This window comes from Oryx dammah, unplaced genomic scaffold, assembly GCF_014754425.2.
Source record: "Oryx dammah isolate SB20612 unplaced genomic scaffold, SCBI_Odam_1.1 HiC_scaffold_5, whole genome shotgun sequence".
NCBI classification, from domain to species: domain Eukaryota; kingdom Metazoa; phylum Chordata; class Mammalia; order Artiodactyla; family Bovidae; genus Oryx; species Oryx dammah.
The window spans coordinates 91,439,261-91,564,060 of NW_024070189.1; the positions used below are offsets into that span (position 1 = coordinate 91,439,261).

The following is a 124,800-nucleotide window of genomic DNA, read 5'->3' on the forward strand; positions in this document are numbered from 1 at the left end:
ATGCCATCCAACCATCTCATCCTCTGTCACCCTCTTCTCCTCCTGCCCTCAGTCTTTCCCATATTTCCCAGGTCTTCGAATATGGACTGTTTATTAGACAGTAATATTAAATAGATAGAAATTTTTGGAATTTGATAAATGAATCATGGTTACCTAAGAGAGTATCCTGGGCTTCCTAGGTGAGACTCGTGGTAAAGAACCCGCATGCCAATGCAGGAGACATAAGAGACGCAGGTTCAATCCCTGGGTCAGGAAGCAAAGAAGGCACAGCAACCCACTCTTGTACTCTTGCCTGAGAAATCCCATGGACAAAGGAGCCTGACAGGCTGCAGTCCATGAGGTCACACAGAGTCAGACACTGGCAGGCAATATGACAAAATATTAGTGATTGGTAAATTTGGGTAAAAGATACATGGCAGCTCATGGCATTGTTTCAACATGAAAAGCATTTTAAGTTGACAAATTAGGGTATTCCTTGGTAGTCCAGTGGTTAGGACTCCGCTCTTTCACTGCTGAAGGCCAGGGTTAAATCCCTGGTTGGAGAACTAAGATCCCACAAGCCTCAGGGCAACTGAGCTATCGTACCAGAACTAGAGAGTCCATACACCACAACAAAAGATTTCAAATGTCAATGAAGAATCCCAGGGACCATAACCAAGACCCGTCAAAAGAAACTGACCATCAGATCTGGCCATTTGAAAGTCACTGGTGACTGCACCCATTTGTGTCTCAGTGGAGTTGTGGGGGGAAAGTCTGGTTAGAGTGGGTTCAAGAGACACTCAAAAGGGAAGGAGTGGGAAATACTACCGCCTGCTGCAGCAACATGGATGAAACTAGAGATGATCAAAGACAAACAGACTACAATATCATTTATATGTGGAATCTAAAAAAGAAAGATACAAGTTAACTTATTTAAAAAACAAAAATAGACTTACCAACATAGGAAAAAACTATGGGAAAGCAGGGGTGGGGCGGGTGGTTGGGAGAGGGATACGTTAGGAGGTTGGGATCGACAGATCAACTCTGGTACATCCACACGACGGAATATTATTCAGCCTTGAAAGGAACGAATGAATCAATGAATATACACAACGACACCAGTCACTCTTGAAAACACTATGTTAATAAAAGAAGCCAGTCACAAAAGACTGCTTATTATATGGCTCCGTCTACATGAAATTCTAATAAAGGGAAATCTAATCTTGAGTGACAGAAAAACGGATGAATGGTCATTTGTAGATGAGGATGGGATGGGGTTACTGCAAAGGGACCCAGGGAAATCTTTCTTGGGTGATGGAAAGGTTCTCCGTGTCGACTGGGGAAGTGGAGACACTGTGGGTTTGTCAAGACTCATCAAACTATACACTTAAAGTGTGCTCAGTTGTGTCTGATTCTCTGCGACTCCATGGACTGTAGCTGGCCAGGCTCCTCCATCCATGGGATTTTTTCCCAGGCAAGATACGGGACCATGTTGCCATTTCCTATTCCAGGGGATCTTTCCAACCCAGGGATCTAACCCATGTCTCTTGCATCGCCTGCATTGGCAGGCGGATTCTTTACCACTAAGCCACCTGGGGCCTCCCTGATAGCTCAGCGGTAAAGAATCCACCTGAGAGACAGGAGACCCAGGAGATGCTGGTTTGAGCCCTGGGTGGTGAAAATCCCCTGGAGGAGGAAATGGCAACATGCTCCAGTGTTCTTGCCTGGGAAAAAAATCCCATGGACAGAGGAGCCTGGTGGGCTACAGTTCATGGGGTCTCAAAGAGTCAGAGACGACTAAGCCCAAAGCATTAAAATGGATACATTTTATGAACTGGACATTACACGTCAATAGAGTTGATATTAAACCAAGTTGAACAAGGAAGAAAGAAGATTAAAAACAAATAGGGGTGTACACTATTGTGGTCTTTGGGTGATGGAGTCCTGGGTTCATAGCAGAAATGAGTCAGGTGGGACTTCCCTGGTGGTCCAGTGGCTAAGACCCTGCATTCCCACACTCCCAGTGCAGGCGGTCTGAGTTTGATCCCTGGTCAGGGAACTAGATCCCACATGTCACAACTAAGAGTTCACATCCACAACTAACAGATCCTGCATACTGCAACTAAGACCCAGCACAGCCAAATAAATAAATATTTTTTAATGGGTCAGGGTATAGTGGGCTTAGCTGATGTTTCCACTGGTTGGTTGAGGCATTCGTGCTGTGAATTTCCAGGACAGCTTACCAGGAACATATGGAGAAGACAGTCTCCTCTCTCTCCACCTAAAAACAGTGTTTTGCTTTCACTGTATGTTTTAAAATTCAGTTTCCATCTATTTCTGGTATGTCATTCCATTTTTCCATGTATGGCAGTCATTTAAAGTTTCTATTTTAAAACTAAATGTATATTTGAATGTCTTAAACGAGGGGATTTACAGTAAAATTATTCATGATTGGATAGCTGGCACACATTTGAATGACTAAAGTTTTGAAAACCTCATGGTTTCCCACCACTTTTTGTTGTGTTCTTTTCATGAATATTGAAATTTATAGGCTTGGTCTACCAGATGGATTGCATGTCTTGAGGGTTTGTATGTGTGTGTATGTGTGTGCGTGCATGTGTGTGTGTGTGTGTGTGTGTGTGTGTGTGTGTGTGTGTAGGCAGTGAAGTAACAGAGAGACTTTTATGAAGTATCAATACTTAATTACTTGCCTCCAGAAGAAGATTCTCCCCATTTGTCAGGTGAGGAGAATGCACTTAACGAAACTTTCAGATCCTCATCCAAGATCTTAGGAAATCTTAGGAACCCTTAGTAGCGGGGTAGAGACTGAGCCCAGGACTCTCTCCCCTACTCTACCACCCCTTACCTGTTAGTAATTATCACTGAACAATGATTGGAGACTTCGCTGGTGGTCCAGTGTTTAGACTCCACACTGCCAATGCAGGGTACATGAGTTCAACCCCTGGTTGGGGAACTAAGATCCCACATGTCACAGGCCAAAAATAATAATAATAACTGAATACTTTCCAGTTTAAAAATTGAAGCCATCTAGAAAAACCGAATTCGCAAAGATACACGTGCCTCAATGTTCGCAGCCACACCATATACAATAGCCAAAACATGGAAGCAACTTAAATGCCCATAATGAGTGGATAAAGAAGATGTGGTATATATATATATAATGGAATGGTACTTAGCCATAAAAAATAATGAAATAATCCCATGTGTAGCAACATGGATGGATTACATCTAATTCCCATGGATGGAATTAGAGATTATTATACTAAGTGACAGAGAAGGCAATGGCACCCCACTCCAGCACTCTTGCCTGGAAAATCCCATGGACAGAGGAGCCTGGTAGGCTGCAGGCCATGGCGTCACTAAGAGTCGGACATGCCTGAGCGACTTCACTTTCACTCTTCACTTTCATGCATTGGAGAAGGAAACGGCAACCCACTCCAGTGTTCCTGCCTGGAGAATCCCAGGGACGGGGGAGCCTGGTGGGCTGCCGTCTATGAAGCGACTTAGCAGCAGCATTCTAAGTGAAGTAAGCCAAACAGATAAAGACAAGTACCATATAATATCACTTACATGTGGAATCTTAAAAAAAAAAAATGACAAAAATGAACTTATTTACAAAACAGAAATAGACTCATAGAAATAGAGCACAGGCATATGGGGTCTTAGTTTCCCAACCAGGGATCAAACCCATGCCCTCTGCAGTAGAAGCTCAAAGTCCTAACTACTGGAATTTTCATATACTCCAATGACTTTTAAAATTACACCATGGGGGGCTTCCCTGGTGGTCCAGTGGTTAAGAATCTGCCTGCGGTTAAGAATCTGCCTGCCAGTGCTGGAGACACACCAGTTCAATCCCTGGTCTGGAAAGATCCCACATGCTGCAGAGCAACCAAGCCTGTGCACCACAACTACTGAAGCCTGCACTCTAGAACCTGTGCTGTGCAACAAGAGAAGCCACCTCAGTGAGAAGCCTGCCTATCCCAACTAGAAAGTAGCCCCCACTCGGTGCAACTAGAGAAAGCCCACAGGCAGCACCAAAAACCTAGAACAGCCAAAAATAAATAAATGAAATATTTTTAAAAAATTACACCATGGGACTCTTTCCACATCAATAAAAGTGAATATGCAGAGACTTCCCTGGTGGTTCAGTGGTTAAGACTCAGCTCCCACTGCAGGGGGCCCAGATTCGATTCCTGGTTGGAGAACTGGGATCCCACCTGCTATGCAGCGAGGCCAAATAGGGGGGTAAAAAAAGTGAATGCACAATATCTTTGTCATTGCTGACAGCCCATTTAAATGCCCCTCCCCACGCAACTGCAGGAGACCTGGGATCAGTCCCTGGAACGGCAAGATCCCCTGGAGAAGGAATGACAACCCACTCCAGTATTCTTGCCTGGAGAATTCCACGGGCAGAGGAGCCTGGTGGGCTACAGTTCATGAGGTCGCAAAGAGTCAGACATGACTGAGTGACTAACATTCCCCTCTACCCCACCCCACCCCCACAACCCCCCCTACCCCAGCTCAGTGGCTCCCCAAAGCATCTGATGCTTCTGAAACTGATGGTTGATCTCAACAGCCTGTCCACCTGCCACATTCGTTCTTCTGCTGGACCATTCTCTTCCTTGGGCCTGTGATGACTGCCCCCATCCTTGTCCTGGCTCCCTCCTCTCACTTCAAACCATTGTTCCTGGGACAGGGTGGGGAGGGGAGAGCTCACCCTCTCCCATGCTGCCTGAGTGCCAGAATCACAGAACCATCCGCTGCCTGGAAGTCTCCACTCTGGTATCCACAGGTTGCCCTAGCTCCCCAGATCCCAACCCAATGGTTCTGAGCAGGGGCCATTGCACAATGTCTAGAGAGCTTCTTGGTGGATATAACTGGGAGGATGCTACTGACACCTAGTGAATGGAGGCTAGGTGTGCAGGATGAACCCCCACAACAAAGAACTTCAGGCTGGCAGTTCCCAACATTTTTGGCACCAGGGACCGGTTTCATGGAAGACAATTTTCCCATGGACCGGGTTGGGGGTGTCGGGTGGGGGGAGAGGGGGGAGGGATGATTTCAGAATGACTCAAGTGCATTATATTTATTGTGCACTTTAATCTAATGCTTCTGCTGATGTGACAGGAGGTACCAGTCTGTGCCCCGGAGGTTGGGGACCCCTGTGCTGTGTGCTCAGTCACTCAGTCATGTCCCACTCTTTGTGACCCTATGGACTGTAGCCCATCAGCTCCTCCTCCAGGGAATCTTCCTGACCTGGGGATCAAACCTCTGTCTCTTACATCTCCTGCACTGGCAGGCAGATTCTTTACCACTGCGCCACCTGGAAGTCCCCATAGTACATTTGCTCTTAGCCAAAAAGCTAATTCAACCCCAAATGTCAGAAGTGTCAAAGTTGAGAGACTCTGCCCTAATCTTACCCCAAACCGACATCCCTATCTCAGTAAAAATCACCTCCATGCCCCCAGTGACTCCAGCCAGGCAGGTTTGAAGCTTCCCTCCCCCTCCCTCACCAAATTCAATCCACTCCTGAATTAATTAGGTAATACTAGATGCTGCAACAAACAACCCAAAATGTTTAATGACTCAGATATGATGGACGCTTGTTTGTTCATTTTTTAATTTCTTTTTTTGGGGGGTATGATTTTTAAATGTATTTTTAATTGGAGGATAATTGCTTTACAATTTTTTATTGATTTATTCAGGAAATTTGTTGCTTAGCCATCTAAAATCCAAAATGTAAGAAGAAAGAAAAAAACCCAAAATGTGTGTTCCTGGGACTTCTCCAGTGGTCCCGTGGCTAAGACTCCAAAGCAGGAAGCCCAGGTTCAATCCCTGCTTGGAGAATTAGCTCCTGCATATTGCAACTAAAAGTTCGCATGTCACAACTAAAGATCCTGTGTGCAACCTAATAAATAACTTTTTTAAAGTGTGCTCCTGATTGGCAGGTGGTCCCCTCCCAGGCTCCTCCTAGGGTCCCACCTTGTTTATCAGGCCATTGCATTCAGCTTCGAGAGCTGATGGAAGTCGAAAGAGAGGGGTGAAGTCATGCCTGCTTCCCAAACTCCTGGACTTGTAAGGGTCACACAGCATCTCCTTGCAGGGTCCCTTGGTGAATGAACACAACACATGGCTCCTGAGCTGCAAGGGATGCTGAGAAATGTAGCCCCAGGATGCAAGGGTGTGGCGACCACTCTCCAAGATGACCTCCAATGATGCCCACCTCCTGGTAGTCACCCCCAGCATAGTCCCTAGTCCCACACTGAATCGTGGTTAGCCTGTGTGACCACTAGAAGTAACCATGTGTGAGTTTTAAAGCTGAGCTATATAACACATTAGAGCTTCCACTGTGCTCTCTTGGATCACTTATTCTAGGGGGAAGCTGGCAGCCATGTTGTGCTGCTGCTGCTGCTGCTGCTAAGTCGCTTCAGTCGTGTTCGACTCTGTGCGACCCCATAGACGGCAGCCCAGCAGGCTCCCCCGTCCCTGGGATTCTCCAGGCAAGAACACTGGAGTGGGTTGCCATTTCCTTCTCATGCATGAAAGTGAAAAGTGAAAGTGAAGTCGCTCAGTCATATCCGACTCCTAGCGACCCCATGGACTGCAGCCCACCAGGCTCCTCTGTCCATGGGATTTGCCAGGCAAGAGCACTGGAGTGGATTGCCACTGCCATGTTGTGAGGACACTCAATTAATCAAAAGGTCTATTTGGGAAAGAACTGAAGCCTCCCAACAGTAGTCAACTATCCAACCTGTCTGGCATCAAACTTGCTAGCTATGTGAGTGAGCCATCTTGGATATGAATTCTTCAATTAGTTGAGCATTTGTGTTTTATTATTCTTCTTCTTTGGCCTCTTTAGCCTCACCTCGTGGCTTGTGGGATTTTCATTTCCCAACCAGGGATAGAACCTGGGCCCCAGGAGTAAAAACTTGGAATCCTAACCACTGGACCACCAGGGAATTTCCCATAATGCATGTTCAACTTATGATACGTTCATGTATGATGGGTTTATCAGATGTAACCTCATCATTAGTCAAGGAAGATCTGTTCTGTCATAAATAGCCCTGTGGCTAAATCTCACCTTGGACCAATTTCCTAAAAATGAGTCACTAGAAGTAGATTGTGAGAATTTGAAATTTGGTGTCAACTTCAATTCCAGTAGGAATACCCTAGGTGAGCCTCTACCTGGGGGAATCCATTTACCCACAGCCTATTCAGCCCTCAAGGCTTCTGTTTCTTTCTTTCCTTTTTTTTTTTTTTAAATTTTCAATCTCTATCAATTCAACAGGCCTGTTTTGCCTTCATCTAAGAAAAGGAAACAGTGATCAGAGTTTTTCTTGGATCCTGGACTCAAAACTGGTGCTCACATGCTCAGTCGTGTCTGACTCTTTGTGACCCAATAGACTGTAGCCCACCAGGCTCCTCTGTCCGTGAGATTTCCCAGGCCAGAATATTGGAGTGAATTGCCATTTCCTCTTCCAGGGGATCTTCCCAACCTAGGGATTGAACCCATGTCTCTTACATCTCCTGCACTGGCAGGAGGATTCTTTACCACTAGCGCCACCTGGGAAGCCCAAAAACTGGTAGGATGGACTGATTTGCAGCCAAGTGTTCAAACTGATTCTTCCTCCCCTGATTCATTCATTCACTGGGAATATTCAGAGCAAAGTCTGGAAAAACAAGAGACTTGTAAATATCTGAGTGCCTATAATGTGCCAGGTACTGTTCAAAAGTTGCTTTTTTTTTTTTTTTTCCATGTCAGGTCACTGCCCACTTTAATTTAGATTGGTGACTTTCAACCAGAAGCAGGTCTATCCTGGGCAGGGGGCACTTCAGCACCTGGCAGCTTTGGAAACAGTTTGGGTTGTTATGATGGAGAGGGGATTACTAGTATCTAGTGGGTGGGGGCCAGGGATGCTGCTCCACACCCTACAGTGCCCAGGACGGCACCCCCTCCTCAACAAAGAATCATCCAACCCAGAATGTTAACAGTCCTGAGGTTGGAAAACCCCAGTTTAAATGAAGTGGAATAGAAGATGATAGAATATATGAAAAGGGGTTGCTCAAAAAACAAGTATCATTTCACAAGGCTTCTCTAAGGAGGTAATGGTTTTTTGGTTTTGTTTTTTTAATATTTATTTATTTGGCTGTTCCAGGGCTTGGTTGTGGCATATGGGATCTTTAGTTGCTGCATGAAAACTTAGTTGCAGGATGTGGGACCTAGGTCCCTGACCAGGGATTAAACCTGGGTCCTCTTCTTTGGGAGCAGAGTCTTAGCCACTGGATGACCAGGGAAGTCCTAAGGAGGTGGTGTTTGAACAGAGATTTTTGTGTTGAGCAAGATTCAGGCAGAGGACACAAGCAGAGGCCAAGTGGCTGGAAGGCACTTGGCATGTCTGGGGAGCAGAAAGCGGGCCAGCGTGGCCCCTGAAGCCAAGTGGAGAAGAAAGGGTGGAAGGAGAGGAGGGTAGAGGTCAGCTGGGGTGATGGGAAGCCAAGGGGAGGATTTTAGGTAAGGGAGGGATATGGTTTAGCTTCTAGGGAGTATCCTGATAGTCTAGTGCTTAGGATTTGCCCAGATTCAATCCCTGGTCAGGGAACTAAGAGCCCACAAGCCATGAGGCCCAGTGGCTGCCCTCTCCCACCAAAAAAAAAGCCTTTACAAGGATCACTCAGGCTGCTGAATGAAATAACTGCAAGGAGTCCAGAGCAGGGGAGAAGCTGCAACACTGACCAGGGTGTTATTGAGGGTGGTGACAAGGATGCAGGAGGTGAAAAATAGTTGAACCATGCCTAGATAGAGCAGGTGTAACACAGGCAGTGAGGGCAGAAGGGTGGGGCAGTGCTCGAGCTGGGCACTGCGGGCCTAGGGGCCACTGATGGGACAGCCCTTCTCCCCAGAGGCAGGGTGGGAGCTCCAGCCTCAAGGAAGCCAGCTGGGCAGGGTCACCCACCTGACTCACAGCAGAAACTGGATGGGCCAATGCTGCTCCCCCTCTTCTTCAGTCCCTGCGGTAGGAACACCACTCCTGGCAACAGGAGGCCTGCAGTGCGTGAGTCAAAGTCGCTCAGTCGAGTCTGACTCTTTGCGACCCCATGGACTATACAGCCCATGGAATTCTCCAGACCAGAATGCTGGAATGGGTAGCCATTCCCTTCTCCAGGGGATCTTCCCAACCCAGGGACCAAACCCAGGTTTCCCGCATTCCAGGTGGATTCTTTACCGGCTGAGCCACCAGGGAAAGCCAGGTGCCTCCAAGGTCTCCTCTATACTCTTCTGCTTCCACATTCTTTCCTCTTTCCTGCCCCTGATTCCATCAGGTGAAAAGTGTCTGTGTCCTTCTCTATTTCCTCATCAGACCAGGCACAAAGCTACACTTATCTAGGACACCTAGCTTCGAGTTTAGAGTCCAGCAATTAGGAATGGTCTGCATGTGAACTCCTACCTATGCATCAAAAGCCACGCCAAATGGACCCTCATTTGGGAGGGCTTCTTGGATGCCCGTGGTTGCAGATCTAACACAATAACTAACACACATCAATTACCATATGTAAAATTAGATAGCCAGTGGAAATGTGCTGTATGCCACAAGGAGCTCAAATCTGGTGCTCTGTGACAAACTAGAGGGGTGGGATGGGGTGGGAGGTGGGAGGAAGGTTCAAGAGGGAGGGGACATATGTATACCTATGGCTGATTCATGTTGATATATGGCAGAAACCAACACAATATTGTAAAGCAACTATTCCCCAATTAAAAATAAATAAATGAAATTTAAAAAAAATATAATATATATAAATAGTAAATATATATATATATATAGAGAGAGAGAGAGAGACAGAGAAATCTCTCCCACCAAATACACATCAATAGCTAATACAAAGCGAGTACTTGCTACATTCCAGGTCCAATTCTGAGGACCTGACAATGATCTCAGGATGTAGTTTATTACTATTATGTCCATTCTATAGAGAGGAAATTAAGGCTCAGGGACACACAAACTAGTTGAGTAATGGGTGTGGTGACCCAAGGACTAAAGAGCTGATAAAGCCAAGGAGGGTCTTGGAATGCAGGAATGGAAAAACCAGACCCTTATCATCCTTCTCTCCCCCATGTTGTAACTATTAACAGATTTCAGGTTCTCCTGTCTCCCCTCCTACCCCACACAGGGAGAAGGTATTTGCCTTACTCTTCTCCCACCCAGTATACGTGCGTCATCCAATCAGAAAATGACCCACAAGACTCCTATCCCACTCCTTGTACCCTGGGTATAAAAGTGGACTAAGGACCCCTATTCAACGTTGGTTCTCCCTTGGGCTGGCCCACTGTTCTAACAGTGTCTCCCACTCTAATAAACTTTATTCTCTTCTCATTCTGCTTCATGTCTGAAAATTCTTTTCCAACCCGCGCATGGACCATGACAGTGGGGCCAAGATTTAAACACAGAGAATGCCACTCTGCTGCCTCAGTAACAGGAATCCTTCCCTGTAAAACTGGTTTGAACATCACCATCTTCCAAACAAGAAACTTCAGGCTCAGAGGAGTTAAGCAATGCACCTGAAGATCACACAGCATGTCAGTGGCTAAACCAGGCTTGGCATACGGGTAAGCTGTCTTCAAAGCCTTCAGCTCTAATTTACCCCTAAAAGTTACATTAAATGAAGAATTTTTGTTTTTATTTTTTATTGAAGTATAGTTTAATTCAAAGCCCTAAGCCGTTAAGCTACCTCCTTTACCACTTCATCTCTGGGTTCAAAGTGTACTTAATGAGCACCTACTGTGCACCAGGAAACGGTTCTAGGCTCTGGAGACAAAATAAGGAACAACTCCCAGGTGACATTTGAACTGAAAGATGAAACAGAGTCCACCCTGAGACGATCTAGAGGCAAAAAGAGATTCCAAACGTTACCAGGAGCGTTCCTTCGCCCCCGCCCCCCAACACACACACCTTTGTCCATTGTCCTCCCTTTGCCAGGAATGCCTTTCCCTAGATAACAAACTCCTATACATCCTTCAAAGCCCAGCTCCAACACCTGCTCCTCCTAGGAAGCCTTTCCAGACCGACCTCCCGGGTGGAAGTCCGCAACTTCCACCCTTGGGCTTGCACATCTTGGGGCCTTCCCACTACCCCATACATAACCATAGACGGATGGGAAGGTCTCAGGAGTCGGCCCCACCAGGCTGGATGATCGTTGAAGCCCAGGCCCAGTGGGCGCACGGAGCTGATTTTTTTAAATTAAATTAGCAATGAACCTAATTTTTTTTTAATTAGCAGAAAACTATGAAGATTCTTCAGGAAGAAGACTCAAATAGGTATCTTGGAAGCTCTCCGGTTCCACTCTGACACCACTTCTCTGGCTCCGCCCCTCCATCGCCCCGCCCCGAAACGTGCCCCATGCTCCCCGGAAGTGGGCGGTCTCGTGAGGCAGCGCCGTGGGCGCAAAGCACGCTGAGAGTTGTAGTTCCGGCATTGTACGGAAGCCGAGAGGGACGTGCGGCGCGATGTGGGCCAAAATATTGCTTAGGAGGGGCCGGGTGGCGGCCGGCTTGTGCCCAGCTCTGGGGCCTCGCCTCGCTGCCCGCTTTCCCCCGCAGCGAACGCCCGAGAATCGCCTGGCCCCGCAGCGGAGCCTGCACGCGACGGTGGCCCGGGCTCTTCCGCTCATTCCCATCGTGGTGGAACAGACGGTACAGTGGCCGGGCGGGGACACGGCCCGGGGGTGCAACGGCTTGGGGCACGGAGGTGTCTGACCCTCACCCGCGTCTTTCTTCCCCAGGGTCGCGGCGAGCGCGCCTATGACATCTACTCGCGGCTGCTTCGGGAGCGTATTGTGTGCGTCATGGGCCCTGTGAGTGCCTCGCGCCGCGATCCTCCCCTTCGTCTGCCCAGATCTCCGCAAACCTCCTTGATCCTCTGACTTCTCCCCCATGACTTTCCTCCCTAGGCTGACGCTCTTGTCCCAGTCTGACACTCCCTGCTTCTTGGGCACATAAGCCCCCTGATGCTCCCTCCTGCCCTGTAGTCCCCCTTCTACTGCTTTAAATCTTCTGCGTCTCCCTCCCTAATTTCTGACTCCCTCCTCACCAATGATCTTCCTCCCCATTCCTGGTCTCCTGTCCCTCTCCCCAACCTCCTCACCCCTTTCCTTCCTGTTGCCTGAGTCCCCCCTTCCTGTGTCCCCAACCCCCTGGTGCCGGATCACCCCCACCACATCCACTCCTGGTCCTGAACGCTTCCCGATCTGTCTTACTTGGGCCCTGACCACCATTCTGGTGCCCTGACTCAACCGCAGCCACTCCATAACTGCTGCCCTTAGCTTTCACCCCCATCTGGGGACACCCCTGCCCTCCTCACTTGCAGATCGATGACAGTGTCGCCAGCCTGGTCATCGCGCAGCTGCTGTTCCTGCAGTCGGAAAGCAACAAGAAGCCCATCCACATGTATATCAACAGCCCCGGTGAGCAGGGCCTTCCCCAGGTGCCAGGGGCACTCCTGGGGACACACCAGGTGACTCCAGGGACTGAGACCCCTAATCAGGGAGGTTCTGTCTCTGGAGCAAGAAAGGGGGCAGAGCTTCCTTCGGAATCTCCAGAGGGTCTGGAAACCTCCAAAAGCTGCCTCTTCCCTTGCTTTTTTAAAGAGGCACCTGAACCTGCCTCTGATCCCATAGGTAATGTTTTACGAATCTAACTCGGTTGTCAAAATTTTTTAAACTGGTACATTCCACCCTATCCCCCCAAAAAGATAGAATAACCAACAGCCAATTTATTTTATTTTGGTCGAGTTGTTCCTCCTGTGGGATCTTAGTTCCCTGAGTAGGGATCAAACTCAGGCCCATGGCAGTGAAAGCCCTAACCACTGGACACATGGGGAATTCCCTGAATAGCCACTCTTAATTGATCGTTTACTGTGCCAGGCACTTTTATAAAAGCACTTTATAAGCATTTAACTCATTTTCTTCATGCAGCCTCACATGATGGGTAGTGTTTAGTTATCTCCAACCTACAAGGAGGTACCATGTCTTCAAGAGGCTGGATAACTTGCCCAAGGTCACATGTGATGACCTGCCCAGCCAGGGGTCATACCCAGGCAGACTGGCTCCAGGGTCTCCAGCTGTAGTTATTACATTCTCCCAATGCTTGAGAATGTGGCCAGTCTCATCCTCCACTGGGTCCACATGCAAGTGTGGCAACTGTCAGCTCACTCTGGAGCCAGCCCTTGTTTGTTGCCCCCGCCTGCCCTGTGTCACCTTCCTACCCCTAGGAGTATTTCTGTTTGAGACCCCAGCCCTCTCCAGGGCCTTAGGGGAAAGGATGGTGGGGGGTAGCTGGCACAGCCCCTCACTCTCTGCCCCATCCGCAGGTGGCGTGGTGACCTCGGGCCTGGCCATCTACGACACGATGCAGTACATCCTGAACCCCATTTGCACGTGGTGTGTGGGCCAGGCAGCCAGCATGGGCTCCCTGCTTCTGGCTGCTGGCACCCCAGGCATGCGCCACTCGCTCCCCAACTCCCGCATCATGATCCACCAGCCCTCTGGGGGTGCCCGGGTGAGTGTGCCCTGAGAGCTGCTTTGGGGGTGGGGATGGGGGTCTAGACAGGTGAACCAGCCAGACAGGCAGGAGTCACATGATGGGGTGGGTTTAAAATGTAGGTTTTGTTGGTAGGCAGATATGGTGAGGTCAGCTGATCAGGAGAGGGTTGCCATTAAAAAGACAGTTTGTGACTCACAGATCCCAAGAGGAGGGAGTATGCCAGGCCTTGGGGACCACACAGATAGGCACCAGGGTTGGTCGAGAGGAGAATGTGAGCAGGAGCCTTCTTCAAGGTTTCTGCTGGGAAGAACGTGTGAGGTTAGGATGGGCTAGCATGAATAGTGTCAGTGGGCTCTAGGGCATAGGGATCGTCCCTAGTTGTCTGGTGCCCTGGGGTGATGGGGCAGGAGGATGATGACCCAGGGTGTGAGAGCTCTGCAGAGGGGGTGGGGGGGGGGTGTGGGCTTGGACTGGCGGCTTTGCATGTGAAAAGTGTGTTCTGGGCAGCTTTCTGATGTCTCTAGGAAATTAGCTTCCTCCCTCCTGGTCAGGGAGGCACCAGCTGCCAGAAATAAGAACATAGAGTTAATTCAGAGAGACTTCCTGGAGGTGGTGGGGATGAAACAGGCTACAGAGGCATTCACAGAGGCCCGTCCCACCTGCCTGAATGCTGGCAGCCAGAAGCCCAGGGCGGTCTCCCGAGTCCCTTTCCCTGCGAGTGGCAGACCCTGATCCCAACCTTCCCCCTCTTGGGATGGCCCCCCAGGGCCAAGCCACAGACATCGCCATCCAGGCGGAGGAGATCATGAAGCTCAAGAAGCAGCTCTACAGCATCTATGCCAAGCACACCAAACAGAGCCTGCAGGTGATCGGTGAGCGCCCCCTCCAGGGCCCTCAGCTGCTCTTTTATTGGAACCAACACAGGCATACCGGTCAGGCCTCTGGACCTGGTGCAGCTGACACCAGGCTGGAGCGTCCTGTGGTGGGGGCCCTCCAGGGCCCTGCAGGATGTGTGGCACATCCCCGGGCGCTGCCCACCAGCTGCCAGCAGCACCTCCAAGGGTGACGGCCAGAACAGTCTCCAGCCATCACCCAGTGTCCCCTGGGGATCAGAATCCCCACCCTACCCCACCCCCAGTTGAGAACCCCTGTTCTGAGCACTTTTCTTAGAGACCCAGGGACTTCCCTGGTGGTCTAGTGGTTAAGACTCCGCACTTCCACTGCAGGGGATGCAGGTCTGATCTCTGGTCAGAGAATTAAGATCCCACATGCCGCGCAGTATGGCCAAGAAAAAATAATGATAATAATTTAAAAATTAAAAGACACAAAAACTTGACTGAAAGAGGTCCAAAGGTTTTGAACAGGGTCTCCCACAAAGAAGATCCCAAATGGCCAAGAAACAGAAGCCAAGGTTCTCATCACCTTTAGTGATGATGTTTAATAATGATGTGTCAACAGTGGGACTTCCCTGGAGGTCCAGTGCTTAGGACTCTGCGTTTCCACTGCAAGGGGCACAGGTTCCACCCCTGGTTGGGGAACCAAGATCCCACCTGCTGCATGTGGTGTGGCCAATAAAAAAAGAAAAAATGATAATAATGACATCAGTTATTCGGGAAAGGCAGATCAAGGCCCTGATGAGATACCATTTCAGTTCACTGTGGTGTGTGTGCTCAGTTGGATCCAATTCTTTGAGACTCCACGGACTATAGCCCTCCAGGCTCCTCTGTCCACGGGATTCTTCAGGCAAGAATACTGGAGTGGGTTGCCATTTCCTACTCCATTTCAATCCACTGGAGCAGCTCAAATAGAAAATACTGATACCACCGAGTACTGAGGGGAGCGTGGAGCCACTGGAACGGTTATCCACTGCAGGCAACAGTGATAACTACAACCACTTGGGGAAGCTGTTAGGGCTCTGAGGGTGAATACCCAGAAAGACACCTGGTTCCTCTGCTCGGCATGTAACCAAGCGAATCAAGCGCTTCTGTCCGAAGATGCAGACAGGAATGTAGTCCTGTTTGTACAGTCCCAAATGGAGAAAGACCCAAGTGCCTGACAGCAGAATGAGTGGCCAGCGGTGGTATATTCATGAGGCGGGACGCTACACAGCCACAGGGACTGGGCCACAGCCTAGATAAATCTCCAAAACAGTGCTGAGTGGGAAAAGGAGTAAACACTCTGGTTATATGTTTATTTACTTTTTTAATTAATTAACTTTAATTTTTTTTTTTTTACCACATTGCTCAGCATGCAAAATGCCCAGCCAAGGGTCCAATGCATGTCCCTGGCAGTGGAAGTATGGAGTCCTTTTTTTTTTTTTCAATTTGGCTGCACCAGGTCTTAGCTACAGCACATAAAACCTAGTTCCCTGACAAGAGATGGAACCCAGGATCCCTGCGTTGACAGTGTGGAGTCTTAACCACTTGACCACCAGGGAAGTCCCTGTGACTATGTATTTAAAGAGCAGAAAACTAGCATAAGCTCTATGCCATTAGGCCACTGTTAGGGGCGGGGGGGGGGGGGGGGCGGCACTTAGCAACTGGATGTGTCCCCAGCAGGGTTTGGAGGGTCTGATCTAAGTGCTGGCCGCATGGGTGGGTTCAGTCTGAAAATCACCACACTGCTCACTCCCATAATCTATGCTCTTTCCTAGATGTGTATTTACACATCAACAAGCTAAAAAAAGAAAGAAACGGGTATTTTACTGGTGGGGAAACTCAAGGCACAGGGATGGGGAGGCCAGGGTCACACAGGGTGGACTTGGGCTGATTGAGGACTGGAACGTGGCCCTTGGGTGTCCATTCTTCGCCACCCGCATCCTGCCTGTACGCCCCCTGCAGAGTCGGCCATGGAGAGGGACCGCTACATGAGCCCCATGGAGGCCCAGGAGTTCGGCATCTTGGACAAGGTTCTGGTCCACCCCCCACAGGATGGGGAGGACGAGCCGGAACTGGTACAGAAGGAGCCAGGGGAGCCAACAGCAGTAGAACCCGCCCCAGCCAGTGCCTGAGAACTGGCCTCCCTCTCGACCTCCCAGGGAAAGCAGAGGCGCCCAGCCTGTGAGCCCCTCCACACTGACCCTGGAGGGGCCCCTTGAGGAACTGTGGATTTGGGGGTGCCCCTGTGGGTGGGTAGCCCAGCTGAGACACTGTGATTTTAAATTAAATCTTTGTAGCCTTTGCTCCCGGCTCTGGCGCCTTCCCTCTGGCGTCTACCTTAGCTCACGTGTGCCTTCACCTTGACCTTCATCTTGCTAAGAGCCTACATGACACTCCAGAGGCCACAGCTTATGGTGAAGAAGACACAGAAGTCCCCATCCTGAAGAAACTTACATTCTTGGGAAAGTAGACAGGTTTTTTTTGTTTTTTTTTTTTTTAAATCAGGGCAAGAGGTATGCAGTGTTGGGTGTGTGTGACAAGAGTTAGATGAGGTGCCCTGCAGAGGCCTTGCTGAGAAGGCGACATTAGAGCAAAGACCTGATGGAGGTGAGGGTGGGGGGAGCCAGATTGCTATCTTGGGACACAACAGTCCTGGCAGAAGGCATGGCAAGTGCAAAGGTCTTGTGGCAGGACTATGCCTGGCACATGAGGCAAACCATGAGGGAGCTGGGGGTGGCTGGAGGGAGGGAGTAAGTGAGGGGGAAAGTAGAGATAAGAGCAGGAAGAGGAGTATAGATCATAAAAGGTCTGGTAGGGCTTCCCAGATGGCTCAGTGGTAAAGAATCCACCTGCCAAGATTCAGTCCCTGGGTCGGGAAGATCCCCTGGAAAAGGAAATGGCAACGCACTCCAGGATTCTTGCCTGGACAATCCCATGGACCAGAGGAGCCTGGCAGGCTACAGTCCATGGGGTCGCAAAAAGTCAGACATGACAGTGATTAAACAGCAGCAGGTCTGAGATAGGAGGGAGATGCCCCATGGAGGGTTTCAAGAAAAGGAACAGGGGACTTCCCTGGTGGTCCTGTAGCTAAGACTGCACTCCTAGTGCAGGGGGTCTGGGTTCAATCCCTAGTCAGGGAACTAAGATCCCACATAGAGCAACTAAGTCAGAGTGCTGGAACTCCTGAGCCTGCACCATGACAAAGACCCAGCACAGCCAAAAAAGAAAAAGGAACCACAGAGTGGTGGGTGGAGGGCGGCAAGCACAGAAACCTGGAGTGAGGAGACTTGGAACCACCCAGAGGGAGGGTGACCTGGCCCCAGCCACATGGTGAGAGAGGTCGGTTTCCAGCCAGGTTTTCAAGGCAGGGCTTACAGGTAGGATGTGAGATTTGAGCGAGAATGAAATCTCCCAAAACTCCTAGGTGTTGGCCCAAAGCAGCCAGAAAGATATTTCCAGGAGAGCTGCGGGGAGGAGCAGGGGTCAGGATCAAGAGTTGATTTTGGATGTCTGAAGTCTATCGTGCCTCTCCCCTTCCGCCCCCACCCCCCACCCAGGGTTGGGAATAAAAATGTAGGAGACTTCAGTGTGTCCATGAGTTAGCAGTCAGGCTAAAAACTGGCTATGGCACTTGGCCCTGCAGAAATCACTAGTGGCCTTCAATAAGACCACTTTAAGTACTAGGGGGCCAAAAGCCAGGTTGGAGTGGACCCAGAGAGAAGGGGCTGGAAAATACTGGGAGCTAGACAAGTTTTTCAAGGAATTTTGCTGTCAGAGCAAAGAACATTTTTTTTTTTAATATAGAGGACTTTTTAATTTGGCTTCATTCATCAATTACATTTGGTTGAACTTTTTCATTCTGCACAATTTAAAATATATACAAAAGTGGAGAAGACCCTCATGGTCCATTGGTTAAGAATGGCCTGCCAATGCAAGGGACACAGGTTTAAAAGGCATGTGGAATCTTCCCCTGGTCCGGGAAGATTCCACATGCTTCAGAGTAAGTAAGCCTGTGCGCCACAACTACTGAAGCCCACCCACATGCCCTAGAACCCGTGCTCCACAAGAGACACCACCACAGTGAGAAGCCTGTGCACCAAAACTAGAGAGCCCACATGCCCTAGAACCCTGCTCTCCACAGCTAGAGAAAAGCCCACACAGCAATGAAGACCCGGTGCTGCCAAAATATATATATATGTCACCTGCAGTAATTTTGCTTAAAATAGGAGAAAAAAGTAGAGAAACTAGAATAATGAGGTCTCATGTACCCACCACACCAATTCATGCTGATTATGACTCGTCCCTCCCCTGACTCTACAGAGCCTCTACCATGGCTTTGTAGTACTTTGAAGCAAATCCCAGCTTTTCATTTCATCTGTAATATTTCAGTATGTATTTCTAAAAGGGTAAGTAATTTTATTTCTCAAAAATACTAAAAATAGAATAACCACATGATCCAGTAATTCCACTTCTTTTGGTATATATCCAAAAAAAAAAAAAAAACCACTATTTAGAAAAGATAGCATGCATGCCAATGTTAATGGTATTATTTACAACTGCCAAGATAAAGAAGCAATCTAAGTGTCCATCAACAGATGAATGGATAAAGAAGATACAGTATATATACACAATGGAATATTACTCAGCCATAAAAAAGAATGAAATAATACCATTTGCAGCAACATGTATGGACTTGGAGGGTATTATGCTAAAGTGAGTTAAAGTCAGACAGACATTATCATATCACTATTATGTGGAATCTAAAAAATAAACTAGTCAATAAAACAAACAAACAAAAAAAACAGACTCACAGACACAGAACAAACCAGTGGTTACCAGTAGGGAGAGGGAAGGAGGAGCGGCAATATAGCTGTAGGGGATTTTTTTTAAAAAGGTATTACGAGAGTCTATGAAATCATGCATGTGAAACTTTTAAAAACTGTAAAGTGCTACAGAATTTAAAGAACTTTCAAAAAAGGTTAATAAAGCACAAGGAATCTTTAAAAAAGACAACCACAACATCATTTTCAACCAGAAAAAAATAATGCTTACTGTGGTCGAATATTCAACCGCGTCCAAATTTCCCTGGTGATCACTACTTTTTTTTTTTTTTTTAATTTTTCCAATCAGGATCCAAATAAGCTGCAGGCATTGCCACTGATTGATAAATCTGTAAGTGTCTTGTTATTGCGGTTTTCTCCTTTAATCTCTTAAAGTCTCTCTCCCTCTTTTTCTTCTCTTTTCTTGAGCTTAACTTGTTGGAGAAACAAGGTCGTGTGTCTTATGGACTTTCCCTCTGAATTTTGAGGATGCGATTCTGTCCTTGGTACTTCCGGTACCCGGCGTCTGAATCTAGACAAGTCTGATCCATTCAGGTTCCGCTTTTCGGCCAGTGACCTTGGAGTGAGGGTGCCTTCTAGCGGGAGATATTTTAAAACCAGTTGTCCCTGTTTCCATGACATTGGAGCAGATGATAGTCCTTGTCTAGAATTTTTAGCCCAATAAGGGCTGAAAAATGGTGACATTCCAATTCTGCCTTAAAAGGAAGAGGAATTTTTGTTTATATACTGTTTTTAAACAAACAAAGTACATAAACAGTTTATGGTGGTTGTGGTGGTTTAGTCGCCAAGTCATGTCCGACTCTTGCGATTCTATGGACCTGTCAGGCTCCTCTGTCCATGGGATTCTCCAGGCAAGAATGCTGGAGTGGGTTGCCATTTCCTTCTCCAGGGGATCATCCTGACCCAGGAATCGAACCCGGGCCTCCTGCATTGCAGACAGAGGATTTACCAATTGAGCTATGAGGGAAGGCCAAAACAGTTTATATACTGTTTTAAACTGGAAGCCAGCCTGTTTGTATGAGGATGGGGGGGTGGGGGGTGGGGTTCGGGATGGGAGGCGCCTCGCCTTGACCTTTGACTGAAACCCCTAAGTCCACAAACCTAGTCCCACCCCATAACCACAGCCTTAATGTCACTCCCCTAACTCCTACAGTTCAGCCTGACTGGACTCTAACCTTAACTTCATAGCCTTGGTCCAATCCTTCTCTGACCCTTGACCTCTGACCCCCGGGCCGACCTAGCCTTTGACACCACCGCCCCGCCCCGCCCTTTGGAAGACGGACCTGAGGCACAACTAGTCTGAGTCTCTGCGGTCGAAACGGCCCAATAGCGCCGGAGAGGAGGCAGATTCTGGGAAGAGCCAATAGCTTGAGACGACGAGCCGAATAACAACCAGTAACCTTGAGCGAGAGGCGGGACTCTGAGGAAGGCCAATTGCTGGAGGGACTCAGTGCAGTCACAGCCAATGACCTTGGGGAGGGGGCGTGGCCCTGACCCCCGCTCTTCCAAAACCCGGCTCCGGGGCTATGGCCGGAGGTGGGCAGGTGGTACTGCGATCGCTCTCCCAGCAGGGCTGGGTGCGGGGCTCGGGCGCAGCCGTGCTGAGCCGCCTACAAGACGCGGCCGTGGTGCGGCCCGGCTTCCTGAGCGCGGCCGAGGAGGAGACACTGAGCCGCGAGCTGGAACCCGAGCTGCGCCGCCGCAGATACGAATATGACCACTGGGATGCGGTGAGCCTGGCAGCGCTGGGGGCGGAGCCACAGGGGCGTGGCTTGGGACCTTAGAGGCCGGGCGGGGTGGAGCGCTGGGTGGGCGGGGCTACATTTGGGGCGGGGCCTAGGAATGGGGGCGCGGTCTTGATGCTTGGGGGCTGGAAGAGCGCTTTGGAGATGTGGGCGGGGCCATAACGAGGCAGAACCGAAGGGTGTTTGGGGGACAGGACTAAAGTTAGGGGGTGGAAACGGGTGTGGAGCGAGATGAGGGAGGGTCACGGGTTGAGGGGGGGAGACAGGGGACCCGGTGAATCAAGTTGTGAATATTGGAACCGGGCCAACGTTAGGAACGCAGTGTGGGACTGAACTGGACCCTGATGGTGGGTAGAAAGGACTAAGGCCAGACCCAGATCTGGCAGGGGGTGGGATTTGAGAAAACATCATGGGGTAGATAAGATCAAAGTTGAGAGTTGAGGGTGGAGTCAAGTGTCATGCTGGAAAAACCAGGCCTTTCGTTTGCACTTCCACCACCCTCCCCCCCAGTCCCTCCCCCCCAGTCCCTCCCCAGCACTGGGCAATGCCTCAGTTTCCCTGTTCCCCACCCCTGGAAGCTTCCAGGCTTGACCTGAGCGTTCTGGGCAGGCCATCCACGGCTTCCGAGAGACAGAGAAGTCGCGCTGGTCAGAGGCAAGCCGGGCCATCCTGCGGCGTGTGCAGGCAGCCGCCTTTGGACCTGGCCAGACCCTCCTCTCCTCAGTGCACGTGCTGGACCTAGAACCTCAGGGCTATATCAAGCCACACGTGGACAGCATCAAGGTGGGCAGAGAGCAGTGGCTTGGAGCTCCCAGCTGGGGCTGAGCTGGCCAGGCCAAAACCCACCCTCTGCCATGTCCTCTCTTCCAGTTCTGTGGGTCCACCATTGCCGGCCTGTCCCTGTTGTCTCCTAGCGTCATGCGACTGGTGCACACCCAGGAGCCGGGGGAGTGGCTGGAACTCTTGCTGGAGCCGGGCTCCCTCTACATCCTTAGGTATTGGCAGCCAAGGAGCCCACACTGCACCAGTAACTCACAAGACACCCACTCAGCATTTGGAACACCTTCTGTCATTCAGCCCTGACGGCAGACTCTACCCCTAGGGCTGGTCTGCCTGGAACCAGGGCTGCCCTCACCAGCCACATCCTCTGTTTTCTCCTGCAGGGGCTCAGCTCGTTATGACTTCTCCCACGAGATCCTTAGGGATGAAGAGTCATTTTTTGGGGAGCGTCGGATTCCCCGGGGCCGACGCATCTCGGTGATTTGCCGCTCCCTCCCTGAAGGAATGGGGCCAGGGGAGCCTGGTCAGCCGCCCCCAGCCTGCTGAGCTCCTGGACCATTACCCCAAGCTGTTTAGGACACCATGTTTGTGAATAAAGTTGTGAATAATGCTGGAGAGTGGACAAGCTGGCCTCCTGTTGCCAGCTGTTTGCAGGAAGGCCAGGATCTGCTTGGGAAGCCCGGGACCACACCTGCCTCCCCTCTTCCTCTCCCCCTCCCCCGACCAGGAGCATTCCCAGCTGAACACACAGTCACAAGGCTAGAGGAGCAGTTTCCTTTATTGAGCCCCTTGCTGGTGGCCCCAGCCCACCTTCCCCTCTCTTCGCCTCGGCCTCTGGGCCTCCTGTAAATAAGTCAGCTGAGCTCCTCTAGCGGCTGCAGGGCCCTGGGCCGGCCATCCTTAGCCACCACAGCCACAGGCCGCCGCCGAGAGCTGGGGCAGCCGCTGCCAGCGGTAGCTGTCATCGAGAAAGGTCACATCGGCGTAGCGGGTGGGCTGGCAGCAGGGTCCTCCATGGGCTCGGCCCTGGCCCCGCAGTCGGGCCAGCGTCAGGCCGTGTTGGGTGCGGGCACCGTGGGAACAACTGCCAGCGCAGTAGCGGAAGATGACTGTCTCCTCCGACGTGTAGCCCAGGCCCAGCTCGGCCACGGGCAAGGACAGGCTCCACAGCTGGCACGGGCTGGTCAGGGCTCGGCGCAGGCGGGCCCCTGTGGGGACAAGGGGCAGCTGACAGCAGGCAGAGTCTGGGCAGAAAGGAGTTGGGGAGCACACAGGGTTCCAGGAGTCCTTACCCAGCTGTGGCCTCTGGGTCTCTCTGTCCACCGCTGGCTCGGATGAGAGCTCTTTTTCCGCCACCAGAGCCTCCCAGGACCCCTGGCTCCCACCAAGGTCCAAGTGGAGGATCAGGAGAAGCAGAGAGCCTAGCAAGACTCTTCCTGTGGCCATGGTGACGGGCAGGTCCTGAGGATGAGGATGCCCGGCACCCTCAATTTATCCCCCCCTGCCCGAGCTGGGGAATTAACCTCATCACTTCCGGCCGCTGCTCGTTGTGAAGGTTCCAACGTCGCACACCTCAGGCCCAGGCAGCCCCGCTCCTCTGCCCCACACCCCATCCTTCCAAGAGTTAAGGGCGCACACCCCCTCACACACACATCCCATCCAGACATTCCACAGACCCATTTCCAACACCCCCTCCACCCCCTGATTTACGAGTGCTGTGTCGGCAGCCAGGGCCGAGGCTCAGGGAGGGCAACTCGGGGTCCCCACCCCTCCTGCTGTCTGGAGAGAGGGTTGGGGGGCCCCATGGATCTCCCAGTGGGGGTCCTCCCCTCTTGGGCAGGGTGCTGGGGCCCAGTAGCCCCCACATTATGCACCAGGTAGAGCGGATGTGCATGCGGGGAAGAGGTGGGTGAACTGACAGGGAATCCATCATGGCTCTTGCCTGGAGGATTAAGACATCATGCCCTGCCTCCGGGTCTGGCCCAGGCAGTATCAAAACAGGAAAAGGGAGAGGCCTGGGGACTGCCAAGAGCTGGGACACCAGGGGCAAGAAACTCACCCTGCAGGGACTCCTGTCTCTGGAAGGCCAACCTGAGTCCCCTGGGACCCCAGCCCTACCTGGGGTTGGAGGGCATCAAAGCAGAAGGAGAGGTTAAGCCCCGCCCTGGTTCCAGTAATCTCTCAGCCCTTCTCCATCACCCTGGGGAAGCGAGCCTCCATCCTCAGCCATGAAAGGGGGCTAACAGAGTCCCTCCCACATGAGGTCCTGAGGACAGACAGAAGACATATTTAGTGTGTAGCAGGGTGGCTGGTACCGAGCAGTTAAGGGCCTCTTAGATGCTTCCCTGGTGTCTCAGATGGGAAAAAATTCACCTGCAATGGAGGAGACTCGGGTCTCAATCCCTGGGTTGGGAGGATCCCCTGGAGAAGGAAATGACAACCTACTCCAGTATTCTTGCCTGGAGAATCCCATGGACAGAGGAGGCTGGTGGGCTATATAGTCCATGGGGTTGCAAAGAGTTGGACACGACTGAGCGACTAAGCATGCACAAAATGCTCGAGTCAAAGGAAATAGCATCTTTTTTATTTTCAATTAAAAAAAAAAATTTAGGCCATGTCCTCTGTCATGCAAGATCCTGAACAAGGGATCCAACTTGTGTCTCTGCATTGGGAGTCCAGAGCCTTAACCACCGGACCACCAGGGAAATCCTGAAATACAAGCAACTTGTGTAGGTTTGACACGGTGCCTGAACTCAATGCAGGCAAGACCAGATTAAAACTCAGGTGAAACTGCTCCTAAGATTGGCAAACATCAGAGTCTGCTTACCCGTGGCTGGGGGTGTGTGTGTAATGGGCACGCCTGTTGGTAGCAGTATAAACCAGTGGCAGTTGAACACTGGCTACAGAAACTACCAATCCCATCCCTTTGATCCAGGACACGTGCTTCAGGAACTCATGCATTTCAGGTGAGCCAAGATGCAAGCTCAGGGCTTTTCACTGCCCTTTGTATCAAGAAGTAGGAAAGGACCGCAGCACCACCCACGGGGGACTGCTTCAGTGATTTTGGTGTGCTTTTTTCTTCTCAACTGCTTATTGAGACTACCTGCAGATGGGAGGTGTGGGTGGCAGGACTGTCACTTATACAAAATCACCCAGAATTAAGAGACACAGGTGGGGTTTGAACCCCAAGTCCTGCTGAATGCAAGGCTCCTGATCTGAACCAATGGGGCACATAGACCGGTGTGGTGGGGGAGGCCTCAGACCTCAGTCCACGTGGCAGGCAGAGCAGGGGTGAAATTGTCAGGGTAAGGGGCAGGCACTTCCTTCACAAAAGTCCTGGCGGAAGGATGGGAGGGAAGTTGGAACGAAGTGAGACATTCTTGGGAATTAGCCGGACATCTCAGGCATTCTGACTTGGCAGCCAAGGGCCTGTAGGACTGGGTGGGGAGGTTTTCCACCTGCCATCTCCAGCATCCTGCCACCAGCCAGATCACTCAAACAGGGATTTCAATGTTGTTCCTGCTGCCAAGTTCCATTTCCAGCAACGTGACTCTCCACGAACTCAAAGAACCCTCTTGCTTACAGAATGCCTAGCCATACTTGATAAAATAAACACCTTACCAACTTGTGAGACTCTAAAGGGAAGCCCCAGAAACCTCACTGGGAAGTTGAAAAGTAGTGTCCAGATGCCAAGACCAGTAACAGGGGATTGGGATTTTGTGGCCATTTGGGACAGAATCAAGAGCTGAGAATCTAGAATGACACATCTGGGGCATGTGTGCATGCTAAATTGCTTCAGTCATTTCCGACTCTTTGCGACCCTATGGACTGTAGCCCGCCAAGCTCTTCTCTCCATGAGATTCTCTAGGCAAGAATACTGGAGTGGGTTGCCATGTCCTTATCCAGGGGCCTTTCCAACCCAGGGATCAAACCCGGGTCTCTTATGTTTCCTGCATTGGCAGGCAGGTTCTGTACCACTAGTGCCACCTAGAAACCACTTTTGGGGCACCTGGTGGCCACATGCAAAAACCATCTGGAAGAACTTGCCTGGGACTTCCCTGGTGGTCCAGTGGCTAAGGCTCCATGCTCCCAATGCAGGGGGCCCAGGGTTCAATTCCTGGTCAGGGAACTAGTTCCCACATGCTGCAACTAAGACCCAGCACAGTCAAATAAATAAATAAAAACAAATATTATTTAAAAAAAAAAAAAAAAAAGAACTTGCCTGCAAAGCAGGCCAGCCAGGAGCCCCAGAGGCAGAGCCTGGAACTAGGAATGAGTCCCCTATCCCAGGTCACAAACATGATCATCAAGAGGCGTCCGAAAACAACAGGATGCCCGTCTGCTTCAGGTACTAGGTGAGTGTGATGGAGACTGTAAGACAAGGATGTTTAAACTAACAATAGAAAAGAAGGCATCAAAAACAGAAGGGGCCATACACTCAAAACAGACCTACTGATCTGAAAGAGAAAGATACTTTGCAGAACTGAAAGACAGTGACACTAAGTACTTATGGGTTTGTGCATGTGTGCTCAATCATGTCTGACTCTTTGCCACCCCATGGACTGTAGCCCCACCAGGCTCCTCTATTCATGGGATTTCCCAGACAAGAATACTGGAATGGGGGTGCTATTGCCGCCAGGGGAACTTCCTGACCCAGGGATTGAACCTGCGTCCCCTGCACTGGCAGAGCAGATTCTTCACCGCTGAGCCACCTGGGAAGCCCTACTTTTAATGGGTTCAGGTGGTGGATAAGCCACAGCTGGAGAGAGAACCAGCCAAGTGGAAGAGAGAGCTGACAGAAATCAGCCAGCAGCTCCATGGAGGAGGCTGAGGGGGTAAGGAGAGGATTAAGTTCTAAGAGGCGTCTACAGGTGGCAGGATGAGAGGCAGCGAGTGTGGGTATGAAGACCCCGAGGATTGTGGAAAACAGAGCCTGTTTATTGGGGGGAGCGTCACTCCTTGAGGGAGAAATGCATCTTGTCGTTGATCATCTTGCGCTCAGGGTTCAGGCGCTTCAGGATCTGAGCCAGCACATTCACTGTCTGCTCGCTGCTCAGCCCCGTCTTCTTGGTCTGGAACTTCTTCAGCAGGTCCTTGGTGGTCATGGGCTTCCGTGTCAGGTAGCGGCGCACAGCGTCTTCGGTCACTTGAACGTCACTGGAGGTGGGGAGCTAGGTGTCAGCAGGCGTCCTCTGAAACCTGAGCCCCCTGACCCCCACCCCCCACCGGCCCCTGCTGTCCTTGCCAACTTACCCACTGCTGGGGGTTGACTTCCCAGACTGGGGCTGAGGAGTGGATTTCCCAGACAAGCTCTGGGGCCCGGTGTCCAGTCGCAGTCGCTTGGCAGCCGGTGTTTCGCTGGTGCGCTTCCCTGTGGGAGGTGGCGGTGGGACTGAGACCAGGTCTGGGAGGCTGGACCACTGGGTTGGGGGGGTGGGGGGACAGTGCTGGGATCATGTGTGCAAGGGGCTCAGAGGATGCGGAACAGGAAGACCAGGATGGGGTCAACAGGGCGGGTAGGGCGGGATGGCGGGGTACTACTCACCCTGCTCCAGCTTGCTGGCGGCTGCCCGGAGGGTGGAAGAAGTACTGCCTGCCTCAGTGCTGGGAGTGCCTGGCCGGCTGTTACCCCTGGAACTGCCCCCTGATGGCTTCCGCTCCCTTTTGGGGGGCGTCTTCTTTTTCTGTGGAGATCGCAGCTGAGCACACATGTCAGGAGAGGGCACCCCCACCGTCCTCCCTGGCCAGCCCTGCCTCGGCTGGGCCTTACCGCCATGAAGAGTGCCGAGGAGGCTTCACTGTCGATGTCACTCTCCTCCGAGCTGTCGGACTCCTCGCTGCTGTCTGCAAGGGACCAGAGGAGGGGACGTCAGGACCGGAGACCCCTGAGCCAGCCCTCGGCTTTGTCCCAGATCAGGGCCTCAGAACGGCCAAACTACCTTTCCTCCGCTTCTTCTCCTGCGGCGTGGGTGCCTTCTTCTCCTCCTCCTCCTCCTTGTCCTCCTCAGGAGGCTTTTCCTCCTCACTCTCTTCGCTGCTCTCACTCTGCTCATCCACGCCCTTGGGGCCCTCCTCCTGCTGAGTGGCCTTGGGCTTGCCTTCTAGCTCATCCTGGGAGCTGCTGTAAGACAGAGAGCGGGCAGAGGGTGAGTGAGCGCGTCCGCCGGCCGGCCCAGGGTCTCACACCCGCCTCCCGCCTGCCTCACCTGGAGCCATCGGACATATAGTCCACCTCCTGGCCCTCGAAGTCCCCGTCATCACTGTCCTCAAAGGCCTCATCATCTGAGCCCTTCTTCTTCTTCTTCTTCCGGCCCCCCTTGCTGGGCAGTGCCTTCTTCTTGGCCTTGGGGGCTCTGCCACCTGGGGAAGGACAGACAAGGTGAGGGGCTCAGATGGGCATGCATCGTGTTGTGTGTATCTAATGATGCCTGGACATCTCAGGGGCTGTGGTGATGCCAGGACAGGCCCCAATTCCTCCAGGAGGCAGAGAGCTGGCCCAGGGTTGTACCAATCACCCACCACCAAGCAAGCAATCCCAACTTCACACCCCTTTCTCTAACTCACACTCAGGGCCGCCATCCCTGCCCTAAATCACCTGGGCCAGCCAGTCACCGGGCAACCAGAGACCACCCGTTGGCCCAGAGCCTGCTGGCACGACTCAAACTGGCCAGTCCTAAGGCCATTCCCATGGAAATCCCAGTCGAGGCCATGGCCGAGAAAGAACTTCCTGGGGCCTCCTAACCAACCCTGGTGCTTCCCCTAGCGGCCAAGCTCCTGGGAGGATCCAGGGGTCTGCGAGTAACCAAGCAATCCTTTCAGGGGCATTCACTTTTCTGAGTCATCACACAAGACCTGAATTAATGACAACTGCAGCCCCGGCCGCCCAGGGCTGGCTCCACCAGCCTCACCCTCCTCGCCGCTGGCCTCGCTGTCATCCGACGACATCTCCAGGTCGTCTTCCAGGTCGTGGATGCGCAGCTCGCTGGCCTTCTTGCGGCTGCGCTTCTCCTCATCCTCCTCGTCCTGGTCCTGGTCTTTCAGCCGCCGCTGCTGCATGATGCTGAAGTGGTTCAGGACCTTGTTTCTCCTGCGGGGCGGGGGGCAGTGTTACAGCAGGGGCTGGCAGCGGGCCTGGCTCCGGGGACCCCCTCTGGGAGTGGGCCTCATGCACTGCTGCCTCCCTGCACTTCCACCAGGTGTGCCCCGAGAGAGAGCCACTGACACAACTTAGGTGATGAGAGGGACGACCTGACCCCGCACATGGGGACACAAGCACGTGGCAGAAAGACCCTGAGATCACACAGGGAGAGCTGGCCCTCCTTTGGTTCCCTGTCTGCCCAGAGTCCCTCAGGAGAAGGTCTCATGTGATGCTGACGCCCTAGCACCGGATCCAACTCCCCACTTCTCCAGTCCCTCTCCCCGCCGTCTCCAGTCCATCTGCCCCCTGGACTGGGTGCTCCTGAGCAGTGGAGAGATGTGGCTTGCTCACCGCTGAGTCCTCAGCTCCCAGCCAGGCACAGCGTCGGGGGGTTGCAGCCCTTCTCCAGGTGTGGCCCCATCACTCACCTCTCCCACTCCTCCTCAGCCTCCTCGGCTGTGAGCGTGCGGTGCTTGGCCAGCGGCGTGAAATTATACCAGTTGTGGACAGGGAAGGCCTCGAAAGCCCCATCAGGGCACTGGGTGAAGATGTAGTAGGAGGTGTTTTCTGTCACGCCGCCCTTCTTTATGCCCTTGAACCTGCAGGGAGTTCAAGGTCACAGTCTGTGTGGGGAAGAAGGACCAGTGCCACCTCCAGACCACACCCCCTGCATCCCTCTCTCCAGGGCAACCTGGGTTCTCCCAGCAAAATCTGAGGCTGGAAGGCTGGCCCACTGACTGCCTAAGCAGAGCAGGCTTAGGGCTCCTGTGCACTATACATGTCATGGTCCCTTCTGGAAGGACCTGTTAGATGGGCCTTAAAGAGCACAGGGCTATAGTATCAGACCCCTCTGGATTCCCCTCCGGAATCCTCCTTGAACCCTCCTTGAACCACTGCCAGCCCAGCTCCCTCCGGGCCTCCATCCTTCCCCTTTTCTGCCCTGCCATGTGCAGGCAGTCTTACAGAGTGCCCCTTCCCCACCTACAGCCTTCAGGCTGCCCTAGGCCCCAGCCTACCCACAGTCCTGCTGTGCCCTGGCACTCCCAGCCCTCTCAGTCCACCCACTCTGCCACTGAAGTGCGCTGTGACAGTCCCTGGGGCTCGGTGTTTCACACCTTCGTGCTCGCTGTTCAACTGGAGTGCCCTTCATTTCCCTTAATCTCTGTCTCCCCCACGGTTCCCAACCCTCAGCTCTGGGCAGTCCTTGGCTGGGCTCAGGAGGACCGCAGGCCGGGATTCCTGCATCCCTAGCGCACACTCGAGCATCCCCTTGGCTCATCTTCCCTAAGAAAACCCCTTCACGGGAGGATGAGCTGTCACCCCCAGCCGTAGGACCTAGAAGTTCGGCCGAGGGCACCGGGGAGTGGCGGGAGGGGCACATACTTGCGGCCTGATTTGCCGTTGACCCGCAGCAGCCAGGGCTGGTCCTCCGGCCGGAACTCCTTGAGGACAATGCCGTACTTCTTCCTCCGTGCCTCCTCCCGGAGCTTGCGGTTGAACTCGCTGCCGGCGCCCGACTCTGGCATCTCCTCCTCTTGGTAAATCTTCTTGTTGCTCAGGTCTCGTTCCAGCCGGGCCTGGGAGACGGAAGGCGAGACTTCTCATCAGGCAGCCTGCTCCCCATCCAACAACACCCCTTCCTCCCCGCAGGCTGAGCGGTGGATCCTCAGAACCAACTTCCCGCTTGGCGAAAAGAGGCTCTGTGAATATGGGCGAAGGGATCTGTCTAAAGCCCGCTGCGATGTCTGTTTTTGCAGCTTTTTGAAAGTTTGAAGTTATTTCCAAATGAAAAATTAAAAAAAAAAAAAAGACACCCCAGAGTCCAATCACTTCTCATAACCTGTTTGCTGCAAACCCCATCACAGGCTTACCTGGTCCAGAGCCTTCACCTCCGCCCTGTTCTCCCTTCACTTGCCCTCGACCCAACAGTGGACAAATCTCTTTACAGACTGTTTGTAACCCTTTAATAGCTTCTGCTATGGATGAATGTTTGCGTGCCTCCAAAATGCATTCTTTTTGGCTGTGATCTCGGACTTCTGGAATCTTAGTTACCCCACCAGGGATGGAACCTGGGCCCCCTGCAGTGAATGGGCTAGAGTCCTAGCTGGAGTCCTAACCGCTGTATCTACAGGGAATTCCCCCCAAAATGCATATACCCTAATTTCCGGTGTGATGGTATTTGGGGGCGGGGCCTCTGATGGATGATGATTAGGTTGTGGGGCTGCAGCCTATTAGGAGTGGGATAAGTGCCCTCTTTAATAAAGGATTCCAGAGTGCTGTGTACCCAGGTGAGAGTACAGTGCAAACGCACCAGCTATGAACCAGGACACCAAATCTGCTGGCGCCCTGATCTTGGACTTCCAGCCTCCAGAACTTTGGGAAATAAATGTCTGTTGTTTATAAACCACCCAGTCTCTGGAATTCTGCTAGAGCAGCCTGCAACTAAAACAGTTTCTAAAGACCACTCTGGAGTCTCCAACAATAGGGGCTCTGAGTCACCTCTAGGAGGCAGCCCCCTCCTCTCTTGCCCAGATAGATCTCGACCCCGAATGCCCATCAGTGGGCACAAATTTCAGGAGAAAGCCTCCTGCAAGGCCATACATATCTTGTCCTCAGGGGTGCCCAGAGGCTCAGCCTGGGCCTTAGTTATCATTTATCTGCACATGGGGAGAGGGGAGGATCCTAAGCCCCGGTTACTATCACAACCAAGCAACTATTACATCAAATCCAGGGTCAGGTTTTCTCATACCCTCAGAACTCGGACTTACCTGATTCCAAGTAGTGAGGTTGACTTTATCGGCTGCATTGAAAGCCATGATATTGTATTTTTTGGTGGTATTTCTGGAATGGACAAAAAGAAGAGGCAGTGCTCAATCATTCATTAATTCAGTAAACCCTCCCAGGCTCAGTTCTTCGTGCTGGGCAACGCTGGGGACCCATGAAAAAAACCCAGAGATCAGTTAGCGACAAATATTTCTGGGAACCCAAGATGGGATAATTGGGAACTCAGCCCTGGTTAGGGGGGTGGACAGGCAGGGACTGCCTCCTGAAGGAGGAAAATACTGTAACGGAATTTCGCAGGATCAAAAAGAATCCACCCAGTAGAGTCACTGTTGCAATTCCTGTCTGAGGGAATCCTAAGCAGGCAGGTTGCGAGTTACTGTATATTAATGTACTCATTCATTCACTCTATTAAAAAAACAGTGATGCCCCAGAGGCCTCGGCTCAACCCCAGCCCTGGAAGAAGAATCAGACACTCCTGGAGGCTCGAGATTTTAATCCTTTTCTGGAGGGAGAGGGGGTTGGTAGGATCAGGGACTTACTTGGGAACTCGGACGACATACTCAGTGACATTCTGGCTGCTGGGGCCCTGAGGGGAGAGAAAGCAGGACAGTGAGTGAGAGGCTACAGAGGCCACCTCCGGGACCGCAGCCGAGCCACCTGGCCGCACACTTACGAGGGCCGCCATGGGCGATGGGCGATTGACCCGGGTCCGATCAGAACCTTTCTTTACGCCTCCCTCCGGGTGCGCGTCCCCCGGTCCCGCGGAGCCGCCCTCGAGGTGTCGGGTCTCCGGCCTCGATTGCGGACCCTAAGCCCGGGATACAACCGATCCTGGGAAAAGCTATCCGGAGGCGGCGCTGGGTCGGCTTGAGACCGTCTGTGCCAAGTCTGCGCCTGCGCAGCCGCCTAAACCGGAATCGAAATCCTCCCGCAGGCCTAGGGGAAGCAACCTACTCCGAACTGAAGGTAGCGCCTTCTGTATCTAGCGCTCTGGCGGCCCGCAGTTTATATAGCACGATAAATACCATCAGGCCGATAACCTCATCATGCGGATAACCCAATCAGGTGAAGCGGAAACGCCCCCAGGGCCATTACATCTCGGACCGCGGAGTATCTTGGGAACGAAGGGAGGAAACCCGCCACCCTCAAGGCCTGTCGGGCTATTTGCGCATGCGCTACTTTACTGCGGAAGTGAGTCCGGAGAGGCCGCGTTACCACAGCAACCGAGGCCTCCTTGGCAGCCGACTGCTGCGGCTCTACCTGAGCCTCTTTTGGGGTTCATTTCTCCCCACAGCCCCCGGGGGTAGCCCTATCATCTCGCCAGATAATCGGGCCAGGGGCCCTTGTGACGTTGAACCGAACCAGGAGAGGTCAGGGCCTGTGTAGGGGATGGAGCGCTCTCACCCCACGGGCGTCAGGCGGGTTGGGTTTGTGCAAGTCCAAACTGCCCCAAATACGCAGGCCCCTGAGGCCCCAGAAGAAGGGAAACATCGCGGGGGTGGCTGGCTTACTCGGGGGAAGGGAAGGAGGTTGTGGAGGGCGGGAGAATGCAGGTAACCCCTCCTCAAGTCCAGGTGTGCACACGCCCTTCCTCCCGGCCCCCTACCTTATTGTAACACAACTGCGCATGCTCAGGGTCAGGTATTCAGTGATCCACGTTAGCACCTGCTGGGCTTCCCTCGTGGCTCAGCTGGTAAGGAATCCACCTGCAATGCGGGAGACTTGGGTTTGATCCTTGGGTTGGAAAGATCCCCTGGAGAAGGGAAAGGCTACCCACTCCAGTATTCTGGCCTGGAGAATTCCATGGGTCACAAAGAGTCGGACACGACTGACTGACTGACTGACTGACTTTCACTTTTAGCACCTGCTGCGCTGGATTCTGGAAAGTCCGTGGGGACTGTAGGAAGCCAGCACTATAAACTACAGGTCTCCATAGATGTGTCTGATAGTTATGGACATTTATCTATTCCTCACTTGCTACGATTATGTCAGAAACTATGCCAAGTACTAGAAATACAGGGACAAGGAAGACAAACAGATTCTGTGGTCTTGTAGTACATAGTCTGACCGGGGAGACAAACAAGAACAAGTAAAGGGGCAAACTCATTACTGATAGTGGCCATTACTGGAGGAAATGGAATTCTTTTTGTGGGGTGGTGGGGAATTAGGGTTTTGAGACTGGGAACAATGGGGTGGGAGGCTCTTTAGACAGAAATTAGCTGAAGGGTGAGCTGCGACCTGGAGGGACTGCAGTATGGACTTCCAGCAGGGGTGGCGGTGGGGGAGGAGCAACAGGAAGGTGATGAGGACAAGGGTCCGAAAGGAGGCCACTGGGCTGAAACACAGCAAAGAAAGGCGAGGGTGGTATGGGATGAGACTGGAGGGGTGGACAAGTCCCTGTCCGTCTCAGAGCCTCAGTTTCCTCAACTGTAAAAAGGGGTGATGCTTCAAGGAGAGGCTGCACACAAAGGGCCTGACCTGCTTGGGTTCACACCTCATCCACATGACCTGTAGCAGTATTAATGGGTGCCGTGCCTGGATATATCACTGGGTGTGGACACACACCCCCAGATACCACCCTAGGGCAGAAATAGGTCTGCCAGCAGACATGTGTCCAGCGTCACCCATTATAGCTGTGGACACAATCCCCTCAGCACCAACTGACCCCTACAGGCACCAACCCCTCTCCCCCGTCCCTCTTCCTCAGGCATGCAGACATCCTCAAGTCCCCCTGATTGTCTTTGTAATGGGCGGTCCAGGCTTCGGAAAAGGGACACAGTGCAAATACTTGGCAACCAAGTATGGCTTCTGCCACGTGGGGCTGGGCCAGCTGCTGCAGCAGGAGGCCCAACGGGGCACCCGGTGGGGCTGGAAGATCCATGACCTCATGCTTCAGGGGATCCTGGTGCCCACAGTGAGAGCTCCCAGGCACGGCAGCAGAGGGATGAGGGGGCCCATTGGGAGGGGCTTCTCAGGAGGATGTAGGAGCCGAGGGGCATCTTGAGGGCAGGGGGCACTGGCTGCTGCTTTGTCAACTGAGCCTCTGTGTCCTCAACTGTAAAATGGGAGAGGAGCTGGACCCTCAACAGAAGGCTGGGGTGTGGGGTGAATGACTTCGTTCCTATAAAAGGCTTGGCAGAGTGCCTGGCCCTTACAACGCACTTGGTGAACTTTGTTTATTGTTTGTCACTAAGTTGTGTCAGACTCTTTAAGACCCCATGGACTTTATCCTTTCAGGCTCCTCTGTCCTTGGGATTTATCAGGCAACCCACCAGAGTGGGTTGCCATTTCCTCCTCCAGGGGATCTTCATAACCCAGGGATCAAACCCACATTTCCTACACTGGCAGGGGGATTCTTTACTGCTGAGCCACTTGGGAAGCTCTCAGTAAACTTAGCTAGTATTTATTCACTTTGTGACCTTGGGCATGTTGTCAGTGGCCCCTTCTGCCCCCAGTTCCTCACAATAAGATGGAGGTCATCCCAGTTCCTCATGATAGTGATGAGCAAAGGAGCCTGGCATGGGGCAGACGCCCCCCACCGCAGCAGACGGTAGCTGAGCCCCATTCTCAGAAGTGCCCCCAAAGACCCAGCTCATCAGAGCTGACTCAGGATCCAGGGCACCCAGCAAATGTTCCCCCGAATTCACCAGAACTTGCCTAGGTGACCTCGTAAGTGAGGGGCCCCCAGGCACTGAATGCAGCCGCCCCTTCCCTCCCCCGGCAGTCATCCTTGATGTGATCAGCATCCGAATGCTGTCGTGCCCAGAGAGCCAGGGCTTCCTTGTTGACAGCTTCCCCCAGGAGCTGAGGCAGGCCAAGGAGTTTGAGTGTTTTGTGAGTGACCCAAGAGGGCATGAAACCAGGCCTCATCCACACCTTGGATGGAGATGCCAGGTGAGAGGAGCCGATGACAGGGAAATGGAGTTTTGTGTTAATTAGGGGATGGTAGGGAGGTGTTGGAAGTGTCTAGACCCCCAGGTGAGCTCTTCAAGGGTGAGGACAGTCATTTTAACATCTTCCTGCACAGTCAGTCCTTTTCCTGGTGGCTCAGACAGTAAAGAATCTGCCTGCAGGAGACCTGGGTTCAATCCCTGGGCCAGGAAGATTCCCCTGGAGAAGGGAATGGCTACCCACTCCAGTATGTTTGCCTGGAGAATTCCATGGACAGAGGAGCCTGACAGGCTACAGTCCATGGGATGGCAGAGTCAGACACGACTGAGTGACTAACACTTGCAATTTCCACACAGTCTCTGGCAACTGGTAGACAAACTATTTGCCCACTGAGTGGCAGGCAGGCTTAGCATCACCTCTGGGTCATAAAGATGGACTGTAGCTCCCCACTTATCCATTTATTCAACCTCCTGTGCCCAAAATAGTTCTTGAGGACAAGCTAAGTCCTCTGGACTTCACCAGACACATGGGACAGGGACCAGCAATATGTTCCATGCAAAATACAACAGAATTTCTGGTAGCGATAAGTGCAGTGAAGAACAGAAAACAGAATGACATCACGGAGAGGTTGTTGATCAGTCTCTAAGTCATGTCCCACTCTTTGCGACCCCAGGGACTGCAGCACACCAGGCAGGAAAAGAGAAACTGTGGCAGGCTAGGGGCCTCCACGCTTTCCTGGGACTTGCTGGGCTTGCTGAATGCGGTAGAAACGCATTCAGGTGCCAGGCACAGGGAAGGAATCAGACAAAGGTCGCAGTGGGCTGCCCCCCTCTCCGCCTCCCCGCCATCCTGCCCTCTGTGTGCACCTCTACTGAAGCAGTTTTGTCCGGATCGTTGTGATGAAGGTAAAAGGCAAATAGTGGGTCCCTCTCCAGGCCTGGGAGCTTGAAGGGCAAAGGCCGAGCTAATGAATGACTCTAGCCAGCACCTGGCCTAGGGTAGACGCCCAGTCACCCATGCCAGCTGGATGGTCTCCACAGGTGGTCGAAAAGCATCAGGACAGAGGCTGCAAAACCCCCGGGGCCTCGGGTCCCACGTGATCCACTGACATGTTCAGTTTGGACTATTCACCGTTTCACACATTTTTTAAAAATTCGTGGCCAACCTTCAAAAATCCGGAGATGCCACATGAAAACTCCCGGCTCCTCCTGAAAAAAATGCCTGACTTGGCAACACGGGAGCCTGCTGGTCCCCATGGCAACTGCAGCCTGAAGTCCTCCAGAGCTTTTCACCAGCCCAGCACTGTTCTCCACACTCTGCACAGATGAACTCTGATCTTCCGGAATGTTCCAGGCACCCTGCTTTTTCACAGAGGGATCAGGGAGCTAGCCTGGGTCACACCATTCAGGCAGCTAAGGCAGGACCAGGGCTCTGGTTTTAACATGTGGACGGGATGTGCTCCCTCTGTTCCCTGCCCCCTACACCCACCAGCTCCCTCTTCTTTACAGAGGCCCCTACACCCACCAGCTCCCTCTTCTTTACAGAGGCCTCTTTAGGATCCTGCTCATGTGGTGGCTTCACGCTAAGAAGCACAGCACATGTGCTTTTCTCTGGTACCCATGTGCCTCTAAGAAGTGAGAAAATGAAAATAAACAGGGTCTTAGCTCCCTGACCAGAGACTGAACCTGTGCCCTCAGCAGTGAAAGCTTGGAGTCCTAACCACTGGGCCACTGGGGAATTTCCAAAAGTGGGCTTTCTCTTTTTTTTAAACATTTATTTATTTTGGCTGCACCAGGCCTTGGTTGTGGTATTCAGGATCTTTAGTTGTGGCATGTAGAACTCTGAGGTGTGGCATGTGGGATCTAGTTCCCTGACCAGGGATGGAACCTAGGTCCCCTGCATAGAGAATGCTGAGGCTTAGCCACTGGACCACCAGGGAAGTCCCAAGAGTGGGTTTTCTTTACAGAGAATTTTGATCTCTGTGAGCCATCTGACCCCTGCCTTAGGGTCCATCTAGGGTCTGCGTTAAAACGCGTCCCCAGAGCCACCCAGGTTAGACCTCCAGCCCTGATCCTGCCGGGCTTTTGAACCTGTTTCAGGCCACTCTGGCTTGTGTGAGTTGGAGCAGTGTCTGGCTTGAGGCTGAAGCTCCACAAGAACACGATGCCCAGGAATTCTTCCCTTTATTCTTCTTGCTTTCTCTGTGCTGTTGGGGGGACAAAGGTGCTGAAATTCACAGGAAGCCAGAGCTAGACACTGCCTCGGCATTCCTAGAAGACCAGAATCCCTATTTTACAGACAGGAAAACTGAGGCCCAAGCAGGGAACACTCTCTGAGGTTGGCCCCTACTCTGTGGGTAGCAGTGGGCTGGCCTAGTTCACGTGCTGGCCTTGGAGCCTTTGAGACCAGGGCTGAGGTCACACTCAGCTGGTGTCTCCACGTGTCCACTCTGGGTCAACACTCCCAGCCTGTTTCCTTGTCTGTGCAAAGAAATACCACCAGCATCTCCTCACTGCTAGTGAGGCTGATGCAGGGAAACTGTCACATCTGTTTCTGAGTTGACTGCAGTCACGTCTGCCCCTATCCTGAGAATACACTCTCTGGGGAACCGAGGGGTCCTTAGCCGTTTGTCTAGAACTTGGCCTGGCTTGTGGCAAGAAGCATCTGTTTGTTGTTGCTTTTGTTGTTTTTTACTTTTTTGGCCATGTTCTGTAGCATGTGGGATCTTAGTTTCCCCACAAGGGATTGAACCTGTGCCCCCTGGAGGTGGGAATGCAGAGTTTTAACCATTGGACCACCAGAGAAGTCCCCAAGCAGCGTCTGTTGAATGTGCACACAGGAAGCCCCCAGGAAGCACTAGGCTTGAGGGCCAGTGGGCCAGACCAGACCAGACACCAGTAGCCCTGACTATCTGCATCAGGTCAGGTTGTACAGGAGATCCATGAACAGTCTCCCCAAGATGCCCAGGGACAGAAGGCCCAGTTATGGGGCCTCATGTTTCTCCCTAAGGATCACCTATACTGTAAGACCAATGATTTGGGTAAGTTCACAAAAGAATGTTTTATTATTCATTTTTTGGCCTTGAGGCATGTGGGAATCTTAGTTCCTCAACCAGGGATCGAACCCATGCCCTCTGCATTGGAAGCATGGAGTCTTAACCACTGGACCACCAGGGAAGTTCCAGAAGTAGGTTTTATAATAATGACATGTGTTTTCAAACTTTTTCCTAAGTATAGCCTCACAGGAAGTTGCCAAGATGGTAGAGAGGTCCTGCTGGACCCTTCATCTGGCTCCGAGGAAGGGCCACGTCTCATGCAATGCGTGCCCAATATCAGAACCAAGCCGTCAGCCCTGGTTTGTATTTGTTTTCACGGTCGCCTCCATGGCAAGTGACATCCGCTTTCCATTTCCCAAACTGCTACCATTACCTTTCTTTTTTTTTTCAAAAAAAAAAAAAAAAAGGTAGAAAAGGGAAGTGGATAGAATTCAAAGTCTTAAATAATAGCACAGGCAGTGACACGTGGACTCAAGTCAGTCAATGAACATTTTTTGAAATGTATTTGTTCATTTATGGCAGTGCTAGGTCTTCGTTGTGGCAAGCGGGCTTTTTCTCCAGTTGCAGACAGTGGGGGCGACTCTTTGTTGCGGTATTCGGGCTTTTATTGTTTCAGATCTCAGGTTCTAGGGCTTCAGTAGTCGCAGCTCCCAGGATTCATTGCTCCTCTGCATTTGAGATCTCCCTGCTCAAGGATGGAACTCATGCCCCCTGCATTGGCAGGCAGATTCTTTACTGTCTGAGCTACTAGGGAAGCTGAGGGATGTCCTTAATTCTTGAAAAAAAAAAAAAAAAATTTTTTTTTGTTTTTGCTGCGCTGGGTCTTAGTGGCAGCACGTGGGATCTTCAATCTTCCTTGCAGGAGGCGGGATTTTTTTGTTGTGGCTACAGAACTCTTAGTTGAAGCATGTGAGATCTAGTTCCCCAACCCATGCCTCCTGCACTGAGAGTGGAGTTTTAGTCACTGGACACTAGGCAAGTTCCTGTTCTTTTCTTTTTAATCCATGAATATTTTAGTACATATTTCCTAAAAAGTGAAAGCTTTTGTAAAATTGTATCATGCTTCCATTATTACACCTTAATATCCTCCATGTCGTGAAATAACCAATCATTATGGAAATTCCTGTGAACACTTCAAAATCTTTTTCTTTTCATGTCTTGTCTTAATCGGGATTGAAGTAAGGTTGGCCCACTGTGATCGGTTGCTTTGTCTCAGTCCTAACTCAATATAACCGGTGTCCTTTTAAGAAGAGGAGATTTACACAGGCACAGAATGGCCACTGAGGACACAGGGAGAAAACAAGCCAAGGAGAGAGGCTTCCGAAGGACTCCATCCTGCCAGCACCTCAGTCTCAGATTTCTAGTCTCCAGGACTGTGAAGTGGAATTTCTTTTTTTAAAAAAATTTATTTTTGGCTGCTCTGGATCTTGGTTACTGTGAGTGTGTTTTTCTCTAGTTGTGGGGCGCAGGCTTCTCGTTGTGGCGCCTTCTCTTGTTGCAGAGCACCAGCTCTAGCAACTGAAGCATGTGGGCCTCAGTAGTTGAGTCTCCCAGGCTCTAGAGAACAGGCTCAGTCTTGGCGATGAACAGGCTCAATTGTTCCGCAGCACATGGATCTGAATTCCCGGACCAGGGATCGAACCCCTCGTCCCTTGCCTTGACAAACAGATTCTCAACCACTGGACCACCAGGGAAGTCTCTAAGAAATGGAATTTCTGTGGCTGGAGTCACCTAACTGTGGTACTTGGTGTGACAGCCCTCACAAATTTAAGATAGAGGGTCAATCAGGGGCTACTGTAACACACCCCCGCCGGCCCCTTCTCTTACAGATTCATTAATTGCTGATCGGAATCAGTAATTTCATATTCCGAATCGATGCAAAATGTGTAACTTTCATTTGTTTCCCCCACATCAATTAGCTGACATTCTTCCCTTAAAGAAGGAATGTCTTTCCTCATCGAGGGCTGTTTGAAATATATTGGTTCCTGCCAGACAGGTGGGACACAAGCTCATCTTCTCCCTTCCAAGAGCCCATTTTCAGACTGAGGGGCTGGAGGTGTCCTAGCTGCCTCCAGTGGTGACAGTGAGGTTCATTGTTTTGTCTTCCTGTGTTTTGTTCTCTTGCATCCTTACCATTTCAGTTGTTGCTGCTGCTAAGTCGTTTCAGTGTCCGACTCTGTGCGACCCCATAGACGGCAGCCCACCAGGCTCCACCGTCCCTGGGATTCTCCAGGCAAGAACACTGGAGTGGGTTGCCATTTCCTTCTCCAGTGCATGAAAGTGAAAAGTGAAAGTGAAGTTGCTCAGTCGTGTCTGACTCTTAGCGACCCCATGGACTGCAGCCTGCCCATGGGATTCTCCAGGCAACAGTACTGGAGTGGGTTGCCAGTGGCTTCTCCGGACCATCTCAGTAAAATAAGTGAATTTAAAGTATTTAAAGTAAGTCTTCTTTTATTTAAATTTATTGGCATCTAATTGATTTACAACATTGTGTTGGTTTCAGGTATACAGAAGCATGATTCGTTTGTATATATACTCATTCTTTTTCAGATTCTTTTCTGACATAGATTATTACAGAATATTGAGTAGAGTTCCCTTTGCTGTACTGTAGGTCCTTGTTGCTTATCTGTCTTGTATACAATACTGTGGATACATTCATCCCAAGCTCCCGATTTATCCTTCCCCTCCTCCCCACATGTCCCCTTTGGAAACCATAAGTTTGTTTTCAATATCTGTAAGTCTGTTTCTGGTTTGTAAATATGTTCGTTTGTGCCATTTTGAAAACTAGGTTTCACATATGACTGATACCATATGACATTTGTCTTTGACTTACTTCACTTATATGATTACCTCTAGGTCCTTCTATGTCACTGCAAGTGGCATGATTTCATTCTTTCTCCAATTTTTATTTTTTGGCCACACTGCATGGTATGTGTGATTTTAGTTCCCTAGCCAGGGATCTAACCTGGGTCCCCTGCATTGGGTGTGCAGAGTCTTAGCCACTGGACCACTAGGGAAGTCACTATTTCTTTCATTTTTTATGACTGAGTAATATCCCATTGTGTATATGGACCGTATTTTCTTTGTCCAGTCATTCATAGATGGATATTTAGGTTGCTTCCTAAATATCCATGTCTTGGTTATTGTGAATAGGGCTGCTGTGAACACAGGGGTGTCTGTATGTTTGAATCATGCTTTTCTCCAGATACGTGCCCAGGAATGGGATTGCTGGGTCTTCCGGTAGCTCTGTTTCTAGGTTTTGAGGACCTACCTACCGTTCTCCATAGTAGCCTGAACCCATTCACACTCCCACCGCCAGTGTAGGAGGTTCCCCCTTCTCTCCAGCCTCTCTGGCATTTACTGTCTGCGGACTTTGTGATGATGCCGTAGTCGGTCTTTTTTGTGACTCAGTGTGTCTCATTCTGGGCCATTAGGAGTTCCCTCATGCTGCACAGCGTCCTCCAGGACACAGCTCCAGTTCACACTCATCTTCTCGCTTTCTTTCTGTGCAAGACTTCCCACCCCCCACCTTTCCCATTTCTGGCCCAGCCCTGGAATCAGCCATTTCTCCTGGAGGCCCCTGGGCAGTGGTGTTCCATCTGGGGCCCAGGGGCACTCATTGCTACAGGTGCTCATTGTTTCCAGGCCTCTCCAGCAGACAGGGCCAGGAAACACATACTTTTGATAGGAAAAAAAAAAAAAAAATATATATATATATATATATATATATATATATATCACAAGTTCATACTGTTGTTTCCAGCTCACACTTAACATCACAGTGTTTTACGTTTCTCTTTTCCCTAAAAAGTCTGCTTCCTAAAACCACTGATATTCTCATTTGCATTATTAAATTAGATGCAAAATAGTTTCCAAATAAGTAGCATACCAATGTTAACTACTGAGAATTAAACTACCATAGAAAGTTTAAGACTTCTTTGCAGCTATGGCTTTCCTTGGGCTTCCTTGGTGGCTCAGATGGTAAAGAATATGCCTGCCAATGCAAGAGACTGGGGTTCAATCCCTGGGTCAGGAAGATTCCCTAGAGAAGGAAATGCAAACCCACTCCAGCATGCAGTCCCTAGAGTCACAATAGTCAGACACAACGGAGCAACTAACACTTTCTGGTTTTCCTTATAATAGCTCTCCCTGTGGACGGACCACAAAAACACTGGGTCCCTAGCGATAATTATTTTCTCCCTGCATTTGCAGCATGACATTGACATGGGGTTCATTCATTTCAGCTTGGCTTTCAACATTCAGGGATTGCTTTTTTAAATTAAAATTTTGCATATGCAGCATACTTAATGATTTCAAAGTCACATAAAAAAGTAGAGTCACCCCTGCCCCCAACTGTGCCCTCCCCTCCCTATAGGCAACCATTTTCATGAAGTTTTGGATTGTCCTTTCTGATGTTTCTTTTTGCAAATATAATATAGGGGTGTGTGTGTGTGTGTGTGTCCCTCCTCATAAAAACTAGCATTCCATATACACCAGGCTTCATTTTCCGTTTAACTTTACAGTATACTCTGAGATTTTATATCAGTGTCAAGAAGTCTTCCTCAGACTTCCCCAGTGGCTAAGACCGTGCTCGGGGGCTCTTGAATACACAACAGTTGTGGCTCAATAGTTGTGGCGCATGGGCTTAGCTGTTCTGAGACATGTGGGATCTTCTTGGACCAGGGACTGAACCCATGTCCCCTGCATTGGCAGGCAGGTTCTTATCCACTGTACCATCAGGGAAGTCCCTCTTAGTGGTTTTAAATGGGCATTTCTCTTATGATGAATGAAGCTGGGCATCTTTTCTAAAGTTTTGGGCCAGTTTCTTTTCTTCTTCAGTACAGTCTGTATCTTTTGCTCATGTTTTCCCATCCTGGAGGACTGTTGGTCTGTTTTTCTTCTTGAATTCTGGGAACTCTTTATATATTAGCTGTTTGTAATATAGGTTGCAAAATTCCTCCCTGCTGCCTCTCCCCCCACATTTGTCAATTATTTTTTTACTTTATTGTGCCTTTGTTTTTTTTGGCTGTGATGCCCGACCTGTAGGATCTTAGTTCTCTGACCAGTGATGCAACTGGGGCCCTGACAATGAAAGCACTGAGCCCTAACCACTCAACTGCCAGGGTGTTCCTTATTGTGACTTTATACATTTATTTGGCTGTGCCTGGCTGCAGCATACAAACTCTTAGTTGTGACTTGTGGGATATCGTTCCCTGCCCAGGGATCGAACCTGGGCCCCCCTGCATTGGGAGGGTGGAGTCTTAGCCACCAGACCACCAGAGAAGTCCTAAGAGTGGGCAGTTTTATCTTATTCCCAACTTTACTCAGAATGAAAGTTTCCATTAAATAAGATGCTGGCTTAGGATGTTTATCAATTCCTTGTTTTTTAATTAAATCAGGAATGTGTGAATTTTGTCAATTAAATTGCTATTTCTCTGTTTAAAAGGATTCTCAGATGACTTTTTCTTTAGTTAAGATAGTAACACAATAAATTGTACTGAATCGTCCTTGCTTTCCTAGAATGAATCCCACTGGGCTGTGGGGTTTTTTGTTGTTATTTTGTTTTTTAATGTGCTGACAGGTTCTATTTCAAAAGGAAATTCTGGAAGAACTAGGAGGTGGGGTTCAGGGATTGGACCAGAGATTGAACCCATGTCCCCTGCATTGGCAGGCAGCTTCTTATCCATTATACCATCAGGGAAGTCCCTCTTAGTGATTTGAAATGGGCATTTCTGTTACAATGAATGAAGCTGGGTGGCCTTGGAGATCCTGGGAGGTCTCCCTGGAGTTAGGAGGGGACAACTCTTGTATTTTCCCCAGTCAAGTGGTTGCGTGAGAGGAAAGCAATGGAAAACTGCTTAAATCCGTCTTCAAGGGAACGTGTGTGTGCGCTTAGTTGCTTAGTCATGTCCGACTCTTTGCGACCCTATAGACTATAGCCCAACAGGCTCCTCTCTATCCATAGGGTTCTCTAGGCAAGAATACTGGAGTGGGTTGCCATTCCCTTCCCCAGGAGATCTTCATGACCCAGGGATGGGACCCAGTTCTCCTGCATTGCAGGTGGATTGTTAACCATCTGAGCCACCAGGGAAGCCCTTTAAAAGGAATATTTCAATCCAAATACCCATCAACGAGGAACCAGTTAAGTAAATTGTGACACACATCCATACAACAGAATGGGCTTCCCTGGCAGCTTGGAGTTAAAAGAATCCGCCTGCAATGCAGGAGACTCAGGTTTCATCCCTGGGTGGGGAAGAACCCTTGGAGGAGGAAATGGCAACTCATTCCAGTACTCTTGCCTGGAGAATCCCATGAACAGACCGGGCTACAGTCCATGGGGTCGCCAAAGAGTTTGACACAACTGAGTGACTAAATGAAGCAACAATAGAACAGAATAATATCTAGTGATTAAATAATCACATAATACTATCTAGTGATTAAATAATCAGTACCTTTCTTGTGTGTCAAATCCACAACCATCTCCAGCTTACTAAGTGAATAAAATCAAGGGCAAATCAGTGTCTTTACCATGTATATGAAAAAGCAGGGAAAATAACATCAGAACCAAATTTGCTTGGTATATGCCCAAAGAGTTCCAGAAGGAGACACAAGAAACAGATTAACTTGATTGCGTCCAGGGAGGGTGAAACTGGGTGCTTGGGGGCAGCAAGGAGACTCTTCACCCTTTCCCACTGGTCTTGTCTGGCTTATGAGCTCTGCCAACGTCCTACCTGTCCAAAACACAAACAAATAGAAGAAAAACTTGGAACGACAAGAGTAAAACAGACCCAGGGGGCCTGGTTTTTTACTGGGGCAGCACCACCCTAGATCCTTGATCTTGGGGGCAGGGGTGGGCACAGGAGGCCACCTCACTCAGCCTCTTCCTCACCCAACCCCCTTTCAGGGATGCCCAGGTGGGCTGGGCCCCCAACGTCAACGTCGTCATCGTTCGATGGTGATGATGATGCAGAGAGCCCTAAGCCAGGGCCAAGTGGAACACTGGGCAGATGACTGTGAGGCAGCCCTCCGCCAGCACTTGGAGACGTACTACACCCTATATGAACCTGTCCTGACCTTCTACCAGAAGAACCTGCTCCCAACGTACCACTCCCCCCATCCCAATCCCAGGCCCCGCAAGGGGACCAAGTCCAGCTGAAACAGAGCAGGGGTTACACTGTTACCTGGGTCCCAGACTTCTCTGGGCCTGCCTGGGTTTCCCCAAGCACATACACTGGGGGGTGGGGGGGTGGGGGTTAAATCTCTTCCATTAGGCAGAATGGGTGCAGCTGTGTGGATTACCAGAGATGCTGCTGCAGGTCTGAACAGAATGACTGGCTCCAAAACCACAACATTAAGTATGTTTTAGAACATGGTGGAGGTAGTTTAGTTGCTCATTCATGTCCAGCTCTTTGCAACCCCATAGACTGTAGCCCACCTGGCTCCTCTGTCCATGGGGTTCTCTAGGCAAGAATACTGGAGTGGGTTGCCATTTTCTTCTCCGTGGGATGTTACAAAATTTAGGATCATGGCACTGGTCAAGCACAGCTCAGCTCCAATGCAGCCATGAGTCCTCAAGGTGTAGAAAGCAGGAATATCTTTGTTTCGGTTTGGACTTTTGGCTGTGCTGGGTCTTCGTTGCGGTACACAGGCTTTCTCCACTTGTGGCACGTGGACTTCTCTTGTTGCAGAGCTCAGGCTGAGAGCAGACTCAGTAGTTGTGGCGTGCGGGCTTAGTTGCATTATGGTTTGTGAGATCTTAGTTCCCAGACCAGGGATCGAAACTGTGTCCCCTGCATTGGAAGCTGGATTCTTAACCACTGGGTCATCAGGGATGTCCCCTAAAGTAGGGATCTCTTAACTCTTAAAGTGACCCATGCAGTTCCTATACACTGCTATGGAGGTAAGAGAACTTTGGTGTCATTCCTGGTCCCCTCCCACAACCAAAGGTAAAATCCAAAATGAGAGGAAGGAGCCTGGAGCACCATGGGTGGGGTGGGAAGGCGGTGAGCCAGCCTGGCACAACCCCCACCCCGTGGGTTGTTCCAGGGGACAGCGCCCCCGTGCAGTCTGTGCGGCCGACTGAGTGCCCAGCGGTAATGCATGGCCTTTCTAACCCAGTTCCCCCTTCCCTCATCCATGTGGCCCTGGGGCTGCACCGACCAGTCCTGCCCTAGCAACTGGAAGGGGAACCTGTTCTCCCCTGGTGGTGTGTGGGAGAAGAGGTGTGGAGGCCATGACCGCGCTCTACTCTGAACTGACCCCCTCTGCTACCCCTTGTCTACATCTTGGCCAAAGTTCCAGAAAACATTTTTGCCAAGTGCTGCTCTGTCATCGAAAGCCTGCAGCGAGTCGGGAGAGGGCCAGGGGCCCTGACATCCCCCTCACCCGAGGTCAGAGCAGGTGCACTGCCTGAGATGAGATGCTGGTGAGGGGAGCCTTGGGTTACAATCTAAACTGAGGCTGTAACCCCAGGATAAGAGCCTTCTCTCTTTCCTGGGCCCACAAATGTCTGACTGGGGGCCACTCCCACAGGAGTAGGTCCCTAAGGAGCCTCGCGTGGGAGGTCAAGAGTGCCGTGAACAGCCGCACACCGTGACACCTGATTTCCCCTGCTGGAATTCGACCATACCTCCCAGAACTCTCCCATCAAAGTACGCCTCTGGATGACCCTGGGCCAGATAGCTCAAGGAGTCCTCCACAACCGCTCTCTCATCTCCCGTCCTCATCTTGAGGCTGCCAACCCCTGGGACAGATGTCCTTCCCTGGGACAGGCCAGGTTTCCACCTCAGGACTCGCCAGCCAAACAGACCACAGCGAGGACCAGATCACACAAAGCTCGGTGTGGGTTTGCTCCAGCGGCGGCAGGCCGTATCCATGGGAACACCTGTCCCCAGGGACCCTCCTGAGTGCCCTGCTCCCCAAGTTCCCAGTGGGACAAATGCTGGGGATGAAGGAGTGGGGGACTGCACTGCTGGGGCTCTGCCTGCTTCTCCCTTCCTTCAAGACCAGACTTCAGCCAAAGTCTTTTGGGGCCCCCACCCACCTCTCATTGGCCAAGCCTTATTCCTCTTCAACTTGTTTCCTCTAGAAACACAACTGCGGCCAGCACGCAGTTTTAGACAAAAAGCACTTTATTTAACCAAAAAATGGGGGGGGGGGGGTGAGAGTTAGGAAAGCACAATGCGCCTGCAGAAAACTATCATCTCTTAGAATTGTTCTTTTTTTAAAATAAAAAAAAAAAAAAGGAAAAAACCCAATACAACACAAAGCTTATAATTTCCAATCACCATTATCAGGCTTTTACAACATCTATAAAGAACAAACATCTGCTTCAAAATTCTATTGGGGAGGGGGGCAGGGGGACAGAGAGAGACAGAGAGAGAGAGACGGCACCCGGCAGACTTGGGGAGGTTTTGTTACCATTTATTTGTGAAGTTAAAAACGAGCGATAAAAAGTAAAAACTGCCATACAATTTTTTGTTTGTTTTGTTCTCAATTGTTTTCAGTTTCCATGTCCTCTTGAACAGATGAAACACAACAGACCAGTCCTGGGGGCAGGGGGCAGGGGACAGGGGGCAGGAGGGGCAGCGCAGCGGGGGAGGGGGGAGCGGAGCTGGGTGGAAGAGGAGCGAGAGGAGGAGCAGACAGGCTGAGGGAGGGGCTGCCTGGCACAGGGAGGAGGATGGGCTTTCCTAAACATCAATACCTGGTCCAAGGAATGTTCCAGCTCTAACTAAAAAGAAATAGCAAGAGTGACTTTGTTTCCTTTTTTAAAAGTTTATTTTAAAAACATGAAGAGGGCCAAGGGTGGTCGCAGGGAGTGAATGAATTGCTTTCTCCTGAAAGAGGCAGTTTCAGGAAAGCTGGGGCAGGGTGGGGGACGATAGAGATTTATATATATATATATATATAATTTTATAAGTTTTGTTTTGCTTTTTAGTTTTTAACTTTTTTTTTTTTTTGCAGAGATTTAGTTCTCGCTATCTTCTCTGGCTGGCTCAAGATGAAGGATCCCAATTTTGAAAGAAAAAAAGCATATGAGACACACAGAATGAGCAAGAGAGCGAGAGCCTGGCACTGCCTGTGCCACGACCCCCAAGCCACTCACAGGGAGGGCTCCCCCGGCACCCCCCTTGGCAGCCATCGCTCTCTCAACAAACAAACGGAAAAAAACAAACGAAAAAAAGCCCCCAAACAGAACAAAATGGAAAAAAAATAATAAAAGATTTTCACAGATGAAGAAGTTCACATTCATTCGATTCATTGAGCCTGCGGAGAGGGAAGAGATAGGAATTGGTCACTACTGGGCAGGGAGGGGGACGGGGCGCGGGAGACTGGGGGAAAGTGGCAAGGAGGGGGCCAGGAAGCCCCTCTCCCGAGCCTGTGGCAAGCGCAGGCTGGAAGGATGTGTTTGTAGCTGTCTAGTCAGTGCTCTGGGACTGGCTGCAGTCAGACTGGCTCTGAGATGGAGGAGAGTGACAGGAAGAAGCAGGGGCCGCACAGAGAGAGCAAGAGAGCAAGAGAGAAGCACTCAGGGCTGGGGAGCGGGGAGGCGGGAGAGGGGTGCCCTGTGTCTTCAGAAAGGCAGGCGGGCGGGCAGCTCCCGGCGCATCACGACATGACAACCAGAGATCACGGTGTCCCCACAACACCCCTGTGAGGTAGGTTGGAAGGTGGCAGCGATCGTCATGCCCACTTCACAGACAAGACCGGGACACGAGGTGGGCGCAGGCGCGAGAGCAGAGGCCGAGCCTGGGCGTGGCGGGCGGGCCCTGCAGCCGGGCCCCTTGGCACCGCCCCCGGCCCCCAGAGCTGTGGCCGGGCCCCACGGGGCAGCTGGCAGCACACATAGTCACTTGGACACGCGGGGAGAGATCGTGGGTTTAAAAATAAAAGAATCAAAAGAACAAAAACCATGAGAGTAATGCAGAGAGGGGCAAAAATATCCGTTTTCTTCCCAAGTGGCCAGATTGTGAGTGAGCGAGTCAGCAGCCGGGACGGCGACCTCCGGCTGAGCGGATGGCCTACCCCCCACCCCCAGGACTACCCACCAGTTCAACAGTTCCTCCTTTTATCTGCTGCGCGCTCTCCCCCAGCATCACGACAGCGTTACACAGGAACAAGCAGGCCGGCGGAGAGGCCTCTTCTTTAACCTCTGGACCCAGCGCACACTTCCCCCAGCTCGTGGGGGCTCCCGGAGACCTCTGGCCACACGGCCCCCGCTGCAGGCATCAAGGACACACCCCGCAGGGGAAGGGGTTTCCGGCGCTACCCACTAAGGCAGGATGGACGGTGGCCGGGGGTTGGAAGGAGAAAGGAGGAGGAGGAGGGTGGCAATTCCCACTTGCCTGCTGCTGTCCCTGCTGTGTGGGCGGAGGCTGGGGGCCGCCAGGACCTGGAGTCTGTCCGTAGTAAGCGGCTTGCTGTCTGTAATATTCAGCCCAGGCAGCACTGTAGTCTGGCTGGGAACCTGGGGGTGCTCCTGGACCCCCTCCGGTGGCCACTTGAGCTGTGGGGGAGCAGAGGGTGGGTGAGCAGACCAGGAGGCCGGCACACCTGGTCCCACCCCTGTGGCCCGCCAGCTCACCCTGCTTCTTGTAGTATTCTTCCCAGGCCTTTGTGTAGTCCTGCTGCGGGGGGGGCTCCAGGCTGCTGGGGCTGCTGGCCTGTGGGGGCAGGCCCCGAGGTCAGAGGACAGGCGGTGATGTGGCCACCCACTCGCCCACCCCTCCCTGGCTGACCGGAGCTCCTGTGGCGGCTCACGCACTCACCGATCTTTTTGTAATACTCTTCCCAGGCCTTAGTGTAGTCCGACTGACCAGCAGGTGGAGGCTGAGGGGGCTCACCCTGGGTGGGTGGGGCCGCGGGGGCTGGTGCCGGGCCGGGCACGGGGCCTGGGGGCTGCTGGTAGTAGTGTGAATAGTAGGCGGCCCAGGCGGCATTGGGGTCGGCTGCGGCGGCTGCGGCTTTATCTGTAGGCAGAGGGTGTGCAGGCTAAGCATTGGCCAGGAAACCGGCCCCTCCCCTCTGCCCTGCTCAGATCCTTATACTCACTTGGGTCATGAGGAGCAGGTGGCTGCCACTGAGGGTAGGTGTTGCCCCAGCCCTGGGGTGGGTACTGGTGAGGAGGGGGGCCTCCAGCACTGAGGGTAGAAACGAGGGACACATGAGCCAGGTTACCCCAGGAGCCTTGCAGAGGACGGCCATAGCCTGGAGGGGACCCAGAGCACCCCTTACGTGGAGCTGCAGATTCCTGGCCCAGGTAAAGGTGTCAGACAACTGATGCAAGGGATATAGGCCATGTGGACTCACGGATGTGACAATCCCCCACGACACCACACACGACTACAGGATCTACACATGGAGTGGAGAGCTAGGGCAACACCCACAGCATCTTTTAAAAATGGGGTGTCTAAAACAAGGGTTGGCCAGAGTTGTTTGGCACCTCTGCAAGGTGGAATGGCCTTCTCGGAGGTGAGGAACACGGACACAGGCCCTGCTGGCCTCCTTGCCAACACTGTGACCCCCACATCCCAGGAGTCCACAGGAATACTCACTGAGGGGGAGCCCCCGGTGGGCCCTGATTGAAGGGCCCAGGGTTGAAGGGCCCCATGGGGCCGGCAGGGCCTGGTCCCCCCGGGCCTGGTCCAACTGGGCAGAGGGGACCCTGGAGAAATGAAAAGTGGACGAGATCAGTGGAACAGGAGGAGGAGCTGGGCCCAGGTACCCAGAACCACCCTGGAGCTGAGCCCACCTCGATCTTCTCTTCAATGAGCTGTTTGGCATGGTCGATCTGCTGGGGCGAGCCCCGGATGATGAACAGCTTGAAGTTGGGGTCTCCGTTGGGTGGCAGCTGCCGAGATATCTCTACAAAGGCGCCTGTCTGCTGGTTTATGGCTTTCACATTCTCACCACCTGCAGAAGCCATGGGCAGTGAGCTGAGGGCAGGAGGAAAGCGGGGGGACGGGTGGGGCCTGTGGAGGAGCCACTCACCTCGGCCGATGACCAGCCCGCACTTGTGGGTGGGGATGGAGAAGGTCATCTCCCCTCCTGGAGGGCCCCAGTTGCCTTGGCCCCTGCCTCGACCTCGGCCTCCTGGGGGCATGCCAGGGCCCCCTGGAGGACCTGGGGGACCACTCTGCAGGGCAGAGGAGAGATGGGACAGTTAATGCAGGCAGCCAGCCTGCCCTCCCACTCGAGCCCACCCACTCAGCACACCTGACACCACCCACCCTGAGGCTCTGGAGGAGGTCGTTGATAATCCGCGCAGCGTGCTCACACCGGTCTGGGGGTCCCATGATGTGTGCTATCTTCTCAGGACCCGTCCCATCGTCTGAGCCAGCACAGGAGAACAAAAACAGTTACAAGAGACGCACAATTCCGAACCCCCAATGTTGCCTCTTCATGGCGGTCGCTGGCCCGAGCCATGTCTGGAACATGTCAAAGTGCCGCTGGCCGCCTTTCATGTGTTCAGGAGCAGATGAGGATCCCTCCTGCACTTGGTGCCCCCAGAACCAGCAGATGCACTTGGCAGAAGCAAGAACTGACAACAAATCTCTCAAAAAGCACAGGGGAGTCTGTCCTCCCCAAAAACCACTGGGACTGGGCAGAGCCCACAGCTAGGGCCTCAAGAGCTAATCTCACCCAGGGGCCCAGGTGACCTGTCAGGAGAGCCCTTGCGAGGGGAGAGGGAGAGGACAGCTTGACAGGAGGAACACACACTCCTCTTCAACTTGGGAAGCCTGCCTGTCATTCACTTTCTTACGGGGCTGCTCCAGGGTGGGGACAAGGCATGTCCCTTTGGTCTAGGAGTAATGAGGCACCAGAGACACTAAGTCCATTGCCAAGCTGCCCGCCTTGGACCCCAAGAGTGAGTCTCAGCAGACCCCAGCTAGCCCCTGACCTTGTTTAAATTGTATCCGAACACCAGCATCATTCTGGATCTTCTTGATCATCTCCCCACTCCGGCCGATGACCACACCCACAGAATGCCTGGGTACTGGCACCTGAGGGCAGGCGGGACGAAGGAGGATCGGCTGGGCTTTGTCACTGTCTGCAGTCCCCCTACTGACCACAAGCCAGCCGCCACCCCTGCCACTCCATCCACCCAAGAGGCCCGCACTCACATCGATGCCCCCACCGATCCGGGACCCATACTCGTTCCGGTCTCCAAAGCCCCCCTGGTCACGCTCCCGCAGAATGTCCATCACCATTTCGCAGGCTTGCTGTGAACATACAAAGTGTAGTGCTCGCACGAACACTGCTGCCCCACTGCACGCCCCAGGGTCACAGGCCAGAGCTAAGGACCAACACAAGGCTGCCAGGATCTTTACCCACTGCCCTAAGAGGCGGACATGGTGAGCACCCCGGCTTTCTGGACTGAGGCCAGTTGAGGCCACCTGCTCTTGTACAGACGGCTGGGAGTGAGCTCAACAGAGAATGAGTCCAGGACTGACCTCAGAGCCAGTGCTCTAGAAAATCTCTCCACTTGCATCCAAAGCTCCAGCCTACCCGCTGCCCTCTCTCTGCTCCCCAGAACCACCCCCTCGGCCCTGGGGCACCCACCTGCACTTTGTAAGGGTCTCCGATGATCCGCAGCGGTTTGTCCACATTCGTGTTCTGGGAGCCATCCTGGATTAAAATCATCTTCACTCCAGCCCGTTCCTGTACAACCAGAGTGGCGTTAGTGCTGAACTCTCCAAGGACTTCCTGGGACATGGGGAGGTGGGTCACACCTGGTCTAAAAGGACTAAGGGCTCTGGCTCGGTGGCGGGGGGCAGTGGCGTGCACAGGTACAGCTGTGGGAAGGAGGCTGTCCTGGGACGGGAGGAGCCTGCACCCTCACCTGCAGCTGCTTGATGGTCTCCCCGCCTTTGCCAATGACCAGGCCAGCCTTGCCCGCAGGGATCATGATCTCCTGCACTGTGCCGTTCTGGCCCCCATTGGCGTTGTCGTGGAACTGGCCTGGGGGGCCCCCACGGCCCCGGGAGACAATGTCATCCAGCATCATCTTCGCTTTCCTGGAAAGGGAAAAAACAGGTGCTCTTTGAATGCTTGCCTGAAGGCTCAGCCCTGCTCCCAGGAAAGGGGGTTCCAACCCCCTCTCTGGGTCTGACAGAGGAACTGTCCCCAGGGCTGGGGCTATTCTGGGCCAGGTTCCCCAGATCTCAGGACTCACTGTGTCAGGCAGCCCCCCCAGTGAAGGCAGGGCATGAGGAACATGGTGTGGGAGTCACCCTAAACTTCAAAGGGATTCAGAGGGCTTCGCCCACCCACTTTGTCATAAGAGGCCCAGCCAGAGACTTACTGCACAGACTCCGGGGCTCCTGTCAATGACACACTGCGTTCAGGTAGGCCACCGCTGTCTGGAGAGAGGAGCAGAGAGAGGATCAGCACTTTTTTGAGTCAATGTCTTGGGCAGACAACCAGAAGGACCTTCAATGGAGATGAGATTTCCAGGAACAATCGACAGCTACTTCTGCCACTGTACAGCACCCTGACAAATCAATTTACCTCCCCAAACACTTGAGAGGGTGCTTTATGCACGGCCAAGATGAAGAAGCTTTAAGTCTAGCAAAGGAGGCAAAACTTTTAGTGAAAAGATAATATGGAAGGAGAAGCAGATTCCAAAAGATCCCAACTGGGCACCTTCCATCACCACCCACGTGAGCACCTTCCAGTCAATGTACTGCGTGTCAGGCAGGGCGAGCACTCAGAAACCCCTGAAAATCAGGTACCTGCCAAGGTGCAGGCAGGACTGGATTTAAACAAAGGCCTGACCTCAAGCCTGTCCTTCCTAAGGAGCTCCCCTGCCTCACACTTTCGCACAAGGTGTTGTAGCTCACGTGGCAACACAGTCAGAGTGGGATCTGGGGTGCAGCTCCCTATACTGGATTCTAACCTTCCGCGCTCATGAAAAGCAGAGGGAGACAAGACTTGCAGCTACACTTTGAGGTGCTGTGCAAACGTGGCACACAGAACACGCTCAGTAACACCAGCCCACTTCACCTCCATCCAATCGCAGCTGTCGGGATCATGAGAGAAAGTGCCAAGAGCCCCAGCACAGCCACCCATCCCCACCCAGCTCTAGCGCTCCTACCTGGAGAAATCTGGACTTTGCAGCCTGAGTCCTGCTGGATTTTGTTAATCTGTTCACCTCCTCTGCCAATGACTGGGTGGAGAAAAAGAAGAAGAGCAGAGATGGATGGGGGGAGGCTGGCACTGAGAGCCTCCCTGCCCAGAGGATGGATGAGAGAGTAAGCACAAAACCGCTCCTTCAAAATAAAAGAAAAAAATAACAAAAACGAAAAACAAAAATTGCACAACACATCAGGCTCCTTCAGTTCTCCTGTGGCCTCTATGATTCTGCACAGCCCCTTCTGGTGCCCCTCACCAGATCTCTGAGCTGGGTTGGGGGGTTGCCCAGGCAATCATCCCCATTCCAGTCACCCTTTCCTAGAGCCTGGGCCTGGGTCAGAGGGACAGGGGGAGGAGAAGGCATCAGAAGGAAAAAAAAATATGAACAGACTCATCTTTGGGATTTCCAACAACAAAAGAAACTACATATATAAATATGTATCTCCACCATATGTAATGAGGGGAAAAAAAATCACTGGCTCCTTCAGACCACAGGTCTCAGGGTTGGCAGGCGCTCTCCTGAGAGACTGCCCTGGAGGACACGGGGCAGGGGTTAATGGGCACCATGGGATCACAGCAGTTCACACTCACTTAGTCCCACCATGCCGTCTGGGACCCGGTACTCTTCTGTCATTGAAGTCCTACAAAAAGAAACAATGAGAGTCAGCCTCAAGTCAGGAAGAAGCAGAGGGGATGGAAGAGCCAGAGGGCTTCCTGGAAAAAAGACCCTCAAAACCAGAAGTCCTGCCTCCTGCAACATGGGGACCAAGCCCCCACAGGCCTAAGCAGAGTCTGACAAGTGCATGGGGGCTCCCTTACCCCACAGCAGACCACCCAACCTCTCAGGGCCCCCGTTTCCCACTCTGGGCCACAAGAGGCTTAGCCTGGGGTAGCATGACCCACTGGCCCAGTGCTGCCCACCGACTCAGGGCAAGAGTGAGAACCTGGGACACTCTCACAGCAATCTGACAGTGTCATCCAATACCTATAGATTCTAACTTAAAAAATCAGTTTTGTATCTTTTTCACTTCATTCTTCTAGTGAGTGGTTTTTACTGCATTTCCCCAAATTTTAGCTAATAGTAGGAAAAAAAAAAAAGAACACGGTCCTTCAGAAAGAATGCTCTAGGGTAAAAAGGTAGGAAAGAAAACACCCCCACCCCAGCTCTCAGGGAACAAGAATCCGCAGAAGCAGGTGAGAGGTCAGGGCCAGTCCCCAGCCTTTTCCAGGAGGAAGGATGGCAGGGCTTCTGAGAATCCCCATCCAACAAAGGGAACAAAGGTGCACAGAGAACCCCCGACCCCATTACAGCTAAGAGCCACAGCCCTATGCTCCTTGCGGCCCCACAGACAGCAAATAGGAAGGACAAACGATGCTCCTTCTGCCTTTCAGTCTTCTCCTTGGTTGACCAGAAAGGAAGACAAAGCCCTGTACAACCAGGCACCCAGAAAAAGCCCTCCCTCCAGTTAGCAAGAAAGGCCAGAGACAACAAGGAAACGACTTGCTCTCCAACCCACCACCTACCTGGGGGGAGGATGAATGGGTCCGAGTTGAGAACTCATGGCTGAAAAGAGAAAACCCAAAGGACAGATTGGCCCAGCTCCTCTCCGGGACCCCAAACAACCATGCCCTGGGCACACCTGCCATGCAAGGGGCCACAAGCTACATCCCAGTGCCTCCGAGCCACCCTGAGTGAGCACAACAGGGCCGCCTCACAACAGCCATGCTCAGAGGTGGCTGCTTCACGATCCAGGCTCTGGGGTCTCATGGGCCCTGGAGGGACACCAAGAGCCTCCATAAAGGAGAGGTGCTGTCTGCTCAGTACTTCCCGCTCCCCTCTAGAGAGTACTTCCTGCTAAAATCTCTTAAGATCCTGAAGCAGCCTCTGCCGGTGTCACCCAGTGGACTTACAGTCTCCCTGGGAAGCCAGCTTCTTGCTCTCTGGTTGGTCTGTGAAAAGAAAGAGGATGTCAGATGCAGTGCCTACCCACCCACAGCTGCCTCAAATCTGATGCTGGTGCCACATGTCCTGGCAAACAAGCCTCCTGCCCCCCACTCTCAACATCAGACGCAAGACAGGAGAATAAGAGACCTAATCTTACCACCAGCACGCAGGGATAAAGAGCCCTTTATAACAGGGGGAAAATGATGGTGACCCCAGTCCTTCCAGCTTAGATCCAAATCAGCCTTGGGGAAGTTAGGCTGATCAGTGAGTTGATAGTTTAGGCTGCGTGCCTCCAGGTCAGCCACACTGCACTGACATGGGGCCTTAAAAGAAGCCTAGCTTAGCAGAAGAAGAGGAAGAATCTTGAAAACTTACGACCTGGACCTGGTCACAATCAATCTGCCCTCCTCTCAGCCACCTGATACTTCAGGATGGCAGCCCAGACAAAAAGAACGAACAAAGCTGGAATTGCTGAGGTTTTAAAACACCAAATGGCAGTGGGCTCCCCCCACTTAGAACCACATTCCAACAAAGGCACTTCACTCTCTGCCCCCAGCCCTTCCAGCAAGGCAGGTAGTTACCTCCATCTTCTAACTGCCTCTTTTGGCCCCCAAAACCAAAATCAGGAGTGCTGTTATTCACTGTGGTAGCTGCGTCGCCTCCAATCTTGGCTGCGATCTAGAAGTGAAGTTGCGAGCAGAGAAGAATTACCACCCAAAGCCAGCCTCTGTGGTGCTCAGGTCAACCTTTCACCTCTTTGGTTCATGAATCCCCAACAGGTCTTGCTGTCTGGCCTGGGAGTGGCATTCCCTGGATTTAGGGACGAGCCTGTTGGTTAAGGCTGCCCTGCTGGCTCAGCTGGTAAAGAATCTGCCTGCAATGTGGGAGACCTGGGTTCGATCCTGGGGTTGGGAAGATGGCCTGAAGAATTCCATGGACTCTGCAGCCCATGGGGTCGCAAAGAGTAGGACACGACTGGGCGACTTTCACTGTTGGTTAAGATATTTCTAGGTGTTCCAGGAATTTCAAAGCAGCTCCTCTTCTCTATCAAATTTGTGCCTAAACTGTTCATGGCCAGAGGATAACCCACACTGACTTGTTCTAGGGATGAAAGGAGCAAAAGTTCAGGTGCCCTCTACCAGGGAGAACTTCCAGACACTTCCTTGCCCAAACACCTGGGCCCCTGGGATGCTCAAGAGCACACCCTCAAAATCTTTCCATTTGTTGAACAAATCTTAGGGAAGTTTGCTTTAAGGCATCTGAAACCCTCATCTAGACCAAAACAAAAGGCCCTTTTCCGAACGTGTTACATTTTGGACACACAAACAACACTGAATAAACCCCAACCCAATAAATTTAAAACCAGAGTATGCTGGTAGGATTACTACAAGTTTTCCAAAGAGATACAAACCATGAGCTGAGGATCTATATTTTAACCTCTCTAAAACTTAAAAAAAAAAAAACAAAACTTGAAGCCTGAACTCTTGGGATGCCCAGATGGGGTCTTATCCCAATCAAACAGAGAGCACCACCTCCCCTTGTTTTAGCTGCCTCTCAATTAAGCCAGTGAAGGTGGGGAAGTGAGGGGTCAATCATATCAACTGCACCTAAGAACTCTATCGCATGCCTAGGGTGAAAGCCACAGACCACACTGGGAGGGGATCAGGGCGTTCCCCTAATGGGACCTCCCTGTGCTGGAGGCTTTGGGGGCAATTCTGACTGAGAAAGCACTCGATGGCCTGAGCCTGGTCAGTTTCCTTTTGAAAGGGCGGCAAAGTCCTCGCTTTCTGTGGGCCTCTTCCCCTCAGGCCGTGGGGCGCCGGGGAGGTCACACATCAGCATGTGAAACCTCCATGCAGTCATCACGCCCCAGAATACAGCGGTGGGACCCTTCCCTTCTTTCCCCAAAAGAGAAATAGGGTGCTTGCAAATGACCTGAAGCATCAGAAAGAGTCAGTCCCTAGGCCTACCCTCCCCATTTCAACGAAACGCTTGGCCACCGCCTGGCAGCCACAGGGTCCCCTTTCTACTTTCCAGGTTCAAGAGGAAGAACTTTTCTAATCCCCTAAAGTCCCTCCTTCCTGGGGACAAGGCAGAAAAGGGACTAAGTTGGGAGCAAAGAAGGCTCTTTGCCCTGATGGGGAGATGGGAGCAGAGAAAGACCTTCCCGGGAAGGCGGAACCCCTGCTTCTACGAGTAGAGTGTCCTAAAGGGTGGGAACCCCAAAGTGAGTCCCCGCGCTGCAGGGGACCCTGCACACTCTGAGGCCGCTTTTGGGTGACCCCTCCCAGACGACCCTTCCCCCCTGTAGGGGGTCACTCCCGGGGGGAGTGCCCCACTCCAGGCTTCTGGGGAGGCCCAGGCCCCCGCCTACCGCCCCACGTGACCCCGTGGCGGCCCCGGCCCCCCCTTGCGACCCCGCGCGCGCGCACGTGACCCCGCCCCCTCCCCCGCCCGCCCGCGCGCCCCTCGGGCCCGCGGCCTCCTCACCTGGCGGGCCCGCTGCACGGCGTCTGCGAAGGCGTCCTTGCGGATTCCGGGGCCGCCCCCGCCGGGTGGCTGCGAGGGGCCACCGGCCGACCCTCCGCCCGGGCCGCCACCGCCGGGACCGCCGCCGCCCCGGTCCCCCGCGCCCGGCGGGCCCGGTGGCGGGCCTCCCCCGGCGCCCCCGGCTCCTCCGGACCCCCCACCCCCGCCGGCGGGTGGCGGCGGCCCGGGCGGGGGTCCTCCCGTGCTGTAGTCCGACATGGCGCGGCGGGGCCGGGCCTGACGCGGAGGCTGAAGCTGAGGAGGAGGCGGCGGCAGCGGCGGCTCAACGCGGGAACAAGGCCTCGCTCCACACGGCCGCGGAGCACTCTGGGAAGCCAGCGGCTGGGAAGACGATGCGGGGGGGGGAGGGGGGCGGAGAGGGACGCCCCCTCCGGTCGCCGGCTTGACGGACGGCGCCGCCGGGCCAATGGGAGGTGGTCGCCCCTCCCGGGACACCAATCACAAGCTCTGGAGGCGAGCGGCCAATCGGAGTGCCGCGAGAGGCAGTGGGCGGGAGGTACCGCGAGATCGACAGCTCGGGGAGGCAATGGGCTGCGGGCTGACGGCTTTGGGCGGGCAAATTGAGGCGACCGGGGAGGCCGAAGGCCCAATGAAGCGGGAGTTCCAGAATCGCGGGGCGGCTTCTGAACCGGATTGACGGCTCCTAAGAGTCAAGCGGACAGGAAGGAGGAGTCTGGCGAAAGACTTCTTTGAACGGGCTGGGTGGGCGTCCAGTGAGATCGTCGTGTACGCAAGCCAATGGGTACACATGGAAGGCGGTCTTTACAGAGATTGGCAATTAATTTAGGCCAATCTCTGGCGAGGTCGGTGTGATGCACTTGCGTTAGGACTGAGTTACTTTAGCGTTAACCAGAATCCTTTTCTAGTCCCGTCATCTAAGCCAATGGCTGAGTGGCGGGGGAGGGTGTAAGGTGACTGACCTCACCCTAGGCAAATGACAATGAAGGAAATGGAGGTGCCCCGTTTTGGTGGGAGCTAGTGGAAGCGCCGCTGCATTGGGGCGGAGCCAGCCACCAGAAGCCGGGAGGGGATTAGCCGGAACCGGATTGAATGGCAGCCGACGTGGGCATTGGCCACCGGCTGCAGGAATTCAGGCCTGACGTCTGGGTTAGAGTCCCCGGAGGCCGGCCGGGTAAGCCAGGCACGTGGCCTGCTTGAGGCCTTGGAGACGGGTGCTTCCGGGGGTGGGGTGGCCCCAAAGCAAGAGGAAACTCAGGGATCCTCTCATACCCTCTCCTCTTTCCATCCAGGGATCTAGAGTCCTTACTTCTCTTCCAGAAATGGAACCAGCTCTCCTGCCAACTCAAGGGTCTAGATTTCCCCCAGCACCGAGGGATCCTAGACTCTTAATTCGACACCCTACACCAGCTTCACATAAGGTCCTTGGATCCGAGCTCCAAGCTCTGATCTAGGCCCTCAGTTTATCTTCTGGATCCAGGCATCTTCCAGGCTTCCAATTCCCGTTCAAGACTAAGAGGCCCAAGGTACTCCCACCCTCCCTCCCCCTTCCCCCCTCCCCCACCCCTGCCCTCCACAGGACCCAGGTATCCAGATCCCCAGCTGCCCTCCTGAACCCAGATATTCCAGACATGGCCAGCAGAAACCATCTGTTTATTCCTCATTGTCTCCACGTTCACCCTTTTGCCCTGGAACCAGGACAAGTCGCAGCAAGCCAAACTGGAGTCCAGACTAGTCCCAGGCTGCACCCAGGGGAGGAGGCACCAGGAATCTTCTGACCCAGGCAACCAGCCTGCTTCTCCTGAAAAGTCTGCCTTCGGTCCCGAGCCTGGAAGGCCCTTTGGGGCCAGGAGACAATGGATCTTCCCCTCCATTTCTGCCCAGGGTATGTCGCCTAGTTCACTGCTTATACTCCCAGGGTCTTCTTCATGGCTTCATACACCACGTAGCTGATGCCGCCTGCAGGCAACACCTTCAGTAATGTGGGGGTCATGCCTCGGTACAGCCCTGGCCAGCCCTGCTGGGCCAGGATCCTCCGGAAGACTCCACACATGGTGGGGTTTGAACCCTCCACAGTGTCTGTGGGGACAGAGGCAAGCTCAGGGCCTGGGCCAGAGATGACTTGGCATCAAGGGGTGGGGGTGGAGGGTGGGGCCCTGGAATGTTAGGAGATGGGGACTGAAGCCAGGAGCAGAGGGTCTGGGGTGTTAGCTGAAAAGAAGCTTGGAAGCCTTTTAGAGGAAATTGGTCAGTTTACGGAGGGTGAGGAATTTTCAGGATTTGTTTTAGGGAACATCTTAGAAAACATTGCAACTTCAATATTCATTGGAAGGACTGATGCTAAAGCTGAAGCTCCAGTACTTTGACAAACTCAATGGAAAAGACCCTGATGCTGGGAAAGATTGAGGGCGGGAGGAGGAGGAGGCAACAGAGGCTGAGATGGTTGGATGGCATCACCGACTCAGTAGACATGAGTTTGAGCAAACTCCAGGAGATAGTGAAGGACACGGAAGCCTGGCAGGCTGCAGTCCATGGGGTCACAAAGAGTCAGGCACAACTTAGCAACTGAACGACAACAAAGATCTGCTAGAGCTTTGCAATGTGCTAAGGGGTAGTTTGGGGACATTTTCAAGCTTAGGGTGGTAAGCTAAGAACCTGTTTGGGTATTTGAGGATTTGTTTAGGGGTTTGAGAGCCCATTTGTGGGAGGCACATTTGGGGAGTTCCCAGGATACTGGGGGAGGTGGTTATGAGTTTGGGAATGTCTAAGTGTCAGTTTTCGAAAAATTTAGGAATGATTTGCCTTTTGGCACCAGATGCGGCCTGAGTCTGGTTTGGGCAAGTTAGGGGGTCATTTGGGAACTATATGTCTTGAGATCAGTATGGGGGCCTGAGTCACATTCAAGGTTTGTGGGAGTCCTTTGGGAGCTGGGTGTTCATTTTAGTGATATGTAGGGTTAATTGAAGGGACTGGGATCAGGTTTGGGGGTGAGTGTAAGTTTGGGTGGGTTCAGGGGTCAGCAGAGATGGCCAGGATCAGATATGGAGTGTCTGGGTGTCAGTTTGTGTGTGTGTTTGGGGGGTGATGAGAAAGTTCAGAGAGTAGAGGCAAGGGGTGGTGGTATGCGAGGTTGCTAAAAGAGCCAAGCTGACCTTGGGCTTGCATCCTGGTGCGCACCAAAGTCAGCGGGTAACTGGCCATCTGTCCACAGGTGGTGGACAGTGTCACAGACGACAGACTGACCAAGCCACTAGGGTCCTTCATGTCCCTGCCTGATTTCAGCCAGAGATACTTGAGCATCTAGGAGAGAAGAAGGCCAGGAGGAAGCTCTCCACGGGCCTGGGTTTACACCACCCCTGCCAACCGCTCTGCAGGACCCACACCTCATAGACGGCCAGGTCGGTGCAGGCATATGGGATGATGCCAAGCATGTTGGGGAGGTACCCACGGTAAAGGGCACGGGTGCCCTCCTGTTCCAGGATCTGCCTGGCACAGTCCAGCAGCCCCTTGTACTGGCCAGTCCGGCGCAGGGTCAGCCGCGTCTTCAGCACCTGGGGAGGATGAGGGGTAAGACAGCTTATTTGAGCTAATCGCCTCAATGACTCCCCAGCACAGGAGGCAACTGCTCAAGAATGCACATAGCTGGGTTTCAAACCCAGCTGCCTTGGCCTGTAAGTGCTCTCAACCCAAAGGGTGAGGGAGGGACTTCCTCAGCAGTTCAGTGGTTAAGACTCCATGCTTCCACTGCAGTGGGCACAGGTTTGATTCCTGGTTGGGAAACTAAGGGGGCTACCCAGGTGGCACTAGTGGTAAAGAACCCGGCTGCCAACACAGGAGACATAAGAGATGCAGGTTCAATCCCTGGGTCAGGAAGATCCCCTGGAGAAGGAAATGGCAACCTGCTTCAGTATTCTTGCCTGGAGAATCCCAAGGACAGAAGAGCCGGGTGGACTGCAATCCACGGGGTCGCATAGAGTCAGACACAACTGAAGCAACTTAACATGCACGCATGGGGAACTAAGATCCTGCGTGATGTGAGATACAGCCAAGAAAATAAATAAAACTAAAAAAAGGATGAGAGAAGTGATTTGAGCTGGGTGGGGTCTGCAGCGGCCCTAACCCAGCCAAACTCGCCCTACCTGGACCCCAGGTAGGCAGATCTGCCAGTTTTCCCAAAGAAGCTAGAAACTGGAGTTTTTATGAAATGCCCAACATCAAAATGTTGGCAACTCAACAGCTGTGCAAAAGACAGCACACTGTGTGTGGTAGGCAAAATTCTCAGGTGGTCCCCATGGTTCCTGTCCCCCTTACACACATGCTCTGTTTAATGGCCTCCCTTTACCCTTGAAAATGGTCTATACCTGTGAGCCTGATGGACTGTGACTCTCTTGGTTCAGGGTACACAAAGGACAAAGGCAGAGGGATTTTGCAGATTAATAAAGCCCCTAACCAGTTAACTTTATTTATTTTTTAGGTTTTTAAAATTGGCATATAATTGCTTTACAATGTTGCCTTAGTTTCTGCTGTACAATGAAGTGAGTCAGCTTTACATGTACATATATTCCCTCCCTCTTGGATCTCCCTCCCACCTGACCCCCATCCCACCCAGCTCGGTTATCACAGAGGTCAGCTTCCTGTGTCACCAGTTGACTTCAGTTAATCAAGAGAAATCATCCTGAGTGGGCCTGACTCAATCAGGTGAGCCGTTTAAAAGAGCCTGAAGAAGAGATTGAAGGATCAGAAACACTGTGGGATTGGTTTTTTATATGTTGGCCATGCTTCTCTCTCAGGATCTTAGTTCCCCAACCAGAGACTGAACTCAGGCCCATGGCAGTGAAAAAAGTGTAGAATCCTAACCATTAGACCGTCAGGGAGTTCCCTAGGGTTGGTTTCAAACAAACTATTATGGAGAGGACCACAGGGCAGCGAACAGTGGGTGGCCTCCGTGAGTTGAGGACTCTCAGTCCTACAACCATAAGAACCTGAATGCTGGTAACAACCAGGGAGTTTGGCAGAGGACACCCAAGCCTCAGATGGGTTCATTGGTCGCCCAACTGACTGACACCTTGATTTCCACGTGATCAAATCCTGAACTGAGGACCCAACTAGCCAGTGCCCAGACATGACCCAGGGAAACAATGAGATAATGAATCTGTATAATTTTGAAAGCTCTTGAGTGTGGTGATTTGTTATGTAGCCATCAAAATAAAAACACTTCACAGATGCAAACTATTATATATGGAATGGTAAAGAAGGTTCTACTTCTACTGTATAGCACAGGGAACTATATTCAATATCCTTTAATAAATCCTAATGGAAAAGGTATATTTTTTCATTAATATATTTATTAAAGATTGTATATGTATGACTGAATCACCTTGCCATACAGGAGAAATTAACACAACACTATAAATCAACTATACTTCAAAAATAAAAATACGAAGAAACTCAACCAGACAAGGGCAAGAATTATATGAAGAAAGCTTTAAAAGACCGTTTAGGGGACGACAAAGGAGACTTGACCAAATGGATGCATTCTTGGATATGTAGACCCAATATTGTATAGAAAGTGAAAATGAAAATGTTGGTCGCTCAGTCGTGTCTGACTCTCTGCAACCCCATGGACTGTAGTCCGCCAGGCTCTTCTGTCCATGAAATTCTCCAGGCGAGAATACCGGAGTGGGTTGCCATTGCTTCCTCCAGGGCATCTTCCCGACCCAGGGATCAAGCTTGGATCTCCTGCATTGCAGGGAGATTCTTTACTGTCTGAGCCACCAGATGGCAATAATCTCTAAACTCATTTGAGTTTAGAGTCAATGAGTAAAAAACAAACACCAGTGTGTGATTTTGTTTTCTGAACAAGGCAAATTACTTCTAACATTTTAAAAGGAAAAAAAAATCAATAGAGAATAGCCTGAAAAACTAATAAGAGAAGGAATGGAGAATAATAAGACATAATATCAAGCCTGGGACTTCCCTGGGTGTCCAGTGGTTAAGACCCTAATCCGATGCAAGGGGTGAGGGTTTAAATACCTTGTTGAGCATATGCCACGGGGTGCCGCCAAAAGAAAAAAAGGGGGCAAAACTATATAGGCAGTAACATGATCAGTGCTTGTTAGGGACTGGAGGAAGGAGGGAGAGGTGAACACGTGTAGTACAATGACTTAGGGCAGTGGAATTTTTCTGCGTGACGCTCTTATGGTGGCTGCATGTCATACGTTTGTCAAAACCCGTAGCGAGTCACAACGCCAAGGGTGAACCCTGATGTCAACCATGGGCTTTAGTTAATAATAATGTATCAATATTGGCTCATCAGTTGTAACCAATGTACCACCCAGATTCAAGTTGTTAAAGACAGCGGAAACTTGGTATGTAAGCCAAGATATATATGGGAATGCTCTTGGCCCTTTTTACCTAATTTTTCTGTAAACCTAAAACTGCTACAAAATAAAGTCTACTCATTAAAAAAAAAAATTAGATCGTTTAAAATTCAAGAAAATTAGAAGTGCATGAAGAGAACCCAAGTGCTAAGAAGAGAAAGAGTGAAAGTGTTAGTTGCTCAGCCATGTCCAATTCTCTGCGACCTCATGGGCTGTAGCCTACCAGGCTTCTCTGTCCATTGGGATTCTTCAGGCAAGAATACTGGAGTGGGTTGCCATTCCCTTCTCCAGGGGATCTTCCTGACTCAGGGATTGAAGCCAAGAAGAGAAAGGCCAGAAGTAAACTCAGGGACTTCCCTGGCGGACCAGTGGTCCAGTCTCCACTGCAGGGGGCACAGGTTCCATCTCTGGTGGGGAAACTAAAGATGCCATGTGTCAGGTGAAACGGCACCAAAACAAACAAGCCCCACCAAAACAAACATGCCAACACATATAGGAGTCTGGGGCTTCCCCCGTGGCTCAGCAGCAGAGACTCTGCCAGCAGTGCGGGAGCTGCAGGTTCCGTCCCTGGGTCGGGGAGATCCCTTGGAGGGGCATCTCCCCCCGCTGAGTATTCCTGCCTGGAGAATCCCCACGGACACAGGATCCTGGCAGGCTACAGTCCTTGGGGTCGCAAGGACTGAAGCAACTGAGCATGCGTGCATAGAAGAATTTAGTAAATGACAGAGGTGGCATCTTTTGTCGTCGGTGATGGAGAGGCGAGGACCCATTCAGTAAATAGTGTTGAGATGACTGTGTAAGCCATCTGGAATACAACTTTGATATGTGTCTTACATAAAGAGAAGGAGGGGGCAGGGAAGGAGGAAGCCCTAGCAGCTGCCACCCAATCATCTTAGTTCATCTTCTATAGGGCAGATACTCTTACCTCCATGGGGTTGATGAGTGTCTGGGAAGTGGCCACAGCCAGAGAGCCAGCAAGGAGACGTTCCTGAAAGGGTGGGGACTCGTGCACTCCACAGAAGTAGTTTTTACACTGGGTTGGGAGAGAGGAATGTGAGAACTAGCCTCCTTTCCTTCCTGAAACTCACCCAGGGGAAGAGGTGTGGGACCTGGAGACTAAAATATGTCTTGGGGGCTTCTCTGGTGGCTCAGTGGTAAAGAATTTGCCTGCCAGTGCAGGAGATGTGGGTTGATCCCTGATGCGGGAAGATCCCACGTGCCTTGGGGCAACTAAGCCCAGGCACCGCAACTACTGAAGCCCCATGCCCTAGATGGGGCTTACTCTGCAACAAGAGCCCTAGAGCCCTTACTCTGTGATAAGAGAAGCCACCGAAATGAGCAGTCTACACACCACAACTAGAGAAAGCAAAGAGGAGCCTCCACTCGCTGCTACTAGAGAAAGCCCATGCACAGCAACGAAGACCCAGCACCACCAAAAATAAGTAAGTAAAAAAAAATTTTTTTAAGTATGTTTTGGATAAAAATCTGGGCTTTAGGGGGTCGTGGGTGCCAGAGAGGTGATGGCTTGAGGGTGGGGCTGGGGAAAGCAGATCATCCCCTCCTCTCTACCTGTTCGAAGACAGAGAACTTGATGGCGTACTCCGGGGCAATCTTTAGCACGTTGATACCATTGCCCCTCCAGAGTGAACGGATGCCCCCTTCCTGGATCAGGCTCCGGAGACCTCCCAGCAGATTCATGAAATTCTTCTTGGAGGAGTAGACCTGGAAATATGGAGCTCGTGTCAGCCCTCTGAGGAGCCCTTCACCTCGTCTCCATTCAGCCCCCATCTTTTTTTTTTTTTGGTATGTGGGACATTCATTCCCTGCTAAGTCTCTTCAGTCGTGTCTGACACTTTGCAACCCTATGGATTGTAGCCCACCAGCTGTCCTTGGGATTCTCCAGGCAAGAACACTGAAGCAGGTTGCCATTTCCTTCTCCAGGGGATCTTCCCAACCCAGGGATTGAACCCGCGTCTCTTATGTCTCCTGCATTGGCAGGTGGGTTCTTTACCACTAGTGCCACCTAGGAAGCCCTGACCAGGGATCAAACCCCTGCCTCCTACGGTGGGAGCACGGAGTCTTAACCACTGTCGGACTTCGAGGGAAGTCCTGCCCCTTCTAACTCCAACTCCACTCCCAACCCCACCCTTGTCCCTCTTTCTGATTTACATACTCACCCCCTCCCTGAACTCCATCAGCTCCACTTTCATCCATCCCCAGCCCAATGGCCCCAGCGCCACTGTCCCCACATACCTGCATGTACACCTTGGCACGGTCCAGGGGGGCCGTGCCCGTGCGAGACACTGCCCCAGCCACGGCTCCCGAGAGGAGGAACTTCCACAAGGCTCCCTCATTATCCACTTCCAGGACATCCACGGGGACCATCAGCTGCTCCCCTGTGTCCAGCACCTGCAGGACAGACCCAGCTCCTACCTACACTCATTCAGGCTGGAGGTCCTTTTCCTGACACATCTCTAGAACCTCCCCTCCCCCTTGGCTCCAGTCCAAGGCTTGCCCTGGTCCCCACAGCTTCCAGGTGGCATTCCACCCAGGCTGGCCTGGAGGGGAGTGGGGCATACAGAGCGGGCCGGTAGGGTGACCTTCTCCCTCTACAGTTCCAGGGGCAGGTTCTTCAGGGCCTGTGGTTGCCAAGCTCACCTGCTGCGACGGGGGATGCTCCGGTTCTCTTTCCCCCAGGTGCCCAAACACGTACCTGGACACGTGGGTACAGCACAGGTTCCGGGAGGGGGCTGGGGGTGGGGGTGGGGAACCGGTTTTGGTGAAGAAGGCCTTGACCCTCTTAAACAGGGTCTGGACCCGTGAGCTGGGCTTCTGAGCTTGCTCTGGTTGGGCTCCCATCATAGCTGGAGGGTCAGGACACTCAGGTTCAAATGTCTGGCCAGAGGTTGGCCCATCCAGCAACTGTGTGGGAGGGGCGCTTTGTGAATTTGGGTCCCAGGGGATGATGAGGTCACAGTGGTCCTTGTGACCTCACTGCATATGGCAGACAGAGTGAGTGTCTCCCCACCCCCACCAGAGGTCCAGATCCCAATCGCTCTAAACCCACGAATGTGTTATGTTTCATGGCAATATAAGGGAGAGGGAGTGGATTCAGTTTGCAGATAGAATTCAGATTATTAATCAGCTGATGAGGAGATGGAAAGATGACTCTGGATTCACCACAGGGGCTCAATGTAATCTCACAAGTTCTTCAATAGGGAAAAGGGAGACAGAATGGTCAGCGTTAGAGGGATTGGAGGTGAGAAAGACTCCACAGGCTGTTGCTGACTTTGAGGATGGAGGAAGAAGGCCACGAGCCATGGAATGCAGGTGGTCTTTTTAGAAGCTAGAAAAGGCCAGTCAGCAGATTCTTCCCTGGAGCTTCCAGAAGGGGCCAGTCTTGCTGACAGCTTAATTTTAGCCCAGTGAGCTCCATGGCAGGCTTCTGACCTCCACAACAATGTGTTGTTTTAGCCACTAAGTTCGTGGTCTTTTGCTACAGCAGCCACAGGAAACTGACACACTGCCTTTCGTTGTCACGTCAACAGGAGATGGAAGTGGGGGAGAAGGGGAAGCCTTTAGAGTTCTGAGAGAGAGACACACAGTCAGTGACGCGGGCGTAGGTTTGGAGTCAGATGGCCCCGAGTTTGGATTCCATCTCAGACTCTTCTTGCTGTGTGCCCTTGGGGTACCTGCTTTACTTCTCGGCAGTTTCCCCATCTGGAGATCGGAAGTCATGACTGACTCTACCACACAGCGTTGTCAATAGGATCCAGTGAGAGTCTTTGTTGGGAGCATCTCCATTGTCCAAATTGTCTGATCAAAACCCACGATGTCATCCTTGATTCCTCCTTTTCTCTCTTGTGCAGTCTGTCACTACATCCCGTGGGCTTAATCTTCAAAGTATATCGAGAATCTGACTGCTTCTTATCATGTACATGGCTACCACCTTGGTCCAGCCCCTTGTCACTTACCTGGACCAGCGCAGTGGCCTGCACCCCTGTTCCCCCAGCTCCAGACCTAACGGTTTAGTCTGTCTTCCCTGCAGCAGCCACCAGAGGGCGCGCATGAGTACCTGAGTCAGGGCCCACCCCCTCCTCTGCGCACAGCCCTCCAGGGCTTCCACCTACCCATCCAAGTCCTCCTCGCAGCCCACAAAGTCTTGCTCTACTTGCCCCATCCCCTCCCAGCCCTCCCCTTCTCCCTCTCTCCTACTTGCTCACTCTGCTGCAAATAGGCCTCCTCGCTGTTCCTCCAACACACCAGGCATGATGCTGCCTGGGGACCTTTGCACCTGCTGTGCCCTCTGCCTGAGATGCTGTTTCCCTAGGCATCCCCATGGCTCCCTCCCTCACCATTTAAAACTCTTCATTCAAACATTACCTTCTCCTCGACCACCCTTGCTGTTGTCATTGTTTAGTCGCTAAGTCGTGCCCCACACTTTTGCCACCCCGTGGACTGTAGCCGGCCAGGCTCCTCTGTCCGTGGGATTTCCCAGGCAAGAATACTAGAGTGGGTTGCCATTTCCTTCTTCAGGGGATCTTCCCGACCCAGGGATCGAACCTGCGTCTCCTGCAGGTTCCTGCAGGGATCGAACCTGCGTCTCCTGGCAGGTGGATTCTTTACCACTGAGCCACTAGGGAAGCGCTAAAATAGAATATTACTCAGCCTTCAGAAGGAAGGAGATTCTAACACCTGCTACAACATGGATGAACCTTGAGGACAAGATGCCCAGTGAAATAAACCAGATGGAAAAGGGCAAATAATTGCATGATTCCAGTTCTAGGAGGTCCCAGAGGAGTCAAATCTGGAGACAGGAAGTAGATGGTGGGCCCAGGGGCTGGGGGAGGGGATGGGGAGTGAGTGTTTAATGGGGACAGAGTTTCAGTTTGGAAGATGAGAAAGTCCTCGAGATGGATGGTGGGGATGGTTGCATGACAATATAATGTACTTAATGTCATAGAACGGAACACTTAAAATTGGTTAAAAGGGTAAATTTTATGTAACGTGTATTGTACCACAATAGAAAAATATTTAATTTTCTTGTTGTTTTAAGCCCCTTGTTTTTGATAACCTTTTACAGCAGCCCAAGGAAAAGGGCACACTTGTGTAATTAGAAAAACATACAGGACAAATTAGGAGGGCTCTTGAATGTGGACTTGCCCCTGCACCCACTTTACAGATGTGGAAACTGAGGCTCATGGAGTCATTTCCTGGTCTCTATGAATGATGGATGACAACCCATGTGTCTTCCCTGTGAGTAGTTAGAGGTGCTCCCACATCCACCCACCCCCTTTCAGTAAAAACCACAATGAAAGAGCTTAGAAAATGTATTCCTTTGTTCTTTTCTTTCGAAATAACACACACAGGCAGGGCACAGGCAGGGAGGTAGGGCGCAGTGTAGGTGGAGGAGGTGGAAGCATTAGGGGAGTGGGTCCTCCCATCCCCCAAACATCCCAGTTCCTCTTTCACAGTCCTTGAATGGGGTTCCCCAAGGACTTGGAAGGAATGGCGAGAGGGGTTCCCCAATGATACTAAGCTCAGCATCCAAATATAAAGTGCAGAATGTACGGGGGTGGGGGGGGGCTGGGGTAAGTAGGGGGGATGGGTTGTCAACTCCTCTCTGGTAGAAAAATAGACCTGGAGTGAATTTGGGGGCTTAGGGAGTTGGGGCTTTGTTTTGCATCCTTGGTTTCCAACTCTGAAGCCTGGGGAGGGGCTGGCAGTGTTGGGGTGTGTGTGCGTGTGGGGTCCCCTTCATGTGTTCCCAGCTTCAGATTGCCTGCTTGCCGGCCCTAAGAGAGAGGGAGCCAGGCTCTGGGGACTGTGATCAGCCTATAGGTGGGAAGAGGGTGTGAGACCAGCAGAGTGCTGGAGGAGCATTTGAGCGTGCCCTTCCCCCCCACCCCGGCCCTGCCCCAGGCCTAGGGGCATGTCCATGCTAGGGAGCTGGGGGTCCAGCGTCTCTGCAGGGCCTGGGAGGGATGTCTCCCCTATTTGCCAGCGTCAGCTGTGTCAGGACTGTGGGCACATCCTGTAGGTTTTCAAGCTGGGAGCCTGGGACCTGGGCTTCTTGCAGGCTCCACAGACTGTGTGGTTTGTGCCATGGGGGAAGGTCTCTGGTATGTGTCTGAAACAGGGATGTGTGGGATCCAGGGTGCTGACTGGCCTAGTGGGAGCTAGCTGGGGGCTCTGAGCTTTCAAGGTTCAGTGCCTGGGAGGGTTCAGGTCAGAGATCAGGGGTTAAGGGGTTGGCACCCAGTGCCTAGAGGTGGCAGGGTCTGCCTCTTATGGGTGAAGTTTCAATGTCCAGTGCCTGCAATGCAGAGATCTGGGGTCCTACAGTTGTAGTCGCCTGGAACCGCTCCTCTGCCATCGGGTTCTCGAGAATGTGGTTTGAGGAGTGAGGATCTGGCAGATTAGGGCTTGGGAATCTGAAGTCCATGGTTGGGGGTGTTGAGGGAATGATGCTTGAAATGTGGGAATTGGGGAGTTGAAGCAGCAGGATCTGGGACCCTGTGTTGAGGTAAAGGGATTCAGGAATCCAGTGGTTAGAGGGAGAGGATTCAGGATCCAGTGGATGGGGTCCCAGGATCTAGGCCTCGCATTGTCAGGATACCGTGGCTGAGGTTTCTTGAGATCCAGAGTCCAGTGGTTGAGCTTGGAGATCCAGGACTCAAAGCAGAGGATCTAGGATCTGCCAGTTTAGGGCTGGGGATCTAGGATCCAGCACTGCCTGAGGACACTGGATCCGGTGCCTGAGGCAGCTGGTGGAGGGGGCGGTTAGATACTGGGTAGGTGCTGCTGTGGTTGGGGTGTCAGGATCCATTAGCTGGCTTTTGGGGGATCCAGTGGTTAAGACATGGAGGTCCAGCACTCAGTACGGGGGTGAGGGGACAGGGAGACGTGGGACCCAGTGGCTGGAGTATGGGGATCCTGTGGTTTGAATGGTAGGGTGTGGGGAGGACCTGGGATCCACTGGCTGTCTTGTCGGTCTCCAGTGGCCCAGGTGTGGGGGGACATCATGATTGAGGTGAGGGATCTGGGGGTGGGGGGTGGGTTCTGGGTCCCTCACCTGGACGTGACCCCCAGGGCCTGCTTCATGTTCTCGTAGACCACATAGGAGATGCTCACAGCAGGGATAACCTTCATGAAGTTGGGGGCGATGCCCCGGTAGAGGCCCCGCACGCCCTCCTGGGATAAGATGTCACGGAGGAGACCCAGCATGGAGAGCTGGGGGGCTCCCTCCATGGAGGCTGGGGAGGGGTGGGGAGGTCAGGTAAGGCCAGAGGTCCCCCCCGTCACTTCCCCCTCTTTCCCCACCACCCCCACCAGGGCTGGGCCAGGTGGTCATTGCAGCAAGAGGGACCAACAGTGGAACCTGCTACTCCAAGTTGGGGCTTCTACTGGCCTTGGACTTGGCTGCTTGACTTTTCACCCCAATCTGGAGGGCCCCGTTTGGGGATGACGAGAAGCAGAGCAGGTATGTGTGGAGGGGGAGGTGGGAGAGCACACAGAAGTGTCCTCTTCCTGGAGCTCCATCCCTTCCTTCTCTCAGCTAAACTCGGACTCATCCTTCCATTCTCCATCCCAAACCAGCTCTTCAGGGGAGCCCTCCTTGGTGCCCCAAGTCTGAGTCTGGCTTTTTTCCCTCCCCTTCATTCTACCCTAAATCCATACTTAATTTTGGGATGATTTATTCAGCACCTTCCTTTCCAGCCTGGAAGCCCTTTGAGGGTTGGGAGACTATATATGTGTTATGCGCAGATAACCCCTGGCAAAAATCCCAACACACAAATGCTAAAATCCCCGTAGAAATTCTCAAAAAAAAAAAAAAAAAAAAGATTGAGAGATAGTAGGGGGGAGAAAAAAGAAAAATAACCTCAAAAAAACAATCCAGAGAAATACAATAGAATAACTGTAGCCTGTAGCCTGGCCCTGTTGCTCCCTGGCCTGGCTATAACCCAGCCTTGCAAATTAGAACTCAAAGAACCAGCCCAGAAAGCTTGCCTCCCAACTGAGATCGCTGGGATGCTCACCCAGTACTGACTGTGTCTGTTCTCCTGCTTAGGATAAAGGGCTCCCATTCCAGTGTCACAAAAGGGTAAACTGAGGCCCAGAGAAAAGTCAGGGCTTGAGTCAAGGCCAATCCAAATTCCAGGAGGATCCCAGCCTGGGACTCTGCCTTCTCAGGAGGAAGAGCTGGGGGATGGGGAGATGGGCCCGAGTTGTGAGACCTTCCCTGTCTCCTTGTCCCACCCAGGCCTCACCTTGGGCCTGCATGCGGGTCCGGACCAGGGCCAGTGGGTAGCTGGCTATCTGGCCACACGTGCTGGAGATGGTGCCACAGGCCAGGAGGACGAGGATGCCCGGGTCAGCTGAGTCGTGGCTATACTGCTGGAGCCACTGGTTCTTCAGGGTCTGGGAGGGGTGGAGAAGGAAGGAGGGTGGGTTGGAGCTAGGTGACACCAGGACCCTGCTGGCTGGCTTCTGTATCCTGTGATAGTTGGTCTTAGCCAAGCAGGCTTTTGCTTAGACCTCACCTAAAGGGGACTTCCCTGGTGGTCTGGTGGTTAAGATTGAGCACTTCTAATGTAGGGGGCCTGGATTCCATCCCTAGTCAGGGAACTAAGATCCCACATGCCTGCTGCACCATGGGGCCAAAAAACAACAACAGAAAAACCTCACCTAGACTCTTTCTGGGCTTCCCTGATGACTCAGATGGTAAAGGATTTGCCTGCAATATGGGAGACTTGAGTTTGATCCCTGGGTGGGGAAGATTCCGAGGAGAAGGGAATGGCTACCCATTCCAGTACTCTTGCCTGGAAAATCCCATGGACAGAGGAGCCTGGTGGGCTACAGTCCATGGGGTTGCAAAGAGTCAGATGCAACTGTGCACACTCACACAGGCCCTCTCTGGTATGTGGAATAATGGCCCCCCTATTGTTCCTGCCCTAATCCCTGGAATCCATGAATAGGATACCTTCCTTGGCAAAAGGGACTTTGCAAATAGGATTAAGTTAAAGATCTGGAGGTGGGAGATTATGCTAGAGCTTTCAAGTGGGCCTGATGTCATCACAAGTCGCCTTCTAAAAGTCAGAGAAGGAGATGTGATGACAGAAACAGACATGAGAGAGACATGAGGTGGGGGAAAAGGCTATGTTGCTGACCTTAAAGATGGAGAAGGGGGCCATGAGCCAATGAATGTGGGCCATCAGAAACTGGAAAATCTAAGGAAACGGATTCTCTCCTAGAGCCTCCTAAAGGAAAGAAGCCTTGCCAACACCTTGATTTTAGCCCAATTAGACCTATTTTAATGGAGAAGTCAGTGGCACCCCACTCCAGTACTCTTGCCTGGAAAATCGCATGGACAGAGAAGCCTGGTGGGCTGCAGTCCGTGGGGTCGCTAAGAGTCAGACACGACTGAGTGACTTCACTTTCACTTTCATGCATTGGAGAAGGAAATGGCAACCCACTCCAGTGTTCTTGCCTAGAGAATCCCAGGGACGGGGGAACCTGGTGGGCTGCCATCTATGGGGTCACACAGAGTCGGATACGACCGAAGTGACTTAGCAGCAGCAGCAGCAGCAGCAGACCTATTTTATGGGTTTCTCTGGTGGCTCAGTAAAGAATCCCCCTGCCAATCAGGAAATGTGGGTTTGATCCCTGGGTCGGGAAGTCCCCCTGGAAAAGGAAATGGCAATCCACTCCAGTATTCTTGCCTGGAAAATTCCATGGACAGAGAACCTGGCAGGCTACAGTCCGTAGAGTTGCAAAGAGTCAGACATGACTGATATGACTAAATAACAATTACTATCCCCATTTCACTGATGAGAAACTGAGGCTCAAGGGAAGTTACTTGCCCAAAGCCACAAGATAAAGGTGACAATCAGCATTCAGAGTCACCCCCAAGTCCAGAACTATGCTCTTGGCCAATCCCTTCTGAAGCCTTCTGTGAGGCTTCTTTAAGTCCAGGATCTTTTTTCTGACCTTAGGACTGGAAAGGCTCATAGGTTGCATTTCCTGAGTCAATCTTAATCCATTGCTAATGGCTTCCCAGAACTGCTGAGAGAGACTCAAGTGTGGTAATGGATTGGTGATGTCTGGTCTGGGTGTGGAAGGGGCAAATTAGAAGCGTTTACTGACTTTGGGGCTAGAGCTGCATTAGCCAACTAGGTGTTTAATGAGTTTTTAAGAACAGTTATGTTAAAAAGAGATTTTGATACTTGGATAAGTATGGCCAACACTGCACTTCAAAAAGAGTAAATCATGTTTCTGCAGGACTTCACAGAGTTTTTAAGAGACTAATTAAGATCTTGAAATGTCAAGAGGGCTTCTCAAACTACTTAGACCTCTGAAATCCCTTTTAGGGTGAAGAATGAATGAAATAAGGTTGTGTCTTATTTCTGCTCAGGAGTCTTAATGGCTTCCTATCACCTTTGCGAGAAACCCAAACTCATGATCTTTGAGTCCTTGCTATGTCAGCTCCGTCCGGCCACTTAGGACTTCCACTCTTCAACAGCAAAACAACCAACCAATCTAATCAAAAAATAGGCAGAAGACCTAAAAAGACATTTCTCCAAAGAAGACATTCAGATGGCCCGTGAGAATGTGAAAAGATGCTCAATGTTGCTAATTATTGGAGAAATGTAAATCAAAACTACAGTGAGGTATCACCTCACACTGGTCAGACTGGCCATCATTAAAGAGTCTACAAATAGTAAATTCTGGAGAGGGTGTAGAGAAAGGGGAACCCTCCTACACTTTTGGAGGGAATATAAATTGGTACAGCTACTGTGGAAAACAGTATGGAGGTTCCTTAAAAAATAGAGCTGCCATTTGATCCAGCAATCCCACTCCTGGGCATATATCTGGACAAAACTATAATTTGAAAAGATACATGTAGCACTATTCACAATAGTTGAGACAGGGCAACAACTTAAATGTCCACTGACCATATAAGTACTTACTTAAATAAGTACCATGTAAGATGGTACTTATATACAATGGACTACTAGTCAGCCATAAAAAAGGATGAGATAATGCCATTTCCAGTAACATGGATGGACCTAGAGATGATCCTACTAAGTGAAGTAAGTCAGGCAGGGAAAGACAAATACCATATGATATCACTTGTATGTGGAATCTAAAATACTATACAAATGAACTTATCTATGAAACAGAAACAAGACTCCAGACGCAGAAAAAAAACTCATGGTTACCAAAAGGGAAAAGTGAAGGGGGAGGGATAATTCTGGAGTTTGGGATTAGCAGATACAAACTGTGTGTGTCAGTAGCTCAGTCGTTTCTGACTTTTTGCGACCCCATGGACTGTAGCCCACCAGGCTCCTCTGTCTGTGGAATTCTCCAGGCAAGAATACTGGAGTGAGTTGCCATTTCCTTCTCCAAGGGATCTTCCTGATCCAGGGATCGAACACAGGTCTCCTGCACTGCAGGCAGATTCTTTACCATCTGAGCTACAGGGAGGTCCCATAGATACAAACTACAGTATATAAAATAAACAACACGGTTCTACTGTATAGCACAGGGAACTACATTCTATATACTGTAATAAGCTGTAATAGAAAAAAAAAGAGACTTTCACTCCTCCAAGAGACCAAATTCATTCCTGTGTCTGGCCCTTGGCATTAGCTGTGCCCTCTGCTTTGTTCACACTCTCTTTTGATATATATTCAGCACATCACTCCATCACCACTTCTCAGAGGCATTCCCAGCAATGCCCCACTCCTGCCCACAGCTACTTTTGATTACACTTTCTCTTTGTTGTCTTCTGAGAACTTTTCACGATCTGAAACTATTTATTTGCTGGTTTACTGCCTTCTTTGTTCACTGGAGGGGCATCCCAGGAGGACAAGAATTATGTTGTACTCTTTGAATGCATGCATTGGAAGGACTGATGCTGAAGCTCCAATACTTCGGCCACCTGATGCAAAGAGCTGATTCACTGGAAAAGACCCTGATGCTGGGAAAGATGGAGGGCAAGAGGAGAAGGGGGTGACAGAGGATGAGATGGTTGGATGGTATCACTGACTCAATGGACGTGAGTTTGAGCAAACTCAGGGAGATAGTGAAGGACAGGGAAGCTTGGTGTGCTGCAGTCCATGGGGTCACAGAGAGTCGATCTGGCAACTGAACAACAACCTTGGATGCAGCAGCCAGCACAGTGCCAGGCACTGATGGATGCTTAGGAAACAGTTGCTAAACCAACAAGTGAATGAGCGAATGAATGAAGCTTTATCTCATTTGGCTATGTAGACGCTGGGTGCTGGTAGGGCAGGTAGGGTTGGCATGTATGGGGGATCTCAGATCAGGACCAGCTATGTCATTTGTGGGACCCAGTGTGAAATAAAAATAAGGGAGGTCCCCTGTTCAAAGACTACTGAAAAATTTTAAGATGGGACTTTCCTGGTGGTCCAGAGGTTAAGAACCCACCTGCCAGTGCAAAGGACATGAGTTTGATCCCTGGTCCAGGAAGATCCCACGTGTCACAGGGCAACTAAGCCCATGAGCCACAGCTACTGATTCTGAGATCTAGAGCCCAAGTGCCATAACCCCCGAAGCCCATGCACCCTAGAGTCTGTGCTCTGCAACAAGAGAAGCCACTGCAATGAGAAACTTGTGCACCGCAACTAGACAGTAGCCCTTGCATGCCACAACTAGAGAAGGGCTGAGTGCAGCAATGAAGACCCAGTGCAGCCAAAAATAAATAAATAAATAAAAAGAAAAAAAATTTCAAGATGGCAACAGCGAAGCGTTCAGCCAAGCCCAGGGCCCTTTTGAGTTGGCAACTGGACAGGTTGCCCACCCAGGAGCTGGGCTGGATACAAACATTGGGGCAGGGATGCCTGGGGACTTCTGTGGTAATTGGGAGAACCTGGTGATCCTGCCAGGAGAAGGGAGAAGCAATGGATGAGGCCTCTGGAAGAGAAACAGCAAAAACTCCCAGCTCCTTCCTCTCCTGATAAAGGTCCCAAGATGCTGACCATGGGGTATGGATTTTATAGTGACGATGGACACCGAAATGGGCAAGCCTTAAAGAAAACATTAGCTGGGAGGTAGAGGTGTGTTTGACCCACATTTTGGGAGGAGATGGGCATCTCTGAAGTTCATCTTTGCCTGCTCCCTTGATTCTCTGAGCTGGAGTGGTCCCCAACTTTCACATGTCCTGAGACCTGGGAAGACCAAACTACAGATGGAAGGTTCTTGTGGTAGGAAGCGGAAGAGTCGCAGGGGGTGGGGGTGCAATGCCTGGAAAGGTTCCCCAGGATCCCATGGCCCATGGTGCTTTGCTTCTCCACCTGTAGCTATGGAGGTCAACTGATTCAGACCCCAGGGAGAGTAGACCCCAGAGAAGGGAGTGCCACAGACCTCATAGACGGCCAGGTCGATGCCCGCATAGGGGATGATACCCAGAACGTTGGGCAGGTAGCCACGGTAGAAGGCACGGGGCCCTTCTCTCTCCAGGATCTGCCACGCACAGTCCAGCAGCCCCTTGTACTGGCCCGTCCGGCGAAGGGTCAGCCGTGTCTTCAGCACCTGGGGAGAACCTGATTATCCCCCTGGAAAAGCTGCCTTTGGAATCACAACATCCAGGAATGAAGAGAGCTGGGTGGAGACACCCTGAGAATAACTGAATTAAAAGAATCACTTGCTCTAGAATCTATCTTCTGCCTCCAAACTCTATACTGACAAACTGTTAAGGTTGCATGTGGCACCCACTGCTGTCTCCCAATATCTTGTTATCTTCACCCTTAGCAATAGAATCTGTTATTTTCAGCAAGCACACAGCCTCTAGAAATATAGACTACATTTCTCAGCTTCCCTAGGCGTGTGGCCATGTGACTGAGTCCTAGCCGATGAAGGTGAAGAAGGATGCAAGGCTGTCAGAAAGCATCCTTAAGGTCAGGGAGGTGTGCCTTCCTTTGTTTTTCCTTCTTGGCTGGAATGTGGACGTTGTAACGAGCACAAGCAGCCATTTTGGTCCATAAGGAGGGTGCCACATGCTAAGGTGGTAGAACAAGATAGAGCCTTGTTCTCCAACATCCTGAAACCACTATACCATCCCTGGACTGCTCACCTCTGGACTTCATTTATGTGATTTAGGTTTTCTATCACTCACAGTCCTAACTGATGCCTGGTACAACCTGAAGCTTGAAATGATTTCTCCAAAAACGGTTTCACTTGGAAATGATTCCCTTGGGAACAAGCATCCTGGAAACCAGGATCCTTAGAAGAGGCATATCCATCAACGGCTGGCCCCCACAACTGTTATCTAAACAGTGAAACCAACACTGATCAAACCAGCCAATCCTGGAGGAAATCAACCCTGATTATTAATTGCAAGGACTGATGCTGAAGCTCCAGTACTTTGGCCACCTGATGTGAAGAATGGACTCACTGGAAAAGACCTTGATGCTGGGAATGACTGAGGGCAGGAGGAGAAGGGGCCCTTCTCATCCAGAGGATGAGATGGTTGGATGGCATCATTGACTCAATGGACATGAGTTTGAGCAAACTGGAGATAGTGAAGGACAGGGAAGCCTGGTGTGCTTCAGTCCATGGGGTTGCAGAGTCAGATATGACTGAGCTGAGCGACTGAACAACAAACCAACAAACCACTACTGTCCCCAGAAATCACATGTCAAACTGTGATGCCCAGACCAGCTACACAAGAAGCAGCACTGCTGTAACGAGTCTGAATCAGGAAGAGACAAAGTGATCACCCAATGCTTAGTGGATCAACGTGAAGTGGATCATCCCACTTCACACCTTGGAGTGAAATGGTGATTGCAGACCTCCCACAGTGCCACGAGGTCTCTGCCAGGGCTCCTCCTCACCTCCATGGGGTAGATGATGGTTTGGGCTGTGGCACCAGCCAGGGAGCCAGCCACAAAGCGCTCCTGCACATGCAGGGTCTCCTGTTGCCCCCGGATGGCCCGCTTGATCTGAGGAGACACAGAGGTGGCGGGACCTCAGGGCTTAGCCTTCCATGGGCTTGAACTTCCCCTCTGCTGCCCTGCTGGGGGCGACCCGTAGGGGAGCAGATACCCACTCCCGGGGACCCGCAGACATTCCCCCACTCCCAGGCCAATCCTGCAGACCCCATGTGTACGGTCCATGCCTCCCCACACCTGCCCCCACCTGCTCATAGGCCATGAACTTGATTGCCGACTCAGGTGCAATCTTGAGCACATTAATCCCGTTGCCACGCCACAGGGAGCGCACGCCCCCCTCTTGGATCATGCTCCGGAGGCCCCCCAGGATGTTCAGCCGGTTGGTCTTGGAGGCGTGGACCTGGGTGGGGGGAGACAGGTGGCTTTGGGGTCCCTTCCAGAGGTCCAGGCCTGGGAAAGGAGGGGGTGGGGTCTCTCCAGGGCCTCTCACCTGCATGAAGACCTTGAGGCGGTCCAGAGGGGCTGTGCCTGTCCGGGACACGGCACCCGCCACTGCGCCCGCCACCAGCTGCTTCCACCACATGCCAGTCAGTTTCTCCTGCTCCGAGAACTCATCTGGGACAGTGAGGCACTCGCCAATATCCAGGACCTGGGGATGCAGAGGCTGGGGGTGTCATGACCCACTGGGGCTGGGGAGAGGTGACTCTGCTCTAAACTGGGGTGTCTCCGCCATGAATTCCAGGATACCCAGAGAGTCCACCAATCCAAGAGATCTCTCTCGGATCCCTACCCAACTTAGCCCCGCAGTCTCCATGAGAGGTAATGTCCTTCCTTGGGGACCTCCACCAAATCCCATCAAAGCCTCCTATTCAAGCCTCTGCTCCATAAAGATCCCTCCAGGGCCAATGAAATCCCTCTGCAGGATTCCACCCAAGGGTCTCTCACATAAGGATTCCAGAAGATTCCTCCAGGGCCACACAAGATCCTACCAGGGGCTTCCCATATCAGGAGCCCAGTGGCTCTCTCCTGGGGTCTCCCCCTGACCCCCAGGGGTCTCTCCCACAGAGATCATCTGTCTTCTAGCATCTTCACTTGTGGATTTCTTAACCAAGACCTCATAGGTCTCCCAGGGTGGGAATCTCTGGATCTCCCAAGAGATTCTCAGCAGATCCCAAGGATGGATCCCCTCCAGATGCCATCAGATCCTATCAGAAGCATCACTCAGTGATTCCCACCCCGGAAATGACAATCCAGAGCACTTCTTCCCTCAATTTCTAATGGATCTCATCAGACCCCCCAAAAACAGTGGCTTCCTAACTTGTCTTTTCAGCAGCAGAATTCTTTATTGGGCAGAACTAGAAACCAGCAGAAGGAGAGCTGCGTGGGTAGAGGGTGGGAGACCAGAGGCCCCATCTGGTGAGCCCTCTCTTGCCTACCTCCCCAAAGCCCTGCAGTAAGTCTAAAGGGCTCCCATCAGCTTCCATCAGTCCCAGAGCCCCAGATGAAGGAAGAGAAGAGCAGAACCTCACTCTCAGGCGGCTCCCAGTGGCTCCTCCCACTAGAGTGCTGATCCAGCTCCTGCCCCTATGCCATGGGGAAGAGAGGTCCCAACCATCAGGCTGGGATCGTCACCCCCACCTCACCGTGGAATGCTTCCAGAAATACAGCACATCTTCCACGTTCTCCAGCGAATGCAACAGGAAGTGGTCACGCCACTCCTGCCAGTCAATGGTCATGGTGCCATCACGGTCCATGCTGGTGGGGGGAGGGGCACAGGTGGGACAGAATCAGTGCCTGGGGCAGGGAGATGAGTTGAAGGAGGTGAGAGATTCTGGTTGGTTTGGGGAGGAGACTGAGCTCCTTGGCACTGCGAGGCCCCCCGTTTTACAGAGGGGCACACTGAGGCTACGAGCGGGAAAGCAACTGGCCCAAGATCTCAGCTCCACTCCCTCCCTGGGATTGGGTCCAGAGTTCAGAGGCTCAAGGTGGCTAAGGGGGTCTTGGGGATCTGAGTTACCTGGGATTGTGGACCCAGCCACTCACCTGTGCAGGATTTTCTCTGCCTGTTCCAGCGAGATGGAAATGCCCAGGGCTCGGAAACTCTGTTGGATCTCAGAGACGTCAATCTGACCTGGGAAGGGGGCCCGAGGGGGGGACCTCGAGTCAGAGGACCAGAATAGCTTGGACTGGGGATGTCTAACAAGGCCAGGGCACGCAGAAACCCAAGGTGAGGTGTGTGGCAGGGTTGCGGGGAGGGGCCCTTGACCCACTGGGATCAGAGAGGTGGAATTGGTTCATACTGAGAGGGACTTGGATTTGCTGAATGAATGAAGGATGAAGTCCAGGGGTAATTATTGGGGTCCCCATGCCACAGGGAGTTGAAGCCACATTGGACATCCAGAAAATGCGATGGGGGTGGCTCTGTCTCACAGGGAATCCAGGAGCAATGCGGGGAGGGGAATCTTTGTGCCACAAATAGTAAGACTTATAAATAATAGGGTCCCACCCCATTAGGAAAAGGAGGTGGGATAGGCCAGCTAGGCCCAGAACCACCTAGCTGAGGGTGAGGAGAGCTCCCGAAATAGCCTGTGAGTCATCACGGAGAAGTGGCCCTCCCCGCTTCCTCCTGGCACTGCCAGTTCTAACCCCATTGGGGTCTCCAGGGGCCCCACAGCCCCATCCCTGGGCCTTACCATCCTGATTCCGGTCCAGACTGTGGAACAGAAGTAGAAGGCGCTGTTCCCGCTCCTGCAGGTAGAGGATAAACTCCTCCAGGTCAAGGCCGCCATCTGGGTCAGTGTCACCCTCAGGGGCGATGCCCTGGCGGGGAGAAAGGTCAGAGGGAGCTCCTCTAAGCTGCTCCCACAATGTGGAGCATGACAAGCTTATGTCCCAGGAGCCTGGGCCCATCACTCTGCCATCAGCTCTCCCCTCAACAAGATGCCCAAGGCCATGGTAGGTCTGTGAGGTGGACAGCAGTTGTCCAACTTTCTTGGCGAGCAAAATGAGGTTCGTCAAGGTCAAGTAACTTGTCCAAAGTTACAGAGCTGGGAAGTAGATAGGTGGACTTGGGCTCTTGTTTCTGCAAGCCTGTCCTTCCAGCTGTCTCTTATAAGAACTTATCTGCATGGCAGTTTCAAGAGCTCTCACTGGAGACAGCGCTGGGCAATGTGGTAGCAAGGACACAACCACACTGAGCATCCGCTGGGCCTCTGTTTGCCCATCTGTAGAGTGGGAGGGTGATTGGAGGTTTCAGGGTGCTATGGAGATAGTCCAGTGGCATCTGAGTCTTCAGATGTAGAGGGATTGGGGTCAAGTTCCTGCTTGGATAGGAGCATCCCCAGCGGAGGGCAGCCTCAGATAGGATTGGGTCCTTGGCTGGGAAAACTTGGGGCATTGAGCCAAGTCTTAGAAAGGACAGGGAAGGGAATGTAAACACAGAGTCTGGGGCAGCTGCCTGGGAGAGTAGTGGGTGCCCAGAGCCGGGTAGGAGGGAAGGGAGGGCATGTTTCCTGTAGATGGGTGCAGGCCATGTCTCTGGGTTGTGCAAAGAGTTCAGAGGAGGGTGTGTCCCGGGCAGTGGGCAGAAAAGCGCACGTGGCCCCATTCTCTGGCAGACATCCTCCACCCAGAGGGAGGAGGGGGCCGAGTTTGGCAGCCTGAACTGCAGGCCTGGGGCCTCGGTGGTCCTGTCTTGAGCGATCCCGTCAGGCCGGACACAGGCGGGCACGGGCAAAGAGACAGGGACGCTCAAGCTAGGCGCGGGTCCTGGAGTCCAGCACAGGCTGTCACGGGCGACTCCTGGCGCTCCATTCAGGGGCTCAGATTACCAGGCGCCAGCTGGGCCCAGCGCCGCGCACCAGGAGGGGTAATCCCAGCGGGGGTACCTGTTGGGCGCCGCGGTCCGGATCGCCCCCGCCCAGCCGGGCCAGTCCTTGGCGCAACTCGCGGATGTCCACGCGACCATCCTTGTTACTGTCCAGCTCTTCGAAGAGGCGACCCCAGCGCTGACGCCGCTCGGCCTCGCCCGGGCCCCCCCGCATGGCGCAGCCCGGGGGGGAGGGGAGGCCCGGCAGCGGCGGCCTCAGCGGGGGCTTGACGGCTCCCCCTCCCCCCCGGGTCCCCGCAGGGCCAGCTCCGCGGCCACTGCCACCGCAGCCTCCGCGCTGCCTGCCGAGCTCCGGCACTTGTAGGAGGCGGTGACTGCTAGCCGTCGCCGCCCGCGCCAGAACTTGCTTCTCCTCCCCCGACCCGCTTTGGGGGGAGGGGGCTGAGGGCGGAGCTGGTGGGGGGCGGTCAGGGATGCCCCGGTATCAGCACAACCTAGGGAGCACCACATTCATTCTGGAAATGGAGTGGCTGGAGAGAACAATATCTCAGGTCTGGTTTCGTAGCTCCTTTCTACGTGCCTCAGTTTACCCTCTGCCCAAGGAGGCGAAGTAAGGAGATCTCAAGGATTGGGTTACGTAATCCCTTCCACTTGACCTCCTGCCTCTACTAATTTTCATCAGGAACTAAAGTTCTCTTTTTTCCTAGACGTTCTCACGGACCAACTCCGCGCCATCTAGGCCTGCAACAGCAAGCCCGTTCCAATTACATTCCCTACGCGGCCACTGAAGCACAGTATCTAGCCGTTCTGTCATCCCGCCCGTGCGCCTCCTTTCTCGGTTCCACTCAGCCTGGGAAACGGAAGATCAACGCGCCAGGCGGCTGCAAAGTCGGTTTCCTATTGGCCAGAGCCGCTAAAGCTGCGCCCGCCCGTCCCGCCTCTCCCACCCATCTAGGCGGGGCCTCCCCTCTGACCCAGGGCAGCCTTCGGCCCCGCGGCTCCTGGCTCTCCAGGAAGTCTTAAAGGGGCCCCGACCTGATCCGGACACCGAGAAAATTGCTCTCTCCGGACTTGCCTGGGGAGGAGTCCCAGGCGCTGTTGGGGATAAGGACCGCGTAACTGAAGGCGGGCCCCCAGTCTGTCGCGCTCTGTGCACCTGCCGAAGGTCCTTCCCACTAGTTTTGGGCGCAGTTTCTCGATTCACCATTAGGGGGAGGGGCGCCCAGGCCTTTTGACAGCGAATAATAATAGCTAACGTTGATTCATTGCGTTGCACAAGCCTGGTCTTTTACTCACCTCTCGCGTCGTCTTCTCTAAAACCCTAAAACGTAGGTGGGACTGGCTTTCGCACTTCACGGATGAGGAAATAGGAGGTTAAGCCGCTCACCCCAGTTCATATGCCCAGGAAGGGGCAAAGCAGAGATTTCACTAGACCTGGGATTCTTACTCATCGTTGATCTATGACCTGGAAGGGATTAATTTTCCCTTAACCATAACTCTTCACTCTAGAGTCCGCAGGATGGGGTCGCTTATTACCATCGTCCTTTATCCAAAGATACAGCCGAGAGGGCAATATGGTTCCCTGGCAATATGCCCAGATAGGTGTGCTCTAACAGGTGTGTTCCAGACAAAGCCTCTTATAGAGGGTCTCCTCATAGACGTTTTGATTCACAGATGGCCCTCGCAGGTGCCCTACAGCACAGGGGGATACAGGTATTTTCGCACGGAAATGTCCCAAACAAACGGTTTCTCACAGGTGCATCCTTGACAGGTGGACTCAGTACACACGAGCCCCCCTCAGATGTGCTTCTGTGTTAGTGTGCCCCACGCAGGGGTGCTCAGGTCTCCCTCTCACGTGAGCTCAGTTCTATGCGCTGTCCCTCCTGCAAGGTTGTTTCCTCCACCTCGTAGGTATGTGTCTCAACAGGTATTCCTCCACCCAGGAATGCGTTACACAGCCTCCCCCACCACAGGTGTATTCCATTTAAATATCCATCCATATGGGGCTTTTTCATATAACTGGGTCCCCTACAGGCGCACTTCAATGCAGGTGTGTCTTGTACAGGTGTTTCTAATGTCTTTCCACACGGCAATTCCTCCTGCAAGTCTTGTTCATTTCATAGGTGAGTCATGCAGATACATTCCCAAAACAGATGCGCCCCGCGCCACAGTGCCTCAGCCAGGTGTTTAACATGCAGGTGTGTTCTCTACGGCTGTTTTCCCCACAGGCAGGCTTCCATTCAGCTATACTCCAAATAGATGTGTTTCAAGGCAGATGTGTCCCATCGGCGTTCTTACACATCCGTGCAGATGTCTTCTTTACACGTTAGCTCTCATGCAGGTGTGTGCCACATAGGTGTTTTTTCCTTAGAGGCTCCCCATCCTGGTCTGCCCAAGACAGGAGTGCTTCACACACCGATGTTTCCATGCCCTGTGTGTTTCCACACCTGGACAATTCTACAGGTGTACCTGCAGTGCAGGTGAGAGGCCCCTTTTACACCTGCGCGCTTACACTTCTTTTTATGCCTTCGGATTGTAGGATTGGGTTCCCGTTACAGGTGCGTCCGCGGCGCGGCCCCGCCCCCTCTAGGCCCCTCCCTCTCATCTAGGCTCAGGTGCAGAAGCCGGAAGTGCGCTGCCCTCCCAGGTGAGTGACTAAACTTTCCGGGTCACGTGAGCGGGCGGAGCTGGAACTGTGCGACCCAGCCACTGACCGACGTACTGAGGGTTCGAGCGAAGGACCGGCATCCAGACTCAGAGCGAGGTCGAAGACGCCCGGACCAGGTAAGGAGGCAGGTCGTGCGGCTGGGCCTGCCGCCCCCTCCCCCCTTCCCTCCTCTCCCTCTTTCCGTAGCCCAGGAACGCGCCGCCCCGAGTTAATCTTTAATCTCTGACCTCTGGCGGCGGGGCGGGGCGGGACTCGCGGGTGGCCGGCACGGGTCGCCCCTCCCAGGGGCCTGTGCCTGGATCCGGCCCCCTCCCCCACGACCTGGCCTTTCTCCTTCAGCTCCCAGGTGCGGGGTCGAAGGTACCCCCGGCTGGAGATGCGGTAGGAGCGGCCCCCGCGACAAGCCCCTTCCCTGTGCCACCAGCCTGTCACCCGGCCCATGGCGAGCCCGAGCCTGGAGCCACTCCTGGCGCTCGGCCTGCCACTGCTGCTGGCCCGCTGGGGCCGGGTCGGGGGGCAAGGTAGGTACCCGTCCGGGGCTCTGGGGGTCTGGGCTCTGAAGAGCTATGTCCCTGCAACACTGAGAGGTCAAGAACCCAGGAGCGGGCATGTGATGCCTTGGGAGACGGAGTCGATAGAGTCAGAGCTGGAGGGTTAGAATTTCTGTGTCCTTCCTTGGAAGGTTGGAGTTGGTCTAGGAGAATTCCTGAGTTGGGTGGAATTGTGAGCTGCTGGGAGAGGAGGCCTGGGGGCCGGAGTCTCAGTAAGGTTGAGGACTCTGGGAAATGCGAATCAGGAGGAAGCCTGCCTGGGGCTTCAGGCCCAGGTTGAGCAGACTGGCCTAAGGTGTGGACCCTGCCTTTCTGCCCTCTATTCTAGTTTCGGGTGCCTGGGGGGAGGTGTGTGAGTCAGACACTCCAGGGAAATACAGGATCCGCCCAGCTCTTAAGGGCTGAGGGAGGGCCGGGGAGGTGGGTTGTAGGGGGGAAGGGTTGGGTTTCCGGACACTATCCATTATAATAGCCCCCAACTCAGTGCAAACTGCAAACCGGCTGTTGGTTGATTACTCGCTGCTGGGCTACCCGGGGTGGGGGTCCCCAGAGAAGCAAAATCAGTGAGGCCATCCCCTTCATGGAGGGTACCCACAGAATGAAAGTCTCAGAAGGGCAGAGTTCTAGTGAGGGGAAATGCCCAAGGATGATGAAGATGTTTCCAGATGGGAAGGAATAGATGGGGGTTCATTTATCTTCTCTGGAGCTTCCCAGATGGCTCAGCAGGTAAAGAATCCACCTGCCATGGAGGAGCTGGGTTCGATCCCTGGGTTCGGGAAGGTCCCATGGAGGAGGAAATGGCAACCCACTCTAGTATTCTTGCCTGAAAAATCCGGTGGACAGAGGAGCCTGGCAGGCTATACAGTCCATGGGGTCGCAAAGAGTTGAACATGACTGAGCAACTTAGCATTGTCTTCTCTACCACTCCCCAGCACTTTCTATGACCTCTACAAGTGTGAACACTACCACTACGCCCTCTGGCCCCAGCCCTGGTTCCAATGGAGCCCTGGTGAGTTGAGTGGGGAGGGTGGTGTATAGAGGAGGAGGGCTGAAGGGATTTTATCAAAGAGTCCCTCAGGTAGCAGATGGGAGGGCCTAGACTTTCAGGGGTGACTGGTTGGGTTTGGTGGGGGGAGGCATTGGAGAACCCTATGGGAGAGATCAGAAGGCCAACTTGGCAAATGGGGAGACCAAGAATGCCTGGAAGGGAGTGAGCAAGAATACCCTGCCTGGCAAGGTCAGGAGCCTCCTGTGCCTCTCAGGCAGGGGAAGGGGGAGCTAGAAGCTTAGGTGTGGCAGCACTTGGAAGGAGGACCCCAGACACAGCAGGTGGAAGAGCCCAGGAGCCCAGGTATGATAGACGGGATCAGGAACCCTGGGGGAAGGAACTCAGTCACCCAAGGCAGCAGGTGTTGGGGGAGCAGATTACCATCCCCAGAGGCTTCTCCGGGTCGGGCGGGTGGACAGGATGTCCAGATTCAGGGGTAACTCACACCCATCCCCCCTCCCCCGCAGTCACAGGAGGCCACCACCGCCATCATCGTGGTTTTCTCTCTCCTGGCTGCCCTGCTCCTGGCTGTGGGTCTGGCCCTACTGGTGCGGAAGCTACGGGAGAAGAGGCAAACGGAGGGCACCTACCGGCCCAGCAGTGAGGAGCAGGTGGGTGCCCGAGCTCCACCGCCCCCCAACCTCAAGCTGCCGCCTGAGGAACGGCTCATCTGAAGGCTGGGGCTGGCCACAGCCACCACCACTGCTCAGGACTGCCCGGCACTTGCTCTCTCACAGCCACTGAGATACCAGCCTCTGATGGTTCCGGAGGACTTGGGGGGCCGCGGGGCACCTGCCGGGCGGGCTCTGCGAAGCATGCCGCCTCTGCTTGACTCTGCCTGCAGTTGGGGTGCCAGGGCTGGGGACCCACCTCCTCGCTTGCTGCACCATCGGTTACCTGTCCCGCTGCCGCACAGGCCCGACACTCCCCCCCTTCTCCTTTCCTTTCAGTTCTCCCACGCAGCTGAGGCCCGGGCTCCCCAGGACTCCAAGGAGACGGTGCGGGGCTGCCTGCCCATCTAGGTCCCCTTCCTCTACCCATTACCCTTCCTGGTTGTGTGACCTTGGGGGAAGGCAGAGCCCTCTCTGGGCAATCAAACCCATCCAGTGCTTAACAATAGAAGGGAATAAGGTGCTTCTAAGACTGTGCCCTTGAGGGCAGGGGACACTGAGGCTGCTCACTTTACACATATATCTATATAGTGGGTGGTGAGATATAAGACCTTCCTGTGGGCTGGTAGGAGTAGGAATTAGCCTAGATGAAGGAGACTCCTACAGGGCACATAGGCTGTTGGGAGGGGAATTCTAAGTTCTCGAGGGCCCTAGGGGCTGGGAGGGCTTCCTGGAAGGGAGGGGCTTTTAGCTGCACCTCAGAGCCAGCCTGAGGTTGCCTCAGGAGGGGAGGTGGTGAGTGGTGTGGGTTCCTGAGCAAAAGAGGGCTCCCAGATAAACTCAACAGGAAAATCCAGCTTTGGGCTCTTGAGGCTTTATTAACAAGGGGCCAGAGTCTCTCCCAGATCCTTGGTCCTTAACCTTCAAAACACTTTTTAAGCTCAGCGACTCTGGGCCCGCTCCTGGCCTGGGGCTCCTGCCAGTTGCTTACAGGTACAGCTGGGGACCTGGGGGCTTCTGGCTCCTCGAGGGGCTGGAGGTGAACTACGGGCAGGCCTTCTGAAGGCAGGGCTCCGGGGTTCTCTGAGGAACCCAGATCCGAGACAGAATCAAGGGCTTGGGATGTCCAGGTAACACCCAAGTTGGGCTCAGGTCGGGGGCTTTCTGGAGGGCTGGGCTGGCTGGGTGCTGCCAAGAGCTGGGAGCAGGGGTCCTCCTGGGCTGTGGGATCTTCAGTTGCTTCACAGGGAGGGGAGAAGCGGAGAGGCTGGGGCTCTGTGGGAGAGGATCCAGGGTCCCCTTTGCTGCTGGGGCCTGCAGAAGCTGTCAAAGACTGGGATGGAGACTCGATTTCTGGGCTGGCCTCTGAAGGCAATTGGCAAGTGGGGTGTTTCCCGGAGCTTGTGGCATCCGAAGGCTGAGGGGTGTACAGAGGCAGCAGGGACAGGGGCTGGGGCTCTGGCGGTTTGTCGTCATCTGCTTGCCAACTTGATCTTCCGGGTATGTCAGGCTGGGTGGGGGTGGGAGATGGCAGATTGCTGGCCTTTGGATGAAGCAGGTGCTGGCAGGTTGGATAGACAAATGGGGAGGGACTAGGGGGCCGGGGAGTGGGGCTCTCACCAGGCTGAGGCAGCTGTCCAAGTCCTCTCTGTGGCAGCAGTCTAAACTCTGGCTGGGCCGCAGGCTACCAGTCCGCGTGGCTCTCGTGCTCAGGCTATCCAATATCTCACTTAGCAAATCCAGTTCTTCTCCAGACTCCAGGAAGCTGCCGTCCAGTGCTTCCTCTGCCCACGGGTCCTGAGCATCCTCTGGGCTCAGGGAGGGTGTCCTGGGTGAGGATGGGCAGCCTTAGGTTTCTGCCCCAGACCAGCTGCCCTAAGTGTCTGGAGTCTAGGGACCCACTTTCCCATCAGTCCTGGCCCCCACTTCCAACACTACCCTCCCTCCAATCTCCTGCCTTGGAGTCTTACCTCTCTTCCAGGGACTCAGAGGGCTTCTCTTCCAGCCTGAGTCTCCTGCTGGGGCGACTCCTAGGGCGAAGGGGCCGGTTCTGCAAAGGACACATTTGGAGGCTGGGGGCAGGGCCTCAGGAGCTACAGAATCAGGGGGCTCTGTGAATGGGGGATGGTGTGGGCACCCCATTTGGGGGTAGTTGAGATGTCTGATTGGAGGCAGGGAAGGAGAGAAGGACTTGGTGATAATTCCAGGTGTGTGCACTGGCACTAAGTGGGAGGGGGCTTACCTGTCCAAAGTGCTGGGTGATAGGCAGGCGCTGCTGCAGACGATCTGAGCGGCTGGTGAGGGAAGGGGCCCTCAAGGAGCCCCCCCTCTGCAGGCCAGAGTCCCCTTCCTAGGAAGAGGGTGGGTAAGCCAGGAACTGCTTCCCCCCACTGTCCCCTGGCATTGGCCACTGACTTTACCTTGTACATGAGAAGACTCTGCACACCCTTCAAGCCGCTCTTTGCCTGTGGAGGAACCAAAAGAGTGATTTGACACGGGCATTTGAGAACCAGGCCCTCCACCCCCGAGGACAGATTCATCTTGCCATCTGTTCATGGGTGACTCAAAATACATTCAGAATCCCCCTGTACCAGCTAAGGAGTCAATACAAACATGCCTCTTTGACTAATATAAAAAGAATATTCCTCGAGGAGATAACCCCCAAATGAAACAGGGAGTGGCAAAGCCGGAACGCTGTAAAAAATCAGTGTTCAAAAGCGGAGCAAAGAATAAAAATTTAACAGACGGTTCCGAGCTGCGGGAGCCGGTCCCAGGAAACTTTTGGATTTGGGAGAAAAACAAAACACTAAGCGTGCAAGCAGGAATGTTAGTGTCTCAGAAGGAATACCCCGAGATGTTTGCCAAAGAATCCTGGTGATCATTTTTAAATAGGAAAGACGTGATCTGACAAACGGGAAAGAACACAGTCAATGGAAAATAAAAGTAGGAAACATTGCAACTGGTTTAACTGCTGGTTCAGTTCGATAAACTGTCCTCTAAGCAGAAGGTTAAAACATCCTCTGGCTTGGTCACCCTGGTAACTGGTCTGTCCACCCCAGCCTCACCGAGCGGTACATGTTCCTGACAGCTGGTTGGGTCTTGGCCTTGACAGAGTGCAGAAGGGCACCACCACCTTTCTGTGGAGAGAAATCCAAGGCAGAGAGGCATAGGCATATCCCAGACCCCACCTGCCCACCTGGGCTGTGTGTTGCTGGAAAAACCCTTCTCCCTCTCTGAATCTTCTTTTTTATTAAATTAAAAAACTGAGTTATAATTTACATACCATACAAGTCACTTGCCTTACTTGCACAACTCAATGACTTTTGGTAGGTTTACACTAGTTGCATAACTATCACCATAGGCATAGAGGTTTTTTGTTGTGTGTGTGGTACGTGGCATTTTAGTTCTCTGACCAGGGATCAAACTCCCCTGCCCTCTGCATTGGAAGCGCAGAGTCCTAACTGCTGGACTGCCAGGAACGTCCCTCTGCCTGAGTCTTGATTTTTTTTCACCTCTTTCTATAAATGGGCATAGTGAGGATGGCTATGGGTTTAATTTAATCCTGCGATAAACACTAAAAGTGGTATTACTACCTTCAGGTTGTCTGCCCAAAGCTGGTAGGAGCGGAGTGTCCCTGCAGAGAAGAGAGCAGAGAGCATAGCATCTTCAGGGTGGGTGGGCTTAGGTGGGGGTGCTGGTGGGGTGGGGCCTCTGAGGCCAGGTGCAGAGCTTACCTGAGGAGGCCCCACTACAAGTGATCTCCTGCTCAAAGAGGTCTGAGAAGACTTCACCCGTGTTTAGCTTCTCCAGTCGGCCTTCGATGAACTGGGCGTGTGGGAGAAATGAAATCAGGGTGCCCCAAACATTAGAATGCGAGGTCTAGGGATCTCAACAAGACATAGAAGACATCCTTGGCCCCGCCCTTCCCCAACATGAGGCCCCAGGAGTCTGGAGCCCAACTCAGCAAGTCAGAGGTCCGCCCCCTCCCCACCCCAAGTCAGGATCTGTCTTCAGGGACCAGACTCTCGCTCACAGGGTCGGAGGAGTAAGACTGCCACTCCACACATGCCTGCCTCCTCTCAATGACCCTGGGAAGAGGTCGACTCCACCTCCAGGGACCCTAGAAGCCAGTTCACCCTGAAGGACACTGAAGTTCATCCAACTTTCTTCCCAGAACCCAAAAGTCCGGTCTTCCCTCCCCCTCCCCCCACCCCTGGGGTCCAAAAGGCCGGCCTGCCTCCCCTCCCCGCAAAGGGAGTCTGACATGAACCTCCATCCTTGATCCAGGAGGCCCCCGTGTTAGGACTCAATAATTTGGTTCCAGCCCAATCTCCTCAGGGACCTAGAAGTAAAGCTTATCCCTAGGAACTCAGGTCAGGGGCTTCCATTTTTAGAGACCCAATAATTCATGTCTCTCCCACCCCGGAGACCCTGGAGTGGGGGATCCGGCAGGGCCAACTCCCCGCCAAGTGAACCCAGGCGTCCATCCCTCCAGCCCCGGCTCCGCCCTCTGGGGTGCCCGCATCAGTGCCCCTAACCCCGCCCCTTCGGCCTCAGCCCCGCCCCCAAGGCTCTGGCCTACCTGTTTGAACAGCTGCAGGTGCACAGCCCGCCGGTGGAAGGCCTGCAGCGGCGCCCCGGGTTTCTGGGCCAAGAAGGCTTCTTCACTGAAGGTGACAGGCTGGCCCTGGAAGAAGGACTAGAATTCTAAGCTCCTCGCGGCTCTCTTGGATCTCTTATTCTGCCTTCCTTATTCTACTGTCCATCTGTGTAGCGAACATTGATGGAGTGCCTCTGTGCTTGAACTCCAGCAGGACTTCATGGGCATCAGGGAGGACCTGGGCTTTTACCCGGAGCGGGGTGGCAGATGGGACCTGACTCATGCTCCTAAGTGACCTCTGGCGGTTGCGAGGAGGTCAGACTATGGAGCGCGGGGTTGAGAACCCGGAGAGGGGACTTATAGTGAGAGCGCTGATTCAGGCAACAAACAAACAAGGGAGGCCAGAATGGAGTGGAGACAGAGGAGGAGGAGAAACGGACAGTTTCCGGCAGAGCTGACTGGAACATCAGATTCTCAAATGATCGAATTCTCCGACAATCTTTTTATAGAACAGTTGTGAGAAACTGGGGGTAGGGGTGGGGAGGGTGTCAGGGTTGAAAGTCAGCAGATCAAAGCCCTGGCTTCAACACCCACCTGCTGTGGGTTTTCTCCAAGTCTTGGTTTTTTCATATGTAAACTGGGACCCTAATAGTATCCCTCTCATCGTATTGTTATGAGCATTGAGATAATAACAGCAACTGTAAACCTAGCGTTTATCTAGTGCAATGTGCCAAGCACTGTCCGAGCATTTCAGACACATATGACCTTTTTGGGTGGGTACTGTTGTGGTCCCATTTTACAGATGAGCAAACAGAAGCGCTAGAGAAGGAAATGGCAACCCACTTCAGTATTCTTGCCTGGAGAATCCCATGGACAGAGGAGCCTGGAGGGCTATTGTCCATGCGGTCGCAAAGAGTCGGACACGACTGAAGCGACTTAGCACGCAAACGGAAGCTCAAAGTAAGCACTCCATTACAACTGGGTATTATTATTCCGAATCCTGCAGGCACCCAAGGGGCTGCTCCCTTCTCGTTCCTGCTGCTTACCGGGCTGCAGACGAGCGCATCGCGGTACCCTCCGAAGAGCAGGGCCTGAGCTTTGAGGAAGAGACGGGACACCCCTTCCCCAGGGGCCAGCGCGACCTTCCTTAGCCGCAGCCTCAGTAGAGACACCTGGGGGACAAGGGGGCAGCGCTGAGCGGGCCGGCGCTGAGCCTCGCCTACCGGATGAGGCGGGAGGCTGGGGAGCGGGCGACACTGACCACGTCTGGGGGCAGCGCCTGCACGTCGTCGAAGGGTGTCTCCAAGGTATTGGAGTCCACGTTCATCATCACGACGTCCTCCAGGGCTTTCTCCCGCACTCTCTGCATTGGGGAGTCGGAGGGGGTGGCCGCTCAGGGCCCGAGGATCTCGGGCGGGGAAGGGTACACACTCCGTCCGCCCGTGCCATCCAGGCCAGCTCCCGCTTACCTCAGCGAGACTGGCGTGCACTCCGATGAGGTAGGGCATAGGCGCGCTGCGGACGACCGAGGGGGCCCGGTCACGCAGGCGCCGTCCCCGGGTCCCCAGGACCCCAGGCTTCTTCCCCAAGCCCTGCTCCCTCCCCAGGACCCGCCCCTCACCAGCAGTAGTCCAGTAAATGCGGCGGCAGCGTGGGGATCAGCACGTGCTCCCAGTGCATGGGATACAGGAGAGCGCAGGACGCGTGGACACAGGAGGTCAGCTGGGGACGGGTGGAGGGGACCTGGGAGTCAGAGCCTGGACTCCCAGCTTCAAGGATTCCTCTCTGGGACGGTGGCTCCCCCGACTTCATTTCTCACGTCCTCAGTCTCCTGTCCCCCTCCACCCCCTTCCTCAGCGAATACTGGGTAAGAAGTGAAAACTCAAACACTTTCACGTGAAGGCCAATAATTCTGCAAATTACACTGCCTTTCCTGAGACCACACGAGCGGGTCCCTGAGGTCCCCGTCGTAACTCGAGAGGAACCTGCCTCTCGAGGGGGGCTGGTGGTGCCAGGACTCGCACGTGCTAGTCTCTTTCTCTCTAGGGGGAGAAGCCAATATTCAACTCTCCGGATCACTCTCTTTAGGGGTAGGACAGAGACCCAGCCCACCAACCCCAAAGAACTAGGATTGAGCCGGACCTGGTCCCGCCTCTAGGGGTGGAGCAACGGTTAGCCTCACTGACCCCACCGCTAAAGAGGTGGAGCTAGAATTCAGTCCCTCCCTGGTCCCACCTCTAGGGGTGGAGCAAATGTTCAGCCCCATTGACCTCACCCCTAAAGAAGTGGAGCTCGAATTCAGTCCCTTCCTAGTCCCGCCCCTAGGGGTGGGGCCAGCATGCAGCCTCCATTTCCCCCGTCCTTTCTCCTGGTGGTAGGGGAGGATGCCTGGCAAATCCCATGGGAGGAGGAGCCTGGTAGGCTGCAGTCCATGGGGTCACTAGGAGTCGGACACGACTGAGCGACTTCACTTTCACTTTTCACTTTTCACTTTCATGCATCGGAGAGGGAAATGGCAGCCCACTCCAGTGTTCTTGCCTGGAGAATCCCAGGGACGGGGGAGCCTGGTGGGCTGCCGTCTCTGGGGTCGCACAGAGTCAGACACGACTGAAGCGACTTAGCAGCAGCAGCAGCAGCAGCAGCAGCAGCAGCAGCATCAGCAGCGCTCACCCTTCGTGGGGCGGAGCCAGTCTTGTTCCGGCCCGTAGTGGGTGGAGCCTGGACTCAGCGCACCACAGCTAGACTATACAGCATCCCCCTCGGACTTCCCCCAAGAAGGTGGAACCAGGGTTCAACGCAACCATGACCTTCAAAGGCGCAGAACCAGGACTTTGTCCTCGGGTCTCGCCTAGTGGGGTTAGAGCTAGGAATCCGCCCCGGTTGTCCCGCCTCTAGAGGCCAAGCGAAGCCTCTGTCCCTCCCTGGCCCTGCGACCCCCGCCTCACTGTGCTCAGTTTGCTAGACGTGAGCAGGACCCTTCGCTCTGCCAGGAGGGCGGCGAACAGTCCCACGATGTTCTCGTCGGTCACCGCCACCACCAGCTCCGTTAGGTTCCTCTGAAGAACAGAGAGAGACGCTGGACACAAGGGACCGTAGGATCTCACAGCCCCCTCCTGGTTTCTGGACCTCTACCCTCCCCCAGAGCTCCCTCCCGGGGTCTCCACTCACATTCTCGGGAATGGATGGCAGGCGGCCAGAGTCGGGAGCCACGAAGCAGGAAAGCTGGCGGGGGATTGGGGGAATGGGGGGAGGGAGAGGACCGATCAGTCAGTGGATTGTCGTCACGTGGATCCCAACCTTCCAGGGTTCCCCATCTCTGCTCACCGACATGTTCTTCCCAGGGACAGGGGACTGCAGGCCTTGTGCACTGGCAATCCTCACTCCACTGCCCTGGGAGAGAGATGCACGGTGTACTCCTCAGGGCCTGGGTGCAGCCTCTCCTGCCACTGGCGGTCCACCTCCGCCCAGGGGTGAGGAGTACTCACCAGGTCCAGACCTACTGAGGCCTGGGTCCCAGGAAGGGGCTGCTGCAGCAGATTTAGAAGAAGTTCGTCCACCTCTGAGACCTGGGTGGGGGTGGGATATCTGAGCCAGGACGTGGATTGGGGACTCTGAGGGTCTTGACTCAGGCTGGGTGGTCTGGGAGGAGTTAAGGGGCCCAGGTCAGGCCTGGGAGGCTGAGGGCTTGGGTGGTGGTGGTTGTGGGGGGCGCGGCTGGGACTCCAGCAGAAATGACAGGGAGGGTTTGTCTCACTTGGTCTTGAGCCAGGAGGTCCCCCACTGTGTTCAGCAGCTTGTAGAACACCTCAAACCAAGGCAGGTGGCTGTGGAGAGTGGACACAGTTTCCATGGAGTGCCCCTGGGCAGAGGCCCCAACCCCCACCCCAGACCCCCATTTCCCACACCTGAGGATGCAGAGACAGCTGAGAGCACCAGCCCGCAGGCGGCAGAAACCAAACCTGCGGGTGCCGGTCAGATCTGTGAGCGCGAAGGTGAAATGCTGTACAGCGGTGCTGGGGGGCTCCCTGGGAGCAGGAAAGGCTCTCAGAGACCTGGGCATCCCACCCCTGTGAACGCTCCTCCCCTCCACGCCCCTGAAAGTGCTCCTCATACTGTGTCCATCAATCTGGGGCCCTGGGCACATAGGTCCCTAGTTGGCAGGGCCCCTGGTTCTCTGAGTCCCTGGGTCCCTCTGTCCCTGATTCTCTGAGTCCCTGGATCCCTCAAGTTTCTGGTTCTCTAAGTCCCTGGATCCCAAAGCCCCTGAATCTCCAAGCCTCTGGGTCCCTGAGCCCCTGGGTCCTTCAGTCCCTGGAGCCCCTCAATCCTTGGATCCCTAAGGCCCTGGGTCCCTGAGCTCCTGGGTCCCTGAATCCCTGAGCCCATGGTTCCCTGAGTCCCTGGGTCCCTGAGGCCCTGGGTCCCTGGACCCCTGGATCCCTGGGCCCCTGAATCCCTGGGCCTTTGGAACCCTGAGTCCCTGGGCAGATGAGTCCTTTTGTGTATCGGTCACTATCTGTCAGATTCCCTGTGTGTCTGAGTCCCTAGGCCCCTGAATCTCAGATCCCTGGGCATAGGAGCTCTGCTGTCTGAGTCTCTGCGTTTTTGAGTACTGAGGGTCCATGAGAGGTCTGGATCCCTGCGTCCTTGGGTGTCTGCTTCCTTCCATACCTTTCCACATCAAAAGGGAAGCAGAATTTAGGCACCATCTGCATAGACTCCTGGGGATGGAGAGAAGCACACACTGCTTGGCCATTCAGGTTGGGCCCCACCGCAGAGCTCCCGGGGGTGGTCCGTGGTCCGAGACATTGGGTCCCCTCCCCCAGGGGAACAGGCCCTGGCCCCGGGGAAAGAAAGGAGCCAGCCTGCATACCTGGTCCTGGAAGTCTGGGGGGAACTGCCGCAGGATGGCGGGATCTGCACGGAAAATGAGCCACTAAGTTCAGGGTCCCAGGCCCACCCTCATCTCCCCTCCCTCAGCGGTGGCCCCTGACTCACCTTCCTGCAGGGAGGCAGGGTAGGCTGCTTCAAAGAACCAATCAAACAGGGCAGGGGGACCCCCTCTGTGGGACAGAAAAGGGTTTATTGGGTCCAGGGACTGGCTTCTGTGTGTGTCTGCACACGTGCGTGATTATGTATGTGTGTGTATGTGTATGTGTGTGCGCGCGCGATTCTATTCAGTGTCTGACTGAAAAGATCGGACTCTCCAGGTAAGACTGTGTGTGTGTGGCCGAGCCAGTACACCCCCCTTTTCTTGGATAGCCGGTCGGGTCACTGGGTATATGTGCGAGGCCCTGCCCCAAGACTTCATGGGGCCCTGGCAACTGACCCCAGGTTTCCTATCCAAGGAAAGAGGGCAGTGTGCCCTGATCCTCCTGGAAAGCCTGCAATCTCTGCCTTCCTCCCCTGGCCCTCTCCCCCAACCCACCGTGCAGAGGCTTCGGGGACTGGGCTCAGAGAAAGAGAGACAGAGAGAAAGGATGGAGAGGGAGTGCAGACACACTGCTCCAGACATGGGGACCTCCTCATGCTGCGCTTCATCCTCACACTGACATAAATCCCACACAATTAATCACACACACACATGGACACACAGAGTCCCCCTTCCCCCACTGCTGACCCCGGAAGCCAGACTCCCCATCACTGAGATGTATCGAAAGGCACACGCTCAGAGCAACAAACTTAATCATACAGAGGGAGAGGGAGAGGGAGAGAGAGATTGGGGAAAGTCCCAGAGTGGCCTGCGTGTGCCTGAGAGCAGAGTCCATACTGTAGGCCAGCTGAGTCCTGCTCTGATTCCAGCCACCTGCCCCTGTGCCTCATGGTCCCTCCCCGGCCTGCCCCAGCCTTGCTCCCCTCAGCCCCAGCCCAGGCCTGGTCTGGGAATCTTGGTCCAGAGGATGGGAGAGGGGGCAGCTCTTACTCGGCTGTGGATCCCATGGTCCCTGAAGGGCTGGCCCAGCAGGACCCTTTCCCCAGGGGTTCTGGGGGCCTGTGCTTTCTCGGGGCTGGGCCCTGAGCCGTCTCAGCTTCCTGTGTGGCTGAGAGAGGAAGTGTAACGGGTGACGTCCCCAGAGGAAGGCTCCTGCCCCCACCCACTGTGAGAGACCCAGGCGTCTTGCCTTCTAGCCTTCCGCAGGATGGGTGGGCAAGAGGTCTGCAGGCTCAGAGGCCAGATCCGCCCCCCAGGTCTGCCAGGCTGGGCCATGTGTGGACCCCACCATTACACCCAAGGCTTCCCTTCTCTATAGCAGCTCAGGACTCACAGTTTGCCTAAAATGCTTCCTCTTCCCTTAACTCTTTTCCCTTTGGTCCATCCGCACTGGCCATTCCTCATGGGACCACCAGAGGGAGCCAGGATGGAGAGTCGACACGGGGGTGGGGGTGGGGGTGGGGGGGCACCAGGAAGGTGGATGGACAGCAGACAGACACAGAGAGATAGCCACTTGTGAAGGCAGCACATAGTCACAGACACGAAGTGACAAGTCCAGAGGACAACACATACATAAAGAAGTCCTTGTCCATCCAGATGACAGGTGCAGGGGGATAACACACAGGTTGCACCCAGCAAACAGTTCCAGACAGAGACAACAGACACACACATAGAGACCACAGTTGTCGATACAAATGGAATATCAGAGAAACAGAGGCAGACAAGAGACCGAAATGCAGAGGGCACAGATGTAGAGCAGTAACAAAGGGACAGACACGGTCAGGGCTCAACGTCAAGTCAGATTCATAGCCGGACATAGTCACACACACACGCAGATACGCAGCAGTGTTGTGTGTCAGAGACACACAGTGTCAGAGACACAGGCAAGCAGTGTTGCAGACTCAGAAACAGACAGACATCTGGGTGGACAGATGTCATGTTGAAAAACAAAGATCCGCAGACACACCTGAAAGCACCAAGGCAGGAGACATTTATGGTCATGTACATACATGCAAAATCCCACAGACAGGGACTTCCCTGGTGATCCAGTGGCTAAGAGGCCACCCTCCCAAATGCAGAAGGCTTGGGTTCAATCCCTGGTCAAGGAACTAGATCCCACATACCACAACTAAGAGTTTGCATGCCACGATTAAGACCCAGTGCAGGCAAATGAAATGAATAAATATTTTTTAAAAAATTCCACAGAGCCAAAATGCTGCAGAGTTTTCAAGACTCCTCAGCTCCCTGCAAGATATTGAGAATGTCTGTGTGGATAGAGGTGTGCATTTCCACAAGTCCACATGTGACCTGCTGTGGCCTGGGGTATCTGGGGTTGAACACGGTGTCCATGTGCCTGTAGAATTTGTGTCTGCTCCATCAGGCTGCGTGAGAATGTGGATGACTGGGGATTTTCCTTCTGTGCCTGTCCACATGACTGTGGGTGCAAGGGTATTTCCACTCTGGGTGGTGGGGGTAAGTTACTGCATAAGCGTATGAACACACACACAGATATATACATACAGACACAGCCCTCCAAGGCCTCCAGCCAAGATGTACATGGATGAGGCTGATCACATCTTGGTCCCCCCTTTCTCTCCAAGGGGAGCTGGATCTAAGCCAGGGCTGGGGATCAGGGGTACAAAATACTCGGGCCATCCCTCTCTGCTTCACCCTGTGAGGCCTTGCTATAGAGTGCATATCTGTGGGGCCCCTTGAATTTATATGCTGAATCTCTCTCTTTTTTTTTTGGTGTGAGGAGCCAGGCTTGATGGATCCTAGTTTCTTGACCAGGCGTTGAACCCAGGGCCATGGCAGTGAAAGCTGAGTCTTGACCACTGGACGACCAGGGAACTCTCAATGCTAAATCTTAACCCTTAAGGTGATGGTATTAGGAGGTGGGGAGTGGGTCTTTGGAAAAATGATTACATCATGAGGGTGAATCCCATGAATTGGATTAGTCTCCTCTTAACCCTGAATATTCATTAGAAAGACTGAAGCTGAAAGCTCCAATACTTTGGCCACCAGATGTGAAAAGCCAACTTGCTGGAAAAGACCCTGATGCAGGGAAAGGTTGAGGGCAGGAGGAGAAGGGGGCAACAGAGGATGAGTTGGTTAGATAGCATTACTGACTCGATGGACATGAGTTTGCCCAAACTCTGGGAGATAGTGAAGGACACAGAAGCCTGGTGCGCTACAGTTCATGGGGTTGCAAAGAATCAGAAACGACTTAGCGGCTGAACACCACCACCACCACCAAACTCATAAAGGAGATGCCAGAGAGATCTATCACCCCTGCCATCATTCAGGACATGGCAAGAAGACTGCCATCAGTGAACCAGGAGGCAGGTTCTCATCATAACTTCCGGCACCTTGATCTTGGACTTCCAGTTTCCAGAACTGTGAGAAAGAAATGTTTGTTGTTGATAAGCCACCCAGTCCATGGTGTTCTGTTAACAGCTGGAATGAACTAAGGCATAGCCTTTGCAGAGATATTTCAAATCTTTCTTCATTTCTGGAATTCAGTCCAGTGCAATCCAGTGGCAGACCTGTGGGGTGGGAATGAGAGAGGAGCTCATGCCCCTTTGCGAAAGTGGGACCCCATCTGTCCTTGTTTCTGCATCTTTTTTTGGCTGTGCTGTGCAGCGTGCATTATCTTAGTTCCCCACCAGGGACTGAACCCATGCCCTATGCAGTGGAAGCATGGAGTTTTAACTCTGAACCACCAGAGAATTCCTCTGTTTATGCATTTGTATCATAAATAAACATGGTGCTTGTTTCAGAGATCCCACGAAGGTTCAGTGAGAGATTTCATGTGATATATTTAGTACAAAGTCACGCCTGAATCAAGCTTTTGGTATGTTCTGTCCATGATTAGGGGAGACGGGTCAGGAAATTGATTAAAAGAATAATTTTGGAGTTAGAGATACTTGGGTTCAAGACCTGACTTATGTCTTTTAACATCTTTTTGACCTTAGGCCAGTCATTTGACCTCTCTGTATTAGTTTTGTCTGGCTATGTAATCTATCACCCTATAGTTTGTGGCTTAAAAGAACACACATTTACAGACTTCCCTGGTGGTCCAGTGGCTAAGACTCTGCACTCACAATGCAGGGGGCCTGGGTTCAATCCCTGGTCGGGGAACTAGATCCTACATACCGCAACTAAGCATTCACATGCCACTGCTGAAGATCCCACGTGCCACAGTGAATGTGCTACAAAGATCCTGACCTGACACAGCCAAATAAATAATAATATTAAAAAAGCACACATTTATCTGAAAATTTCTATGGCGGTCGGGGCTCTGGACACAGCTCAGTTGTGTCCTGTACTGCGGGCTCTCTCTGCTGTAATAAGGCGTCAGTTGGGCTGTGGTCCCTTCTGATGCCTCAAACCAAAAAAGGATCTGCTTCCAAGCTCACGGTGGCTGTTGGCAGGAGTCAGTTTATTGTGGACGAAGCACCCCAGTTCCTTGCTTGGCTGTCAACCAGAGGTTACACTCAGGGTTTTTTTTTTTTTTGCCATGGGGACCTGGGACCTTCCCAATCTGCTTCTTGCTTCCCCACAACAAGCAAGCTGAAAAGGCAATAGAGAACTCATCAAGGCAGAAGTCACAGGCTTTCATAAGCCAGTTTCAGAAGGAGCATCCCATTGCCTTTGTCATATCCTGTTGAGCAGAAGAAACCTCCAGGTCCAGCCTGTGCTCAATGGGAGGGGAGAACACAAGGGTGTGAACAGGGAGACAGGCATTATTGAGGGTCATCTTAGAAGCCACCTTCCACCTTCCCTGTGTCTTTGTTTTCTTGCTTTATCTTTAAAATAAAAAAAAAAAATTTAGGGACTTCCCTGGTGGTCCAGTGGTTAAGAATCCATCTTGCAATGCAGGGGATGAAGCTTTGATCCTTGGTCTGGAAACAAGATCTCACCTGCCTCAGAGCAACTAAGTCCCCACACCACAACTACTGAGCCCGAGAGCCACATCTAGAGAATCTATGCACCGCAGTGAAAATCCCACGTGCCTCAACTAAGATTCAACACAACCAAATAAATATTTTAAAAATTAAAAAAAATTTTTTTTTTGGTCACCACGTCGTTAGTGGGATTTTAGTTTCCTGATCAAGGATTAAATTTCTGCCCAGGCGGTGAAGTTCAGGTCCAGGTACTGAACCTTACCCCTGCAGTAAAATCAGAGTCCCAGTGACTGGACCATCAGGGACATCCCTGTCTCCTTCCTTTGAAAGTGAGAAAACATGGGAATTTTCTGGCATTTCAGTGGTTAGAGCTCTGTGCTTTCACTGTGGAGGGCAGGGGTGCAAACCCTGGTCAGGGACTAAGATCCCACAAGCCACGTGGTGCAGCCAATAAATAAAGGAATACACTTCATACATCTTTATTTATTTTTCGCTGTGCTAGGTCTTCGTTGTTGTGGCGAGCAGGAGCTACTGTCTAATTGCCGTAGTTGTGGCTCCTGGGCTCTAGAGCACAGGCTCAGTAGTTGTGGCTTATGGGCTTAGGCGCTCTGTGGCATGTGGGATCGTCTTGGACCAGGGATCGAACCCATGTCTCCTGCATTGGCAAGCAGATTCTTTACCACTAAGCCACCAGAGAAGCCCCGTACATCTTTATTTAATTTTTTTTTTTTAAAGGAGGAAAAGAATACACCTCACACTGTGTTGTGAAGTCTCATTGATTCGCTGGCTCCTTCATTCAGCAAATAATTACTGAATGTCTGAGTTGCATAAACTGGTCTACACATGTGGTGAGCAAGGCAGACAAGGTTCCTTGAAGCTTACCTTTTAGTGGGGAGGGAAGGGGGACAGACAAAAGAAACTAGAAATAGACAAGATAATTTGTGTTAGTGATAGGTGCTATCAGGGAAACACCTGATAGGAGAAAACGGAGGGAAAGTGACTAGGTATAATTTAGAGTCGCCAGGGCAAGGCTGCTCTGAGGAGGTGTCCTTTGACCTGAAACCTGTGGAGAAGGAGGAGCCAGCCATGTGCACACGTGAGAGAAGAAGGAGCAGAAACTGCTTGTGAAAGGCACTGAAGCTGCACTGCGCTGAGCACAGGAAGGCCACTGTAGTTTCAGCTTCAGGACGGAGGAGGAGGTGATGAAGTTGTCTTCATCAGAGTAGAGACCGAGGTGAGAAGACTGGGTTTCAGTCTGAGTAAGATGGGAGTTGTGGGTGGGAGGGTTAGTATTTGCATACAAAGGCTGCTCTGACTGCTGTGGGAGGAGGATGGTGCACACTGGGGGAGGGGGCAGAGGCGTGGGCGGGGGTGGGGGTGGGGTGCAGGCAGCCGCAAGCCCAGGGAAGTGATGAAGGGGACTGACTGGGTGAGCAACAACGGCGGCTTAGACCAGAGTGTAGATGGGAGGAGTGAACTTGCTCAGTCGTGTCTGACTCTTTGTGACCCCATGGAGCCTGCCAGGCTCCTCCATCCATGGGATTCTCCAGGCAAGAATACTGGAGTGGGTTGGGGAGGAGAGGAGGGGTCAAATTCAGGACCCATTTTGGAAACAGAGACAACTGGATTCAGCAAAAGAGCCGAAGAATGTTTTGGGTCTAGAAAACAATGAATCAAGGCTAACTTCTTTTTTTAATTTTTTGCTTTTTAAAAATTTATATTTAATTGGAAAATAATTGCTTTACAAGAGCTTCCCCGGTGGCTCAGTGGTAACAAATCCACTTGTAATGCGGGAGACTTGGGAGATGTGGGTTTGATCCATGGGTCGGGAAGATCCCCTGGAGGAGGGCACAACAACCCACTCTAGTATTCTTGCCTGGGAAATGCCATGGACAGAGGAGCCTGGTGGGCTACAGTCCATGAGGTTGCAAAGAGTTGGACATGACTTGGTGCCTAGACAACAACAATAAGGAGTTTTTCTGTGGCCACGTTATATTTAGGATAATAAAGACAGCCAAGCTTGCTGCCTAGTTCATCATCTTTCTGCTCCACCATCCAGTGATGTGCTGAGCCTGCTGAGATGGGGGTGGCTGCAGGCTGGATTTCCCAGGCTGTCTTCCTCCTGGCTGTAGTGGGACCCAGGGACGGGGCTGGGGCCCCGTCTGGAGCTGGTGGTCTGGTGGAAGAGCTGGGTGGGAAAAGTTGGTTGGGTTTCAGCATCCCTCGCTTTCTTTCTGTCTCTCTCCCTCCTGGTTTGCCTTCCTGTGTACCAGCAGCTGGGGGAAAAACTACATTGCCCAGAGTTCTTTGCAGCTCTGGCTCTGGATGCTGATTAGGTTCTACCCATGAGCAATGCTCCTGAGAGATCTGGAATGTAGAAGTGAGACAGAACAGTGTGTGTGTGTTTAATTATTTTAAAATAGTTTTTAAGTTCTTTTTAATTAATTTTGTTCAGTGTCCTAGTGGACCTATCTCTGGGGCTTTGTGGGTGTCGGGGTGGCGTTTTTTTAACTCAGTTATTTCCGGTGGCAGCCCTCTGATTCTCCAGTCTGCAGAGGAAGCAGCTCCCAGGGTGGTGTTCCAACCGATTCTAGGGTTACACCGAAGAGGGCCTCATAGGGAGCAATATCAGCATCACTTGGGAGCTTGTTAAAAATGCAGCTTTTCCCCTTCCCTCTGCCCCTTACTGAATCAGAGATTATAAGGTGGAACTTAGGAAGCTGTGTTCATGCAAAACTTTCCTGGTGACTCTGTGCTGTACTGTGCTGAGTCACTCAGTCATGTCTGACTCTATATGATCTTGTGGACTGTAGCCGGCCAGGCTCCTGTGTCCCTGGAATTCCAGGCAAGAATACTGGAGGGAGTTGCCACTGCCCTCCTCAAGAGGATCTTCTGGACCCGGGCATCGAACCCATTTCTTTTATGTCTCCTGAAGGTTCTTTACCACTAGTGCCACCTGGGAAGTCCTCCGGTGACTCTGCTGCAAATCAAATTTAAGCAGCACGGGCTTACAATCGTCTCCTTCAGCCCCTCCAGAGATGCTGTAAGCCCCTAAATCCTCACTCTAAATGACTCACACAGCTGCCAAGTGGATGCCTGGGGGCTCAGCAGGGCCCTCCTGCTGAGTATCCAATCCCTTCCTGCTTAATATGCCTAGAGTCTCCCACACTGAACACTGGCTGATAAAGTGCAACCAGAGTTCCTGACCTAAACTATCAGTTTGACTCCCAGGTCACTGCTTCATAAACAAGGGATCGTGGGCAAGAAACTGTGTTGCAAATTGTAATTTCTAAAGATGGTCATAGTTGTAGCTTCTGTTCCACATGCTCTTCTAGAATCTTGCTACTCAACCCTCAAGAGTTGGAGTCTACAACCTATCCTCTGGGATCTGGACAGGCCTTTGTGAACACTTCAATTAGAAGTCCTCAGGACAGCAAGTGACCTCTAAAGCTGTTAGAAAAATGCAATGGGATGTTTGCTGTTGGAGGAACCCAGCCTGGGCAGATCATGGAGAGGTCCAGACACCCTCCTGAGCCCCCAGGAATCCACTTGGTGGCTAGGTGAGTGAGTCAGTCACCTTGAAAGGAGACCTCTCAGCCTCAAAGAAGATTCTGTAGCTGATGCCACAGGGAGCACCAATAAGCTACCTTTCCAAGCCCTGCCCAAACTGTAGATTTGGGAGCACAATAAAAAATTGCTGTTGCTTTAAGCCCCTAAGTTTGGGGGGGGGGTAGTTTGTATGCAGCAAAAGCTAACTGATACACTGTCTAAAAGCTCAGATCTTTTTTTTTTTTTTGGCCATGCCATGCAGCTTGTGGGATTTTACTTCCCCAGCCAGGGATTGAACCTGTGCCCTGTGCAGTGAAAGCAAGGAGTCCTAACCTCTGCATCACCCAGAGGTGATTAGGTTCATTGTGCTATCTGTGCTTAGTCGCTTAGTCATGTCCGACTCTTTGCAACCCCATGGACTGTAGCCCACCAGGCTCTTTTGTCCATGAGGAGTTTCCAGGCAAGAATACTGGAGTGGGTTGCCATGCCCTCCTCCAGGGGATCTTCCTGACCCAGGAATTGAAGTGGGGTCTCCTGCATAGCAGGCAGATTTTTTTTTACCCGCTGAGCTACCAGGGAAGCCTGATTAGGTTCATTGGTAGAAACTGCATCCAGAACCAGGGAATTTTCTAAAAGCTCAGATCTTTAGAGGTTGGTGTGAGGGTTATAAGACATGTATCAGGCCCATCAAAGTGCTTCAGTGTTGTGACTATTACCCTGGCAGGACTGCCCCTGAGGCACTACCCATGGCTGCCATCTCCCCGGCACCCTTTTCTAAAGGTTCCCCCTTCAATGCTCCATACTTGCAAGATGCCCCACAGAGAGTGGTGGCACCTCCATCACTAAGTACCCACCCAGTACCAGGTACTGTGCTCTGAGTCCTTACAAAAATCCTTGAGGTGTGGCATGGGGGGAAAACATGAGCCCATTTTATAGGTGAGGCAATCAAGGCTCAGAGTGGGCAAGCATCTTGCTCAATACTGGAGAGTGAGTTGGTAGCATAACCTGGTCTAACTCTGAAATCACTGTCCACCCGCAGATTAAAAGTCCCTTCATCTCCCAACTCCATCCCACAGGGAGAGGAGGGGCGATGAGAAATACACTTGGCAGAAACATGGCAGGACAACAATTAATTTATTGAGAGTGAGGCAATGGGGAAGGTCAGGGAACAGCCTCTCTTGTCCACATGCTCCAGGGCTTTTCTCCCCAGCAGCACCCTTGAAAAGCCAAGGTTGGCAGGAGCTGAGGGGAGTGAATTTAGAGAAGTGGGGCTCAGGGGATCCAGAGAGAAGCAGGGATTAGAGGATGGGTGGGGCTTGTGGGGTAAAAGGTGAGGCGCATTGGGAGAAGAGAGGAGAGGCTCAGAGGGAGGGAGCAAATAAGTCAGGGTTTATAGGTCTGTGGGTGTAAAGGGGGCTGGGGGGGCTTGAGGGGAGGTCAAAGGTGGAGAGGTCGGGGTGAAGGAGGGATCACGGAATTAAAGGTGGGACTTGTGGGGTTGGAGGTGAAGCAGGGCTCACGGGGGGGTGTTCAATGTGGGAGAGCTCAAGGGCAGGGATAAAGTGGGGCTCAAGGGTCAACAGTTGGCCAGGGGAAGAGGTGCAAGGTTGTAGGGTCAGAGGTGAGTCAGGCTGGGAGGTGAAGCGGGGATTCTCGGTGGTCAAAGGTTAGCCTCCTAGTAGGGTGCAGAGGTGAAGTGATAGAGGCGCCCTAAGCCACCTCCTCCTCAGCCTCCTCCTCAAACTCGCCCTCCTCGGCCGTGGCGTCCTGGTACTGCTGGTACTCGGACACCAGGTCGTTCATGTTGCTCTCGGCCTCAGTGAACTCCATCTCGTCCATGCCCTCGCCCGTGTACCAGTGCAGGAAGGCCTTGCGCCGGAACATGGCCGTGAACTGCTCCGAGATGCGCTTGAACAGCTCCTGGATGGCCGTGCTGTTGCCGATGAAGGTGGCAGCCATCTTCAGCCCGCGGGGTGGGATGTCGCATACAGCCGTCTTCACGTTGTTGGGGATCCACTCCACGAAGTAGCTGCTGTTCTTGCTCTGCACGCTCAGCATCTGCTCATCCACCTCCTTCATGGACATGCGGCCCCGGAAGACGGCGGCCACAGTCAGGTAGCGGCCGTGGCGTGGGTCGCACGCGGCCATCATGTTCTTGGCATCGAACATCTGCTGGGTGAGCTCGGGAACGGTCAGCGCCCGGTACTGCTGGCTGCCCCGGCTGGTCAGTGGGGCGAAGCCAGGCATGAAGAAGTGCAGGCGTGGGAAGGGCACCATGTTCACGGCCAGCTTGCGCAGGTCGGCGTTGAGCTGGCCGGGGAAGCGCAGGCAGGTGGTGACCCCGCTCATGGTGGCCGAGACCAGGTGGTTGAGGTCCCCGTAGGTGGGGGTGGTCAGTTTCAGGGTGCGGAAGCAGATGTCGTACAGCGCCTCGTTGTCAATGCAGTACGTCTCGTCTGTGTTCTCCACCAGCTGGTGCACGGACAGCGTGGCGTTGTAGGGCTCCACCACCGTGTCCGACACCTTGGGCGAGGGCACCACGCTGAAGGTGTTCATGATGCGGTCGGGGAACTCTTCGCGGATCTTGCTGATGAGGAGAGTCCCCATTCCAGACCCTGTACCCCCACCCAGCGAGTGGGTCAGCTGGAAGCCCTGCAGACAGTCACAGCTCTCAGCCTCCTTCCGAACCACGTCCAGGACGGCGTCCACCAGTTCGGCGCCCTCTGTGTAGTGGCCTTTGGCCCAGTTGTTGCCGGCTCCAGACTGGCCTGAAGAAGGAAAGGGAGGGGACACCCAGGCTGATATGGGGAAATCCCACGCTCCACCCCACCCACAGTCATCTAGTAGTTAAATTGTAATAAGAAAATTATTATTATTACTATTCATTATGAATTGTTCTTTGGGGTTCCATCCTTGCTTCCCTTCACCCAGCAGCTAGAAGGACAATTTTTGGAAAGAATTAGTCCCACAAGGTCCTGTATGACCTCTGTGGTCCACTGCACCCCCCTAATATCCTTCCCTCCTCCCTCTCTCCCCCTCGCTCATTCCGCTCTAGACACACAGGCTTCCTGGCTGTTCCCCCAACACACCGAGCCTGGTCCTGCCAAGGGCCTTGGCATGGCTGTACTCTCTGCCTGGAGTGCTGTTCCCTCAGACACATACATGGCTCCTCCCCCTTTCCCTCCTTTAGGACTTAGAGGCTCTGCCTGACCAATCTATACAACTGCAAATCCTCCCTATTTCTAGTTCCTCTTCCATACTTGATTTTTCTCCATAGCACTGATAAACGCATTTTTTAAAAAATTATTAATTATGCTTATTGTCTGTACTCTTGCAGGGGAATGCAAGCTCCAGAGGACAAGGATTAGGATTAGACTATCAGCTGTTATTTCTGTGAACCGGTAATATTTCTTCTTGCCCCCTTCTCTGCTTCCAACCTGGTCCGGCCCCCTTATCACCCATCTGGATCAGAACAGTGGCTTCTGCACTGGTTCCCCCAGCAGCAGCTTAGAACCGCTCCACAATCTGTTCTCCTTGAAGCCACTAGAGGGCGCCTGTGAAAAGGCACGTCAGGTGCCACCCCTCCTCGGTCCGCTGCCCTTCTCCCTGCTCCCATCTCCCTGGGATAAAAACCAGTCTCCCCAGCAACGCACAAGGTCCTACACAACCTGCGCCATCCCCTCCCTGTCCTCCCCTCCTCCCTGCTCCAGTCACATGAGCCTCCTCACTGTTCCTGCCCCAGGGCCACTGCACGTGCTGATGTTGTTGCCGCTGCCTGGAATGCTCTCCCTCTCAGGTATTCCCATGACTGAAACTCTCTTCAGGTCTCTGTCCAATGTCACCTCCCCCAAAAGAAAAGGGTCTGAAGTAGTGGTCTGGCTCCTGCGCCCACACTTTTACCACCACCTCCCACTACCTTGTCTCTCAGAGGCCACAGAATCTTTGGGCCCGACTGGGGCCACCCGTGCTCATCCAAGAATCCCTCACAGCCTTTGGCCAATCTCATGGAGTCTCTCCATAGCCATTTCCTGAGGACTTATTGTGAGCCCTACCCACACAGAATCATCTTTATCTTCCTGAATCTTTCTCAAATCAGAGAGGGGAAGTCACTTGTCCAAGGTCACACAGCTTGTCCTGTCAATCCCGAGGCTCCAGATTAAACTACTGTGTACTGAGGAGGAGAGGTGCTGGGAGGGGAGAGCCCGGGCTCTGAAGTCATGTGGGCGTGTGTATTTAGCTTGACCTAGTGCATTGCTCAATTGCCTCAGTCGTGTCTGACTCTTTGCAACCCTATGGGCTGTAGCCTGCTGGGCTCCTCTGTCCATGGGATTCTCCAGGCAAGAATACTGGAGTGGGTTGCCATGCCCTCTTCCAGGGGATCTTTTTGACCCAGGGATTGAACCCAGGTCTCTCATGTCTCCTGCATTGGCAGGTGGGTTCTTTACCCCTAGCGCCACTTGGGAAGTCCCTGGGAAGCTTGACTGAGAAGTATGAGGAAAGCTTTCCTAGAAGGTTGTTCAGTGTGTGCATGCCCTTGAACTTGAGGGCTGCAAATGTATCCACTGTCTTCGCCTATGCTGTTCCCTCTGTCTTGCACACCTTTCCTCTTTTCACTGCCCTTTGGTCAGCCCAAGTCCCACTTATCTTTTAGGCTGAAGACATCATTAAGAGTGATACTGATAACAAAACCTACAACAAAACATCAAATGCTTATGTATTTTTTCCTCTGTGCTAGACATTGTTCTGAGTTCCTTATACATATTAGTGGCTTTAAGCCTCACAGTCTTGAAAAGTAAGTCTCTGTATTAACCCTGTTCTAAAAATCAAGAGACTGAGGCACAGGAAGATTGTAGGGCCTGTCCAAAATCACCCAGTGGATCCAATCAGTGATTGAGTTTGACTTTTTTTTCCTTCTCTTCCCGTTTATTTACCTTCCTAGCTCCCTCCAGCAGGATGTCAGCTGCAGGGGTGGACAGAGCTTTGTTTGTTTTGTTCTTGGCTATATTCCCAGGGTGGGTACAGTGGGGCCTGGGGTATGCAGTAGGTGCTTAATAAGTATTTGTCGACTGCATGAAGTGGCAGAGCTGGGATCTGAATGCTGCAGTCTGGCTCAGGTCCATCGGTTAAATTAAAATGCCACCTCCTCTGGGAAGCCTTCTCTACCCTGCACTTCGCCTGTTGTGTCAGAGGCCTCCCCTGGATTCCCACAGTGGCCTGTGTATCCGCTTTGGCTCTGAGTTCCTCAGTCTAGATGCTAGGTGGAGAATTTTCACCAAGTATGTGGAAGTGAAAGAATTGCGGGGAGGGGGGCGCTTCCCTGCCTGTGCCTCACGGTGACTCACCAAACACAAAATTGTCAGGACGAAAGATCTGGCCGAAGGGCCCAGAGCGGACAGAGTCCATGGTGCCTGGCTCAAGGTCCACCAGGACAGCTCTGGGCACGTAATTTCCTCCTGCAGAGAAGCAGATGGACAGCAGCTTGGTCAACTCCAGAAACCAGCACCCAGCCCCCTCCCAGGCCCTCTCCACCCCCACTCTGGCCAGGTGCTTCTGCCCCCTTACCAGTGGCCTCATTGTAGTACACGTTGATTCTCTCCAGCTGGAGGTCACTGTCCCCGTGGTATGTGCCCGTGGGATCAATGCCATGCTCATCACTGATCACCTCCCAAAACTAGAGAGGGGGAGGTGGAAAGGACCAAGAAGGGGGAGTCAATGGCCAGGCCTTCCCCCACCTCCGTCTTCTGAGCTCAGGATCCCCAATCACCTCCCTGGCTGCCACCTGTCCCCCAGCAAGGTGAGTGGGGGACGGGGTCGCAGGGTGGGCAGGCGAGCATGAGGCAGCAAGTGGGGAGAGGTGGGGGCGGGGTGAAGCAGATGCAACACCCCAGCCAAGACGGCCAGTGGGGGCAGCTCTCCCTGGTTGCTGCCGTGGGCAGGGGCGGGGTCTCTTTGTGCCTGTGGAGGGGCCAGCGGGCCAGCTGTGAAGCCAGCTGTGGCGAGCGGACAGAAGGCCGGGCCCCACCCCCATCAGTTCTTTGTTTCCCAGCTTGGCCCTGCCCTTCGCGCCCTTCCCCCACCGTCCCTGGGGTGCTGGCTTCCTGGGGGACCTGGCCCCCGCACAGCGGAGGGGCGCTGCGGGGCTCAGTGGACCGCGCTCGGCATCCTCCCAGGGCCCGGTCCCCGCGCACCTTGGCTCCGATCTGGTTGCCGCACTGGCCGGCCTGCAGGTGCACAATCTCCCGCATGGCTGTGGCGCTGATGCTGGAAGCGGCGGCGCTGGTGCTGATGCTGCGAACTGCGGCGGCGAAGGCGGCGGCGAAGCACGGTCCCTGCGCCCCCGGGGCGCCTCTATATGAGCAGGCGGGGCTCGCGTCACGGCCCGGTCACCGGCCCGCTCCGCCCCCTGGTCCCGCCCCGGGACGGAGGGTGCGGGGAGGGAAGGATATGCCTCCCCTGCCTCCTAGAGACCTCCCGGGAGTGAGGATGCGCTGGACCCCTTTTACCCCCAACTCCGGGCAGTGGGGGCGAGGCCTCTCGGGCGCCCTCAGTACCCTCTCCCTCCGTCCCACCCCTCCCGCCGCCAGCCCGGCCTGGCAACCTGGGATTTGCCGGGATTGGGTGGGGAGGGGGTGGGTGGCCGAGAGGGAGGAGAGAGCCCGGTAAACATGCAGCGGGGAGATTCAGCCTCTCCCCGCTCCCGCCCCCGCCGCGAACGACCCTGCCTCAGTTTCTCTGGCTCAGGCCTCCCTTCCCATTCTGTTTCGTTGTCATTCTCCAGAAACGCTCACCTTAACCACGAGGGCTCATGGTAGGGGCCGAACTGGCCGCTCCAGAGGAGCCGACTGTTTGGGGAGGTGGGAGGCGGTCGGTTCCTGCTGGACTTCTATTGAAGCTGCGTAGTAAGTAAAACCACGATTTGCCTTCCATGTTCGACTGCGGATGCTTCTGGAAGCAGACGGAGGTGTGTGTGTGTGTGTTGGGGTGCGGGGGCGGGGGGGGGACTGTGCACTCCTCCCGGACACCTCTGTTGGGCTCTGAGTCTGTCGCAGGTGGGGTCATCCTCAGCGTTGCCTGGGGTCGAACATCAGTGATTAAGACTTATAGCTGTGGAGAAGGAAATGGCAACCCACTCCAGTATTCTTGCCTGGAAAATCCCATGGATGGTAGAACCTGGTAGGCTACAGTCCATGGGGTCGCAAAGAGTTGGACACGACTGAACGACTTCATTTTCTATCAAAAATTAAAAAAGTTAAAAAAAAAAAAGACTTATAGCTGGATTACAGATTGCAGGGGAATAGAGGGCCCCTCCGAGGTGGGGGGCTGCCTTGCTCCCCCCAGCTCGGCACCTTCCTGTTCCACTGTTACAATTTATTACAAGTCATCGCCCTGCCTTTGCATTTGTAATTAGTACATGACCTTGCACAGGTCACTTGGTCTCCCCCTGCTGAATTTCTTGCAAGATGGAGCCATCAAGAATGCCTGCCCTCTAGGCAGTTGGGAGGGCCCGAAAGCCCATCCCCAGGGTCCCCGGGGAGAGTGAACAATAAGTTGTAGCTATTGGTGTTGCAGTTATTATTGTGACACTGGGCTAGACTGCCTGTGATGCCCCTGTTGGGGCCGGCTTCTGCTGGCAGCCTCCTGCTCTGACATCCCAGGAAGCCTCCACATCCTCTGTGGCTTCTGGCTACTTTGGAGTAGGGGTGGGGTTGGCCAGGCCCTTGGAAGGGCTGGGACCTCACAGTTCTCACCAGTGGCTTCCGATTTTGTGGTTCTCCACAGGGCAGGGACACTTGGCAGTGTCCTGGGACGTTTTTAGTTATGCCTAAATGGTTTGTGTGTGTGTGTGTGTATGTGGGTGTGCTACTTGGTAAGCCGGTGTTGCTGAGCATTCTAGGGTGCACAGGCAGGACAGTCTCCCTCTACTATAAGAATTATCTGGTCCAAATATCAATAGGGCTCAAGGCCAGGGATCAGTCCCCAACCCCCAAGATCTAATACCTGATGATCTGAGGTGGAGCTGATGTAATAGTAATAGAAATAAAGTGCACAAGAAATGTAAGGTGCTTGAATCGTCCCCAGACCTTCCCCCGACCCGCCCTGGTCCATGGGAAAATTGTCTTTTACGAAACCAGTCCCTGGTGCCAAAAAGGTTGGGGACTGCTGTTGAAGGCTAAGAAATCCTGTGTTAACTATTTGAGAAAAAAAACCAAAATTGAGTTGGACCTTTAGGTTCCCACTAGACACCAGAGCACTGCAGGGGTTTGATCTCTGGTTAGGGAAGATCCCCTGGAGAAGGAAAGGACAAGCCACTCCAGTATTCTTGCCTGGAAAATTCCAGGCAAGGAATTTTCAAAGGAGCAGAGGAGGCTGGCAGGCTACAGTACATGGGGTCGCAAAGAGACGGTCATGACTGAATGACTAACACAACAACAAGAAGACATCAAAATAAATTCCTGATGGATCAGATCATACAAGTAAGGTGACACCCGCCCCCACCTCAGGATCAGTGAATTACTTCTTCTGTTATTTAAATATGTGTAACATCCTGGGACTTCAGTAGGTCAGATAATTATGGAGCGCAGTCTCTTGGGGGAGCTCCACAGAATCCCCTAACCCAGAAATTCTCAGCTGGGAGTGACTCCCCCTCCACTACAACCTGGGGTTGTGATTGGCACCCAGTGGGTGGAGTCTATGGAGGCTGCTCACTGGCCTACAGTGCACTGAAATGGCCCCTGCAGCAAAGAATTATCTGGCCCTGAAAACTAATAGCAATAACCGAAGTTGAGAAACCTGACTGAGACTTTCGAGATTATCAGACGTTACAATTGATCCCTGGGACATGGTTCCCGGATTGATATACAAAGTCTATCAATCCATGTTAATATCTCTCAAGAATTCATAAACCCGGTGTTGGCATTTCATTCTTTAATATAGCAAGAAAACATAAAAACATGAAGTGGAAGTGGCCCTGCTGGGAGGGGCTAATTGGGGTTCAGCCCCAGGAAAGTGGGACTTCCTGTGTCACCCCTCCAGGGCAGGGCTGATCTGGGGTCAGGACTGAGCTCCAAACAGGTGGGGCTTCCTGGACTAGCCCACCTGGGGAGGGACAGCCCCCCCCTGGGGAGCACAGTCCCTGGAAAGCAGAGGGTGCCCTCTGTCTTTCTCTGCATCAGGGCATGCCTCGGGTTCCCTGAGGGTCCGCGGGGGAGGAATACAGAGAGGGGAATTGGGGAGGAACGTGGCACACAGAGCATAGGTGGTTCTGGGACTTGGCATTGCCTGAGATGTAGAAAACCTGCAGGGATGAAGCCGAGAGAGGTTGTGGTGGGCTGACATCACCTTCATTCCATGGCCATTCCCCCACTCCAGTCTGGCCTCTCCTGCACTCCCTTCCGGGGAGATGAGGAGTGCCAGGCATACCCGAGGGCTCCCAGACAAGCAGACCCTCCCTGTACCCAGGTGTCCCAAGGCATCACTTACTACCCAGAAAGCCATCAAAGCTCCCTGAAAGAAGCCGAAGAAAGCATCGCAGGGGTGGTGCCAGTGGTCCAAGACCCGGATGTAGCCAGTCAGCAGAGCCAGGGACAAGAAAAGGAGCTGGATGGTGGGCCGTAAGAGCCAGATTTTCTGTCCCCAGGAACCAGCCTGTATGTAGAGCTGGAAGGCGGGTGGCAGTGCCTTGAAACCCTGGGAGAGGGTAATCAGAGGGACTCCACCCCGGGGCTGCATTTTTGTGCCCACCCGTGTTTTCTATCTGAACCTGCCAGTTTTGTATGGAAATGTATTTCAAGCTTTTAAAGAGGGTAGGGGCTGTGTCCATCACTGTAAGAGAACTGTGTGCTCTTAACTACATGCTAGCGATGGGAGATTTGTTAGGTGGTGAATGATTTCCTAAGAGTCAGGTGAGACCCTCCGGGTAGGCTCAAGCTGTGAGTGGGCACTGCCACTTCCTGCATCAGGTCTCCAATCGAAGCAGGGTGGCCTCATCGGCGAACCCTCAAGGAGCAGAGTTTGGGCTCTTGATTTTGAAATGGAAAACAGAAAAAAAAAAAAAATCCCATCAGGTGAAATTTACTTCCTTGAGATGAGCAAGAAGAACGGGACAGTGGTGCTGGTGTGTTTCAGGGAGAGATCAACTGTGGGCACTTGAGGGACACTTAAGAGGTGGGGGAATTCCCCGAGATCCAGAATATTCTGTTCATGAAATTGTCCACTCCATACAAAAATCAGACCAAGGCCGGCCGCTGAGTTGTGTGTGGTCTGTCTGTGCACGTTGGCATGTTGGCGTGCACCTAGTCCCCCAACCACCGCCCCATCCCAGGGACGAAGGGAGTCTGTTTTGCTTGTTATTAATGATTAATAGTGACCTTTAGGCCAGATCCTGTTCTAAGTCCTCTGAGGGTATCAGTTCATCTATGCGTTAACTCATGAAACCACACCTCCAGGAGGCAAGTGTTGTTTCCATACAGGTGAGGAAACTGAGGTTCAAGGTCTCACCTAGTGTCACACAAAGATGAGGCTGGGAATACAGCATGTACACCCACCTCCAAAACCCTGCGCTTTTATCACTACAGGAAGCTGTAATTACTTTGTCTTAAAATACAAAAGGGCAGGGATGGTTTGGGGGAGCTGGCAGCTGAATCCACTTTCAGGGAGAAAACATTGCTGGTGTAAAGGCAGTTGTGCGACCATCACGTGCCCCGGTGGCTGGAGCCTCTGTGTCGTTCTGTCTGCCCACCACCGAGCGTGAGTGCTTTGGGCTGGCTCTAATCTGCTTCTGCCACCCAAGTCTATGCCCCTGGGTTGTTGGCTCCTTCCCAGAGGCAACTCCCTCCGCCCCCCCCTTCCCTTCCTGCCATTTTATTACCTAAATCTTAGATCTTCACCTCAGCTGAGTCTTGGGTGATTTCCCTTCCTGCTGTCCTTGGTGGAGCCCAGTCCTGGGCACAGACCCAGCCTGGCATGAGCCCTCTCCAGCTGCAAGGGCAGGGGCCGGGGGTGGTGGGGGACAGAGGGTTCTGCAAGTTGCTATTCTAGGACCAGGACGCTGAATGAATCTTAAGAGGAGATGGGCCCACCCCACTCTTGCCCTTCTGACTCGGGGAGAACACACAAGCTCTGTGGGAGCTGTGCCTGGCACTGTGGGCACCGACCATGGGATGGTGGGGGTGGGGGGAACAATGGAGCATTTTCTGGCCTTGCTGGGTGTGCAGCTCACCTCCCACCAACACTCACCACCAGATACACCATGCAGTACATCCCCAACGAGGCGTTCTCAGAATAGAAGGACATCCTAGGGGATGGGCAGGGGGAGCATGGATATCAGCTGGGGGTGGAGTGGAGTGGGGTGGGGTGGGGACAGCTCCTGGGTTCCCCTCCCTGCCCACCCACACACCTGGCATCGAGGACATCTTCAGGATGCCCTGTGCAGCTGTAGTTGGTGATGTAGCCGTTCTCACAGTCGAAGGAGGTTGGATCAGGCAGGCACGTGGCCAGGAAGTGGGGCCGCAGTTGACCTGCGGTCATCTTGGTGATACTGGTCAGGGAGAAGCTGGCCAGGCTGCCAAAGATGAAGGCGCCCAGCTGCTTGTAGATCATGGCCGTGTAAGCACTGCTCATGAAGGCTGGCGAGCTCAGCTGCAGGCCCCTGACCCGAATCAGCTCTCCCAGGCTGATCTGTGGGGCCGAAGTGGATGGGCGAGGGGGTCACTGCTGAGGGCAGAGGGTGCAAGGAGGGAGGGAAATCCTCCAGGCTTTATCGCATATAGAAGGGAGGCTGTTGTTTCCCACTAAACCCAGCCAAAAGTGTGGGTCTTCTCATTCCATGACACACACACAAATGGGTGACTTCTCCCACCCCTGTGTCTGAAATGGGCAAGACTCCTAAGCCAAGGAATATGGCTTCCCATTATCACCAGGGAAAGCGGGGGGGGGGGTCCCATATTTGAAAGGGGTAGGATTTCCATATACCAGGAAAAGAGGCAGGGCGTGGCTCTAGCTTATGTCAGACATCGGTCGGATTTCCTGTCCTATATCTGAAAGGAGTGGGACTTCCTGTTACACCAGGAGAAGAGGCGGGACATTATCTCCCTAGTTTATGTCAGACATAGGCAGGATTTCCTGTCCCATATGTAAAAAGGGCAGGACTTCCTGTCATACCAGGAAAAGAGGCGGGACATGTCCCTAATTTATGTCATATACAGGCAGGATTTCCTGTCTCATATCTGAAAACGGCAGGACTTCCTATTACACCAGGTAAAGAGGATGGGCTTCCACCCAAATGCTGGAAAATTGTGGAACATCCCCTTTCACCAGGAGGAAGAAGCAGGATGTTCCATATTTGAAAGGAGGAGGTTTCCCACCTTCCCAGGGGCCAGGGCTGCTTCCTGCCTTCTGCATAAAGGGTTGGGGCTTCCCAGTCTACTGGGGGGGAGGTGGGGCTGAACTTCCTCTTCTATGCCTAAGGCAGAGAGGGGGTTCTTTCCCCTATACTAAGTCAAAAGTGGGGGCTCACGTTGTCCTCAAGGAAAGGGGTTTTATGCCATTGAGCAGTGAAATGTCCCATTTCATTAGGAAAAAGAGGTTGTATTTACTCCTGGTTTAGATCTATAATCCATGGGGGTTCCCATTGTGCCAGAAAAAGGGGTGAACTCGCTCATAGCGTGTCACCACAGCTTGAGGTGAAAGTGGCCAGCCTCTTACCGTGAAGATGGAGATGAAGAAGCTTATCTTCATGAGTGCCGAGTCTTCGATGATGTAATGGGCCATCCGGGGGTATTGGATGGTGGTGTCATTGCAAAAGAAGCCCTGGATGTGGGGTTCCAGCAAACCGGTCTCACTCAGCACAATGGGGAGGCTGACTGCAGGGGGTGGAGATGACCCCACTCATGGACGGGTCACCTGAGGTTGACTCGCCTTAGGCCTTCTGGCCAGTCTGTCCTCCCAGCATCTCCACAGCCTGGACATGGGGACATGGGTGGGGAGGACAGTCTGGCCAGGAGGCCAGAGGAGGCCAGAGCCCCAGGGACCCATTCAACAGGTGGGGTCTTGGGAATGAGGTGGGTAAGGGGCAAGGATAATGATGGAAGGGATAAGGGTGGAAGGGCTCCACTCTCTCTGTACGTGTGCGTGTGTCTTCACGGATGCACGTACATGTGTATGACTGTGGCGCTGCGTGTCTTTGTGTGTGAATGTGTATGTGTGCTGATGGAGAGCTATGTCTATGTTATGTGTATGTGGTGTGAATAGGTGTTTGTGGTGCTCATGAGTACATGTCTGTGTGTGTGAATGAGAGAGACAGAAAAAAAAAAGAGATCATACATCGTATCCACGGATGCGTGGGTTGCGCTGGTGTGTGTGGTTGTGTCTGGTATCTGTGTGTGTTTCCTGCCTATGTGGATGGTTCTGTGGCTGATCGAGCTGGGAGAAAATGGTAGCAAAGTTGTGTGTGAGCAGCATCTGGGCCCCTCACCTGACACTATTATCCTGAAGTCAGGCAGACCAGGGGCCTGTCTCCAGCCGGTGTAGGCCTGCTCATTCTACAAGCCTATACCAGGCCTCCCTCCCTGCCTTGACTCTGTCATCCACTGAAGCCTAGTGGAGTCAGGCAGCTGGAACCCGACCTCTCACCATCCCCAGCTCCCTCTCTGGGCTGGAAGGGCCAAACTAGTGTCCCAGCCTGGCCTCCGCATCCCAGCAAAGGAGCTCTGGTCACTAGTTCTACCCACTGGGGAGTTGAGGGTACTGGTCTATGCCAGCCACACATCTGGACCCCCAAGCAAGCCCAGGCCACATGGGTACCCACACACCCAGAATCTGACACACACAATTATACAACCACACAGTCTGACCCAGACACCCAGATTCAGATGTACACACACAGACATATAACAGTATACCCACAATACACATAGGCCCATGTAGACCCAGACACAAAGATGGCTACACAAATGCCATTGGATGGACCACCAGATGCACAGTCACGGGCGCCCATAGATCAAGTGCGTGCATAGGAGTCACCCCTAGTGAGCCGCGCCCGCCCCACCAAGCCAATACAGCAGGCAACACTGCCATACAATATGCAACTCAGGGGCCCAAAGGGACACACGCACACACATGCATACACACACAGAATCATGCATTCATGTGGACATGAGTGCAACACAGACCAGCCCGACATACAGATAGACCCAGGGGCTTGCACACAACACACACGTAGTCAAAACGTACACAGAGATAAATATAGTACAAACGTGACCTCCCACCACAGACACATAGACAGACTCAGATACCCAACTCAAGGGGACTTACAGCACATAAAGTCATATGCAAGACTGAGAAAAAAAGATGAGCAGCTGGATGCTGACCCCAGCATCCAGATCCAGGATGACAGGTAAGCACACAAAATCCATTCTTGTGGAGAGTCCCTTTCTGCTCCCTTCGCGCAGTCTCATTGACCCTGACGTCCCAGAAATATGCTGATGACACGAATGTCCCAAGTACATACATTAGGGCAGGCAGCCAGCCCCAGGCCTAGCAAACCTCAGATAAAGACACACAGGAAGACAAATTCCCTCCAAGGCCTCTTGGGTGTCCACATGGGGCAGGGGCTCAAGGATGGTAGGGAGGGGGCTCACCCAGCATCAGACAGAATAAGTCCAAAGCCACCAACAGCTTGGCAGTACAGGAGTGTGGCAGCGGATGGAACAGGGGTGTCCTGCGTGGGTCTCCAGGCCACAGGCACTGGTATCGGACCACCAACTCAGGCAAGGCCAAGGTGGTATGTGGTAAGTTGATTGCCTGTGGGGAACGAAGGGGTTGGCATGCCCACCTGCATTGGGATTAGAACTCAAGAGGCGATCTGGTCACAGCGGGGGAGAGTCTGGCTTGAATGGTAAAGATCAAGGTGGGCAGGGAGGGGTCCCATTGCAGGCCAGTAATTAGATGGCCAAGGAGGCAGGGCAACCCCGAGAATGGCCAAGGGCGTGGGACCTTCCTGAGGATGGCCTAAGGGTTGGAGGAAACTGAGGCCTCCCTGACTCCATTAGTTGGGAGTCCCATCCCATTCAGGGACTTGACTGATTTGGGGGTAGGGTCTTGAAAGTTTGAGTGGGGTCTGGAAGAAGGTGGAGAGGAACAAAGTGGGTGGGGACTAAGTGCTCAGACAAAATGCTCAGAGACCAGAGGACTCCAGGAAAGTCAGACTAGGAGTAGGGATGGTTCAAAGACTTGGACTGGGAATGGGGCAGAGAGCTGGAAAAGTGTAACCCAGGACAAAATACTCAGAGACCGGAGTCTCCAGGAAAGTCAGACTAGGGAGACAATAAAAGGGCGGAGCCTGGGGAGAGGGCAGTGCTAGTCCGAGAAAAGTAGAAAAGTGAGTGGGCCAGGAGAATGGGCAAGACATCAGAAGTTGGTTTGAGAAGTGGGCGGAGCTTACGGGAAAGTGGGCAGACTGGAGGGTGGGCAGGGCTTGGGACAATGATGGCTAGGAAGTGGGCTGGGCCTAGGGAGAATGACAGGGGAGTGGGAGGGGTTGATGAATGGGCAGGGTTTGGGATACCGAGGGCGGGAGAGTGGGCGGGGCCTGGGAGAAAGGGAAGTGGAAAGGGCTGACAGAGTATGACGGGGAAGTGGTGGGGCTTGGGAGTGGGCAGGGCTTGGGAGACTAGCGCAGCCCTGCGAGGGGCAAGCCCACCTTTCTCAGGGTCCCGCGGGTCAAAGTCATATCGCAGTTGATGAGAGTCCTCCTGGGAGAGACGTCTCCGTGCTGGCGATTGCAGACCTTGGGCGATTCCCTGGTGGTCATTCTCCGGCTGAGAGCCTGATTGGGCAGGTGGGACCCTTCCATCTCCATCAACGGCTGCCCTGTCCCTCTCCGCCACGCCGGGAGTCCTCGCCGCTCCTCATTGGTCCGCCGCGGGCCAATGGGAATTCGCCTCCAGGCTTACCCTGTCTTTACTGTCCCCGGAGCACCGTCCCCGCGGGGACCCGGGGTTGCACCGAATGGGGATGGGTGAGGATCTTCAGTCCCACTCCTGCTTCCTACGCCCTGTTCCCGCGTCCAAGACCCTGTCTGGTCCCGTTCCAGCGGGGCTCCGGGGTCTCCCTTTCCCTGTTGCCACGCTCCTTTCTCCAGGTTTTTCAGTAGACGCCGAAGCATCTTTTCATCCTTTCAGCCTCGACACCCTCCTCCCACCCGCCCATTCCGTGAAGCCCTGGACCGAGGCGCCGGGTCCACCAGGGGTCGCCCGCGGCCCACACTGCCAAGGAAAGGGCCCCAGAGTTTCCTTAAGGGAGGAAGGGAGGGATAGGCCCCAGAAGGAGAGCCTGGGGGCGCGGGGGGTGGGGTGGATCTTTGGTGGCTCAAAGACCCTGGATCTTCCCTGGGGGGCGGGACCTAGGTTTCCTTGGTTGTGCTCCCTTGTATTTGTGTCTTTTCCAGTCTTTCCAGGTCAGCCTGTGTCAGTCAGTGTGTGACTTAATTGCCTTGGGTGGTCTTTGGGCATCTGATACTGTGTGTCTTTGAATGCATATCCCAGAGCCTTCAAGACTCTTTCAGGCTATATGTTAGTGGGTGTGTGTGACTCTGGGCATGAATCTGTCCTTTTGTACTCTTGTGGCTAGCTTGGGCAGCTGTGTGTCTAGTATCGCATCTCTGGGCATGTCTTAGTGTGTGACTGTGTGTATGCCTGAATGCTGTATCCCCACCACTGTTTTGGTATGCATGTGATTGTGGGTCTGCTATTGTGTGTACTTATATTCTTGGGTGTATATGCTCTGAATATGTATCTGTTGTGTCTCTGTGTGTGTCTGTGGCTAGCTTTGGTGGTTACTCTTGTATATCTGTGATTATGTGTCTCAGTGTGTGTATGTGTGGTGTGTTTGTGTGTCTGTCTTTGTGTAATTGTGTACTGCCTGAATCGGGATGTCTTTTGTACACAAGTGTCTGTCTGGTGGCTGCCTTTCTGGGCCAGTTGGAGAGTCCCTTCCAGGTGTTAGCCGTGCTGGGGCCTCCTTCCTGGGACAGGCTGGCTTGCTTCCCAGCAGAGTGAGCTGGCTTCTCAGGGACCGGGCCCTCTGAGGGGTACCCTGGGCCTGCCCTGGTATGCTTGGGCCTTCCCCATCCCTGTGTTCATCCACTGCCATTAGCAGGGAAACACCATTTCCTACCTTTGATGTCACTGGTGTGAAAAATTTCCCTTCCTCCAAATAGCTCGGGTCTTTCTCTCTTTTTTATCTCTTAAAATTTGTGTGTGTGTGGCCACTGGTTTCTTTCTCTATGTACTCATACTTGACCACGATTCTGTATGTAACACAGACACACAAACCAAGACAAAGCAAACGTGGAAAATTTAAGTGGGCAGAAGCTTATACAGTGGAAGGTTCATGATCTCTTTTTCAGATAATTCTCCTGAATACCTCTAGCTTCTTCCCTTTTTTTTTTTTTTTTAAATTTACTTATTTATTGGGCCACCCTGGGTCTTAGTTGCAGCATGTGGGATCTAGTTTCCTGATCAGGGATCAAATCCAGACCCCCTGCATTAGGAGTGCAGAGTCTTAACAGGGAAGCC

At 53.0% G+C, this 124,800-nt stretch overlaps 11 protein-coding genes, 2 long non-coding RNA genes and 2 other non-coding genes across 18 annotated transcripts; 7 read left to right on the plus strand and 8 right to left on the minus strand.

Annotated features, from left to right (window-relative positions):
* Positions 1 to 11,408: 11,408 nt before the first annotated feature.
* On the plus strand, positions 11,409 to 16,723 carry LOC120864878 (caseinolytic mitochondrial matrix peptidase proteolytic subunit). The gene is made up of 6 exons (XM_040242083.1): positions 11,409 to 11,686; positions 11,776 to 11,847; positions 12,360 to 12,456; positions 13,362 to 13,549; positions 14,301 to 14,406; positions 16,375 to 16,723. Exons 1-6 carry the CDS (start codon positions 11,501 to 11,503, stop codon positions 16,542 to 16,544), a joined length of 819 nt encoding a protein of 272 aa, XP_040098017.1. The 5' UTR covers positions 11,409 to 11,500; the 3' UTR covers positions 16,545 to 16,723.
* Positions 16,724 to 20,674: 3,951 nt separating this feature from the next.
* On the plus strand, positions 20,675 to 22,400 carry ALKBH7 (alkB homolog 7). Its single transcript, XM_040242086.1, has 4 exons — positions 20,675 to 20,983; positions 21,608 to 21,781; positions 21,869 to 21,993; positions 22,162 to 22,400. Exons 1-4 carry the CDS (start codon positions 20,780 to 20,782, stop codon positions 22,322 to 22,324), a joined length of 666 nt encoding a protein of 221 aa, XP_040098020.1. The 5' UTR covers positions 20,675 to 20,779; the 3' UTR covers positions 22,325 to 22,400.
* A 278-nt stretch (positions 22,401 to 22,678) lies between these two features.
* PSPN (persephin) lies at positions 22,679 to 23,224 on the minus strand. The gene is made up of 2 exons (XM_040241616.1): positions 23,071 to 23,224; positions 22,679 to 22,986 (listed from the first exon to the last, which is right to left on the minus strand). Exons 1-2 carry the CDS (start codon positions 23,222 to 23,224, stop codon positions 22,679 to 22,681), a joined length of 462 nt encoding a protein of 153 aa, XP_040097550.1.
* Positions 23,225 to 26,695: 3,471 nt separating this feature from the next.
* Positions 26,696 to 33,502, minus strand: GTF2F1 (general transcription factor IIF subunit 1). Of its 2 annotated transcripts, XM_040242077.1 has the most exons (13): positions 33,307 to 33,502; positions 32,374 to 32,541; positions 32,240 to 32,286; positions 31,685 to 31,757; positions 30,300 to 30,493; positions 29,345 to 29,515; positions 28,687 to 28,865; positions 27,985 to 28,138; positions 27,718 to 27,899; positions 27,549 to 27,622; positions 27,324 to 27,462; positions 27,032 to 27,149; positions 26,696 to 26,935 (listed from the first exon to the last, which is right to left on the minus strand). In XM_040242077.1, the coding sequence occupies exons 2-13, from the start codon at positions 32,383 to 32,385 to the stop codon at positions 26,731 to 26,733; spliced, it is 1,548 nt and encodes a 515-aa protein (XP_040098011.1). In that variant the 5' UTR covers positions 32,386 to 32,541; positions 33,307 to 33,502; the 3' UTR covers positions 26,696 to 26,730. The 2 variants fall into 2 exon arrangements, with proteins under 2 accessions (XP_040098011.1, XP_040098010.1); XM_040242076.1 differs by lacking the exon at positions 33,307 to 33,502 and having other exon boundaries at positions 32,374 to 32,841.
* Positions 33,503 to 34,446: 944 nt separating this feature from the next.
* LOC120864884 (adenylate kinase isoenzyme 1) lies at positions 34,447 to 45,849 on the plus strand. The gene is given in 3 exon segments (XM_040242090.1): positions 34,447 to 34,614; positions 45,561 to 45,591; positions 45,594 to 45,849. Coding segments are annotated over 3 exon segments (408 nt in total). The 3' UTR covers positions 45,803 to 45,849.
* On the minus strand, positions 41,591 to 41,663 carry TRNAG-CCC. Its single transcript has one exon. It is a non-coding gene; the product is annotated as a tRNA-Gly (tRNA).
* A 2,204-nt stretch (positions 45,850 to 48,053) lies between the features above and the next one.
* Positions 48,054 to 59,476, minus strand: LOC120864871 (KH-type splicing regulatory protein). Its single transcript, XM_040242069.1, is given in 21 exon segments — positions 48,054 to 48,915; positions 49,995 to 50,155; positions 50,234 to 50,285; positions 50,287 to 50,312; positions 50,418 to 50,618; positions 50,701 to 50,789; positions 51,204 to 51,313; positions 51,401 to 51,561; positions 51,640 to 51,784; positions 51,879 to 51,979; positions 52,550 to 52,652; positions 52,773 to 52,871; positions 53,212 to 53,310; positions 53,492 to 53,666; positions 53,954 to 54,011; positions 54,746 to 54,817; positions 55,375 to 55,424; positions 56,308 to 56,347; positions 56,695 to 56,733; positions 57,310 to 57,406; positions 59,219 to 59,476. Coding segments are annotated over 21 exon segments (2,145 nt in total). The 3' UTR covers positions 48,054 to 48,906.
* Positions 59,477 to 59,776: 300 nt separating this feature from the next.
* Positions 59,777 to 64,407, plus strand: LOC120864888. 2 transcript variants are annotated; one of them, XR_005721250.1, is made up of 4 exons: positions 59,777 to 60,410; positions 60,529 to 60,762; positions 60,935 to 61,121; positions 62,448 to 64,407. It is a non-coding gene; the product is annotated as an uncharacterized LOC120864888 (long non-coding RNA). The 2 variants fall into 2 exon arrangements; XR_005721249.1 differs by having other exon boundaries at positions 59,782 to 60,410; positions 60,935 to 64,407.
* On the minus strand, positions 60,873 to 69,576 carry SLC25A41 (solute carrier family 25 member 41). Its single transcript, XM_040242092.1, has 7 exons — positions 68,275 to 69,576; positions 67,870 to 68,025; positions 67,186 to 67,338; positions 66,542 to 66,649; positions 62,620 to 62,787; positions 62,389 to 62,536; positions 60,873 to 61,315 (listed from the first exon to the last, which is right to left on the minus strand). Exons 1-7 carry the CDS (start codon positions 68,476 to 68,478, stop codon positions 61,143 to 61,145), a joined length of 1,110 nt encoding a protein of 369 aa, XP_040098026.1. The 5' UTR covers positions 68,479 to 69,576; the 3' UTR covers positions 60,873 to 61,142.
* Positions 69,577 to 70,931: 1,355 nt separating this feature from the next.
* Positions 70,932 to 84,701, minus strand: SLC25A23 (solute carrier family 25 member 23). Of its 2 annotated transcripts, none has more exons than XM_040242079.1 (11): positions 84,419 to 84,701; positions 83,225 to 83,351; positions 82,575 to 82,662; positions 82,175 to 82,286; positions 81,022 to 81,180; positions 80,779 to 80,931; positions 80,475 to 80,582; positions 79,006 to 79,173; positions 73,887 to 74,037; positions 72,692 to 72,872; positions 70,932 to 72,069 (listed from the first exon to the last, which is right to left on the minus strand). In XM_040242079.1, the coding sequence occupies exons 1-11, from the start codon at positions 84,572 to 84,574 to the stop codon at positions 72,036 to 72,038; spliced, it is 1,437 nt and encodes a 478-aa protein (XP_040098013.1). In that variant the 5' UTR covers positions 84,575 to 84,701; the 3' UTR covers positions 70,932 to 72,035. The 2 variants fall into 2 exon arrangements, with proteins under 2 accessions (XP_040098013.1, XP_040098012.1); XM_040242078.1 differs by having other exon boundaries at positions 70,932 to 72,383.
* Positions 84,702 to 84,807: 106 nt separating this feature from the next.
* LOC120864889 lies at positions 84,808 to 85,625 on the plus strand. Its single transcript, XR_005721251.1, has 2 exons — positions 84,808 to 84,970; positions 85,068 to 85,625. It is a non-coding gene; the product is annotated as an uncharacterized LOC120864889 (long non-coding RNA).
* Positions 85,626 to 87,002: 1,377 nt separating this feature from the next.
* CRB3 (crumbs cell polarity complex component 3) lies at positions 87,003 to 92,518 on the plus strand. Its single transcript, XM_040242091.1, has 5 exons — positions 87,003 to 87,144; positions 87,368 to 87,549; positions 88,512 to 88,588; positions 89,095 to 89,238; positions 89,578 to 92,518. The coding sequence occupies exons 2-5, from the start codon at positions 87,468 to 87,470 to the stop codon at positions 89,647 to 89,649; spliced, it is 375 nt and encodes a 124-aa protein (XP_040098025.1). The 5' UTR covers positions 87,003 to 87,144; positions 87,368 to 87,467; the 3' UTR covers positions 89,650 to 92,518.
* DENND1C (DENN domain containing 1C) lies at positions 90,097 to 99,868 on the minus strand. The gene is made up of 23 exons (XM_040242068.1): positions 99,762 to 99,868; positions 98,837 to 98,901; positions 98,712 to 98,755; positions 98,510 to 98,559; positions 97,744 to 97,863; positions 97,593 to 97,662; positions 97,324 to 97,404; positions 97,163 to 97,228; positions 97,007 to 97,060; positions 96,784 to 96,894; positions 95,460 to 95,560; positions 95,308 to 95,353; positions 95,100 to 95,201; positions 94,885 to 95,010; positions 93,821 to 93,925; positions 92,973 to 93,063; positions 92,832 to 92,872; positions 92,304 to 92,375; positions 91,659 to 91,703; positions 91,481 to 91,588; positions 91,209 to 91,288; positions 90,859 to 91,066; positions 90,097 to 90,748 (listed from the first exon to the last, which is right to left on the minus strand). Exons 1-23 carry the CDS (start codon positions 99,776 to 99,778, stop codon positions 90,155 to 90,157), a joined length of 2,397 nt encoding a protein of 798 aa, XP_040098002.1. The 5' UTR covers positions 99,779 to 99,868; the 3' UTR covers positions 90,097 to 90,154.
* A 2,970-nt stretch (positions 99,869 to 102,838) lies between these two features.
* TRNAV-CAC lies at positions 102,839 to 102,911 on the plus strand. Its single transcript has one exon. It is a non-coding gene; the product is annotated as a tRNA-Val (tRNA).
* Positions 102,912 to 108,340: 5,429 nt separating this feature from the next.
* On the minus strand, positions 108,341 to 114,470 carry TUBB4A (tubulin beta 4A class IVa). The gene is made up of 4 exons (XM_040242081.1): positions 113,416 to 114,470; positions 112,790 to 112,898; positions 112,570 to 112,680; positions 108,341 to 109,995 (listed from the first exon to the last, which is right to left on the minus strand). The coding sequence occupies exons 1-4, from the start codon at positions 113,470 to 113,472 to the stop codon at positions 108,938 to 108,940; spliced, it is 1,335 nt and encodes a 444-aa protein (XP_040098015.1). The 5' UTR covers positions 113,473 to 114,470; the 3' UTR covers positions 108,341 to 108,937.
* Between the last annotated feature and the right edge of the window lie 10,330 nt (positions 114,471 to 124,800).

What these genes read in the sequence shown, in the direction of transcription:
- LOC120864878 (XM_040242083.1), top strand. Translation starts at nt 11,501, where the DNA reads ATGTGGGCCAAAATATTGCTTAGGAGGGGCCGGGTGGCGGCCGGCTTG. An exon ending in CCATCGTGGTGGAACAGACG is followed by an intron (nt 11,687 to 11,775) that starts GTACAGTGGCCG and finishes TTTCTTCCCCAG; the next exon opens with GGTCGCGGCGAGCGCGCCTA. An exon ending in CATGTATATCAACAGCCCCG is followed by an intron (nt 12,457 to 13,361) that starts GTGAGCAGGGCC and finishes CCCCATCCGCAG; the next exon opens with GTGGCGTGGTGACCTCGGGC.
- ALKBH7 (XM_040242086.1), top strand. Translation starts at nt 20,780, where the DNA reads ATGGCCGGAGGTGGGCAGGTGGTACTGCGATCGCTCTCCCAGCAGGGC. An exon ending in CACACGTGGACAGCATCAAG is followed by an intron (nt 21,782 to 21,868) that starts GTGGGCAGAGAG and finishes CCTCTCTTCCAG; the next exon opens with TTCTGTGGGTCCACCATTGC. An exon ending in GGCTCCCTCTACATCCTTAG is followed by an intron (nt 21,994 to 22,161) that starts GTATTGGCAGCC and finishes TTTCTCCTGCAG; the next exon opens with GGGCTCAGCTCGTTATGACT.
- PSPN (XM_040241616.1), bottom strand. Translation starts at nt 23,224, where the DNA reads ATGGCCACAGGAAGAGTCTTGCTAGGCTCTCTGCTTCTCCTGATCCTC. An exon ending in GACCCAGAGGCCACAGCTGG is followed by an intron (nt 22,987 to 23,070) that starts GTAAGGACTCCT and finishes TTGTCCCCACAG; the next exon opens with GGGCCCGCCTGCGCCGAGCC.
- GTF2F1 (XM_040242077.1), bottom strand. An exon ending in AACGGCAAATCAGGCCGCAA is followed by an intron (nt 29,516 to 30,299) that starts GTATGTGCCCCT and finishes AACTCCCTGCAG; the next exon opens with GTTCAAGGGCATAAAGAAGG. An exon ending in CGAGGCCAGCGGCGAGGAGG is followed by an intron (nt 28,139 to 28,686) that starts GTGAGGCTGGTG and finishes GTCCTTCCCCAG; the next exon opens with GTGGCAGAGCCCCCAAGGCC.
- SLC25A41 (XM_040242092.1), bottom strand. Translation starts at nt 68,478, where the DNA reads ATGATGGGAGCCCAACCAGAGCAAGCTCAGAAGCCCAGCTCACGGGTC. An exon ending in AGCATCCCCCGTCGCAGCAG is followed by an intron (nt 68,026 to 68,274) that starts GTGAGCTTGGCA and finishes TCTGTCCTGCAG; the next exon opens with GTGCTGGACACAGGGGAGCA. An exon ending in CACTCATCAACCCCATGGAG is followed by an intron (nt 62,788 to 66,541) that starts GTAAGAGTATCT and finishes CATCCTCCCCAG; the next exon opens with GTGCTGAAGACGCGGCTGAC.
- SLC25A23 (XM_040242078.1), bottom strand. Translation starts at nt 84,574, where the DNA reads ATGCGGGGGGGCCCGGGCGAGGCCGAGCGGCGTCAGCGCTGGGGTCGC. An exon ending in ATTTCTGGAAGCATTCCACG is followed by an intron (nt 81,181 to 82,174) that starts GTGAGGTGGGGG and finishes CTGCATCCCCAG; the next exon opens with GTCCTGGATATTGGCGAGTG. An exon ending in CCATCATCTACCCCATGGAG is followed by an intron (nt 79,174 to 80,474) that starts GTGAGGAGGAGC and finishes GGTTCTCCCCAG; the next exon opens with GTGCTGAAGACACGGCTGAC.
- CRB3 (XM_040242091.1), top strand. Translation starts at nt 87,468, where the DNA reads ATGGCGAGCCCGAGCCTGGAGCCACTCCTGGCGCTCGGCCTGCCACTG. An exon ending in GGGCCGGGTCGGGGGGCAAG is followed by an intron (nt 87,550 to 88,511) that starts GTAGGTACCCGT and finishes ACCACTCCCCAG; the next exon opens with CACTTTCTATGACCTCTACA. An exon ending in GGCCCAGCAGTGAGGAGCAG is followed by an intron (nt 89,239 to 89,577) that starts GTGGGTGCCCGA and finishes CTTTCCTTTCAG; the next exon opens with TTCTCCCACGCAGCTGAGGC.
- DENND1C (XM_040242068.1), bottom strand. An exon ending in AGAGTCTTCTCATGTACAAG is followed by an intron (nt 91,589 to 91,658) that starts GTAAAGTCAGTG and finishes CCCTCTTCCTAG; the next exon opens with GAAGGGGACTCTGGCCTGCA. An exon ending in TCACCCAGCACTTTGGACAG is followed by an intron (nt 91,289 to 91,480) that starts GTAAGCCCCCTC and finishes TGTCCTTTGCAG; the next exon opens with AACCGGCCCCTTCGCCCTAG.
- TUBB4A (XM_040242081.1), bottom strand. Translation starts at nt 113,472, where the DNA reads ATGCGGGAGATTGTGCACCTGCAGGCCGGCCAGTGCGGCAACCAGATC. An exon ending in GCAACCAGATCGGAGCCAAG is followed by an intron (nt 112,899 to 113,415) that starts GTGCGCGGGGAC and finishes CCCCCTCTCTAG; the next exon opens with TTTTGGGAGGTGATCAGTGA. An exon ending in TCCTGACAATTTTGTGTTTG is followed by an intron (nt 109,996 to 112,569) that starts GTGAGTCACCGT and finishes TTCCTTCTTCAG; the next exon opens with GCCAGTCTGGAGCCGGCAAC.